General features: G+C 35.5%; 1 protein-coding gene across 1 annotated transcript; it reads left to right on the top strand.

The window, feature by feature from the left end:
* The first annotated feature begins 11,375 nt into the window (after window positions 1-11,375).
* On the top strand, window positions 11,376-113,320 carry LOC149807077 (FAS-associated factor 1-like). The gene is made up of 17 exons (XM_089961557.1): window positions 11,376-11,534; window positions 13,368-13,668; window positions 16,300-16,391; window positions 20,567-20,676; window positions 31,984-32,098; window positions 32,486-32,575; window positions 37,195-37,290; window positions 42,670-42,790; window positions 53,004-53,067; window positions 55,282-55,363; window positions 67,773-67,927; window positions 71,205-71,341; window positions 80,118-80,206; window positions 86,917-86,997; window positions 97,236-97,346; window positions 101,508-101,723; window positions 106,684-113,320. The coding sequence occupies exons 2-17, from the start codon at window positions 13,386-13,388 to the stop codon at window positions 106,765-106,767; spliced, it is 1,926 nt and encodes a 641-aa protein (XP_089817683.1). The 5' UTR covers window positions 11,376-11,534; window positions 13,368-13,385; the 3' UTR covers window positions 106,768-113,320.
* Window positions 113,321-125,629: the final 12,309 nt, after the last annotated feature.

Genomic DNA, 125,629 nt, shown 5'->3' with positions numbered 1-125,629 from the left:
TTGAAAACAGCCTTTAGAGAGCGATATATTTCAAAGGCGTGTTAGCTGTCAGGTGTGTGTTAGATATTCATGGACATGTCAGCCTTTTTGGGCATGCCATTGTGGGTAATTTTCTGCATGGTATTTATGGATATTAGATCTTCTTATACATTTGTACTGGTGCAGGGATTGAAGTAGTAAAAGTACAACTTGGGTCGTCAAAATTTAGGTAAACATCCACTGGGTACCCATCAATCCTAATGATCACCAACCCAAAGTGTAACTGTATTAAATATGAACCTAAACTGCTTTTTAGATGCATGCCAACTCGATGAGAGTAGAGTTTGGGACGAGCCTAGGCTCGAGCTCGAGGCTTGATAATTTCTGAGCATTTTCGGGGGCTCGAAGCTCGAGGTTGAAGCTCGATGAGCTTCGAGCTTATGCCTAGAAAAATTCTCCGCTTTTTGATATTATCGGGCCGGATAAACCCGTGCGATAATTAATTGACTGGGGGAATGAGCGGCTTTACAGATTCACATGGCCAACGCTTCCCCATGTGTTGGTCGACCAGTGGGCGGTCGTTGCCTTGCAACGGTCATCACTGGGGGCTCCTAAGATAATGATTCCAACTATTATGATTGCGGCTGACGGGGAGAAGGGGTTTTTCAACTTCTGTTAGCAAGAGAACCGGTGAACTTCTCAAGCGTTTGGCCTGACGATGAGTGGTGCCGGAGGGGCAGTAGGCGCACAACTGACGCCTGAGGGATTTCTTTTAAACTGATTTTTGAACAGTTCAAACAACATAAACGTGTTATCATCAATTTTTCATATTGTATCTGCTCTTTGTTTGTTAATTTTTACTTATATTTTATTTCTAAAGCAGTAGCGATGTCAAAAAATAAGAAATCAGCTGTTTGGACTATAATTTCGCAGCTTGCAATGAATGTAAGCAGACAATTTCACGTCCACAAGGAAACACTTCAACAATGCGTAGACATCTGCTTAGCATTCATCATATTGACGTCAACAAGGATGAGTCTGAAATAGAGCCGAAGAAAATGAGAACAATGGATAACTTTGTTGTCAAAACTTCACTGGAAGAGATAGTCTTGAAACTCGCTGCAGTCGATGGATTCTCGATTCGGAAAATCACTCATTCAGAATTTATTCGTCAATCGCTGTCATTAAGAGGAATGAAGTTACCTGCTGATGAAAGATTGGTGATGGCCCTTATTCGCGATCTTGAAGAAAAAGTGAAGCAACAAGTCATACAGGACATTAAGAAAGAACTCTCAGAATCAAAAAGATTTTCAATATCATTGGATGAATGGACAAGTATCGGAAATCGTCGATTTCTCAACATCAACCTTCATACGGTCTCGTCAAAATGTATCAATCTTGGTCTTGTCAGAATTTACGGAAGTTGTAATGCTGAAAGAATGAACGAGCTCGTTGAGGAACATCTTAATTCTTTTGGTGTCTCATTCAAACAGGATATTGTTGCCTCTACCGGTGATGGAGCAAGTGTCATGATCAAGTTCGGAGAAAAATCTCCCGCTCTGTATCAAGCCTGCCTTGATCACTGATTGCATTTGGGTGTTACAAAAACTTTTTACAGAGAAAATTGCCCAGGTCAAGGAATTTCATTTTTTTCACGTGAAGAAACTGGACAGACTGATGATTTCGATGAAAGCGACGATGAATTGAGTGCTGAAGAAGTTGAGATACGAAGCGAATCATGGAAGGAAAATATAAACACTGAGAGAGAAATCGTTAAATTTTTCAAAGGCTCAGCCATACGATCGGATGCGTTTAAAGCTAAAAGCTCAGAAAAATTTAACAAAGAACAACAACTGTCCCTCAACTGCAAAACTAGATGGAATTCCATGCTAAAAATGCTAGAAATCTTTATTAAATTATACGATGTCACCAATGAAGTGCTGAGTGAAATCGGATCCGAGCATCTCTTAACTAATTTGAACATAGAATTATTGAAATCCATAGTTTTGGCGTTGAAAACGGTTGAGGTTACTCTTAATGCTATGAGCGAAAAAAAAGCTTCTCAGAGAACCGTTATGTTGCTATTAGCATCATGAGGGAAAAATTGTCTGCACAAGGAACAGAGATCAGTCGTACTCTTTTAGAAAATATTGATCATTACATCGATGGTAGAGTTAATCAGCAACTTATGGATCTTATGATTTCTCTGCACCATTTGGATAATGTTCTGTCCAAAACTTCTATTGAATTAGTGACAAATTTGATAAAGTGGCTATTTACATCGGCAAATATTGCAAATGAAGAATCACATGATGAGAAAATAACAATTAACCATAACGAGCTCTCACTTGAAGATGAACTTAGATTTCGATTGGAAGCTTCTAGCACTCAGGGATCTCTTCAAACCGATCGATTTAAGAAATTACGCCAAGAATTTTCCTTGTCAAAAAGTAATGGTGAACTGACTGAAAATTTGAGGCGATTATCAGATGCCATCAGTACAATCAAACCGACTTCAGCTGATTCAGAAACAGCATTTTCAGTTGCTACTAATTTCTGTACAAAATTGCGATCAAAGTTATCGGATAAATCTCTGCATGCTCTTGTCTTTTTGAAATACTATTATATTAACAAGAATAATGTTTAAATAAATTATAAAGAAAATTTTTTGTACTACTCAAGCTCGAAAGCTCAAAAAAATTATCGAGCTCGAGCTCGCACGAGCTTCAAATCCCCGAGCTTTCCTATACTCTACATGAGAGGAATAAGCTTAATCATTACTAATATAAGTGGCAAAAAAGTATAATCATAGGTAGGTATGGTTATTTTTGTAAACATGTACATTATGATGATTAGCTTGTATAATGTACTAAGTGCTTCAAGTGCATGTACTGGGCTAAACCAGGCAAGTAAAAATGCACAAATCAGTTTTATATAAAAATATTAATACACCTGGCATGCAAGGAACAGATACTTAAAGGAGACCAGAAACCAATGGAAATATAGAATAATAATAAAAGTACTATAGCAGAAAACCTTATTCTGAAGTATCATCTGCGACTGTAATGCCAATATTAAAATATTGGCCTATCTTCTAGGAGCTGAATTTCCGTGACCTCGTATGCAAAATTTCTGCGCCTATTCGGTTACTTGCGGGATGTGACGTCATAGTAGCGACTCCAGCAACCCAAGTGGGAGTTACCAGAGTAAAAGACAATACCATTTTGCGTTGCTTACGGGTGTAATAGAACATTAAGAAAATCCTGTGGACAACATTTTTTTTTTTCCGAAAGATAAAGGCATAATGAAAGAATGGATACATTATTACAAACGAATCGATTTCAAAGCAACACCATACAGCACTCTGTGCTCGTTACATTTCTCAAAGGACTGTTACGAGAGGGATTCTGAAAAAATGGCGGCTCAATGATATGCAAATGCTAGGCCTAGACTAAAAGTTGGCGCTGTTCCAGACATAATGTTGAATATTTTAAATCCTGGGAAAAGTTTTAAACATGCGAGTTACAAAAATAGGCAGAAGACCAAGTAAGTGACCACAAAATGCAACAATCAATTCACATATCTTTTATCTACACCAGCAGTGCTAAAAAATAAATCTGATAGCCCGACACCCTGGGCCCCTCTGGTTTTAGTTCGGCCCATCCTGTATTTAAAGTGAGGTGCCCGTCAGGCTTGTCAAAACAAAAATTGTTTACCTGAGGAAACTTTGATTGCGCTGGTGAAATGAGTAAATGTATTTTCAAGATGTTGACATACATGCCTTAACACGGCACAATCTAAATCAAATCACTACTGTCCAAGGTGAAATTTAGATTTGATTTTAATCAAATGGAGGCTTTGCCAAAAATAATATTCTAAACCTGACGTGTTTTGAGAAAACACAATTTTCAGTAATCTTATAAAAATTACAAATTTAAAAAAAAAAATCATTGTATACATGTAGTATGTATAAACGGTAATCTGTAATGATTGGAACTGATATAAAACTATTCCTTGGGCAGTTTAAACAGCAGCGATTAAAAGAAAAGAGGTCAAAGTTTCACATTAAATGGCTGACAATAGAAACGGGGGGGGGGGGAGGGGACTATTGACCCAACCCCTTGCCCCAATGTGCGAGTGCCCATGGGACGTACCTTTTCTCCATGTGATACGCTTTATTATTCCCCCAGGCCAAGCCCATTTTGCATATTCTGGTCAGCTGTGGCTAAATTGCAAAATAGCTAAAGTTTTGATTTAAGTACGCAAACAATAAAGCCGGTGTGACTAATGAACATACTCCTTATCCTTGCATTGATCTTTTGAAAAGGACTGCCCTTCAGACATACTTCAAAGAAACGATGTTTGACAGTGTGTGTATGTGTAAGCACCAGCAATTGATTGCCAAATAAACGATGCCTATTTTGTTGTTACTTACGATGCCTTGGACTTAAGGTTTAAGTCTTAATGCATGCAACACTGTTTGCTGAACAAAATATTTATTCAGAATTAGTTCTTTAGGGCCACATATACTGCATGGTATATTTTGTTTTATTCCTTGCAATTTTATCATGGTAGTTAAACTTTACATATACGGTAGAGGAATGTCAGGTGTTAACCGGCCGAGTTTATTTGGCAGAAATGGAGATGCGATTTTGTTTGCAGAGAAAATTTCACAGTGATCATTCATTTAAGCTAATTGGTGACAATTTTATTCTTTTAATTTTTTTTATGCTATAGTACTGTTGTAGTTGTTTAAAAACATCTGAATTTACTTGAATAATGTTTAATTTTCACGTTCTATTTACTGAAGAAGAAAAAAAGAAAAAAGCTGTTGTGTGATATTAATTATTTCGTCCAGTGCCGGATTTAGATGTGTGTGCGTGTGATTTGAATTTTTAACGTAGCTTTAACAATTTTTCGGTCATATCACTACGATGTCTGCAGTGTGGCAGTTTAGACTGTGGATTGCATACGTTATATCTATTTATAAATGGTTTGGGGTTGGTATTTTTTCTTCTGACAAATGAAAATTGACAGACATGTAATAATCGGGACTTCGCTGCGAAAAATTTAGAGATATTACGAGATCGGGAAGTAGATGAGGAAATACCCCCAAAATTGGGAGGTTTTTTCTCCCGGCTTGAGAGTTGACAGGTATGAACTGTCCGGGCTTGTGGAATTTCAGTCAGGGCTTGAGTTTATTTAAGTCACCAGCCTGGGGCCTGTGCCTAAAAAATTTCTTTTAGCACTGACCAGTACAGTACATAAACTATTATATCAGACTGCAGATTCAAGTTTTGAATGTGCAACCCAAATGTGGTCTCCTTCCGTCTGCCTCGCTCGCCAATGTTTATGGTTGTATTCGAGGACTGGCTAGTATTGCATCACGGTACCACGTGATCTGTCATCTCATCAAAACTCGGAAAAACATGGCAATTTACGGAATCGTATCTTCCATGCAATAAAATCTCTACCCGCTTATGATATTTAATTTATAAACATGACAGTCAAATTAAAATCTGTAGAGAATTACATACGTAAAAGGAAAATTTTGATTTCTAGTCTCCTTTAAAGCTGATTTAATATAATGTGTAATGTTATTCCAAACAAGAATGCCAGAAAATTTAAAGCTTTTTTTGAATAGCTCCTCTTTTGGCATGGGTACTTTGAAATTGTGACGTGTTAATGATCTTAAATTGGAGTACATGCACCAGTAGATCCTTTTTTCTTGGAAAATGGTATTCATGTAAATGGGGGTGGATTTTTTAGAGCCCTTTACAAGAATATTCTTTCAATGCATTGGTAATACTTTGATTGTAAGCATTTCATTTGAACATTATCAATTTGCTAATTGAGAATTATTTTATATGCCCTTTCCCATAGTCTCAAAAATGTTGTCATATTTGTATCAGATGTGTTTACCAAATTATATTGCAGTAGTCAATATGAGGAAGAATGTAGCTTCTGTAAATTACAGCTCTGTAATGGAATGAAGGCCATACTTTATGCAGGAGCAAGAGATAAGAATTTATTTTGTTGAGATATAATTTATAGGATGAGGCCATTGCAAGTTATTGTCTACAAATATTCCATGAATGTTATCAAAACAAGTCATTTTCAGATCAGTATTATAGATAACATGCACCATAACAATTTTGTAATCTTGTTCTTTTCTGTCCTGTAATTATCAGCAATACTTTTGTTTTGTCTGTATTGAGGATCATACCAATTTCCCTGCATGTTGAGAGCAGTTTGAAGGATTTTCTCAACTTCATCTTGATTACTTGAGCATCAGACTAGTGCATCATCTTGTATTTTTAGGGGTAGATCATTTAGGAACAGAAGAAATAACATGGGCCCTAAGATAGAACCTTGTAGTACTCACACTATATCATTTTATTTTCAAATAGGTGTCCATTCAAAATTACCTGCTGATAACTGTTGCTTAAATAGAATATGAACTGCTTAGGAGTATCTTCACCATGGTTATAAATTGTTAACGTTTCAAGCAGAATTTTGTGTTCCTTTAGGTCAAAAACCTTTCTAAACTCAATCATTATGGTACCAACTAACTTTCCTTCATTTAAAGCTTTGAGCCACTTGTTAGTCATGGAGGTAAGTTTAGTTTCAGATGAAAAAACTTTTCAAAAGCCAGATTGATTTTCAGGAATTAGATTGTGGTTGTTGAGATAGTTCTTAAAATGAACCGTATACATGTTTTTCTTGTAATTCGGAAGAGCTGATATTGGTCTGTAATTGTTTATAAACTTTCTGATTTAGTTTCATTTAGTGGTGTTACTTTGGCAGTTTTCCTAGATTGTGGAAATTGACTTGTTTGCAAACTGTGCTTGCATAGAAAGCTGACACTGTCAGCATAACAGATGGAGCTGCTGTAAGAAGTATTGGGCCTCTTATCAATCCTGTTGATTTAGAAACATATGTCTTTTTTGATAACTGAAAACAAACTCTGAACTTGTAACTGGAATTTTAAATTGTATTGTTTGGATGTTCTGTGGATCAGAAACGTTTTGCTACGAAGTGATTGGAGTCTAACTTGTCTTCTGGCATTTTAGAGGCAGTGTTTACAAATAGAATTCATTGAAAATATTTGCATTGTCATCTGGTTCATAAACATGGTGATCATCATTAATTAGTGATGATATATTTTTTGCACTTCTGTTCAAAATTCCTTTTTAAAAAATCCAGATAGATTTGGGATTGTTTTTCTTGCCATTAGACATTTTTGGTGCTGGTTTCTTGTTGCTTGTTTAATTATTTTGCTTACTTTATTTCTCCAGTTTTTTATATTCATTTTCATTACCTACAGATAGATTTCAAGTGGTCATGTCTTTACATAGTATCTTCATTATCTTTGGTAACACTGCCAGGTTTATGATCATATTTCACTCTATGTGTCTTCAAAGGTGCATGTTTATTAACAATAGATTGGACCAAATGTTTTAAAATGTTAATAGTATCATCAAGAATTGTGATAGTACCCCAAGGGATTTTCTCTACGTCCTTTAATAAATTATCATTATTGAAAGTTTAAAAGACCTGTTTGTGATGGATTTATGAACATTTTTTACCCATTCTTTTTTAGAAAAACTGCAAAATGATTGCTAAAGCCAATTTTTGGAACAAAAGTTTTTGAATTTGAAACATTTCTTGTGCATGTATGGTCTATAAGAGTTTTTAAATTGGATGCTGCCCTAATGGTTGCATTAACTAATTGAAAAATCCCAAAAGATCCAGCAAAATTCAATCATTTTTTTACTTTCTCTTTTTAGGATGCCCCTATTCATATCACCTAATATGTAATATTATTTCTCTTCATTAAAACCTTAATCTTGCTTGGTCTTCACCACAGTACTCAAAGGATCTACATATTGGTGATGAATTTTCCTAAGATTAAAAAAAACATGCACCAAAGAAATACACATGTATGTGCTTCTGAGTTACCATGATTACCTGTGAAAGTTTTTTTTAACCTAATCAGCAGGCTTGTACTTGTAAGCTTTGATAGTGATCATTCAAGAAGTTTTACACAGTTCAATGAAGTGGTCCTTCTTTCAGCTAAGCTGAAAACTTGGTCAATTTCTTTCATGCATTCATCAAGTTTAGTACCATATTTTGCAGTACTGACTGTTGTGCACTTAATGTTGTAAAGCTAGGTTTTTTCTTTTAAACATTAAATATGCTCATAGATATATAAGTACAGTGACTTAAATTGTCTGTCAAAATTACGGAGCATGTACTGATACCAAGGGTATTCAATGGCTGATCATGGTAGTAATTTTAATTGATCATAACCGATTACAGTGTGAACTGTAATTGTTGATTTCGTAATCATCTTTGTTGGCAGTGTAATTGCATAGTGTAATCATTCTCAGTAATTGTAAGAATAATAAAAAAAATTACATAAACAAAAGACCTTGAATATTGCAGTAAGGAATGGGTAATTTTAGGTAAATTTTCTATAAAAAAAAATATACTGTGTCTTATAATATTAGGTGACCATTTGTTCATTCAGAAATTCATGTTTAGTTAGCAAGTCCATCATCAGGTTTAAGTTGGCATGAAGTAGATTTCAAATAAATGTAAATGGCTTGGCTTCAGAGCAAAATGTCAGGCTTGTTGCTGTAGGGTTTTAGTGCCGTTTTTTAGCACACGATAGGCTATACATGGCGGTCAGTATTAGTGGTGGAGGAAGAACCCTGGAAAACCCCAGAAAGAACCACCGACCCACGAGAAGCTACTGGCAAGCTTTCTCACATACCCACATTAGCCGAATCCAAGACTCGAACCCACGCAGACAGAGGTGAGATGGCAGTGATCCGTAACGCGCTTTAGACCACTCTGCCACTTGGGGCCCCACCAAGCTTGTACAGCTTCAGTTAGAAGTTTAGAAGGCCCATATGAAAATATCTGTTTCATGACTCTTTGTGAAAGCAATCATAAACTTAATCATCCTGATGTAATGGTAATCATGTTTTCCATGTAATCATAATCATCAGTGTAATGGTAATCATGTTTTCCATGTAATCATAATCATCAGTGTAATGGTAATCATGTTTTCCATGTAATCATAATCATCAGTGTAATGGTAATCATGTTTTCCATGTAATCATAATCATCAGTGTAATGGTAATCATGTTTTCCATGTAATCATAATCATCAGTGTAATGGTAATCATGTTTTCCATGTAATCATAATCATCAGTGTAATGGTAATCATGTTTTCCATGTAATCATAATCATCAGTGTAATGGTAATCATGTTTTCCATGTAATCATAATCATCAGTGCCAAAGAACATGTAATTTGATTTCATGCCTGACCAAGGCAGTACATATTGGATAATTTGATGCTCAGGACAAGTGAAAAATTGTCAGGCAAGTGAGAAGTACAGTACAAATTAGATTAAGCTGACCTCTTTATGAAAAAACAAATATTACAATATGCAATGACAGACAATTAACACATCTGCAATAAACATTGACAAATGGAAACTTTATATTTTAATTCATTTAATGAGTTACTTTTCTTAAAATGTGCACACAACAAAGACTCAAATACTCAATAAAACTTTATACTAATTCAACAATCAGTAAGGAGGAATGATTGAAAAGGTAAAAATTGGGGAGCCATGGCTGTAGTATTAGTATCTGAAATTATGTTACAACAGCATTACCGGTATATTGGTTGCAGGGTTTGACTTGAACTGCAGTTTCAATAGTTTACCAAATTGGTATGTTTCACAGGAAACTGGAACACCAAAAGACTATGTATCATCTCCTATTTAAAACTGTTCGAGTTTCGCAACATATGCAGGATTGTTCTGATCAATTTCAGAGTTTTATGAGGAGTTGAAAGTCCAAGAGGGATGTGAATTATTGCTTAATCATGATATAGTGTATATACAAAATGTACATGGAGTTTATGTTGATCAGATGGCATGTATCTCTCTTTATTTGACTATAAATATACATGTAACATAAATAAATTGTGCATATATTATATGTAAATTGTAAGCAATGATGCGAGCCCCTGTGGGCTGGTTGTACAAACATTAGGCCATTCACATTCAATTTTGACAAACTTTTAAGAAGAAAATTAAATTTCAGCTTGATTAATAAAATTTATTATTATTTAGAGCTAGAATTATATTTTAAGTTGTACATAGAGGCAGAATTATTCCTCGTCTCAGTTTTGAATAAATTTGGCGAAAAGCAGTCAACAGGAAGAAATCTAGTATCTGCAGTGTCTAATCTAAAGAATATATCACATTGTTTTTTCATGTGTTAAAAGCTGGGAATGTTCTAGACAAAATATTAAATCCGTATTCTAACAGGAAAAATAATTTCTTTATCAACAGTAGTGTTATTGTGGTGCCTGCCATATTTCCCATTGGCACTCTGTCAGTATACCTGCTACTACTAAAAAGTAGACAAATATTTACTTTAAAAAAGAACCAAAAAAACGTTGACCAGTGCAGACCAGATTTAGTCATAAAGATCTTAAAGTTAACACCAATGTCAGTCAGTCATCAGATAGTGTTGCCATTTTTATAAATTTAAAACAGTTAGTCTGTTACTAATTCCTTTGACAACAAAAAAACCCACTTTACCAAAATTAACCAGTTATGGAATTTGAGCAAAACCTATTTTTAAAAACCTTGACAGTTTTCAACAAAATTGTAATTCACTGCATTGAAAATTCAGACATGTCCAGCAATGAATATTTCAGCAATGGTCATTTACTGTGGAAATCCTTGGGATTTTTTTTTTTTAGAACTTGCTTATGAGTAGTAGATAATGTACATTGACTTCAGTATAAAGTTGAATTAAGTTTGAACTTGTGAATTTTACTTGGGTAATTCCTGAACATGACATTTGAATTACTTCCTTGTATCACTAGATAAAACACAAGACCAGCAGTGTATGTAATATTATTACTGACTGCACAAGTCATTTGTGGATCAATTGCTTATGATAGTGTTTTCTTGGAACGAAGCAAATTTTTTGCCTTTGCACAGATTTGAGTGGGTTTTTTTTTTGTTAAAGCTGACAATTCTAGAATCTTATTGGAACTTGCATAGTATTTTTTCTGTGTTGAAGGTGTGATCATGTAATATGCACTCATCAGATTTGTATCACATGTACAATAGCTGCTTAATTGATACATTAAGTGAGGTCCAACTGGAAACAGCATAGACTCAAGACTAAGCAATTTGTTAGGATTAATCTGTAGAACAAGCAACATAGACCCTGATCTGCCAGCGCATACTGCAGTGACAAAGTTTTTTGTTGTACTTAGATCAGAATTATACATGACTATATACAGTAACCTGTATATCAATGTGCAGTATAAAAATAGGTTTAGAGCTGTTCAGTCTTGATGTATGTTTTAAAAGACATTTCTATTCAAAATGAAGTAGTTGAGATATACAAGTTTATGCTTATGTGGGACATTCTTTTTATTTCAGGCTTGCACTCAGCTGGATGACATAGAAACATGTATAGCCATCTTGGACCAGCACGACTGGAACCTAGTGGTAAGTTTAAGGACAACAATACCCCTGAAATTTGTGAAAAAATACTTGTTAATTATAATATATTACTATCACTGATCCAGCAAGTTAGAAATAGGTGTTTCCTTTTACATCTAGCCCTCTCCCAGCCTCTTTCCTTCTGCTACTGAAATCTGCCCCATGGCATTAATTGCAGTCACAAAATAAATCTCACTATATGTGTAACAGTAATTGTTTAAGTGCTTAATTATGCCAGTATTAATGTGTTCTATCGGTGGGTAAATTCCAAAGCTGAACAAAGAGCTGTTTAAAAAAAGCTTTCAGGTACACTAATTTAGAAAAGCATTTCAAAACAAGTAAGGGAAGGGTCAGCAGTAGATTTGTTTCACTATTAGCTAATAAATTTGATGAAAAATAAAACTTCCTGGTTAGCGGTGACATGTATATATGTATAATGTTTTGACTAAGGGGGGGGGGATTTATAGCATGGTCTTGTATATACTTCATAACATATTGTGATCACTTAAAAATGCAAAGAGTTTGGTTTTATTAGCACTTCTGGTTTTGAACCAGACAAACTTAAGGATGGTCTGTTGCTTTTGGCATCTTTCCATTCATTAGCACTAGTTTGTTAACACTACTTCTCCTGAATTAAACTACTTGGAGTATTGCCATGAAACTTTATGCACATATTCATCCCATTGTCTAGTTGGTCCTACATGAAAATGGTGCTGCTCTGAAATCCAGTGTGGCCACCACTGCCAGCCATCTTGAAAAACTTACAGCTATATCCTGAAAGTATGGTCATATCAAAATAGCACAAGAGACTTCTTATGATGTCTTGTTGGTCCTAAAGGATAATGATGCCAATCTGACATAAATATGGCCTCCTTTTGTTACTCCTCCAGCATGTAAAATCTTATTGACATGTGGTTTTCACCAGAAGACTTCTTATGATGTCTGGTTGGTCCCAAATGAAAATCTGACATTGGTTGTTGAAAACTTTTTTATTGCAACTCCTCCTGAATAGATGTTCATATCAGCATCGGGTTTTCACTAAAAGACTTCTTATGATGCCTAGCTAGTCCTAGCTGAAGATGGTGCCAGTCTGATATTAAATATGGCCACCATTGTAGCCAGCTGGAAAATAAATCTTGTTTGGCATCTGATGAATGGAAAGTCATATCAACATGGATTTTTCACATGAAGATTTCTTATGATCTCTAGTTGTGCCTAAATGAAAATTTGTTCACTTGGTTATACAATACGGCCACAAAGCAATAATCTCAGACATCTTATTATCTGTGCTTCTTCTGAATGGATGGTCATATCATCATGGGGTTTCATTAAAAGACTTTAAAGGTGTTGGTCTTAAAAAATTGTGCCAGTCTGATATGCAATATGGCTACCATATGGGCCATCCTGAAATCTTGTTGTTACTTCATCTAGAATGTGGCCACCATGGCAGATATCCTGAAAATGCTGCTTTTTTTTTCTAACTAGAGACTTTTTAAAACCAGAAGCCTAATTATGGTATCTTTTTGGTCAAGAATGAAATGGCACCAAATCTGACCTCATATATTATTGCTACTGTGAACATATTAATAAATTTTGTTGTTTCTTTTGCACTTACAAGATAAGTACAGTATATAATTCTTGGATATGCCTATTGGGGCAAAAACATTGGATGAAAAGCTTACTGCTTTTATAAAATAATAAATAAATATGGGACAGTTCTGAAAACAATTTTGTTGTATTCAGCATAATGGAGATAGACCCAAGATATGTAACAGGTTTTAAGATAACTACCTCCACTCACCCTAAAAGTCTTATTATTGCTATTATTATTATTTACAGAAAGCAATCAATAGTGTTATGCATGACAACCAGATGGATTCTCCCATAGCAGGAGATCCCATACAATTTTCATCACTTCTGCGTACCCCTGGAGAACCAAACTTCTTTACAACTGGAATATTCAGTGATCCTGTTCCTCTGCGGGAGAATAACATTGCTGATTCCATGGCACACTTTGACCCTGGCTCTGCTTCTGGGCCTGGACCGTCAAGCACTGGCAACACACCACGGATGCTTCACTTTAAGGTCGAATACAGGGAAAGAAATGTTGATGTGTATGTGGCTGATAATGAACCAGTGGGTGAGTCATTGAGTTTTGTTTTCTACTTTCATTTTTGCATAATCTACCAAGCAGCACTTCAGGTACTCCAGACAATAATAAAAATTCTCCATGCTGGGGATGGGGAGTGGGGGCAGTTCAGGTAAAATTGTCATCCAGTGCCTGTCATTTTGCCTAAATACACAGAAAAAGCGAAATTGACTTTGCTTCTTCTTTAGTTTTCATCTTAGCCACTCAGTGTTTATGGATAAATATAAAACAGTTTAAACATAGTAATTTATGCTGTTTGATCAACTGTCAGTTGATTACTTATTTATGCCTGCAGTTATGTTTCAAACTGCTTGATTACCATTAATAATTTACATATGAAACTTAAGAAAGTGAGTAAATTTGATGCATTTCTAGCCCTGTCTTGATAAAATTATTAATCCTAAGCAGGTTTATAGTCAGTAGACCAGATGTAATGCAGTGTGTAATGACCTCATGCCTAAAAATAGCATGTGTGGGCAGTGTCTTTAAACATACAAACTTTGTAACAGGCTACTAGGTTACAGTCTACAGAGTTAACTGAAGATGATGTAACAGGCAAAATGACATTACAGGTTAATAGAAAGTCACTCTGCTAAACAACTGAGAGGGTAGTTACACTGTTATCTCCAGTGCGGTTGGAAATAAAAATAAATTTATGTTCTTTATTTCAGTATATAGGCTACCATCCTATTATACATAAAAAAAAGATCCATGTATTGGAGCTCAGTGCACTTATATTATAACTGGTGACTGCTTGTGGCCTAAGTGGTTATAGGGTCCACCTCATGCAGGAAGTTATGGGTTTTAAGACGTTCAGTAATGAACTGTTTGCCATTCTCATTGAAAATCATCCCTCTTTTGAAGTCAAAGCTACAGACCAAACTTTGAAACTCTCCTGATTAGACCTAAGATGATCTTAGTCACTTGAAAAAGTGCATACTAATTACATTTTCACCTTTGGTAAGAAGTTTGACCAGGATATAGTGAAATAGGTCAAATCAACATGATATGATGTTTGGGAGATAGTTTACGTAGGTTGTGTTCATACACTAACGTCTGTTCAAGTATATAGCCAGGTGAGTGATACCAGGCCACTTGGACTTCTTGTTAATGAAGTTATGGATTTTTGTGACTTTTCCAATTTGTTTTTAAACGTTTTCATCATACGTGCACAAAACTGTTTTGCTTAGAGTAAATTTGTCTGTTTTCCAGCATTTCTATACTGAATTTCCAGCATCTTTCTCCTGGAATTGTAACTATGTGATGTTCCTATATCATTGATTGGAGCCAAAAGCCATTCTAAAATAGGTTTCATGCTGTATCATTTTTATGGACCTTTTTAACTTAGAGTTTCCTTGCAAATGGCAATAAAAATAAAACTGGAAGTGAAAATGGCAGCTTTATAAAATCAGTGTGGTTAATATAGTGTACTTTGCTTTTGATTTCCCATTGGATTTGAAGACTAACATTTCCAAAATGGACTAGATATAAGGTATGCAGACAATTGATATGCTTCTACTGTTTGCAGCAGGAGCATCTTGATTCTGTTATGTTGCTACATCTTTTTGTACTGAGAAGCTCATTAGCTAGATTATAAAAAAAAACTACTAATTTTAGATTAATGAAATTTGGTATGCAAGTTTGTATGTATATGTAGATGAGTTAATTAGATTTCTCTGTTAAAATTTTATTAGGACCACAGGATAAATAACAATTGATATAGTAATAGAACACTTTTTTTAAATTTGTAGATGACCGAATTAGATTTTTATGTCACTAAAGCAATTTTTAGCTTGATATTTTGTTTATAAGAAGAGCTTATAGGATGGCCTGTCGTCTGCCATCCATGTTTTTGCTATTCCTAAACTTCTTGGAGGATGTCATTAAAATTTACACACACATTCGTCATTTTTCTAATGGGTCCTGAGTGAAAATGGTGCTGCTATATAAACAACATGGCCTTCACAGTGACCATTATGAAAACCTTGTTATGGCTTCTGTTGAACAAAGAGACATATCAACATGAAATTTAAATGAATGATTTCCTGTGTTGCATAGTTGGTACTATATGCTGGCTTTACATCTAATATGGATACCTCTGGGGCCAGTTTTGAAATTTTTTCTCTATTCTTCCTTACCAGAGAGTCATATTGACATGGGGTTTTCATCAGAAGACTTCTTGTAGTGTCTTGCAGGCCCTAAATGAAAATGATGCTTTTCAGACATCAAATATGGCCATCAAAAAAGCCATCTTGAAAATTGTGTTTATACTACTCATTTACAATGGATGGTCATATCAACATTGGATTTTTATCAAAATACTTTTAATGATGTCTAGCTGGTCATAAGTGAAAGTGGTATTGGTCTTGCATCAAATATGAAAATCTTTTTATCATTCAATAATTTCAGAGATGGTTTCAACACTCTGTTTAAAAAGAAGAAATTGTCTTATCTTGGAAGTTCTTTCTTTGTAGGCAGTAGAGCATAAGTCTCTTCCAGGAATTTGTATTCCATTTGAACTTGGACTCCTTATAGTGAAAATCTTGTTAGCATGAGTCACAAGCAATAGGGGCATCGCTTTCTTGCAAATACTTATCTAGTTTTTTTTTTCTTCTTCTTCAGCACGTATTAAAGAAATACTATCAGCTGAATTAGACATACCAGTGGGAAAACAGGAGCTTCGAGGCTGGACTAACAGAAAGGTGTATGACAATGTATGTATTCATTTGTTGAATGGTAATAAAAGATGTCTCAAATATACAGATTGCTAAATCATTTTTATGACACTTTATTCAGAGGAGTTAAGGACCTCATTCTTCAGCCCACCCTATTTGTTTCTCAAAAGTATGGATCATGTACATCATAAATCTGAAATTCTATAGGATAGATCTTGTTTATCATAAATAAGAACTCAGAAGGATAGATCTTGTATATCACAAATAGAAACTCAGAAGGATAGATCTTGTATTTCATAAATATCAGCACAGAAGGATAGATATTGTATATCATAAATAGGAACTCAAAAGGTTGGTTCTTGTCTATCATAAATATCAACACAGAAGTATAGATCTTGTCTATCATAAATAGGAACTCAGAAGGATAGATCTTGTATATCATAAATAGGAACTCAAAAGGTTGGTTCTTGTATATCATAAATAGGAACTTAAAAGGATGGTTCTTGTATATCATAAATGGCTTCATCAGTAAGTATTGAGAAAAAGTAAATGTCAGCAAGAAAATGGGTGTGCCACACAATGTACAACGCAGTTCATTTGGTTGTTTTGTTGATACTGATAGATCAATGTTTTTTAATTTAATGCAGAAAACATTTTATAATAAATCTGTATAATGTTCTTCAGAAGAAAAGTAATTCAATCTGCTGTTTGATACATGGTCTTCATTGTCTGCCACAGTATGCTGACCAGGGTTACAGTGAAGCAGGCAATATTTATGGCACTTTTTCAATTCCCTTCCACATGATCCTAAAAAGAGCTGCTCAGTCACCAAGGGACTGCCAAGTTCCACTGCTGCTTCGGTCCAGTGAAAGTGACCCTATGCCCAGAATTGCATGTATGCAAGTCTGCAGCTACATCTCCCTGTGTATCCACACTGGCTGCTTGCCCATCACCACAGGACTTGAAGGTGTCAGATGGGATAGAGGGGAGTAATGGCATGACTTGCACATGAATTTGGTTTAAGCCAGGAAGAGTTCCACACAGTCTCCTTCATTTACTGATGTGGGCCAGTCTGAATCCAATATCATGACAATGTCAAGAAGTCTGGAGACAGGTCGCTATGCAGCAAATGGCCATCAGTTCCTACTGCACCTGAGCTGATGCCCTAGTGTAATTGTGATAGTTAATAGAGTGAAATTCAAATTTAATAGGGCTGTTGAATAGATGGAAGCTTTGTTTTCTTAAGAAAACTCCTCATGTATAATCCTTAATTGTTCTGATAGCAGTCTTTATAAAGATGGAAAAACCTAATTGCAATTCTAATTAGAGCAGTGGAATTAAGCTTGTTTGCTTCTACATATGTATAAATGGATGTGTGCATCATCTTTGATTCAGATCGCTGCATTTATGTTAGCAATGAATAAAATTTAATCAGCCCAACTACTGCAGTAGGGATTAAGTGACTTATCTTACAAATAGGTGATATATAGTGTTGCTCTGACAGTATTTTATCATGTGTTTCAGACTTTAATTGAAAAATCCATAAAATTTATGTACCCATGAATATATATCTTTTTAACCAAGCCACAGCATTTTTATATCCACAAATTGTAAGTTTTTTTAAACAAAACCAAAAGATTTCAGACCCACACATTTTTAGTGTTTGCATATATGTGTTTGTGTTTGCTTCTAAAATAGCCATATTTGCTGGACATGTCATACTGAAAGAACTAGTTAACTGTATATGTTGGACATGTTAGACATAATGTGAATATAATTATCCAATGCAGTTATTGAATTTTTAAGTTTTCATTGATGTTCACTGATTAGTCACCGTTCCGGTGGCCTAGTGGTTAGAGCATCCACCTCGGATGCAGGAGATCATGGGTTTGATCCCCGGCCATGTCATACCAAAGACTTATAAAAATGGTACTAACAGCTGCCTCGCTTGGCACTCAGCATTAAGAAGTTATTGTTAGGACTGGTCGGCCTGGTGTCAGGATAATGTGACTGGGTGGGACATCATGCTACATGTCTGTGGCATGATGTCCCAGTGCTAGACATCACTATAAACTGTCACACTGCAGACATTGTAGTGATATGACTGAAAAATTGTTAAAGCTACGTTAAAAATCCAAATCACACACACACACACTGATTATTCAAATACTCTTCAGTCAAAAACAGAAGACAAACCAGGTGTAATTGATATTTCCACACTTCTCAATATCTTATGAATGATTGCTCTAAGCTTGACTGTTGTCACATTATGTTAGCTCCTCACACCATGTGTTGTGTTTGTGTACAGCAGGGTTTGAGATGATAAAAGACCTTTAGTGTAACATACATATTTAGGACCAAAGAAATAACAAAAGCAAGGAAATTAAGCTTTATTATGTAAGGTTGCATTTTCCAACATTTATAGATGTTTTCAGGGTTTACATTAACCAAATTAGTGTCATATAATTAAACCAATTAGAAACTCAACCTTTCCTACTTTCTACTCATTAGGCTCACTGACCAGCTGACTACAGTTTGATGTGCATACTGTACTGCGCTCAACTTGTGGTTGTTACATTTGTTATTCATCTTTTACCTTTTTCTAGGACAGGTTTCAATATGTAAGATGTGTCTGTTTAATATATCTAACAGCTCCTCATGCTATTGCTTATTATTGCTGTCTATGTGTAAGAAGTGAGAGAGAGAAAAAATCAATAAATGAATGCAACTGGATGGAATGTGAGGATATGATTTTGTTGAATGTGCAGTAGCAGAGAAACCCTTTGGTAGCTTACAGACTTGAAATGGTGCATCTTAAAAATAAAATTGTTGATAATGAAGCTTCTGTTTTTCAGTGATAAATACATAGTCTAGATAAATTTGTCAGCATTATCTGTCAGTCATCTTGTTGTATAATGTTGCATAATAAAAAAAATCGTGTACTATAACCAATTCTCGTCACCTTTGGGTTTTTCTATTAATGAGAAAATCACACATACTTTAAGAAAAGAATTAAGAGTTATACACTGCTGTATCCTACTAAACAGTCCACTTAAGCAGAGATGTAGAAATATATAATTTAATTGGAACAATTAGTTCTTGTGTCACTTACAGCCACATGCTTCTTCATTTATGTTTGTATCAGTTTTATAGACATCTACATGCAGACCATAATAAGCCATTTACATGCATGAACATTGAAGCCTTATTATGATGATTAAATGCATTTGTAGGGGTTTGTTTACTATTGAACTGCACAAATTTGTGCTAGTTAATTGTTATGTACTTTTAAGGCATTACACCTACTTGCTGATTAAAAAAATGCTAGTATATTAGTTTCCAGAATTAAATTGAAACACAGAAAGTTTTGAGGGAAAAAAACCAGGAAAATTGTGAAAAGAAAAAACCAAAACTGAAGCATGAACAAATCGATATTGGAAGTTGCACATATACTGGCACATAAAAAAATCAATATATCAGTATTCATTTGTTACAAGTAATAGCATATCCTTTTAATGTATTTATAAAAAATTTTTTTACTTTGAAGCAACCTTGATAATTATAGCAAAAAAATTGGGACAAATCAGGAGAAATTGGAATCTCCATCTTATATGTTTGTATGTGTGGATATGTATGTATGTGTACTTCATTATGTATGTATTTTTGTGTGTGTACATATATGTAGTATGTGCAAATGGGGCTGGACAAATCCACATGCTTGGAGCTTGGGACAAGCTCGAAATTTGGCTCACATCAAAATATGCTGATTATTTAAATTTCAAATATCCATCCCATATTTTCTTTTTGCCTTCTTTTTAAAATGTTGTTGTTGTAGGGTTTAATGTCATTTTTCAGCACACAATAGGCTATTCATGGCGGCCAGTATTAATGGTGGAGGAAGAACCCGGGAAATCCCCAGAAAGAACCACCGACCCTCGAGAAGCTACTGGCAAGCTTTCTCACATACCCATATTGGCCGGCAAATCCGAGACTTGAACCCATGCAGACAGAGGTGAGATGGCAGTGATCTGTAACGGAAAGCGCTTTAGATGTCGGGGCCACTCCTTTTAAAAACTCATTGTAATGCTGTCTTGTCATATTTTGGGAAAGCTCAAATCTTCTGAAGGTGAGTTTACATTTCCAGTCAGATACATTTTACTGTAACAACCTTGTAGCTGCTGTGTCATGGAAGATAAATTTAATCCATTTTTCAGAAAATATTACGAGAACTTCACCTACCTAAAGAGAACACATTGTTTCTGCTGACACCAGAGATAAGTCAGCCAACAGTGTCAAAACCTTTGCCATCCTCTTCTGCACTGAGGTAATTTGAAATATATATTCTTGTTTGCATTATGATATAGTAAAAGTACATTCTCAGATAGACAAGTCCTTGGCTAGTATTATGTGGCATGCTGATTCACCTATCTACTGTAGCTTATTCATTACAGTCATTGTCACATATTTCTTGTATTTGATCTTAATTCAGTGTAATGTAATTATCTCACATATGTAAGTAGCAGTGAGAGTAACAGAGTTGTATGACAATAGTTGTGTGAGATTTTTGTTACTGATCTAGGCCACAGTCTTCTACACCATGACTTTGTCCTCATAAGAACCCACCAAAGAAAGTAATCACAAGGCTTCCCATGCAAGAGGAAAGTCATGTGTGGTACCTAGATAGTAACCAAACAAACCACTATTTTCATACTCGTCAATTACAGTTCCAAATTCTGAAACCATACAAGTGTAATACATGTGAGCCCCGTAAGTGAAGTTCTCATGAGGTGCCTTATTACACTCAAGTAAATATACACAGGTTAGTATTTACTCCATTTTCACTGCCTGTTAATCAGCGACCTATTTTGGGTCTGTAACGCCTTAGTTCTTTCCAGTGGTTTTCCATTTTGAAGCCATGTTAATCATTTTACCTTCGATGGCCATTGAGTACAGCTTGGCAGTTGTGCTGAGATGACTTTTTGCTGTTGTGAGAATTCTGAATAGAGATGTATTCTTTACCAGTCTTTCTAGTCTCCACTGTCTTTATTGTCATTTCATTCACTGTCTTCACTAGGTATGTCACTGTTTTCAGTGTCATCAGTGGCCACTCCTACTGATGACTTGGTTAATGTCATCAACTTAAATGTTTCTTGCAAATATCATGCAAAGACTTTTCTTGATCTTATGTTATTGTTCTTCCAAGATAATTAATACATCTGTTAATTTCTTAAAATATTCTAGATATATACTTGAAAAATCATACATTTTTAGCCTGTTTGATCAATTTGTATGACTCATTTAAGCAAAATAGCAATTTAATCTTTCTGTGACATTACAAACAATCCATTGTTAAGAAAATGTTATTCCCACTATAGATACACCAATATGTCCTTTCAAAATAATATATGCATCAATCAGTGAAGTTTTCATCCATATATTATTACCACAATAATTGATAAATATAAAGAGAAATGGTCTCGACTCAAGTTGTACTTGTCAGTGAATATTTTTGTGAGATTATAAGCACGTTGCTGAGGTTAAGCTGTTCTACATGAATTTCTTACAGTCAGTCGGTATGTTTGGTCAGTGTCAAATTATGGCATATTCAGACCTGCCAATCCTCACGATTTTGGCATGAATTTCATTATACGAGATAGCGATTCATGGATTCACACCACATGCAAAAACTCCCAAGTTCTCAATTGACTTAAATTGTGAATAATGTAAATTTTATCCTGTAAGTACAAATTAGAATAGCAGCAGTGGCCACTCATACCCATAACGTTCCTGTATTGCTAGTCAAGATGTTAGTAGAACTATATTCAATTGTTAGAGTTCACCCTGTAGCAAGCATTGTAAAGTATGTAATCTGTATGTAGAACAGACATTTTACAAATACTTGTGCAGAAAACCTGGGCCCAACTTAAAAAAATTTATTAAAAAAAAACACCAAATGAAGACAGCTTCTTTGAATGTATGAATTTTTTAGATATTGAAAGATTAGCATGTATTGTAATTTGCTCAAGTTCATATTTTTCTGTGCATGCTCCAACTCCACTGATCATTAATCGTTCAGTATTTCATGTACTGGATTAATACTATATCATAATTAAGCTACACAGCAGTTAAAATATTTTCACCTCCATGGAAAAAGATATGTATTCCACAAAAAGTGAAATATAGATTGGAGTACACCAAATATTGTCCTTGCATTCAGCCATCATACATCGATGTACATTATGCTTTTCATACAGTGTTATGCCGCATATTTTAGAATTGGGAATATGCACAGAGACTCATATCATTGCTTGCAATTTACCTGTCATACATGTACTACATAATGATATTATTATATAGTATGTGTATGGCAGATAAATTGTGAGCAACGATACAAGCCCCTGTGGGCATGTGGCAGAATAGTGTGAAAAAGCGCATAGATATTGGAAAAATAAAGAGCACCCAGCAGATTTCAGCTCTGGAGTACTTCAAGCCACCTACTCCAGTCCTGCAAGCTACTAATGCTGAAGCATTGTTTATGAGTTTTCATGTTGAATATAACCTACCTTGTTCAGTTTGAGATCAACAACAGTGACAGTGAAAGAGTATTTCTTGTTGTAAGGAAAAATAAGACAAATGTTAGTACCACCTTAAGTGCTGAAACTTTCCAACAGTTTTAGTAACCAAGATTACACAGGAGGCGCGAAGCCTGAACTGTTTTGAAAACATTTATCATAGCCCAAGTAAGGAAGTTCAAGTCTGCCACAGCATTGCACCATGACAGATAGTGTGAAGTTGGTGTATATCAGTAAATTTGGCTGCAAATAAATTTGTTCTTGTAATTAGTGTAAATAAAGTTTTACTTTTATTTTGGGATTTTCCTATGATGCGGTACTATCAGACTGGATGAGCTAGTGTCATTGCATAATTTTTCAATAGTTCAAAATTCACTGATTTTTATCCCACTTCTCTGGAGGGTTAGCAGCTCTGCATGTTGAATTTGCAAAACTAGATGGCTTCTAGCATTCCAAATGATAGACTAGAAGGCACAAAGGTTGTTTCTAACCTAATTGTGTCACAAAGAATTGTGTGTGCCTCTTAATTATAATTGACACCACCATGCATCATCAGATTCATTTTCATTTTCATGTACAGTCAACCTCAGCTGTAAAGAAGAAAAAAAATTGCAAGTATGAATTGAACCTGCAGTGTCTCGATCAGGAGTATGATGTGGTAACTGATTAGTCGACTGAGAACTTGAACTTAACAGTGCTGGTAAAAGCATGCCTGATGCACCTCCTCCTATATTAAGTCATTGTGAAAAATGAAGCTATTCCATTCCATTGTGTATTATATACACAGCATTCATAGTCCCATATATGGCAAGCATACCATAATAGTAATTCTTGGTCTCAAATATTGATTAGCACTTCCGCCAGCAATAATTTGTGTCCTTTTTCATATCAGTGGCTGTCAATTTGTATAAGACAAGAAATACTTGATTCTACTTGAAAATTGTAGGCACACCAGAATGCTCATCAAAAAATCAATATTTCTTCCTGGACAATTAAAGATGCACTGAAAAAGGCCAATTTCTTGGGTTTTTTTATTTTTTTTCTTGCTCAAGAGAAAGTAGTATGATTAACTACCTAATAGTACTGCAGCTGTACATGCTTGTGTGTGTGTGTGTATATAATTTGGTCTGACAGCAAGTGTCTAGCAATGGCTGTATTGGCACACTTCATAAGAACTTCACTTATGGGACTCAAACAGATCACACTTGTATGGTTTCAGTATTTGCAAAAATGAGTAGTATGATAATAGCAGTTTGGTAACTAATCTAGGTACCCCACATGGACATGGCTTTCCTCTTCCATGGGGCACCTTGTAACTTAGCTAGGCAGGTGTTTTTTGCATACATTTAAGAGGACAACGTTATTAGGGCTTAGAAGGCTCTGTCCTAGATCAGTAACAAAAATCTCAGACTGTTATGCTAGCAGGATTCTGTGCTGAAAGTTGTGTGAGAAAGATGTGGGTATTTTACATAATATTGGACTATCAAAGCCTGTTGTACATTCTTTAGAACCCTTGTTAATCACTGTCAAGGATGATCACATCTTAAATCTTATTTTTTTAAAACTATATTTTTATATTGCTAAAGGCCCAAGCAATCCAAATTTACTTAAAAATGCATATGTTGGTGTACTTCTGTTTGAATATCTAATCTCCTAGTAAGCATAATTACAAAGAGTATGAGAAACATTACCCTGTAAGTAACTGTTTGTAAAAGAATCAAAGAATGAGTATTTTTAAAAAATTCATGCACTTTGCAAGGTTGAAGATCAAAGATTCCTTATTAGATATGAAAAGAAAGTATATATTAGTGAAATAATTTAGTTAAATTGACAGAATTATTGCAACAAAAGAAACAAAAATACCATGACTGATGTAAGACAGGTTTTATATTACATAAGATTCATGAAATTCTTGAATACTTTTTGATGACTTTAACATTTCTTTCACAGGGCAGGTGTTGTTATTATCAAAATTGTACAAGCATGTTCTTTTTTGTTATTCAATAACAGATGGAAGTCATAACCACATTGTTTTATGTAAAATCATTCCCAGAGTTTATAGTGATACAACTAGGTAAAAATAAAAAAGTGATATTTTTTATAATATAATGAAACATTTGATTAACTCAGATGTCAGATTAGATCTGGTAGTATCGATTTCCATGAAAATATTTCCACTCATATTACTGTATAGCAAAGAAACCAAACTTTTCCTAAATCAGCGCATCTGTATCAAGATAACCGGGTTGGATTTCGGATTTATAACAGAACACTTTTTGATGGTGATACAAATACAATGTTTATGTATGAATGACTCAAATGAAAAAAGAATTATGATTAATATATGCGTGTATAAGATCCAAATATTGGACAAAATTAACACCATCTGCAGGAACCTAAAAATGTAACATAAACGTGAATACAAGTAAATGACCATACATAGTACAAGGACAAAGGTTAATGATTCACAGTAATTTCACACTACAAAAAGAATGTTGTGTTTTAATCAAATGGTAAAAATAATATCCTTTACTCATATAGTAGAATGATGTAAAAATGGGACATGTATCATACGAAATATCTTTATTGTCCCAAAATACTGGGTATAACAAACCCCAAAATTAGCCCATGGCTAAAAGATTACATGTATGGAGTTAAACAAAACACTCCATCACTAGCATACTTGGCTACCAGTCACACTGGTCAGTCAGACAGTCAGCATTACAGGTAGTCACCGACCACCATTCAGTTCCTCGGTCAGTCAAGCAATCAGCACCCACCAATCAGTCAATAATGCCCAATCACCTGCTACTCAACCAGCAACACACTTCAATCAGCTGCATGGCTGCCGTTCAACCAGCTGCATTGTCACCACCATAGCCGTCATGGTCAACTTCTATGGCCAGCTTTACAGCTGGTACCCGGTCACCCCTGATCACCATGGATCAGCTCCACAGCTGCCAGTCAGCTCTGATCACCATGGTCAGCTCTGATCAGCTGAAAATAAATCTAACACCATGTACTGTGTTCTGTGATATGTGATTTGAATTTTTTATGTAGCTTTAACAATTTTTCAGTCATATCGCTACAATGTCTGCAATGTGGCAGTTTATAGTGATGTCTAGCACTGGGGCATCGTGCCGCAGACATGTAGCATGATGTCCCACCCAGTCACATTATCCTAACACTGGGCCGACCAGTCCTAACACTAACCTCTTAATGCTGAGCGCCAAGCGAGGCAGCTGTTAGTACCATTTTTGTAAGTCTTTGAACACCATGTACTAAGAATGACACGCATATACAATAACATGTAATGACGTTATATATGGTAAGCTATACAAATTACATTATTGGCACAACTTTACAAAGCATTAAACAGGTTCAGAAGTGAACCTACCTGTGTCCGATAAGAATCCGAAATATTGTACAATATACATAAATCACCTTGGCCTTAAATAGACAAGTGCAATGCTAATAAAGCATAACATCACCAAAATATTTAGTTCCAAGTGTCCTTTTAAGGGAAGTTTTGCTTTAGTCATGTAAACAGAGGTTACATTATTGAGAAACAGCTGTAATGATATGTCTGTTAACCTGAAACAAAATCAGAGTAAAATCTGGTCTGAACTATAGTCCAGTGATCACTACAATTTCATCCTAAAGAGTCCCAGGACTTGCATATGTTCAAACAATGAGTCCCGCTCAAATATAATGAGTACAATGATTCTGCTAATAAATAGCATACACATTGAGATACATTAAATTTCTCTATTTATAATACAAAATTAATACAACAAGGTCATTATTAATTTCAAGATGAAGTCCTTCACTTTTCTTTTAGGTCATAAATTCACCTGTCTTTCTTAGATCTCCAAGCCTGTAAAACTGACTTGTAATCAAACGTCACAGTACACTGGTCAACAGTGAAATCATTACTGACTTGAAAAGGCCCTAATCTGTAGTATTTTGGTGTGCCGAACACGAATATAACCGTGAAAAATTTGTATTGGCTCTCGTTTTGAAGATATTCATATACCTCATTTTCTATGTTTCACTGTGTAAATTTCTCCAGTAGGACTGCAGCAACATCCGGAATAATGATGTAACATTGCATAATACCATCATGCTCACATCATCCACAGTTGATTGCATCATTTTCTGATGCAATGCAATACTAATGCCATGCGGCTGCTGAAGTAAGTTGACGTCAGCAGTGTACTATACATGTGTAGGCCTATTATACTAATGCCAGGCGGCTGCTGAAGCTGACGTAAGCAGTGTACTATATAAAGCCCAATCAGATAGGTTCAGCATTTAAAATATTTTAGACGTTGTGCGAGACAGTTCAAGCTACTGTTACATAAAACTTATTATTTTATCCATTTACGTACAATAAAGAACAGTAATGCCTCGAAAGTGTGTTAATACCGCGGACAATTTTTGCTATATTTGTGGGGAAGTGACATTTGCCAACCAGAAGAAAAGTATCAATTCTCAAGTGAAGAAGGCATATCATCTTTACTTCGGATGCAAGGTTGGTGACCAAGACAAGCCTTGGGCTCCGCATATATGCTGTGCTACATGTACAACACAGCTTTCACAGTGGTTGAATTGCAAAAGGTCATCAATGCCGTTTGCAGTCCCAATGGTGTGGAGAGAGCCAAGCAACCACCTAAATGACTGTTACTTCTGCTTGGTTCCTCCTCTTTCCGGCGGAATAACGAAGCGAAAGAAGTCGAGAATAGTCTACCCAAACATTCCGTCTGCATTGAGACCAGTTCCACATAGTGAGGGACTTCCTATTCCAGAACCTCCAGCAGAATATTCTCTTGATTCATCTGACGAAGACAAAGGTGAGTCGACCTGTTCTTCTCCTGGTCCATCAGCATGCAGTGATCCAGATTTTCACTGTGGTGCATCATCAACCCCACACAGAATAACACAGGAAGAACTAAATGACCTGATTCGTGATTTGGACTTATCAAAGAACAAGGCAGAATTGCTAGGATCAAGACTCCAACAATGGAATCTTCTAGAAGAAGATGTCACAATTACTGCATATCGAAAGCGCCACCAGCAATTGGAGCCTTTCTTCAGAAAGGAAAGTAATCTGATATTCTGTTCCGATATTGAGGGCCTCATGAATGCTTTAAAAATCACTCATGACCCACAAGAATGGAGACTATTTGTGGACTCTTCGAAACTGAGTCTCAAGGCTGTGCTTTTGCACAATGGAAACATTCTTCCATCTATTCCAGTAGCGTATGCTGTCCACATGAAAGAGACATACGATAACTTAAGGCAGCTACTGAATTCCATTGAGTATAACAAGTACAGCTGGCACCTCTGTGGTGATTTGAAGGTAGTTGCCCTTTTAATGGGACTGCAGCAAGGATATACAAAATACATGTGTTTCTTATGCGAGTGGGATAGCCGAGCAAGGGAAATGCACTACATGAGGAAGGAATGGACTCACAGGCAGAATGTAGCCATTGGAGAGAAGAATATCCAACACCCAGCTCTGGTTGAGGCTCAGAAAATCTTGCTACCACCCCTTCACATCAAACTAGGTTTGATGAAGAACTTCGTGAAAGCCATTGACCGGACTTTGCCAGCATTCCGATACCTGCATGAAAAATTCCCTCGACTCAGCGAAGCAAAGATTAAAGAGGGAGTTTTTGTGGGTCCTCAGATTCGAGAGCTTTTCAAAGATGACCGGTTCAACAACTTGCTGGAAGGTGACGCGAAACAAGCATGGAATGCTTTTCGCCTAGTTTCTACAAACTTCCTCGGAAATGTTAGGGCAGAAAACTATAAGGAACTAGTAGAAGACATGTTGATGAAGTATAAGAAACTTGGCTGCAATATGTCTCTAAAGATTCACTTCCTTCATTCCCATTTGGATTTCTTTCCTAGCAACTGTGGTATTGTTAGTGATGAACACGGCGAACGTTTTCATCAAGATATCGCAACAATGGAACAAAGATACCAGGGAAAATGGTCCACTACAATGCTGGCTGACTACTGCTGGACACTCCTCAGAGATGCTCCCGAACAGCTGTACAAGAGACAGGCGAAGAAATCTAAGATGTAGTCAATGACTTGATTTTTTATAGGTAGGCTATTACAGTTGACCTTTTACTATTGGAATGCATTTCGTTATGTAAACATTAATTTCTTGCAGATTACAAAAAAACTAGAGCCAATTTTGCAATTTGACTGTCATATTCGTGTTCAGCACATAAAAATTGATAAGAATTGACTAATTTTATTTCAGTAACATGACTTTTGTAAAAATTTGTTGTCCAGTGGTACATAGTTTTACAGCCATCAGTTTGTTCCAAGTCTTAATATTCAGCCTGTTTCTAGCTTTAACCAGGATTTTGTTCCGGCCAGATAACCCACATGCACATCTGAGGTTAGTACAAGTGCTGCTAACTTGAGCAAGTTTGTAAAATCCTCTCTGTGGTGGAGGTCAATTAAATGCCACAGTTTACACATCACATCTTGTGGGTACTTCTCAGCCAGAACTATTTTCTTAATTAAAGTCCACTCTGTTTTTGCCTTAACAGAGTCAATAATAGGTTCTGATGTTTTTTTTCTCTCAATACTTCTGTTAGTTTCCCATTGTAAAATTTTTGCTTCTTCATAATATGTTCACAGTCTGTCAATCTCTTCATCTCCGTATGTATCCACTTCTGTTTTTGATCTGCTGATCAGTCGCATGGCAAGAATACCAAAGCTTGTAAGTAGGTCGTCTGTTGTAAATCTAGACTGAATATTCTCAACTAATGAGTCAGTGAAGAGTTTAGTGATTTTCTCCAGGCTGAAGTTTTTCTTTGTGAGCTGATGATCCTCCTTAAATTTATTGCCCTTCAGGTCTTCCTGGAGCTTTTGCATGTATGGAGTTTCAAAGCTATATACCTTCTGCAATCAGCAATACACTCATCAGTTTTCACCTTCACAAGGGCCATGTCCACATTTTCTTTCTGGAAGAACTGACTGAGAATGGTTACAGGTACCATTGCATCCATCATCATGTCTGTTGTAGAAATAAAACTTTGAGTAGCTATCTTTTTCTTCATCCCTCCAGCTTTGTGATCCTTGTGACTGGCTTCAGCCAGGTAGGTAAGCAAGCTATCAAGAGTTCTCCATACAGCAGTAAGGGCACTAAAGTAAGACAACCACCTCACTGAATGGAACTCCTTATATATGAGACATGGATCATCTAAAACCACCTGTATGGCATGTAGTTGAACCTCATGTTGACTACTTCCCTTAAAATAGTAGAAAAGACCAATCATTATTTGCTGTGGGTTTTTTTAAAGGCTCTATTTTCTCTGCAGCCTGGGGGGTATACAGTGCCAACCATTGGGCAACACAGTGAACATTATGCACATGAGGATTTTCCCTTCTCAACATTGCAGCTGCTCCTTTTTCCTTGCCCATCATAGCAGATGCTCCATCTGACCCCAAACTCAATTATTTTTCTATTGGATCACCCTTATCTGACATTTCTTTCATAATGGATGCAGCGATTCCTTTCCCAGTGGCATCTAAGCATTCAACATTGCACACATAATGATACTCTGGAATAAAGTCTTCATTCAGTGTCTGAGCATGCATGACCAGCCTTTTCCTGCTGGAAATGTCAGTGCTCTCATCTGCAAGTATTGTTACCACAGGAGATTTCTTAATTTTAACTGTTAAAGCATTGTTAGCAAACTCTGCTAATGACTCCAGCAGTTCACTGGCAATCATTGAAGATTCATAATTGATATTACTCTTTCTTAGAATGTCAGACTCTTGAATTCACAATTCATGTAAAAGATACACAAAAGACTTAAATTTGTTCAGTGGAATGTCTTAATCTGCCATCAATTTAACAACCTTCAGTAAGGCATTTATAGCTTTATCTTGATCTGACATAAAGTCCTCATTTTTATTTGCACAGCCATTGTCATATCACAGCCATGAGTACGTTTTTAGCCACTTTTGGTAATGTATGCATTACGCTAGAGGCTGTGCATACGTTTGCATCCTGAACATCATATGAAGAAACCGAATGCTGCTGATAAGTGGAATTTGAGTCATGAAACAAAATATCCAATGTTCTTTGCTTAGGGTCAATTTTCATCATCTTCTTTGGTGGTATTTTAACCGTAAACATGAAGGGAACTGATGACATCCCATAATAGCATACTGTTAAGGAGTGGTACAATATGACCAGTGCAAATATAATATTTGCCTAGTGAAAAGAAAGTCCTGTTAAACAAAAATCACAGCAAACGTTGTTGTTCCTTTAAAATTTCTTGCATCCAAAGGAATGCACATATGAACAACTAAAGAGGCCCTGCCATTTTTTGTGGATGCGGGAGGCAGGGGTAGATTAATCACTGATAGTCTGATTGAACTGATGTTGGTTTTAAGCTTAAAATGCTACAAAAATTACTTTTTCTACAATTATTAATCTTATAAAAGTGATATGGAATCATAACCTGTATCAAGTTTTCACTGTTAAAAATACTCTCATTAATTTCTCTGTTAGTAGTTCAGTTATATTTAGAAAGGAATGATCTAAGCCTAGTTTGCGTTACCTGTGATTGATATAAGACATATATAAATTTAGCAGTGACTGCAGTGTAAGCATCAACATTCACAGATGTCAGTTTTGCCATGACTGCAGTGTAAGCATCAACATTCATAGATATCAGTTTAGCCATGACTGCAGTGTAAGCATCAACATTCACAGATATCAGTTTAGCAGTGACTGCAGTGTAAGCATCAAGATTCACAGATATCAGTTTAGCCATGACTGCAGTGTAAGCATCAACAGTGTGAATTTGAAAATATTTTAAAGGTCATAACTTATACAGCATTGTCTATGTCCAGTTCAAATTTATCATAACACTGTATGCGTAATGGAGTTCTGTGTAGAATCATAATGCCTTTCTGTGGTGAGAAACTGCATTATGAAAAACATGTTTTGCTAATTGTCATTCATTGTTTTAAGCTATTTTCTTTGTATTGATTTGTATAATGGCATTGTTTTCTTTCAGTTCTGAAGATGATTCATCCAGTAAAATGATTAGACTAAAGGTTATTTTTAAAGAAGGCAATGGAGTGGATAAGTCATACACACTTAGATTTGAAGGCAGTGACACAGTGAGACAAGTATGTGCATTTTCCACTTTCATTTTACATGTACTTTATTATGATGGTTAAACACGTTATAAAAAAATAATGTGCACAGTACTGTTATTCACAAAAGTTTTAGTGGCATTATATTATGTAAAATTTATCAAAGAATATATGGTAACATCCATGTATTCAATAACTCAGAAAAAATGTCTTGCATATTTACAAAATTTGCTTATTTTGCATAAATTTTTTCAACACTAAAATAAAATGATGTGAACTTTTTATAATAAAGTTCTTTTCCTTGTTATTTGGTTAAGAAGGTAATAAGTCACTCATTCTTGAACTGACACTAAACTTGTTTTTGTTTTGCTATTGCTGATGTGAGTAGTTCAAGTTGAATACACTTTTATGATTTTCCAGGTAAAAGAATCAGTTGCTACTGTCACAGATGTACCAGTCCGTCATCAGATATGGGCAGGATGGCCAGATGCAGCCAAAAAAAATGATTCTGTAAGGAACCTAACTGTGATATTAGAAGGGAGCATATTGTTTTGTTAACATCCATCGATATGTCTGTCCCAAGTCTGCTTTAGCATGATAACACACAAACTATCGAATTCAGAGCCATGAAATTTTACATTTTATCCTGGTCATATATAACTGACCTGATAAGATTTTCATGTTTGTACAGAATTTCTAAATCGTTGACATATTTTTTGAAAATATGAATTTTTTTCCTTCAAAAACCCTGTTGGAGCTGTTGCATTAAAATATACATGGGACATGGGGAGCACAGGTTTGAATTTGGGTACCCACTCAGAGATGTTACTTAGGCCTTTTAGAACCCACCGATTGAATTAATTTAATATTAAAATCACCCACCAATAGATTTTTACGGGGGGGGGGGATGGTATAAAACCTACAAAATTGGTCACATGTGTGTGTATGTGTGTGTATATATATACAGTAAAGATTATTTATAAAGTTTAACAGGAAATGGGAAATTTTATAACATTGAATATATTCAGATTCATTATTTTTCACAAGTTTTATGTAACCAATATATACAGGCAAGATTACTCCAAGAAACATTTATTTCAGCTTGTATGTAATTGTACTCAGATATTTGTATGAATACATGTTATCATGAAAATCAGTAAACCAGTGTCAACATGCCTCTTCTACTGGTGAATAATAAAAATCACATTTCTATGGAAATGTCTCAGTAACTTAAGTAATTTAATTCTTTATTTACTTTATTTATTTGGATGGATCATACTTGTCAGTAGTCATGTTTTTATTTTGTTAATCTGAGATTTGTTTTGTTCCTACATATATGAATGACATGCACAAGTTCATGAGAAAATCAGGTGTATCAATATTAGCTGTATTCAGATATTCAATATACAGCTATATTTATAAATTATTGGATCCAAAGTACAAAACAAAAGCATTTCAATTTATGCTTTAATTGCACTGAATCAGCAACCTGTAATTCTAAATTAATGTTACGAATAAGGTGTTATTTAAATGACTGCCATTGTTTACCTGGCTTCAGCATGTCAGGTAATAAAAATAGTAAAATTGAGCTAATATCCTCTGATGGACCATACAAATCAAACTCATAACCAATTAAACCTGGTAACAAAGAAACATTATAACAAAGCCTTTTGAATTTGGCCATGGAAATTAAACCGGGACCTTTTAACAAAACAGTATTTTATCCAAGAACATAATAAACAGTCTTTACTGTTTGTATATGTCAACAAAATTGTTTATTTGATCCACTTTTCCTGTGCATTCTGTGAACCAAAATGTTAAAAAGTTTTAAACTGATAGCTTTCGATATTTTACAAGAATGTGTACATGAGGCAAATTGATGAAAATTAGATCTCTGCTGTCCTACGTGAAGATCTTACAGCGACCAATTAGGGGTCATATTCTGTTGATCTGTTATTACCATAATCTCTCATTTTATGAGCCACTTGGATGAAGTCTTATATCTTCATGTTTGGGAGACTGAGCATTACGCCTGAAGAGCATTAATCTGTGCCGAATGTTTTGGTCCACTTTCAAATTTTTGAAAGCTGCATCTCCATTGGCTAATTAAAAGGACACAAGGAATATTACCCTTAAGTAGCCACTTTCAAATCTTCATGTAGGACAGTGGAGATCTGATTTTAATCATATTGGTACATGAGGACACTTGTTATGTCAGAAAATCGTGAAAACCCTGGTGTGTATATACATGTAACATGTAATTAAATTGTATAACTTGCACATATGTTACTTTGGTAAATATTGTATTCAAGATTATAGTTAATCTAATGTGCATTTCTGTAGAACTGTCTCTAAAAGATCAGCTCCAGTCGGGTCATCATGTTTATGTTAGTCATAGTGTACAAGGGCTGAGCCCATTGCAAGACTAGATAGCCAAAGTGTTCCAATATAAAATACAAACCTAAACCTGGCTGTCAGACCAAGGTACCATTTCTTATCAGCATGTTAATTGGAAATTTCATCTCAACATTAAGCATTGTTAAGTATGAGCATTTCAAACAGAGAGTCAAAAACTGGCAAGTTTGAATTATGAATGGTGCTTGTAAAAGTTGTTCGGGCTGCAGAGAAAGAGTATTTAACATGCCTAGGTGTATATTGTGAAACCATGACATGCATACAGGATTGCTGCAGTGTCTACATTATACTTTATATCTTCTCTTTTTCCTCAACATTTGGTACATCTGAAATGTTATTTACACTCCTCTACCTTAAATGCTATTCTACAACCATTCTGTAATCATGTTGTAATCTACAACCATTCTATAATCATGTTGTATGAGATGACAAATGTGATAGACAAGGTCACCATATACTGAGCTACATTATCTGCAGTATTTCTAGGAAATTATGCATGGTTCTGTATGCCTTATTTAGAGTTGGGAAGAAGTCTACATAATACTTTGAAACAAAATTCAGTTTAACATCTTCAATTCAAAATATATTACTAAAATGTTTTCGGGGCCCTGAGTGGCAGAGTGGTCGAAAGTGCTCTCCGTTACGGATCACTGCCATCTCACCTCTGTCTGCATGGGTTCGAGTCTCAGATTATGCTAATGTTGTTATGTGCGAAAGCACAGGTTCTTCCTCCACCATTAACACTGACCGCCATGCATAGCCTATCGTGTGCTGAAAAATGGCGTTAAACCCCACAACAACGACGTTTTCTTACATCATTGTTATAATGTTGTGTTCCAATCTTTAACAAGAGAAAGACAATAAATTTTCCAAACTTCACTTATGAAATTCAAGTTGTTTAGAATATACATGACCACATGTAATTTGAGACCCTGTAAAGATACCCAATAAATTCTGAACTCAAATGATTTGATCATGACAACTCCATCGGAAATGAAACTAACACATGCATTGTTGACCTTAATCCTTGTATCTACATCCACATTTATCATCTTATAGATTACAAATACAAGGACAGATACCTAGATCATAGCAACAGGCTCATGGCAGCAAATGTGATTTTAAACTGAATGCTCAGGATAACTGACATGTTGGTACTTCATTTACATGTTTGACATTGACATGTACGACAATGACCAATGCTCAGTTAAAATTCCATAAACATCAATAAATGGCATCTATAAATGACAAACTTTCAACTCTGAACATGTATTCTGGTAATTTAAACTGCTAAAATCAAGTTAACAGAAATAACAATAGATTCAGTAAACCTTTTCTTTCTTTAACATTTTACATCCTGCCAATTTTAAGGGATTCATCATTTTTATTTTCAAAGTATAATCTTGTTAAAAGTGGCAAAATTTTCATGAAATCCCTATTGTACATCTTACTGTCTTGGACTCAAAGAGGTAGATACCTGTAAAATAAGAAAAGAACTGATTAGCACTATCAAAAATTGGAACTATGTGAGATAACCCCTAACATACACATACTTAAATCCTAAACATAATCAGTCTGTGCTCTCTAATAGTTGCCAGTGTTGTAACTACATTTCATGTTGTGACACCAAAATGTGACCCCATATTTCAGCAGAAGTGAACTAGATACTAAAATATATGTCAAATAACCCACTCTTAATTTTAATTTATCTACATGTGACATAGCATGTGAATGTGCAAGCTGCATGGCTTTTAAAACTACCTGCTGTTGAAGAAGACCCTGAACACCATTGTATTATAAACATCAATCAGTTGGATTTGTACTGCAGTCAGTAACGCCATGCAGACTTTTGTTGAGATGCATACACATACCAATTTTTTTTCAGGAAATTCTTAGAAAGAAAACATATTTTGTACATTTTAATTATATCACCTAAATAAAACAACCACTGTTTGGTGGCCTTTTTTAAGAGCAGCTCTTGCATCATTAATGGGAGTTTCTTTCTCAGTAACCTTAAGTTCAGCTTGTATATCTTATTTATCAACATAAATAGAAGTTGGTTTATACTAAAGTCACCAGTTGGTCCACAACATTTTTGCTCAGTATAACAGTACTGATACTTTCTTGGATTTATGTCTGAAAATAAGCAATAAAATGTCATCTAGGCTATGACAGAAGGAACAGCTATATTTTGAAACTTTTAAAAAAGTCATTCAAAGGAATGCACACTCTGCTAACCACTTAGAATGTCTAGGAATCTAAGATAAAACCATTTCTTCTTTTTCACTGCTGAGTGCTGAAACTATTTAGTTATTTAGTGATTTAGCACCATGGCATTGGTATATCAATATGGCCAACATGGTAGCCATCTTGGAAATCTTGGTATCATTAATTCTCCAAAACAGAAACTCTTGTCAGCATGTGGTGTCCAACACAAGGCTTTTTATGGTGCCTTGTTGGTCTTAAATGAAACTGGTGCCAATCTGACATCCAATATGTCCACCACTGCAGCTAATTTGAAAATCTTATTAATGCTGAATAATTTAAGAGATTTATTCAAAACTCAACAGTTTAAAGGAAGAAATGGTTTTGTTTTGAATTCTCTGAAATTCTTTCCAGACAGTAAAGCATTAGTCCCTTTGAGGGACCCTTGTTTATTGTATATCATTGCTCTTGTAAAAGTATGCAATAAAGGTTACTCTGTATTTTTGCAGATGAAACTAGCTGTATGTAATCTTTCACAGCCTTATCACACTTTGGAACTGTCAAAGGCTAATGTATTCAGCAAGAAAAAACCAACAAAGCCAACAGTGAGTAGAAAATAACATTAAATATACAGCTGAATTAAGCATTTGTTATATTAAGTAATGTTTGTTGAGACTGTCTTTGAGGAATTTCAACACAGCAATCATTTTGGCATCCACGTATATGTCATTCTGTCTGTTAAGTGTTAAATCTTTGTACATACGGGTCTGTGTTAAAGTTTTTAGTTTCTAGCTAGCTTGAAAAGTGTACTCTACTAAACGGGAGTCTCTTTTTTCCTTTGCTTTTGATATGGAACTAGATTTTTCTCATTTTGTAAGATCATACTTGAATCAAATCCTTCCTCTCCACAAAAGTTTTCCAGAGGCAGTATTTTCAATCTCTCTCTCTCTCTTTCTCTCTCTCCCCCCTCTAGGACTTTGATCAATCCATTTTTTTCTCACACTCAGAGCAGACCTGCCAATTCTTACGATTTTGCCATAAGTCTTATGAAAATTACCCGTAAAATACGGACTTAGGCATACTAGCAAAAACATTGGAAAAACTATTGTATAATGGAAATACCTTGTCCATGCTAGATGCAATAGTTCCCTGTTCTGAAGATTGACACATGCCCAATCTGATCTATGTAATTGGCCTGTGTGCTATTGCATGTTCTTTTTCTTTTTTTTCAAACAAACATTGAGTCAATATGTGGAAGGAATACTATGAAGAGTTAAAATAGCAACAAAAAGATGATTTTGCTAAATACTAGTGTTGAGATTCATAATTAATTTTGTTGAAATTATCCTCTTTCTATACCTTTAATGAAACTTATTTTATATGACAATGTTAATCATTTTAATTTGTTTTGTATGATAAACTTCCTGTACTCCCTTCTCCTATGTAAGGGTGTGGGATATTAGGGTATAAATACGTTATTATTATTACAGGCTATTAAAATATTATCCACTCAATGTTTACACAGCAGTGGAACTTGCCCTTCAAAACATTAGAACCCTCTATACCATCATGGATGTTGTCCATGTGGCCCCCTGCATGTATGATTGATGAGGTCTAAGAACTCTCAGAAGTTCTGTAGAAAAGGTCATCAAGGAAGGAAAGGATCAGAAGATATGAGAAGAATTCTCTCTTCTTACAAAACACCCTTTAAGGACAGTTCTCTCACTCCCCATGCTGAGTCACAAAATATTTATGTTCCTTACCTCCAGGCCTTCCCTAAAGAAGGATTGCCTTTGATCCATCTCTCCTGTATCCTACTGAGGTTTGAAACAAAATGATCATGCCTTGTTGATTATTGTGATTCCCTGGAATTTACTGAGGTTCCAGAGAATGTGGTACACCCTTCCCTCACAGGATCTCTAAACCCTTCACTCCAAGTGTCACATGGTCATTTGACATGACTGTCAACAAAGTCTGCCACCTTCTAACTCCTGGCATATGCCCTAGGTCCAAGTATTCATGTGACACTAAGATTATTCCTTGCTTAGAAAAACTTATCAGTGGCAATGCCCAGACTGGACTACTTCCTAACTCTTTGATGAGAAGTTGCACAACAGCTGAGCAAAGGTCAAGAATAAGTGAGATGAAATAAATGTGGTCAGTTTCCCTTGCTACATCAAGACCCTTTATATCAGCCTCAAGCGATAAGGTTCATTTATCTATCTGGCTAGTGGAATTACCCCTCCCCTTCAATGCCAAAGCTTCACAAGTGGGCATTTCAATGGGTTTCTTTGCTTCCTTCATGGTTAAGTCTTTAGAATCAAAGGCCAGGTCAAATCAAAGGCCAGGTCATTAGTGACCATAGCTTAACATGTTGACCTGAGGGAAGAAACTTTATCAGCTGTTCCTTTCAGTGGCTGTTACAGGTTCTTGCTAGCACTAGAAGACATGCATTGTCTACGGCAGTGGCTTTGTCAGCAGAATTGCTTCACTTCTGTTGAGATGAAGCTTTGGATTCTTCAAAGTTTCTGCTAGAACATAGAAAAAATCTTGCATGGTATGCACCCCTGTATTTTGAGACCTTATTCAGCATTCTCATTTCCTCTGTTGGCTCTCAGGATTTTAATGACCAACCACATGACTCTTGCATCAGTTGCTGGTTGGTTGAAACCTGCCAGTACTTGCACCCAACCTGATTGAGCCATACGTCACCTTAGACCTACATTTCCAGAGTAAAGGTTTGCAGCCACAGCAACAGAGTACCATACCCATAAAAGTCCACTGCACAAACAAAACAGAAATGGCAAAGGCAGAGAAGTGTACTTTTGCCTCCCCCTTTCTCTAACAGGTGAGGGATGGAAAGGGAGGTTGTCTCTAGGGATACCTCACCTCTCCTGCAATGCATACCTCTTCCTTCAGTTCACATAGGCACTCATTTTGGCCATTTTTTCAGAGACCTGGTTGAACATCATAGAAGATTAGTGAGGGTTTATGTCTATGCCTCACAGAACTCTCTCAAGGACACCTGTCTTCTTTCGTGCATCTGAAGGACACCCATCTTCTTTCATGCATCTGATGGACACCCGTCTTCTTTCATGCATCTCAAGGACATCCGTCTTCTTTCGTGCATCTGAAGGACACCCGTCTGCTTTCATGCATCTCAAGGACACCCATCTTCTTTCATGCATCTCAAGGACACCCATCTTTCATGCATCTGAAGGACACCTGTCTTCTTTCATGCATCTGAAGGACACCCATCTTCTTTCATGCATCTGAAGGACACCCGTCTTTTTTCATGCGTCTGAAGTATTAATGTTGAAGGAAGAAGTGCACACCCTTCTTTAGAAGGGCATGCTAGAGAGGGTGCAGAACGCCCAATCACCAGATTCTACTCCCAGATATTTCTGGTTCTCAAAAGGGCAGAAAACTGAGGCTTATTATAGATGAGGTACAAGGGGATTCAATGATCTAGTAATTCAGTAACTGGCTGCTACACAACAACAGAAATTCTCAATTAAGTCATGTGACCCTCTGTTGGTCCATATTGACTCAGTTAGAAATAAATCCAAACCTAAAGAAATCCTATCAGTATTTCATGTACATAGGAATTAATTTCCTTACCTCTCTGGGCTTGTTTCATGTTGCCCTGAGAGATGATACACAAAATCCTTGAACTTTTATGGATGTTACATACCAAAACTTAATTGTCAGCTTATCTGTACCTAACTTTTCTTTGAATCTTCAATTCCACAGCAGACATCGGTAAGTAGACTTCATTTATATCCTCTTCAGTATTAGTCCCAACAGAATGGACTCTACATATAGCAGTTGCAGAATCTCTTTTCATTCTATGAGAGATACCTCTAAACCTCTAGTGGACTGAAATTCAGCAACAAGTTCCCATTTTGTGTCTCACAATTTTCAGACACAGCATCCAGGGCAGTGTTTGTCTTCAGTCTGAACTGGGATCAGTTGTCAACTATGCATTCAAAAAACCCTCAGGTTAATTCTACAAGTACAGCACAAGATCAGGACATCCTTAGCATGGATCATCCCAGTTGTACCTCTGTAGCCTTAGTGGTTGTGGTTCAGCAACCTCCTTGACCTGTTGACAGACAAACTAAGGGGTTACCATGGTGGGACAATCTTCTCTTACAACAAAGAGGTACTCTGCTTCATACCAATCTGCAGATTCTCCACTTGAATCCTCAGCTGATTTGAAGTGACCTTTCCACCAGGCAGGATTTTTATCAAAGTTACATCTAAGGTTATCAAAGTTTCATCTAAGGTCTTCAATGCAAAGAGGAAAATATTTTGTGATTGGTTCACTGTGAAACATGTTAATCCTTGCTGACTCTCTCTTGCTGCAGTAGCAGATTTTCTTCTCTTCCTCATTGAGAAGAGGTCTTGTTCAACCGTTGCAATCAAAGGTTATAATACTTCCCATTTGAACACAATAAAACTTTCCAAAGGTTAATCCATTAGTTCAGATCTTCAAATACCAAATCTTAATAATTATTTTGAGCTACAGAGACAGGTGTATCGCTAAATGATGCCAAGATGGAACTTTTCATGTTTTCTGGGCACTGTCAAAAATACCTTATCAACCTTTGAGTGAGGCTTCTTTTGAAAATCTTACACTTAAAACCATTTTATTGCACTAGCTCAGAGAAGTGAACTACAGGCTCTTTCAATGGATGAGGGGTGTTTTTGCTTCAATTGGAATCACAGTTTGGTTTCCAAGTTATGTCAGTCAGGTTTTCTTGCACAAAGAATCTCCCAACTTCCATCAGTATTTCCATCGGCGATAGAAATCTCCAGCATCATTCTCATCTGTGCAGGGTTGAATGAGATACACTTCTTTGCCCAGTTTGGGCACTTAGATTCAACTGCCAGAGGGAGAAGAAAGTGTAGCAAAGGGCTTTTTTTCCTTTAAGAGGCTCGACTGATATTTCAGCATATACATTTGATGGAATTTGCTCACCATCAAGATAGTTTATGCAGCTCTCAAGAGAATTGTTTTTCATGAGATAAAAGCTAATGAAATCAGGGCCATTGCTACTTCCTGGGCATATTTCAATCACTCATCTTTAGCCGAAATTGCATACAGCCATCACTTTTTATCTTTGGTCATTAGCACACCAGATCCAAAGAATATTTTCTCTGGGTCTTACAGTTGCTGCACAGTCAGCAACCAGGATGACTACTGCACAACAGCATTTGAGTGACTGGCTGCAAGGTGAGTAATTTGTCCACATTTGACTAATTTCTGGTCCATCAACCATTGGTGACAAATTCAGATTAATAATAGTGACACGAAAAGTATTACTGACATTAAAATGTAGATTTTTAGGGGAATAAAACTAATTATAGTTATATATTTATTTACTGTCACTATTGGATGCCCTCCTCCCATCCTGCTTTAATGCCTCTCATTAGTCAAATGTTCTGAACAAAACTGAGGATGCACAGTAGTGCACAGGCTAGTGTTGTATGACAGAATAGGTTGATGCATATGTTTTTGGAAATCTCTTGCATATAGCATGGACAAGGTATTTCCATTGTGGAAAGGTAAAGCTTAATAATGGTAACAGTTAAGTATATACTATTATTCAATTAGTTTTACTACACCAAAATTACATATTTTGACATTTAAAAAAAAACAACAAACAAACAGGATGAAATGACATAAATTTTACAATAAAAAAGATTGAGCTTGAAGGTTTGATATGTTGTTATTTAGATTTTGTTAAAATTTTATTTTAAAATTTATTGTTTGCATCAGCTGGTAGTGAAACTTAGGTATATAACTTAACTACTGTAATGATGAGAACCAAGTTTTTTTGAGAACCCTTCAATCATAGTATTGTTCATTTCTGCACCAAACCATTTTCATTTTAAATTTATTTCTTCTAACGTATCTCTTGATCTTGATCTCAATTCGTTAATTCCATTCTGTAAAATTTAACACGTTTTTTTGGCAGGATGCTATGGACTTGGAAAACAGTGAGGATGAAATTGTATCAGAGAGTTATTCAATGGATGATGAAAATGACCTCTTCCTGAGTGAAGATGCCCTAATTAGAAAGAAACTTCAGCCTCTTAGTAAGAGTACTGGGTGTTTGTATTTCCTGAAAGGAAAGTCATTGTGAGCTGTTTTCAAAATATTAGGCCATAACTCAACTTGTCTGTGACAACATTCTATGGATTTTTGTATGATAAAATATCATACATCTAAGTATGGATTGTTTATGTCTTTGGGTCTTCCAAACATATGGAATGTCCTGATTGCTAATGATTTATTTATCAGATCATTTTTTAAGCTCCACCACACCAGTGGTGAACAGTGTTACCTTTGTCCAACCATAACAATGTACATTAGTTATACCTTAGTTAAGTTTTGTATTTAAGACATTTCAGGCACAGCAACTGGGGAACTATCCTCCATAAACACAATTTTCCTTTGAATACCTTCCTGATGACATTATTGTTAAAAATATAGAAAACCTGCTACCTCCCGAATGCAGACCTACTATGAATAAGCAGACTTGGAGACCACTGATGCGCGAGAACTCCTGCATATACGAAAATATCCTCTGCACAGTATACAATATTTATTCAGCCATTCATCCTTAGAGTGCTTCTCGCAACATAATTCATGTTGGTAGAGTTGTTGTAGTGCATGTCATGACATGTCTTTTTTCATAACTGTTCACAAATCTGGGTTCCTTGGCTTGACATGATTGAATGTTAAACTTAATTTGATTGGTTCATTGTGCCCTGGAGTAAGCATTCTTTCATAGTTTGAACCTTGCGTCAAGGAAGTTTAACATGTGCCATTATAATATGGGCTATCTAGAAAACCTAAAATGACTGATTCCCAGCATGGTTCATCAATAGAAATTGATTTTATTTGGCAAATACAACCTTGTGATAGGGATGAAGGCAATTTATTTTGAAAGTTACAATGTATATCAGATTATTAGAGCTGGGAAAATGTTAATGGAGATACCAGTAACTGATTTTGAAACCAAAAATGGTGTTAAATACAAGTCTGATGTACATGCTGGATGGACAAAAATAGATGTCATGCCGGTCAAGCCCCCATTTCAGTGGTATTTCAAAATTAAATGTAGAAAAGGCAGAATAACAAGCCTAATTAAAATCAGACAATTTAAATGTAATGCCATTTTCATTTTTTTTAAAAAATAATTTAACCCAGCATGATCTTGTGATTCAAAACCATACAGCCATTCATAAATTTAATAAATAAGAATCTAGAAATGAAACTTGAAAGCAGAGATATTTATTTTATCAAAATGCTTCCATCTGCACAAGCCATGATTCCTGCAAGTCCTAAAAATCTGGAAATAAATTTTAATGGCCTTGAAAAGCCATGGAATTTTTCAAAACCTTTCAAAGTTTTGGAAACGTCATAGAATTTCTGACAATGGAGTTCAAAAAATTAATATGTGCTAATTTCATAGAGCTTTGTTAAATGGCCCTGGAAAAGTTTTTGAAAAGTCATGGAATTTGTTTTTGTTAAGTCTGCAGGAGCTCTGACAAGCTATGGTATTAATGGACTTAAAACCCTAGTACGGCCGCCATGTATAGCCTATCGTGTGCTGAAAAATGGCGTTAAACCCTACAACAACAACAACAACAACAACAACAACACCCTAGTACAGCATAATGGAACAAGTGAGAAATCTAGCATAGTATTCAGGAAAGTGAAACTTTGGCAGAGCTTTCATTAATGAAAATTCTCATTTTGGAGCAGAAGTATCCAAAAGACAATACCTGTGAGCAGTGAAAAAATGTATATAACAACCAAAAGAACAGTTTCCAAATTTGTTCCAACTGGTTAAGGTAGTTATTATATGGTGCATGAGATAGCATGAGGTATCTGTGACCTGCATTTCATGATTTATTGAGATTCATTACATGATTCATAGGCATTATTAGTGGTCATAGTGTATGTCACTCCAAGGTTACTAAAAACTTATTGCTTCAACCAGGTCACATCTGTCTTTTATAATAAATAGTTGCGGAAGCAGATTTTATGAACATTGACTTGAGGCAAAGGAAATTCTCTGGTTTGTGTCAACTTCTAGTACATCCTCTTTGGTATTGTTGACAAAAATGTTCAATAATTTTGTTTTATGTCATTTAGATCTTTTCACAAGGGCTAGCATGTCAAATGATAAGATCACTTTAGTCCGAATTATTTTCTGCATGATAATTAATATTTGCAATGGCTGTTGGAGACTACTAAAAGTTTCATAGAGGCAAACTATGCAAACATTGATTGTGTTCTGTCTTTTTTGGTTCTCTGGTCATATCAGAAGTCCTTATGGGATCGTCTTTTGTCTGTGCCTGTCTGCCCTCTTAAACTTATTGGAGGATTGAAATAAAACTTTACACACACATCCATCCCAAAGATTTCTTAGTCCTAAATAAAAATGATGCCACTCAGTCATCCAAGAAAGCGATCATATTGGATGTCTTCATCACTTCTGGTCCTGACAGGATATTTGCTCCAAAATACAGTAGTCATTAAAAGACTTTTTATGATATCAGGTTGGGCCTTAATGAAAATTATGCAGATTTGACATTCAGTATGGAGGCCATCTTGAAGACTTTATAACACTACTTCATATAAATGGAAGGTCAGTTCAGTATGGGGTTTTCACCAGAAGACTTCATATGATGTCTAATTGATCCTCAATAAAAATGGTGCCAATCTGATATCCAATATGGCAGTCAGCTTGAAAATCTTGTTACTGCTAATTCTCCAGACTTAAAAGTTATATTGATATTGGGGTTTTCACCAGAAGACATCTTATGATGTTTATTTAGACCTAAATGATAATGATGCCAATTTGACCTAAAAGGTGTCCCCACCCCGGTTGACATCTTGAAAGTATTATCACTGATCCTTCTAGATGGATCTTCATATTGTCATGATGTTAGCACCAAAGAGTTTTTATGATGTCTTGTTGGTCCTGAGTGAAAATAGTGCCAGTGTACCAACTGTTCTGGCTGCCATGGCAGCCATCTTGAAGTTTGTCTTCTCAATGGAATGTTATATCAACATGGGGTTTTCACCAAAAGACTTAAATTTATGTTCCTAAATAATAATGATGCCAGATGTTGCCATCAGGATTACCATTTTGAAAATCTTTACTTCTCCAAGATGAATGGTCATTTCGACATGGGCTCCTCATGAACAGGTTTTTCATGATATCAGATTCATCCAAAATGAAAACAGTGATTGCAACTGTGGCAACCATCTTGAAAATCTTGTTCATGCTGCTTCTCCTAAACAAAAACACCACCAGCTTTCCTATATTATCTGTTTGGTCTTAAACGAAAATGATGCTAATCTGACATGCAATAACATCAGCATGATGCAAAATCCCTCCTGAATGAAAAGCCATGTATACTCAGGGACTTCATATGCTATCTAGTTGGCCCTGAATGTTAATGGTGCCAATCATACATCCAGTATGGCTGCCATGATAGCCGTATTGAAAATCCTGTCTCTATTCCTCCTGAATGGATGGTCATATTAAATTGGGGTTTTCACCAAGAGCTTCAGCTGTGTCTAGTTGGTTCAAAATGAAAGTGATGCTGGTCTGATATAAAATATGGCTGACAGTGGCCAGTATGAAAATCTTTTTAACACTTGTGAATATCAGAGAATGTTTCATCACTTAGCAGTTCAAAAGAAGAAATGGTCTTATCTTGGTTTCCAGTAAATTCTTTTCAGAGAGTAGAGTGTCTGTTCTTTTGAGGGATTCTTGTTACCTTACCTGGCAACTAAATTCAGAAGAGCATATGTTGAACCAGGGGTGCAGAAATTTTGTCAAAATCAAGTTGTCCATGGACTAGTAAATAAACAAGTTTACTTGTCTGTACAAGAGACACTTGTCCGTATAACAAGAATAGCAGAAGACAGGACTGTTAAAATTTGTGCTTTTATTAAGCTGTACTATTTAAGCGCATGCAGCATGGATCTGTGCCCATTAAAATATACTCCATATTTAAGTTTGTCTTATTTTTGGAGTTTTATTGTTAGGGTCTAGAAATCTAACAAGAATGCATTCTTGGTCTATAAGTGCTGAATCAGTGTTAGCATCAGAAAGGTTGAGTATGAATTTAGCTCTAGATATTTTACCCTTGACATTTTCAGTAGGACATCATATATACTGTTGATGAAATATATGCCTGCAGTTTTCTTATGTGTTAAGTTCCAGGACAATACCCTTTTTTTATCTGAACGCCACAAAAAATTCATAGCATTGTTGTTCTCTGCTTTGCTTTGGCATATGTATGCTGTGTTAAACAGCTACTTATAATGCTCAGTTTGGCTCTCATTGTATTGATTGATCACTGTCTAAATCACCCACAACTCTCATTGTATTGATTGATCACTGTCTAAATCACCCACAGCTCACATTGTATTGATTGATCACTGTCTAAATCACCCACAACTCTCATTGTATTGATTGATCACTGTCTAAATCACCCACAACTCACATTGTATTGATTGATCACTGTCTAAATCACCCACAGCTCACATTGTATTGATTGATCACTGTCTAAATCACCCACAACTCTCATTGTATTGATTGATCACTGTCTAAATCACCCACAACTCACATTGTATTGATTGATCACTGTCTAAATCACCCACAGCTCACATTGTATTGATTGATCACTGTCTAAATCACCCACAACTCTCATTGTATTGATTGATCACTGTCTAAATCACCCACAACTCACATTGTATTGATTGATCACTGTCTAAATCACCCACAGCTCACATTGTATTGATTGATCACTGTCTAAATCACCCACAACTCTCATTGTATTGATTGATCACTGTCTAAATCACCCACAACTCTCATTGTATTGATTGATCACTGTCTAAATCACCCACAGCTCATATTGTATTGATTGATCACTGTCTAAATCACCCACAGCTCACATTGTATTGATTGGTCACTGTCTAAATCACCCACAGCTCACATTGTATTGATTGGTCACTGTCTAAATCACCCACAACTCACATTGTATTGATTGGTCACTGTCTAAATCACCCACAGCTCACATTGTATTGATTGATCACTGTCTAAATCACCCACAACTCTCATTGTATTGATTGATCACTGTCTAAATCACCCACAACTCTCATTGTATTGATTGATCACTGTCTAAATCACCCACAGCTCACATTGTATTGATTGATCACTGTCTAAATCACCCACAGCTCACATTGTATTGATTGATCACTGTCTAAATCACCCACAGCTCACATTGTATTGATTGGTCACTGTCTAAATCACCCACAACTCTCATTGTATTGATTGGTCACTGTCTAAATCACCCACAGCTCACATTGTATTGATTGGTCACTGTCTAAATCACCCACAACTCACATTGTATTGATTGGTCACTGTCTAAATCACCCACAGCTCTCATTGTATTGATTGGTCACTGTCTAAATCACCCACAGCTCTCATTGTATTGATTGATCACTGTCTAAATCACCCACAACTCTCATTGTATTGATTGATCACTGTCTAAATCACCCACAGCTCTCATTGTATTGATTGATCACTGTCTAAATCACCCACAGCTCATATTGTATTGATTGATCACTGTCTAAATCACCCACAGCTCTCATTGTATTGATTGATCACTGTCTAAATCACCCATAACTCTCATTGTATTGATTGATCACTGTCTAAATCACCCACAGCTCATATTGTATTGATTGATCACTGTCTAAATCACCCACAACTCTCATTGTATTGATTGATCACTGTCTAAATCACCCACAGCTCTCATTGTATTGATTGATCACTGTCTAAATCACCCACAGCTCATATTGTATTGATTGATCACTGTCTAAATCACCCACAGCTCACATTGTAATGATTGATCACTGTCTAAATCACCCACAGCTCATATTGTATTGATTGATCACTGTCTAAATCACCCACAACTCATATTGTATTGATTGATCACTGTCTAAATCACCCACAGCTCTCATTGTATTGATTGATCACTGTCTAAATCACCCACAGCTCATATTGTATTGATTGATCACTGTCTAAATCACCCACAGCTCTCATTGTATTGATTGATCACTGTCAAAATCACCCATAACTCTCATTGTATTGATTGATCACTGTCTAAATCACCCACAACTCATATTGTATTGATTGATCACTGTCTAAATCACCCACAACTCTCATTGTATTGATTGATCACTGTCTAAATCACCCACAACTCTCATTGTATTGATTGATCACTGTCTAAATCACCCACAACTCTCATTGTATTGATTGATCACTGTCCAAATCACCCACAACTCTCATTGTATTGATTGATCACTGTCTAAATCACCCACAACTCTCATTGTATTGATTGATCACTGTCTAAATCACCCACAACTCTCATTGTATTGATTGATCACTGTCGAAATCACCCACAACTCTCATTGTATTGATTGATCACTGTCTAAATCACCCACAACTCTCATTGTATTGATTGGTCACTGTCTAAATCACCCACAACTCTCATTGTATTGATTGGTCACTGTCTAAATCGCCCACAGCTCACATTGTATTGATTGATCACTGTCTAAATCACCCACAGCTCTCATTGTATTGATTGATCACTGTCTAAATCACCCACAACTCTCATTGTATTGATTGATCACTGTCTAAATCACCCACAACTCTCATTGTATTGATTGATCACTGTCTAAATCACCCACAACTCACATTGTATTGATTGGTCACTGTCTAAATCACCCACAGCTCACATTGTATTGATTGGTCACTGTCTAAATCACCCACAACTCTCATTGTATTGATTGGTCACTGTCTAAATCACCCACAACTCTCATTGTATTGATTGATCACTGTCTAAATCACCCACAACTCTCATTGTATTGATTGGTCACTGTCTAAATCACCCACAGCTCACATTGTATTGATTGGTCACTGTCTAAATCACCCACAGCTCACATTGTATTGATTGATCACTGTCTAAATCACCCACAGCTCTCATTGTATTGATTGCTCACTGTCTAAATCACCCACAGCTCACATTGTATTGATTGGTCACTGTCTAAATCACCCACAACTCTCATTGTATTGATTGATCACTGTCTAAATCACCCACAGCTCACATTGTATTGATTGGTCACTGTCTAAATCACCCACAACTCTCATTGTATTGATTGATCACTGTCTAAATCACCCACAACTCTCATTGTATTGATTGATCACTGTCTAAATCACCCACAGCTCACATTGTATTGATTGATCACTGTCTAAATCACCCACAACTCACATTGTATTGATTGGTCACTTTCTAAATCACCCACATTGTATTGATTGGTCACTGTCTAAATCACCCACAGCTCACATTGTATTGATTGATCACTGTCTGAATCACCCACAACTCATATTGTATTGATTGGTCACTGTCTAAATCACCCACAACTCACATTGTATTGATTGATCACTGTCTAAATCACCCACAACTCACATTGTATTGATTGGTCACTTTCTAAATCACCCACATTGTATTGATTGGTCACTGTCTAAATCACCCACAGCTCACATTGTATTGATTGATCACTGTCTAAATCACCCACAACTCTCATTGTATTGATTGATCACTGTCTAAATCACCCACAACTCTCATTGTATTGATTGATCACTGTCTAAATCACCCACAACTCTCATTGTATTGATTGATCACTGTCTAAATCACCCACAACTCTCATTGTATTGATTGATCACTGTCTAAATCACCCACAACTCACATTGTATTGATTGATCACTGTCTAAATCACCCACAACTCTCATTGTATTGATTGATCACTGTCTAAATCACCCACAACTCTCATTGTATTGATTGATCACTGTCTAAATCACCCACAACTCTCATTGTATTGATTGATCACTGTCTAAATCACCCACAACTCTCATTGTATTGATTGATCACTGTCTAAATCACCCACAACTCTCATTGTATTGATTGATCACTGTCTAAATCACCCACAACTCTCATTGTATTGATTGGTCACTGTCTAAATCACCCACAACTCACATTGTATTGATTGGTCACTGTCTGAATCACCCACAACTCACATTGTATTGATTGGTCACTGTCTAAATCACCCACAACTCACATTGTATTGATTGGTCACTGTCTAAATCACCCACATTGTATTGATTGGTCACTGTCTAAATCACCCACATTGTATTGATTGGTCACTGTCTAAATCACCCACATTGTATTGATTGGTCACTGTCTAAATTACCCACAACTCATATTGTATTGATTGGTCACTGTCTGAATCACCCACAACTCATATTGTATTGATTGGTCACTGTCTAAATCACCCACAACTCACATTGTATTGATTGGTCACTGTCTAAATCACCCACAACTCACATTGTATTGATTGGTCACTTTCTAAATCACCCACATTGTATTGATTGGTCACTGTCTAAATCACCCACATTGTATTGATTGGTCACTGTCTAAATCACCCACAACTCACATTGTATTGATTGGTCACTTTCTAAATCACCCACATTGTATTGATTGCTCACTGTCTAAATCACCCACATTGTATTGATTGGTCACTGTCTAAATCACCCACATTGTATTGATTGGTCACTGTCTAAATCACCCACATTGTATTGATTGGTCACTGTCTAAATTACCCACAACTCATATTGTATTGATTGGTCACTGTCTGAATCACCCACAACTCATATTGTATTGATTGGTCACTGTCTAAATCACCCACAACTCACATTGTATTGATTGGTGACTGTCTAAATCACCCACAACTCACATTGTATTGATTGGTCACTTTCTAAATCACCCACATTGTATTGATTGGTCACTGTCTAAATCACCCACATTGTATTGATTGGTCACTGTCTAAATCACCCACAACTCACATTGTATTGATTGGTCACTTTCTAAATCACCCACATTGTATTGATTGCTCACTGTCTAAATCACCCACATTGTATTGATTGGTCACTGTCTAAATCACCCACATTGTATTGATTGGTCACTTTCTAAATCACCCACATTGTATTGATTGCTCACTGTCTAAATCAACCACAACTCACATTCTATTGATTGATCACTGTCTAAATCACCCACAACTCACATTGTATTGATTGAACACTGTCTGAATCACCCACAACTTCTTTTTCTCAGATTTGGCTTTTTCATTATCAAAGTTTACTTGTATTGTACTTTGATTTGTTGGGTGTGTTAAGAGCATTCTTTCCTTGTGATAAACTACCCTGCAAACAATCCACTGTTTTTTTTCTGCAGTTGAGAGGCATTTCATACATGTATTAGTTCATTCAACAAAGGACCATGAATTTTATCACATCTGTAATTAAGTAAATTTTCAGGTCAGCCTCATTAAATGTAGCTAAAAGTACCTAAATTTGTATTAAATGCTTTGTGTGAAACAAATTAGTGGCTTTTAGCTACAATTAATAACTTTATGATGCTGTGTAGAACTTAGTTACTTTACAAGATCTGATTGTTCAGTCTTTGTTCACCTTGAACCAAACAACTCCTGCACCAATGAATATTTAAACTACCATTCTCTTGTTTTTATCATATTCCTAGTCAAGTTTAGTTTTAACCTGTTTTGTTGACTTTTCATTCAGTTTTTCATCATTCACCCCTAGTTTTATAAGAAAATAATCCATCAGATGCATTCCCAGGAAAATTCGTTGTAGTCACTTATAATGGTTTCATGGAGACCAGTGATTGATTCAAAACTACAGATTCTTTGTGGAAGCCCAGCCAATGAAATTCATTCTGATATAACCATCACAAGATATCACCTAAACCAGTACTGTCTACTTCCACTGGTTGTATCCACAGAAGCTACAGCTGGTTTCAGTCCTAATCGATAAATTTCAGCATACATTATGTAAATATACACGGTACCAGTACGGTACTTGATGTTACTATGAATACCACTTATAAACATTGCTCAGACAAAAGGAGAACCACTGCCTTTTCAAGTTACAGGCTGCATTTTACTTGTCCATCGATAAGTAATCTTGCAAAATTTGCTTGCCATAAAAACAAATTTCCAACTTGGACAGTACAGAAAATAGATTTCTTCACCCCTATAAACCATTGGTGTCTTAGTTTTTGGTGTCAGCCACTGTAGCCACATCTGATAACTTTATATCTTGCTTATTGTGCATCATTTTTTATATCTGAAGTTCTTTTTCAGTGCCTGAATCTGTAAATGATGAGATGGAAGCCTTAGAACATTTCACAAGGGAATTCAGAGATAGGTACTGGATGTCTTTCAGTATATTATTTATTCTTAACATTTTCAATTAATATTAAGTAACAGTATTAAGTATTATGCCACATTCTTACGCCTTGAAAAGTTTTCATCAAAATGTAAGTGAATTTATAATTAGCTGATGCCTTATGTTCAGAGTTAAACAGGTAAAAGAAGATTTGTAGTTTGTTTGATTTTTGCCAGAAAGTTATTACACCTTACTAAGATAACTTGCTTATAAACATTAATTGTAACATCAATAAAATAGTGAAGGAGGCTCAGATTTAAGTAGCAGTTGGGTGTGCGAGTACTAGCAACTTTCATCAGAACTTGGGAATAAGAAACCTGAACAACTGATGGATTTTAATATTGCGGATGTGAAATTTTAACAATGTACATTTGATATAAATAAAGTTAACATGCAGGTACTCCAATGTTGTTGCATCATTAAATGTGCTGTCTCTTCCCTTTTAAGATCAAATCATATGCATCCATCATCAGCAAACACAAATGTGCTAAAAATCCATGGCTAGAATTTCACTTGGGAATTCATAGAAATAAATTTGTACAGGTTATACCGCAAGAAATTGATTTTACATGGTAGTATACACTTCATTGATAGACTGACTCAAAACTTCATGTTTTTTGTACTAATAAATACAATAAAAGTATTACATGTCAAATTTTTTAAAATCAGCCAAAAAAGACAAAAGACAAAAACTTGTGCATTTTATTAGAACTTACTAGTTATTTTCAAGTATATCATGGCAAATTTTGAGGAACAGTCAACATTTTAGCCAGATGTAAAACTTAAGAATTGTATACCATGTGCGGTTCAGCAAGACATTAGGCTTACCCAACACCTGGTTGTTAGTGTGATGTCAGCACTTTCATATACAGTGGTCCCCCTCTGGAAACCCACTCAGAAGACCTAAGAGGTTCTCTGGTTGGTCTGATCTGATTGCAAATATGGTTGCCATGGTGGCCATCTTGAAAAATATTGTTATTGCTGTTCCTATTGAGAAAATCATTTTTCAGAAGACAAATTATGATATCTGGTTTGTCCTGAATAAAAATGGTGCCAAGTGTACTCATCCTGAATTTAAAGTCATATCAACATAGTGTTTTCACTGCAAGGCTTCTTAATGGTATTTAGTAGGTTCTGAATGAAAATGATGCTGATTGAACAGACAAGATGGTAGCCATCTTGAAAATTTTGTTACAGATTATTCACCAGAATTGATGGTCATATTGTCATAGGGTTTTCACCAAAAGATTTTTTATGATATATGGTTGGTCTTAAAGAAAATGATGCCCAACATATATCCAGTAAGGCTGTCACAATGAGTGTATTGAAAATTTTGTCACTTATTGCTCAGAATGAATGGCCATATTAATCAGGGATTTTCACAGAAAGTTTTCTAATGGTGTCAAGTTTGTACTAAATGAAAATAGTACCAATTTTGCAATCAGTTTGCTTGCCACAGCAACTAATTTCAATATCATGTCACTCAAGAATATCAGAGATGCTTTCAGCACTAGAAGTTAAAAAAAGAAATGTTCTTATATTGAATTCTCATAAATTCATTTTGTACACTAGAACATCAATCCTGTTGAGGTCTCTTGTTTAAACGATTTAAAATGTGTAAATATCTACATGTTCATATTGATTGGAGCAAAACCAAGTCTTCCTTTGTTATCATCAATGTCCCTATTATGTTGTCAGCTTTTACAAAATGGTATCCATAGGTGTTGTTTTATACACCAGCTAGATACTTATGGTCCTCTTTTGACAATTGTATACTCATTATTCTCACTACAACAACGTTCTTTTGCATACCAGGGCCCAGGAGTGTGGAATGAATTGCCCACTGAACTTAGACACAAAGACACAGTGATCCCATTCAAGAGTGATCCTAAAACTTACTTATTTCCACTGCAAGAACAAACTTAAAGACCTAATAATGTTCCCTACCTTAAATATTTTCAGCTTGTTTTTTGGGATTTTTTTTAAATTTCATGGTGTCTTTTTTTGTAATAATATCATTATATATGTTTTTTTTTATGTTATTGGTGTTGTCTAATATTGTAAAGCGCTTAGTGCTTCTAAAGATTAGGCACTATACAAAGTCCTCATTATTATTATTATTATTATTATTATTATTATCCAGGCACAGGTTAATAAGGAATCTTTTCTCACTTTTTCTTTTGGCCATTTCAGATATGGGGAATGTCATCCGGTGTTCTACGTTGGATCACTGGATAATGCAATAAAGGACTCATTAATGTGTAAAGCCAAAGATGTAAGTGCTTATGCTGGTATATGTATACACAGGCAAAGTTATCACACATGGTTCGCATATATAATGCATATGTTAGTCACGCAGAGATAAAACATAACATGCTTCATTATAATTTAGATATAGCAACTTGCAGTATAGCTCTTGAATTTTTTGCAACCCCTTCAGCAGTTTCTCCCAGATGAATTTTTATTATTTTATTGCCCAGTAAATAAGTTTTATTTGTTAGCTCATTTTTGCCTGAACCAAACTGTCATTTACAGGATAAAGAAAGAGGAATCGCTTTGGGCAGTTAATAGCTCTATCACCAGCTGTATCCCTAAGAGGGATCATTATGGCCTGATTTTTACCAAGGGAACTAGAAATAACTTGCCCATTTTTTTGCTTTGTATTTCTTAAGTCAAGCTAAACTTTGACCAAGCTTTCAGTAAATTATGTACATAATAGTCTCAGTTTCAGGCACCTTATCGAAATATAAGCACACACAGAATGGTACAAAGTGATTTACTTTTCCATTAACCCATACAGTATATATATAACCATAAAATCAATTGAGAACTCCCATCTTTGAATGTAATCTTTGACAAGGTGAAGGAAAAATGCTGGAAAAAATGGGTTAATTTGCATTTGAGTCTAAATGCACTCATAGTGTTTTCCTCATAACAACGTAGGTATTGTTAGGATCATTAAGGATCCATCAATCACTTAATTCATTCCATCTTATTCATTGTTGTTTTCAGTTTGGTATCATTTCCATCACTGCCATTGTCTTCTTCAGTTGGTATTTCAGTGCCATTATCAAATTCATCTTCAACCTATTCAAGTAGGAATTATTGTTTCCAATGGCTCTTCAGAGCTTGCTGAATTTTGTAGCAAAAATGTTGCATCATGCAGGCTGCATGTCATTTGTCTTCACCTCCAAAGGGATGCCACCATGGAGATGTCTACGGTCTTACTGGAACACAAGTACCATTTAAGGTCTGCACCTCTTGAGGTAGAAACATTCTTTGGAGTTCTCATTCCCTCCATAGCATAACAGGATTTGAAGGACCAGCAAAGGGTAGTCCTTGGCAGGAGCTCCAGGAATGTCAAAGCCAGCCAAGAAGTGCACCCACCCAGACTGAGCTAAGGGACCTACTCCCACATTCTTTAAGCAGATGCAGTCTCAACAGTCTCCAAGTTCTCTGGCCCATCATTCGCTAGGCAAGGTGGGGTGGAGAGGCCAAGAGAGAAAGTCTTTGTGTGTGCTTCTCAGCCTTCCCCAAGGGGCTAGGGGATCGGTTGGAGGGAATTGTATGCTCTCCTGCAACATCATCCTTTTCCCAGTGTACTGACAGATATGTTAAGTACTTTTTAAAGGTGTTTGGATGGGCAGCACAGGCAATGTGTGGGTCCACTCCACTTTAAAGTATGGATACTGGCTTCATTTTTGGGAACATCATCCCTTATCACTGACTCCCATCTTCCTTCACCAGTCCTAACTGGCTCAATTAAGAGAAGTGCACACCATATTCTGTAGAAGGGCACAGTTGAGGGGTGGAAAATGACTTCAGCTTTCTATTCCTGGATCTTTCTGATATCAGAAAAGGTACTTTTGGTTCATAATGGACCTTTCTGCCATGAACATATTTCTCCAGGAAGAGTGTTTCAATATGGATACTACCACCTCAATCAGGAATGCCATAATGCCTTTCCATTGGGCAATCTCCATTGATCTTTAAAATGCATACCTTCAAAGTCCCATCTTTCTGCCACTCAGAAAATACGTTTTTGTCTCAACCAAGGGGTATTTCAGTTTCAGACTCTAACATTTGGTCTCACCTTTACCCCAGAGTTCTTACCAAAATGAGTAGGGTAGTGACAGCCCTCTTGAAGTCTTTAGGGATTGCCCATCCTTCAGTATTGTGACACTTGGTTGATGTACATTGTCTCATATATTCACATTTGAAGGACCTGTCCCACTGTTGGTTGACAGTGACTCATCTTAGTCTTATCTCTAACCTGAAGAAGTCTATCTCATCCCTTGTCAGGACTTCATATATGTGGGGATGAATTTCCTTAGCAGGATGCAGAGGTTTCAAGGAGGGCTCAACAGGATCAATCGAATCCTGCCCTGCTTAACAGGTCCTCTGGTCAAAACCTTGTTGTTGGCTTGCCTTTACCTCTCTGTCTTGGGAACTCAGAACTCAGCTGCAGACTTTGTTTCCCAAAGGAGAGTTTTATTGTGCCCCTCCCCCCTCCAGTTCCTGCTTTTTGCAGACTGGAGACCAAACAATAATCTAATATCAGCTTAGATACCCCTGGAATTCTACTTTTAACACCACCAACATTGGTGGCTAAATTGTGACCGGTCTCTGACCAGAGTACCATTTCACACCATTGAATCCCACTTCTATCTGTATGCCAAGGCATCATATTCTGGACAGGATAAACAACTCAGAAATGTGGAGAGTGTTCCTGGCCATAGAGGTGTGTGAACCTTGGGTTTCATCTTGTTATGGTCACCCCCAACATCAGAAAGGTACACAAGCCTGAAAAGTGGGCAAAGAAAAGGTCACTCTCAGTCTGCCATATTCCAGGTAAGAGAAATATCTTGGCTCAGAAAATCTGTCTAGAGCGGGGACTGTATGGTCTTCATGAAATGGTCTCTACAATAGCATGATCAGTTTTCTAACTCTGAAGGAGACTCTTAAGGAACTTGTTTGACATGAACCTGAACAAGAAGCTACCCGTATATGCCTCAGTTTAAGCTGGTATCATTTATGCATGTATGCCTTCCCACCTTTTAATATATTGCTGCAGATGCTCCACTAAGTCAGGATTACCACTTTTTGGCTCATCCTTCTAGCTCCCCTGTGACCCCAACAGTCATGGTTCAGTGATTTCTCAGACTGTTGGTAAATGAGCCAAGGAAGTTACCACAGATGAGGAATCTGCTCTCACAAGATGCTGCAGATTCTCTGCCTTAACACTTGGCTCATCTCATGTGATAGTCTGCCCAGACCAGTTTATGAAGTTGCCAACTGGATTTTCCAGGTTAGGAAGCAATCTCATTCATGAGCTTATGGTGCAGAGTGGAAACTTTTCTGTAATTGGTGCAGTAGGAAACACATTGACCCTAGCTGTCCCTCTATTAATGTAGTTACAGACTTTATTCTCCTCATTTTCAAGGAAAAAGAATGTTCTCTATCCAGTATTAAAGGTGATAGGGTAACCCTTTTTAACGCTCTCTAACAGTTCCTTTAGGGTTCTGCCACAGAAGACTGCCAATTGTGTCATACTAATTTTTCTAATTTCAACATTATGAGCTTTAGAGACCAGCATCTCCCCAGCTGATGCCTAAATGGAATCTTTTTGTGTTATTTGTTTACATTGTCAGAATCAGGCTGTATTTTTCCATACTACACGGCTTCCTACTGCATGACGTGTGTCTAAAATAAGTTTCGTATATTAGCAACTACTTTGTAAACAAACCATGTACACTAATGTAGTAAACACTTTAGCTTTTGGTTGATGAGATTTGTTTGTGAATGAACTAAACAAGTTGTTTTCATCCATTTGAAAGTATAGATGATAATGGTAATGTTGTGGACGAGTTTACTGAGTCACAAACAAAGCTTTCAAACAAGCAAACAAATGAACATGATATTTGCAATGTCAGCAACAATACGAGAGATGCAGTAATTAAAAATACCATTGTAATCATTTTAAAGTTTTTTAGGAGAAATATTCAAAATATTTTGCAAATAGAATGGTTCAGACTATGACCAGCACTCTCTAGGGTTTATAAAAATAGCATAGAAAATCATATTGAGGCCAAATGCTGTTGTATATCTATCATACATGTACCATTTTACAAGTAAGCTGAAGGGGCCCCGAGTGGCCTAAAGCGCTCTCTGTTACGGATCACTGCCATCTCACCTCTGTCTGCGTAGGTTCGAGTCTCGGATTCGGCCAATGTGGATATGTGAAAAAGCTTGCCAGTAGCTTCTCAAGGGTCGGTGGTTCTTTCCGGGGTTTTCCCGGGTTCTTCCTCCACCATTAATACTGGCCGCCATGTATAAGCCTATCATGTGCTGAAAAATGGCGTTAAACCCAACAACAACAACAACAACCATTTTACAAGTAAGCTAAAGGGGCCCCGAGTGGTCTAAAGCACTCTCCGTTACGGATCACTGCCATCTTACCTCTGCGCTGGTTTGAGTCTCAGATTCAGCCAATGCGGGTATGTGAGAAAGCTTGCCAGTAGCTTCTCATGAGTCGGTGGTTCTTTCCAGGGGGTTTCCCCTGGTTCTTCCTCCACCATTAATACTGGCTGCCATGTATAGCCTATCACAAGCTGCAAAATGGCATTAAAGCCCACGACAACAACAACAAGTAAGCGAAAGCACCAGATTTGATGAAAAACTGCAACTAAAGGTTTTGGTAGGAAACTAAGAGCATCAGAGCCAATAAGTGAAGATGGTGAGAAAGTATTATTTCTGGAGACTAAATGGACTGTCACACAACTTGCTGCTTTCCCCATTGAACTATTTTGATACAGTGTTAGGTTAGTGATAGAATCTGTACAGGTCATGGCTGGAGTTCCTCCAACAGAGAGCATGCAACTGACAGGACATAAATATATGTCTTCCTTAGCTGATAATAAGAATGGCAATAAATATACCAACAGTTATGCATTTTGAATTTCCTCAAAATGTACTTTATTATTTAGTTCTGGAAATCTGAATGACATGTTGATTCCAAAACTTGATAATCACATTGAAACTGTATAGTAATTGATACTCACATCAAATTTATACAGTAATTGATACTCACATCGAAATTGTACAGTAATTGATAATCACATCGAAATCGTGCAGTAATTTTGACTACATTTCCAAATCACACTCTCCTTTCTGCACTCAAAACAAAATGAATGTGATATTCCATAGCATCTGTGTAATAATTTCAGTTACAAGAATATGTTTTGCACATTATGATTCAAAACAATCAATGACAGCAGAAACAGAGGTGCTGTTGTTTCAATGCCAGTACACTGCTCAAATCATATGTACACTGTACAGAATTGATTCGGCTATATAAAAAAACACTAATGTCAAATGCATGACAAAGCTCTAAGGTTACTGGGCTGTGCTATGAGTGCATTAATATTATTGTGTATTGATGAATCCACCATTGTGTATTTATTTTGGAATACAGCATAACTTGAATTACTTTGTTTCTTGTAGTGTATTCTTTTTATTATTAAGCCTTAGGTAGAAAGACAAATGAGTAATAATAAAAAGGTTACTGCATTTGTATGGGAAATATGAACTTGTTTCTTAAGACTAGTACGTCATGCCCAAGGTCATCCAGTATTACTCAGAAAAACTCATTCATATTTTCCCTTACAAAATGCACTAATCTATAGGTACTACCGTGTGGGTAAGTGGAGGTTTGTTGAAGCTATTGGGCTCCCTTGCAGCAGGTAAATTCAGCAATTCACTAGTAATTTTTAACTGCTTTTTAAATGTAGGTTTAAAACTAATTTTAAATCTAAAAACTTGCCTGGTACCATTGTAGAGATTCCATCCTCTCACATACCCACCCCTCTGATAATCTGTACTCAAGTGAAAAGAGGAAGTTGTTCTTAAGTAGATCATGACTAAAGAGGAGTCAGACTGTGATCATATTCTTCTTAATGTTTTTTCCCCAAAAGAGCTTAATTTTGAGATGAAATCTGTCAGTTCTGAACTTGATTGTAAGTTTAAAATCATCAGCTTATAAAAAAGCTGACAAATTTTAATTTGCATTGAATCATCAACAATAAAGCTAATAATTCTTCTTTATGTTTCTTTTCAATGCATTTTTCACCCCAAGGTAAACAAAACCATCATAGTTAACCCAATCAATGGGCATACACACATGCACCTAACAGCGCTGTTGTTGAAATTAGTTCATCATTTGCATTGAAAAATTAAATATTTCACCTGCTGAGTTAAGTGACTGAGATCATCAACATTAATCCCAGAGTGAACAGCCATCACAATAATTGGGAGCTCCTTTACTTACAAAATTTCTTTTAAAAAATCGTCATATCTTTAATGTACATATCAAACTTTATAAATCTAATCCTATTTTCAAAAATGTATTCAGAAATGCAGATATCATCTTCATATCACTCAGATATACATGAGTGAGTTGTCACGAGGAAACTGCACCAAATTACAGATATTGTTTTTAATTCTTAAGTGAGTGTGACAGATTCAAGTTACATATACTGTTGTTGAACTTTGAACAGTTGTATTGGTGGAAGGTTTTACTGCTGTAATCAACATGCTGCTCCCTTTTCTTCAGCTGTGTAGTAGTGCAGAGGTATAGTTATTAAGTTAAACATACCTTTTAATATTGTTCATTTATTATTTTCTCTTTTGGATAATAATTAGATTGTTTGTTGGAGATCCCAGTTTTCATTTGAAATTAATTTGTTACTCCCAAGCTTTAGTCATATAGTATTGTTTACAGAGAATCCCTAAGGTATATTTACACCTGTTAAAAATGTGTTTCAGTACCTGTGTGTAATTTCAGTTGTAACAATTTTATTTTTCAAGCCTGAATACGAAATTGTTTTTGGAAACTCCAATGTCAGATTTGGGCATTTTATAAATAATATATGCTTCATTGTGCATGTTTTTAAGGGAATTCTTATGGATCTGCTATTATGAATATCTTGAGATTGGTTGGTTTTTTTAATTATTCATGCTATTCATTTGCCAATTTTCTTGTAAATGTTGATACCATATTCATGATACTTTACAAAAAGATATATTAAGTAAGCAATGATTATGTTTTAAGTATTTCTTGTAGCATGCATTGATTTAAATTTGTAACTGTAACATTGAAGCCATTGTTTTGCACACATCCCTTTCTCTCATCTCATACAGCATAGATAATGTAGACATTTTCTTTAAGTTAACTGATGTACTTCAGTATTGCCGGATATGTTACACAACATGATGGTACTTAGTGTACCCGGATCATAATTTCTTTGCAGGATTTTTCTGTATATTCATCACACATGTTCAACAAAATCTGTTCCCACAATGTAAAACAAGTTTTCACTAGATATTCAAAATATATGTGAAACTTCGGTAATTCTTGTTTATGCAGAATGTATCATTCATGTCTGTCATATCTCTTGAATATAGCTGGCAAACATTTAGGTCTCCTGGTCAAAGACCAGATGAGCTTATGGGATGGCCTGTAGTCCATAGTTATTAACTGTCCATTGTCTGTTAACTGTCCATAGTCTATTAACTATCCATAGTCTTTTAACTGTCCATTGTCTATCAATTGTCCGTAGTCTATTAACTGTCCATTGTCTGTTAACTGTCCATAGTCTATTAACTGTCGATAAATGTCCATAGTCTATTATCTGTCCATAGTCTATTATCTGTCCATAGTCTATTAACTGTCCATAGTCTATTAACTGTCCATTGTCTATTAACTGTCCATCTGTTTTATTAAGTTTGTTATTACTACTCCTAAACTTCTTTGAGGCTTGCTATGATACTTCATACACACATTCATTCCTAGGTTAGTTTGTCTCTAAATGATAATGGTGTTATTCAGACATCCAGTATGGCTGCCACAGTGGTCATCTTGAAAATTATATTGCTACTTCTCTTGAATAAGACAGTCATATCAGCATTTAGGTGTTCATTAAGAGACCTTTTATGATGTCTTTTTGGTCCTGAATACAAATGTTGCTGATCTAACATCCAATATAACCGCCATGGCAACTATCTTGAAAACCTTGTTATTGCTACTTCTTGATGAATGGTCATATTTAAATGGTATTTTCACCAGAATACTTTTTATAGTCACCTCTTGGTCATCTGATATCCAGTAATGTTTGACGTGGCAGTATCTTGAAAATTTTATCATTGCTCCTCCAACTGGATAGAATCATATCTACATGAGGGTTTTTACTAGAAGGCTTCCTATAATCTCTGTTGGTCCAAAAGGAAAATGATGCTTAGCTGACATACAGTATGTTCCCCATGGCAGAATTTTGTTATCACTACTGCTGTACAGAAAAATAATTGCTACTTTTGTTCAGAAAGTCATATTGATATGGGTTTTAATCAGATGACTTCTTACGATCTCTTGTTGCTCCTACTGAATGGATGGCCATGTTCAACATAGTGTTTTCACCAAAAGATTTATAATATTTAGTTGATACTAAATGAAAAGATGCCACTCTTGCGTCAGATATGGCCACAGTGGCATCCATCATTGTATCTTATTGCTACTTCTCCAGAATGGATGGCCATGTTGACAAGGGGTTTTCATTGTAAGACTTCAGATGTCATCTAGTTGATCCTAAATGAAAATGATGCTGATGTTACATCTAATATGGCTGCCACAGCAGCCAGTTTGTAAAAATATTATTGCATAAGGATATCAGAGCTTGCTTCGTCACTTGGTACGTGAAAGGAAGAGATAGTCTTTTCTTGGATTAATATAAATTCATTTTGGTCAGTATAAAATCAGTTCAATCAAGGGACCTTTGTTACCTTAACATTTTGACAAAATTTTGGTAACAAAACATCTTGGCATAAGCCTCTTCTGCCATCCAAAATGGCTGCCATAATTAGAACTAAAAGAATCCTTCCAATGACAGAAAACATCACACAAATTCAGAATTATTAGCCAACTGCACTGGCATTTGGGTTTTGAGTTAGATATCTACCAGCTGAGTGCTCTCAGGCACATTTGTAATGCTTGTTATATTAAAGATACCATGCCACATCTGCATAATTTTTTTAAACGAATTATGCCACCTGATTGTTGCTTGCAAACAAAATTTTCCTTAATTGTTACTGGATTTCAAGAAGAGTTTATATGCAGCTTTTATACTGATTTACAACAGATCTTACATAGATGCCATTAATTGTATTTTGATTTTGGGATAATCAGTTCTCAGTGAAAATGGAAAGAAATAGTAGTAGATAGATTTTATGTTTTTTAAAAAGGTCCTATTTATTGTGTGATGGTTATCTTTGTTAAGTCGGATTCAGCTACGAGGTTATTTTAAGATCATAAAAGCATGCTTTATTGAAAACGTTTCTTGCTATGCTCCATTATTGATAAGAAAGTGGAAAGTAATATTACCTTTTTTCATCAGCATAGCCAGTTAAGTTGTATTCCACGATCACATTTCTTGTGAAAGATTCTCCCTTTTATGTAATGATCAGCTGATATTGGCAGAAATTTTAAAGGTTAAAGCTTCTGTTTTATCTACTGGTCAAGGGCCAGAAGAGTTCGGAAAAGGCCTGTTCATCAATTGTCTGTCAGCTCATTATCACAAGTCTGTTACTGCTACACCAACAAAACTACTTGAAAGATTGCCATAAAACTACAAACATGGTGGTGCTGATCTAGCATCCAATATGACTGTCCAGGCAACCATCTTGAAAACCTTGTTATTATTACTTCCAAATGGAAGTCACATTGACATGAGGCTTTATCCAGAAGACTTATAATGGTCATACATGAAAATGATGCCAATCTGTCCACAAGTCACTAGGGGTGAAACAATACACCTGTGCCACATATTGATATGATCCACGATACACAGCCTGTGATACTATACATATCAATACACTTATGAACATGATGGCCTTTCCATCATTGGAAGGTAGATGGTGCCCCTTTATGTATATTGACATGCTGGTTGTATTCCAGTATGCAGAATTACAGATATTTATATGCAATTCTCATCGATGACAAGAAAACAAAATACTTTGAAACAGACTATCTGTTGGTTGTTATTGAGTTGCTGTTTAATGGTGGCTCCATTTAAACTCATTTTAGCCACCAGGCCCTTTGGTTTGCATGGCATGAATGCTTTGAAAGTCATTATGATGTTGTCTTCAAAACAGAAGAAAGAATGGAATTTCCTCATTCAGAAATAATCTAGATTTGTATCTGGTCATGGGAATGAGAATGAATACCAACAAAATCTATCTTGTTGTACTTCTTGCAGATGCAACAGACTGCTTCAGTCACAGATACATGTATTTGTTAGTGAAGAAGGAAAACTATTGACAAAACCCTGTCCCAGTCGATAATTTTTTTAAAAATTACACAAGATGATAAACTTGAGTGGTTTAAAATCAGTCCCCATGCTGATTCTGTGCAAATTTTATTTATTTCATCAACACCATCATTCACTGGCTTAATATTTCAGCATAAAAAGAGAAATTCTAATTTTGTTCCCCATGTACAATTTAAGAGAGACAGATATTGAAGTGTTAGGTAAATATCGAACTATGACTGTTTCCTACTCCCCTTTATTTCTCCTCCCCCTTCTTACAATAAAAGGAGAGATGCTGTCAGGATTTTATCTTAAGAGGACTTTCACCCTTTGTCACCAAAAGAAGCGGGGAGTAAAAAGAAGGGGGAGGAGGAAATGGTCATAGTTCAATATTTATCTAAAACTTCAATATCTGTCTCTTTTTCATCCTGCTCAACTTTTTTAAGAGCTCAGATGAAATCAAAATCTTTAAAAGATGTCACCCCTGGTTTTATAAGTATTAATCTGTTAATTATTTTTGAGCATACTCTGTTCCTTATCTGTGTATGAATATTTTTCTGTACTTCCTTCTAAAGGGGCAATATACATAGCTATCTTTCTCTGTTTGAGGATGTTGGGTAACTGATCTTTGCGGCTGTTATTTACAATTTTCCAGAGCTCACAGATATTATCTTTTGGATGCATTTGCACCAAAATAGGCTCTTTCACTAACATAAACTTATTTTTTTAATCAGTATTTTACTGACTATCATACCAGATTTCTTATCTGTTCCAAAATGATGTATTAGGGTTGTTTTTTTCCATCAATGCCATAGTCTGTTTATGCAGACAGAGGTATTAAAATAAATATCTTTACTTATTAATTTCGTTTTTTCATCCTTATTTATTCAGTTTATCTTAACCCTATTAAGGACATATGGTTTTGTAGCATATTATATGCATGGCTAATTTGATTGATAAATTTTAAATTGTCTCTGTCTTAAATATACTCAATATTCTGCCATTCTATATTTATTTCCGAAATACCCCTGAATTGGAGATTGACCATCGTGCAGTCTGTTTTTGTCCATCCAACACAAACATCCGACTTGTACTTGTGACCATTTTCTGGCTCAAAATCACTCACTGGTATCTCCATTAACAATTTCCAAGCTCCAGTAATCCAATATACTTCATAGTTTTAAAAATTGTTGTCATCATCACTATCACCAGCCAGTATTTGGTGAATGAAAATGTCATGAACCACACCGGAAAGAACTGATTTGGGGTTTTCTAGGCAGCCCATATTTTAAATACACGTTTGTAAAACATCCTTCATGGAAGGTTCAAACTATGTCATAATGCTTATTCTACGGCACAGTGTGCTAATCAAATTTAGTTTAACAACCATTCATATTATGCTTGCAGAACCCAGATGTGTAAACAAGCATAACATGAATGGTTGTTAAACTAAATTTGATTTCATTGTAACATATTTCACTGTATGACACACCAGTAGTGTAGTTTTCAGATCAACCAAAGTGGACGAGAAAATATTCGACATAAAAACTTGGAGTAAAAATGGTTATTAAATGATGGGTACAGTACTTCATTATAGATACAGAACACATTTAGAATGTATCCTGTATGCTGAACATGCTTCTGGGTTAAGATAGCATGGAATAGGGGTGGGGCAGATTTCAACCATGTTGCTTTGTTTTAATTTGCAGACAGCGAGCGAGTATTCCTTATAAACTTTTTCATTTTTACTAAGAAAAATGAGTGCCTAGGACAGCAGATGCTGTTTCAGATGAATTCTATACTTAAAAAATAACAGGGCAAATTAATAATAATTATTCATGACTGCTGAATATTAAAGTTACATACTTAAATCAATTCTCCATCTGTTGTATCGATATATGTATTGTTACAGCAAAAGTATCAGTGAGTCAATATATTGATGAATCATTTCACCCCTAATAGCCACCGTGGTGGCCATTGTGAAAATCATATTATTGCTGCTCTACCTGAATGGATGGTCATATCAATATTGGGTTTTCACCAAATGACTTCTTTTGATGTCTTGTTGGTCCTAAATGATATTGATACCATTCTTACATCCAATATTGCCAACATGGTGATCATTGACAATTTTGTTATTGCACAACAATGTGAGACATGCTTCAGCATTAAGCAGTTAAAAAGATTAAAGGACTTATCTTTGATTCCTGGAAATTCATTTTGGCCAGTAAAGCATCAGTCCTGTTGAGGGATTATTGGTTTTGGGTGTTGCGTTGGGCTCATTAAGATTTGCAATCTCTATGTGCTTTTTTGTTGTTTTTTTTCCAGCGAAAAATGCTTGCCATTTACCTACACCATGATGGAAGTATTTTATCCAATGTATTCTGCTCTCAAATTTTGTGTTCAGAAGGAGTAGTCAACTACTTGACCAGCAATTTCACAGTATGGGCCTGGGATATGACGCATGACACCAACAGTGATAGGTAAAGGAATGCTATTATGATAGGTTTAGGACTGGGATCACTGTTCATTTAACAAATCAATTAGCAGTTGAAAATTATCAGCCTTAATTGAATATGTTTGTCCACAGAAAGGGATGAAGAGAACTGCTGATTCACATTTTGTATACATAAAATGAAGATATGTTCAACAAAATGAGAAAAAAAACCCACTCCTTGTTATGTGTTGAATCGCACAAAATTTATTCATAATTTGGCAGTATGATAGAATCTTGCTACCAGTTATGTAAAGGATGATACAGAGAAAACTTTAATGAGAAAACTGCAATCCCTGAAACTCATAAAAAAAATGTGTTAAGAGTTACGATCAGTTTGAGATAAATAATCAGATTGAAATAATCATTTACAATTGGCTGTATTCTCAGTTTAATGGTTTTGTTGATGATTTCAATTTATCTGTACAGCTTTTGACTAGCTGAAATAGACATATTTCATCTGGTTTGCATTTCAAACGGTATTAGCTAATTAGAACTGTAACAGTTATTCAGTAAATCACTATACAGTCAACCTCTAGACTGTAATCAGTAGACAATCAAATATTGTTGTACCTTTAGAAAAGGAATTCTTAATGAAAGTGTGCATATCATATTGTTGTTTTTGATCACAGTATGTATTGGTATTGGACTCATTTGTATGGTATCATTACACCTAAAAACCTACCATTATGTATTGATACCTAAGGCTGTTGTATCATTATGCTTATAAAACCTACCAGTATGTATTGATACCTGAGGCTGTTGTATCATTACGCTTATAAAACCTACCAGTATGTATTGATACCTGAGGCTGTTGTATCATTATGCTTATAAAACCTACCAGTATGTACTGATACCTGAGGCTGTTGTATCATTATGCTTATAAAACCTACCAGTATGTACTGATACCTGAGGCTGTTGTATCATTATGCTTATAAAACCTACCAGTATGTACTGATACCTGAGGCTGTTGTATCATTATGCTTATAAAACCTACCAGTATGTACTGATACCTGAGGCTGTTGTATCATTATGCTTATAAAACCTACCAGTATGTACTGATACCTGAGGCTGTTGTATCAATATGCTTATAAAACCTACCAGTATGTACTGATACCTGAGGCTGTTGTATCATTATGCTTATAAAACCTACCAGTATGTACTGATACCTGAGGCTGTTGTATCATTATGCTTATAAAACCTACCAGTATGTACTGATACCTAAGGCTGTTGTATCATTATGCTTATAAAACCTACCAGTATGTACTGATACCTGAGGCTGTTGTATCATTATGCTTATAAAACCTACCAGTATGCACTGATACCTGAGGCTGTTGTATCATTATGCTAATATAATGTTCAGATTTTGATTTACAGTAGTAAAAGAGTAAACAGCAGCATGTTTTTTTTTCTTCTTCAATTTATTGTTTGGGAGTTGTGAGAATTATCATCTTCTACATTTTACATTATAAACTCTGTTTCATCTTTTCTTCAGACTTCTTATTTAACTTTTCCATGCAATGTAGTATCATTATTTTCATGGGTCTCAGTGTTGTGGTTTTATTTTGTAAAAGACATTTTTGTGGGTCCTTAAATCCATGCTTTTGCATGTCAAAGTTTTCATATTTTTTGGCATTTAATTTCATGGAATAACCTTTTCAATTACCCCAAGTAAAGAAGTCAAAGAACAAAACTATGATAACAATAAATAATTGCCAGTCTAATAGCCAGTATGTGTACAAACCAAACATCTGTCAAGAAAAATCACTTACACTTAAATATTTAATTGAGCTGATGCAGACAACAGCACTAAGCTAATTGGTTATTAAAGTACATGTTTGATTGCTTCCTTAAAACACTGTCCTTACTTTTTATGACAAGCATTGCATTAACGCAGTGGCTGACGAGTGGTAACATTCACCTTAGATCCCAGTTAGTTTGGATAATGTCTTCATTCCACTGTGAACCAAACATGTGACCAGCTATAACTTGCTCTGTGCACTTTGCATTATCTACATATAATGTGGTTTTGAGCCCATCAAGGCATGAAGATGCTAACTCGACTGAAAAACAATGGAACCATTCCTTTGTTTAAGCCTGCCTCATATATTAACCAACTTCAAGCACAAGATTTTACTGAAACCCTTATCAAATACAGGCAAATCTTGCTGAATGGATAATTGTACAGAGTTCCTGCACAGATCTGGAATTCTTGAAAAGGTCTAAAAATTGAAAATTGCCTTTCCAAGTCTTGACAGTGTCTGAAAAAAATATTAAAAGATGAAATGTACTGAAAAACTTTTTGCTATTACAAACATCTATGTCAGATAACAGTAACATGACTGCTCTTTTGTGTTTGGGAAGTCTGGAAATTTTTATTTTTTGTTCTGGAAAAGGTATGAGAAAGGACTAGAATCTTTTTTTTTGAATTTTTGGCAGGAACACAATTTGTAGCTGTTGCAAAACTGTGTGAAAGTTCAGACTTAATTATCCATTGCTTAAAGATTATTGGACTTGTTTAATTCAGTAATTTCAGGATTATTTAAGTGACAGGTAGTATGTAATGCCAACTAAGCAATAGCATGTAACAGGGGTGCTTTTCACATCAGCCAAAAATGGTAGAGGCAATTAGCTTCAAAAGGATACTTCATAAGTTTAACATCAAATGCATCAGTACAAACCAGAGAGAAGCCATTACAGGTGTATTTGAAGGAAAGGATGTAACTGTACCAACATGGGCCGACAGTGGAAAATTGCTTATTTATGAGTCCATTCCATTTGTTTGCTCCCCTTTCTCTCGATCATGTAGGAACAATGTTCAAATTTGAACAAATTGATTTTGGTTGGATGTGATGGCTTGCCACTGCATGCAATGAAATTCACAGACCTGAAGCTCTGAAATATCTGATCAATCCACCAAGGTGTAGATAGAGTTTACATATCAGAACCTTGGCTAATAAAGATGCAGTATATGCAGAGTATTAATTTCTACATAAATTTTACCTTCGCTGGCAGAATACAGACAAAGCATTCGTTTTTATAAGTCTTTGGTATGACTTGGCCTAGGTCCGAATCTGCAACCTCCCACTTCTGAGGCTGAAGTTAGAACCACTTTGGTCATTTGAGTGGTCTGCTTATTATGCACAGGGATCTGGGTCTGTGCAATGTGCAGTTGGACTTTAACTAATAAGCGAGTATAAGCTATACATAAGAGTAACTAAAACTAATGTTCCTTGTGTTATTTGAAACTTTGTATTCTCTTGCAGACTCTTTACAATGGCAACAAGACATTTTGGTAGTGTAGTAGCCACACAGGTACGAGGCTACCAACCAGATGACCTTCCAGTTTTGTTAATCATTACCAGGTCTAGGTCTGCAATAGAAGTTGTGGATGTTGTAAGAGGTTAGTTATGTACATATTGTCCCCTTGACATGGTGACTTTCCACAGAAAGTTGTTGTGGCTTGGTGGTTAGCTTGCAAGATTTGTGACCAGAAGGGGGTGTAAGTTCCAATCCTGCCTTGACCAAGTTGAATTGGCTGCAATTTTGTGTCTTGGGGCAAGACATTTACTTTGATTTGCTGTACAGTTCTTAAAACCAAACCAAAACCAAACTTAACATCAGTAACAATGTATTATGTTACAAAGAAGAAAAAAAAAGTTTTTCAGCAAAACATTCTACAAATTGAGTGTGAAATTGTTCAAAATTTTAGTCTTGATTTGTGTTTGTATATTCTATAATTGGGGAGAAAATGTTGAGGTTTAACATTTCTCCATCAAATACTTTACCTGATCATATTAGCATATTTACTTTCTGCTACCTCCAGAATCCAGCCCTTCCTGACACATCAAATAAATGTCTTTTCATCTGTAGATGATATGGATGAAGAGGAGTAAATCTTATATATTATTCACACTGGGTAGCCATCCATAGCCCAGATGTTTTGAGTTGAAATTTTGGCTTGTAACTGTCAACAATGCCACACAAGAATCAAGGAAAATATTTTCTAATTTTTACCATCCACTATTTATATTTTGGTGATATTGTAAATTGCAGTATCAACATAATGGATGTGATCAACATTTTATTGTTTCACAGTGTACTTACTGTTATTTTTGCATTCTTGTACTGCTCATTATTGTCCATATGATGTTGAGTGGTGACATTTTATTGTACTGGTTTATTTTCTTTCTATTCTCTATTTCATTGCAGATATGTCCTTATAGGGCAAGAAGTGCTGTTGTTTTAATGTCATAAGCAATGGTTCCCAACCTTTTCGAGTATGAGCAACCCATCTTAATTTTAAAAAATTGTGCAGATGCCAACATGCTAATATTTGTTCTTTTTGGCTCTTTTAATTGAGAAAAGACATAATGACAAAAACTACAGACCTGCTAACCCTACTGAAAAGATAGGAAAAATCCCAATTTATGGACCTATCTCCCGATTCCCAGATTTTTTAGAAAAAAATCCAGATTTCTCAATTCCCTGTGAAAAAAAAAACTTTTTTTAAATACAAAAACATCATTTTTCTTTTCCTTTTTTTCTGTTTCTGGTTTTTCTGTGTCTGTGTGTTTCTTAGTACTTTACCAAATCCGGCTTGATTTCCGGTTTTCAGCCACCAATACAAATAGATTGATTCACTGTGGTTCTCTTTATCCAACCCCATCAGCAAATCTCAGCATCGTAATGAATCAGTTTCTCAGCAAGAAGCGAGAAAAAAAAAAAAGAAAAGGAAGTATCTGTTGACTTTTCACCAGCCAAGAAAAAGAAATGGGATCAAAAATATTTGAGTGATTACAAGAAGCAGTCATATCATATATGCTTTCATATCGTCCATCTACTCATGGGGCCTATCATGAATTCTGCCACTGATGATCAGCTCTTTCCACATTCAGTTCTGCATCATAATTGTAGATTTGGTAAAGCTGAAACTCTATGTAGATCATCAGTGTAGATTCATTCCATTCATTCGGAGAAAATGTCCAGGTCCTTAAACGATATTTCAGATTGTTTAGACATCTGCAATGCTTGCATGAATAAGTAAGTCATCCTTTAGTGGATTGCTCTCAGGAAAAAAAGGATGGAAATGGCCAACTATTATTTCCAACCCTTGGGAGAGTAATGCTATCAATACTTTCAATGCTGCACAGCAAAGAGCATTCTCAATAATAAAAAAAAAAAAGGCAGCCAAAGAGCCAGCCTGTCAGCATCAACCCTGAAAGCTGTTCTTGTTAGCAAATTTGGCACCCAAGGACAAATAAATGATGAACTTTTGCAGAGCAAATCTACAACTTACAATAGACTGAAATAACAAACATCTTTATCATGATATATGCACCTTACTCTTGTACCTCCTGATTTTTTTTACCCTGCTTCCTGACTTTTAATGGTGATTTGGGGGCAGATTCCTGATTTTGATTTTTTCAATGTTGGCAGGTCTGAAACTATTATGAACAAGGGTGGATGAAATCAATGAAACATTTGCATTATGGTTTGGGAATACCTTTGTTGGTGTACCCAACTCCGCATAAACATACATGTCTGACATGTCACGTACAGGCTGAACAACCTGGCTGACTCATCAAGGAGAGACCAACAGCTTTATACAAAATGGTCTCTCCATCTTATAGTCTTCAGTTCAGTCTGATCACTGCTTGACTAATTTGTTATGAAGTTGTACAACAAACTGTCCACTTTCTTATCCCCATTCCTGGAACATTAGGATGGGGCCATCAATTCCCTCTCAGTCATCTTGGAAGGAATTTTGGCATGAGCACCAGTTTTTCTAATACCCAAAATAATTTAAACAACAAGAGCTAGGGACAGCAAGATTGCCCACTACTGATGGGACAAATCATAGATCAACAACCTCCTAGATCTGTACCCAGGAAAATTATAATATTGATGTAACATGTTTTCCTTTAACTCGTTCAGCCCCAGCATGGTTATCAGTATCACTGCTGCTATGCCCCAGCAGCACTAAGCTGTGTCTAGCTGCTTGTGCCCCAGAGAGTTTTTACCTGTCTGGAAAATTTTGTAAACATCATGCACATGCATTCACTCTTACATTAATTTCTCTTCTTACATCAAATAAAAATCCACAAAATTTTCACCAATTATTCCAAATGAATTTGCCAACACAGTGATGCATTTTTTTCATTTGTCCAAGTCTTTCACAACTTATTTATACACTATTTACAAAATTACATGTATGTGCAACATATTTAGATTCAGTCTCAGTAACTTCTATATCCGAATCTAAACTCGCAAAATATCCAGCTGCCAAACATATCTTTCCTCTGCTTGCTCACTATTTTCAAGATCAAACCTGAGAAACTCCTCATTTTCGCTCTCATCGTCATCAAAAAACACTCTTGCGTTCACCATCATGTATGATTTTTCATGAACAGATCATGTATAGTGAAACTGCTCTCAATTAGTAACACTTGGCTTCTGAACGATTCAGATTTGCACAAATGAAAGTAAAATCATTTCTGATTGGCTTAATATTGGTCTGATTCTTGGGGAAAAAACCATTTGTAACCAATCAGAGACATATCTAACACACATTCACCATGACTGGAGAAGGGATTGGCCATTGAATGCAGAATCCAGATCACACATACAGGCAGGATCGGGGCTGAATGAGTTTTATATATAAAAAAAAATGGTTGTCATCAGCAGGCAACTTTACATTGATCATCAAAATGAAAAACTACAGGACCTAGAAAATGCTTACCTGGTTATGTTACTATTATTCCCTCCCACCCGTCCTTGCAAATGCAAGCATCCTGTTGACAATGCCGCTTAAGTTTGAACTGATAATGTCTGGAGTATATGGCCATCTAGCAGGAATCAGGAGATAATTTGTACAAGTTACTCCCCTTTGTCCATATATATATATATATATATATATATATATATATATATATATATATATATATATATATAATGAAAGATATAAGATGTCTTTTCATATTTGAGAGAACTGGATTCTGGAAGTAGCAGAAGTTATTCATAATATTATTGTGATCAGTTTATGTGTTGTGGGAGAAACATGATCAACTACGAAGAAAGGTTTTGAGAGGTATGCATTTAACTTTTTTCTTTTGTATATTCCATATATTGTATTTATGTCCACGCATATATGTATATATAAGTTACTGCATTTGTATGGGAAAATATGAACAAGTTTTTTTCGGATAGATACTGCACGACCTTGGGAGTGCGGTATATCCATCTGACAAAATGAGTTCATAGTTCCCCATACAAATGCAGTAACCTTTTTATTATACACTCATTTTCATTTTCTACCTGAGACTTAATTATATAAACAAAAATACACTACGAGAAACAGAGTAATTGAATTTATGCTGTATTCCAAACTAAATACACATTCAAGCACAGATTCATCAGTACACAACAGCATTATAAATTATCACGTAATGCCTCTCAGCGAAATTTGAACTTAGTCAAGTGCTTGACATCACTTTCAAAAGAAATCGTCATTTTGGTCTACTTAAAATAGAAATTTAGAGTCATATTGTGAATGAATGTGCATTGCAGCATTTGGTCTGGAATGAATGGGTTTTGGTTTTTTTTTTCTTCAGTTCTATTAAATTTTGTGATTATGGACTGGATTTATCTGTGTCAGTTCTACATGAAGTAACATCTGATTTGAGCAGTGAAGGAGCATCGTGTTGACTCATCTGCCTGTGTGTTTCTGTTCTGTCATTGAATGTTTGGAATCATAATGTGGGGGGGGGCGGAATATGAACTCTCTCAGTTGTAATTATCAAAAAGATGCTATGGAATATTGGAATATAGTCAGAATTACAGTACAATTTCGAATTGTGTGATCAAGCTTTAGAACCCATGACAGCTCATGTAATTCAGATTTGCAGAAATAAGAAAGTACATTTAGAGGAAATTCAGGATGTAAAAAAAAATATACATTCTTATTACCAGCTAAAGAAGACATGTTTATGTCTTGTCACTTGCATGCTATTTGTAGGGACCCCAGCAATGTTATGACCTGTATGGCGTCTATCGCTAGCCTAAATTTGAAACATTATATTATAAAAGTTAACACAGAATATCTTAAAGCAGTGGTATGTGGCAGTCCACAAAACAGATGCTTTAGTTCATTCAGAAACATTTAATCAACCAAATCCTAAAGGTCTACTACATGAGTGTACAGAACCTGTTTACAAAGTGGTTAATACATTATACTACTATTGGGCACACATGCATGAGCGTGCAATATGAAGGTGTTCAATATCGTTAAATACTGCACAATTCTGACAATGTAAAGTTAACAGAGACAAAAATGAGCATATATATATATACACACACACACGTGCACACACATATCCAGTGTTTTAAATCCTCAAGCTAAATGGTTTCAATGAAATTTACTATATTCAAAGTATCTGATACTTCTGATTTGGATGAATACATTTTTTTCACCCTACCCCCCCCCCCCACTCCCCAAGAATGTCTTGTAAATATTGAAAACATGGGGTAATTTCGGTTGATTTTGAGGTATGATTCTCATGTATGTTAGTTCAATACAATGCTGAAAACACACATTATTCCTTTTTAATGTTCTTTTCAAATGAAATGCAACATTAACTTTCTAAAAAAGAAAAATCCATCCTATTTTAGCTTGCTTTGCTCCTAAGAAAAATGTGTATTGTGTGAATGCATTCTTTACTCTGGTGTTACTCCTTATAAATAGCTTGGAATAAAAAAATGAAGTTACTTCAAAAGAGATACATTAGAATCAGTCTCCACCTGTAAATACAACAGTTACTTCAGTAAAAGGTACACCTAACTCTGAACAGTATCGATTTCGATCCGCAGTCTCGAGATGCACTAGCGGTGCAAGTCTATAATGTCATTAAACTAATACACGACATTAAACCAATTGCCTGTTGAAAAGTCAAAATGTTACCAGCCCCAACATTGGGCTTAATGTGGCAGCTTATATTTCATAACTAAGGATTCTTAGAATTAGTGACTGAAGAATCTTGATTATTTATCTTTATGCCAAGATTTTATGTGGATATGGACCCATCTATTGAGTCTTATATTTCCCCATAACATTTAATAACAGTTGACATATCAGAGAGTAGTGGCAAACATTATCTAACAGAGACTATGAGATGTTGCATAAAAGTTACTTAACATAAAGACAAATAATTAACTTTATGCAAGTAACAGTTTTCATGTACCCTTAGCTGTGGGATATAGATTGGGAAGTACTGCCCATGTTTGGTTAAAATTTGGACTTGTCTGTCAGCAGTTGGCCTGATGTCACCCATTAGTGGACATGCATAGGGAAATCTGGCCAGTCCTGCATAAGCTTTCATTGCTTTGAAGTGAAAAACCAAACCAGGGTCCAGGAAAGAAACAAAATGAACAAAAACAACTGACTTTCAATATTGCCACAACAAAGGTCAATTTGAAAATCTTGTTATCACTATTCCTAATTGGCTGATTATATTTATTCTTTGTTTTTACCAAAAGACTTCTTTTGACAGTTAGTTGGTCCTAAATGAAAATTGTGCTAATCTGATATCCATTACAGCAACCATCTTGAAAATATCGCTGTTACTTTTCTAAAATGTTACTTTTCTAAAATTGGCTTCCCTCCAAAGGACTTTTTATAATGTCTTATTGGTCATAAATGGTACCAGTCTGACATCCCATTGTCCACAACAGCAGCTAATTGAATTGTAATTTTAATTGCTGAAGAATATCAGAGATGGTTTTTGCACTCAGCAATTAAAAGGAAGCACAGGTTTTGTCTTGAGTTCCTGGAAATTCTTTGCAGTCTGTAGATCTTCAGTCCCTTTGAGTGATTGTCAGAGAAAATACTTCCCCAAATTAGATATGATAACTTCAGACCATCACAACACATGATTTCTCTTATATTGAACTGGTAAAATAATTTCAATTTCAGCTAGAAATGTAGTTGCACCATTATTATTATTATTAGTTGTACCATGATATAGTTGGTCCTAAATGATAACGATGCTGCTCAGACATTAAATATGGCCAACTCTCCAGTATAAATTGAACATTTTTATGAGCTCTACTTGTCATGGACCAGAAGATATGGGATGGTCATTTGTCCATGATCCCTCTGTTTGTTAATGCTGCTCGACTTAAACTACTTGGAGAATTGCCTTGAAACTTTACACCTAAACTCACCCCATGATATGGTTGGTCCTAAATGATAACGATGCTGCTCGGACATCAAATATGGCCAACACATTGACCATCTTAAAAATCTTGTTAGTTCTACTCCACTTGAAATGATGGTCATATCAACATGTTTTCACTAAGAGATTTCTAATGGTATCTCTACTCATCTCCAAAAGATAGCTATATCAACATGGTGTTTTGACCTATAGACTTCTTATGATACCACTTTGGTCTTACATGAAAATGCTGCCAGTCATACATCCATGATTCTAATGATTGTCGTAAGTCTTGCAGTCATGTCTCATTATATTGGCTTTTTCACCAAAATGATGTCTACTTTGTCCTAAATGGTGCTAAGCAGACATCCAGTATTTTTAAAACAACAGCTAATTTTAAAATCTTACTGTTGCTGAAGAATATCAGAGATGGTTTCAAAACTGGATGGGTAAAAGGAAGAAATGGTCTTATCTTAAATGCCTGTAAATTCTTTTCGCCCAGTAGAGTGTCAGTCCCATTGAGGACTCTTGTTACAAGCTAGTGTGAGTAAATTTCAGCAAGGCATTATAGATAAAATTAGTACCCTTGATACTGTCACTAGTTCACCTCCTGTATAAATGAAACATTTTACAGATGAGAACCTGATCCCAGTTGTACCCATAATACCAGGCTTAGCTTGTGCTTATTAAGTAACGCAGTTATCATACAGTGTGTGAAATCTATTAAAAGCTGCAACTGAACATGTGTCATTTGTGCAGCAAGATCACATAGTTCAAATAACCACCCTCTGTTACTTGGCACAGAGCAAGTATCAAACTCACTGCTCAATCAAAGGTTGTTACAAGCCAAGGGATTAACATCAAACAGACACAAGAAGTTGTAGAATTCTTCTTGACACTGAACAGGTATTAAATTCACAGCACAGTCATAAGAAATGTCAACTTAAAAACAAGGTGAGTGATCCCTTATCAGGCAATGTGCACTAGCAGAAAACTTGAGAAGTATATTTTTGGAATTAAACTTATGGAAAGGAATACACAAATTCAGTCAAAACTTCTATTACATCAAACAGTATTTATACAGCAAAAGACAAATATAAATGCAAATACAGGTTGTCCCAACTTGCACAAAAATGGAAGCAATATACTTGCTTGTAAACAACATTGAAAGATTTTCATTTCCCAAAAGATAGCATTATTTCCCTATTGATAGCCTTACTAATTTGATCACTCCTGTTGAATCTCTTTGCTCTTGTTCTGTCTCTCAAACACAGATGCATTAACTATAAACAAGTTTTTTCGAGTTCTTTTATATTTTTTGAGATGGTTACTATTTTTGTAAGAATACAAGTTGCCAAGTTGCATTTAACTTCTTGACGTGGGCTCATATTGCTGCATACAATTTACCAATAACTAATACATGTTCAGACCATCTTAATCATTTTGCCAACACAACACATCGTAACAGCTACAAAGAAATATGCTCTAAATGCAGATGAGATTACACGCTGAGACATTGTCTTTCATCTCTTTCTTTTTCTCTCTCTCTCTCTCTCTCTCATTCACTAATAAAAATGAAAGTCTTTTTGGTACTTATATTTTTATTTTAATTGGATTCTTGAGTTGAGAGCAGACTGAAACAAAACATTTACATTTATTTTGTATGTTAGTACTGTTCGGTTGTCGAGTATCATGTTCCATAGACCTTATTTGAGTACAGTTTTTTTGTACACTGAAAGTAATAATAATTTTTTTTTGTGTATGAAAAATTACATGAAATAAGGTATTTGAATGTGCTGCAGACATCAAGTTTCCAATATTGCCCCTAGATTTAACAAAAAAAATTGTATGTCACATTAAGAAGAAAACCCATACTCTGCATGAATCAAGTTTTTAAGTAAAAATGGTCAGCTCATCCACAAACGGTATATGCAGATAAAAATTGGAACTGTTGATTATCTTCTTCAGGTAATGAAGATATTGATGGTCTAATGACACATTTAATCCAAGATTATGAAGTGTTTAGAGAACAGCAGAAAGCAGAAATTGTTGAAGAGGTCAGTATTTTCCCAACATGTTAAACCAAACAGACTTATTCTTACTATGCAGTCATTTGTTAAAGATCCTGTTGACTTCATTCAGAGCTGTTGGAACAAAGTAGTCCAACATTCTGTCCTGTAACTAGGAACTGGTAATTATGCTGTTTATTCGAGCAAAGATTTCTTATCTGTATATCATGAGCTATGTTCCATTTTTGCTATTAGCAATCACCTGTAATCAGTTATCTTTAAGCCATGTATACCACGTGATAACACTAAATCTTTTCAAAATTGGCCTATTGTATCACAGTTTCCTTTTCAAACTGATCACATATTTTGTCCTAATTCCAGTTTGCTCGTCAGACTGGCCACTTACTTTGTCTTAATCCCAGTTACCTCTTCAGACTGGCCACTTACTTTGTCTTAATCCCAGTTTGCTCATCAGACTGGCCACTTACTTTGTCTTAATCCCAGTTACCTCTTCAGACTGGCCACATATTTTGTCTTAATAAGACTTCTGAATACTAATCAAACCTCTGCATAGTTTCCACTTCTATAATATAACTAAGATTTATGTTCCAAACAGGGCTTGGTTTCAGAAAGGTACATTGTTTTATTTTTATTTTCCTTATTTTCACAGATATCTTTGGTATGAAGAGAGCATTTTTTTCTTTGCACATGAATTAATAAATTAACATTTCTAGCCTTTGTTTTGAGTCAGGATATAGACAATTGGTGTAAATATTTGGTAAGTTACAGAGTCCTTTTTGGTTTAATCAGCATGTAGACAGTCAGTGTTAAATTACAGAGTATTATAAGTAGACGATGCAGAGCACATGTATTGATCCTTATTTTATTACATGTTTATTAGGGACCCACATCAATATGTTTGAGCCCTGTAGTAATCATCTTTACTCTCCATCCATCCATCTAGTCACACTTCTTATAGGGGCCCCGAGTGGCCGAGTAGTCTAAAGCGCTCACCGTTACGGATCACTGCCATCTCACCTCTGTCTGCGCGAGTTCGAGTCTCAGCCTCGGCTAATGTTGGTGCGTGAGAAAGCCTGCCAGTAGCTTCTCGTGGGTCGGTGGTTCTTCCTGGGGTTTTCCAGGGTTCTTCCTCCACCAATTATACTGGCCGCTATGTATAGCCTATCTTGTGCTGAAAAATGGCGTTAAACCCTACAACAACAACAACACACTTCTTATAACCAACAAAGCCCCTTCACTCCCTATATATAATTGATGCCATTTGGTAGGTGAATAGCCTATGATGTATGGATGTTCCTTTTAACAGGTTTGTCTTTTTAGGCCCAATTTGTATTGAGTTAATGCCATTTTTCAGAGTTTTATATCTCTCCTGCAGCAGATCCTTGTAACCAGCATAACTTGGTTACCACTGAATATATTTTGATGAAGTTTTGTGTGTACATTGTCTCATAGACTTAGATATGTTGTTTTTTTTCATCACTTCCATTTTGGTTAGAGTTATGGCCTATGACAATTTAACTTCACATCTTCTTATGGGATGTTCTTTTAACTGGCAACATTCAAGTACAATTGGACATATTCAAATCAGATTTGGTACAAACTTTGCCCCATAGAGCTAGATGGACCTTTTACGGACTTTACCCCATCAGTGTCATTTGGGATAGTGTTAGGGCCCTCACAAGTAACTTTATATTATCATATTTCACATGGGATGTTGCTTGTAACCAACACAGGTAAAGAACCATTCAACATATTCTTATGCAATTTGGTTTGAATATCACGAACCTACATGTTCCTTTTATGAATGTGTTCGTGTCAGTTCCATTTTTAGCATAGAGGAAAGCTATGGTAACCATTCCTAGTCTTGACATCAGCATCTGTGTCCATACATTCAAAAGCATCTACATGTATGGAACCTTACTGCACATCAACCATTAATTATTTCTAGGTCCTAGGCATTAACTTGGAATGGGTTTGGTAGAATCTGCCCCTAGGGGAGGGGGGCAGATGTATTAACTTTGTACATGTACATTCTTGGTTCAGTTCTTCTGTTTTGCTCAGGATTATCGCACTTTGTGTGTGTGTGTGTGTGTGTGTATATATATATATATATATATATATATATATATATATATATATATATATATATAATATTTATATTTATATACACACACACATACCTGGAATAATAAAACTTGGTGAGAGTATGAGTTTTGAAAAGTACTACACCAGCATTATATAATGGGTCAATATGATATATTTTATACTTCACTGAATTTGGCTAACTTGAATTTTGATTTTGAAGTTTATTTCCCAAGTTCTATTTTTACAAAAATCAACAAATTTGACGATTATTTCAATCTCTAGGTACCACACTTTAAAATAAAAGAATGGCAGTGTGACTTAAATTTAATTTTTTCTGGCACAATTTAAGTTTTTTCCATTGAGCTCATGCTTAAGCTTTTATGCATACAGTTATACTTGGAATCATGAAGCTTGGTGGCAGCTATGACCCATATATTCATGCATCATTAATTTTGGTGAAATTAATGTGTTTTAACTTTAGGTGCAATAATAATTAACTTGACAGTTGTATACATCTCTGTTAGTACCACACCTGTACAGAAATCATAAGTCTCTGTGACTTACATTTCTACTTCTCAAACTTGTCTACTTCTCAAGCTCTGTTTATGCAAAAATAAATTATTTCTAGTAGAACCATATTGTTGCAAGAAAGGACCAGCATTTCACATTTTACTGGCCTATTATATATATATATATATATATATATAAACTGCACTCATTGCAAAGGTAGGTCATTGTGGCCTGTATTCTATGTTTCACATACTTTAACAAATTGTTCATTTGTAAATTTATTTCTCAAGCTCTGTTTATGCTAGTATTTTTTCAGCCAACTCTACCATCTTGTAGCCCACCCCCTTCTGATTTTGAAAACAAAAAGCATCAAGGATATAAAAATTGCTCAGAATTTACTCATTTCATTCACTGATTTACAATTTTTAACTCAGTTGTGTTACCAAGCAGCTCCCAACACTGTCAGATTCATTGCATGTCACTTTACAGAACTTAAGTCCTAACACAACATTCGTATTTGCAAAGGCGAGTAGGTGTTGCTCTTCAACATGATTGATATAGTTCATTGTGTTCTGTAAGCTCAGTATAATTCTGTAAATTTATGTATCATTAAGATATAAGCACATAACTTTTTACCATTTTTTTAGCGTGTTAACTTCTATTTGTGTGTAGGCCTTGCTTCTACACCTTACAGAAAATTGATGCTTCCAGTATTCATAAAATGACATTGAGCAGGCTCTTTTGTTCACATTGAAAACTTCCATTTGGTTTAAAATGTGAAGACAATATTTTTAGGACTGCTTGGTAACAGATCAGTGAATGAAATGAGTATGGTTTGTACATTGTTTCAGAAACATTTTATGGGGTGTACAAGCTGCCAGGCATGTAGACTGAAACTACAGAATCATCAAACTGGATGATTGTATTCATCTCTATTAGTACCACACCCTTAATACAATAGAATCCCACTGTGATCAACATTTCACATTTTTTGGCTTAGGTTAAATTTTAGGAATTTATGTCAAAACCAAATAGGGTTTGTTTTTTAGCGCCCTGTTTACATAGTATTATGCTAATCTTAATTTGGTGAGAGGATGCATCTTGATGTTTACCATATTTCGTTTATTTTTTCGTACCCTTTAGTTTTTTGTACACAATACAGTTATCAAAATAATAATTTAAATGTATCATAATTTTTCATACATATCACTTTGTATTTTTCAAAAATATCCATTAAATTATCAGACATAAAATTTCTTCTAAGATTTACATTTGCAAAAAAGATCGAAAATAGCATATTGCCATTTTCTTTTTACAAAAATTAATAATTGTTGGTGAGAAAATACAATGATTGATGCATAAGCATGGGTGCCTGCAGCATACAATTCTGACAAGTTTAATCATGCAAATGAAGTTGAAAATATGTCACAAGATTCTGTTCAAAATGCAGAGTAAATATTAGCTTAAGTTTCAGACTGCTTACTATACTAACTCTCCTGGCCATAAGTGACTGACCCCCCCCCCTTTTGCAAAAAATCCTGCAAGCACCCATGTGCATAAGCCCTCTTATTGTCATTACAATATCAACTGGTGTTTATTAAAAAATGGACAAAGGACTTAACAGACCTTACCTTTAAATATTATCATTAATTAATCCTCCTTATTAGGTCCATCACCATAACAAAACACCACGTGCATTTTAAAATGAGTTTGGAAGACCTTTTGTGTTTTCTTATCCACAAAAATTACATCTTAGTACATGCTAAAGTGAAAACCACAGACCATTGGTCAACTAGTTTTATTGTTTCATTATAGTCATACAAATATAAAATATAAAAACCTAGTCATTTTCTATCGTAAATATGAAAGTCACAGACTCCGTTAAATCTATTCATATATATACATATACTATCTTTTAAGTACTTGTTCTGTTTTGACTTGGATGTAATTAACATTTTATTACAAATTTATTCTACAATATATCCTACTATTATCTTCGTTGGCAAGTTCGAATAACAAGTAATGCGTATGATTGCTTGTCCTTATAACGTCTGCAGTATGGACAACAGCTTCAGTAGCACATTGACAGATTTACATTTCCCTAAAGAGAGCCTTATTTCCCTACTGGCAGCTTCACTGATTTGACATCTTCTGTTGATTCTTGCCCTCAATCAGGTTTCAACTGGAATAACCCAAAATGCTAAGCATGTTTAATTACTGTGTAAATAACACTGCATAGCTATGTGGTTGTTGTGACAGTGTACATCATAATTAAAACAAGAATTTGATTTAGCGGTGTTTATTGATAATGGAATATAGTAGGGTTGTAATACATGAGGATTATCACAATCGTCAGGTAACAGTCTTTTTTTTCTCTTTGCAAAGGCTACAAATAAAAACCACCCTAAATAAATACGGTCTTGTACACTGACAAAATTTTGTTTTATTTCTCCCTCTGACACACACACACACACATACGCAGGTGCACTCACACGCATTAACTAAACGTGATTTCAAGTTCTTTATTTTTTTATTGCAATTTGATAATGAGATTATTGTTAATGTAAAAATACAATTTCTTGATAATGTGGTCTCATATCGTTGTGTACAATTTACCAATAAATAATACCCATAACTATACATGTTCAAACCAACTTAATTACATTTCACAACATAACAGCTACATAATGCTCTAAATGCAGATGAGCTTGCACACTGAGACATAATCCTCTCTCTCTCTCACTAATAACAACAAAAATCTTTGATTTTTATTGTAATTATATTCTTCAGTTGAGAACATAATGAGTCAGAAAATATATGTTTACTTTGTATGTTTGTACTGTTTGGTTGTCAAGTAGCATTTGTTCTGTAGAACTTGTTCAGGTATGATCCCTTTATTTTTCGTACATGGTCAGTACCATCAAATGATAATTATTTATTTTACATATAATTTTTCGTACCCTGAAATTAATTATTTTTTCATGTATGAAAAATGACATGAAATACGGTACTACACCCTCATCACAGAATTAGGATACTGTAACCTATATTGATGCTTCATTGCCTTGGTTTTAGTCCCTAGCACTGTTTATGCTGGATTCATCAAACTAGATGATTGTATACATTCCTATTAGTACTACAACTTTCTTGTGAAAGTTTTCATATCAAGGGAGTGAAATGCAGCTCTGTTAATGTTCCTCTCCATTGTGTAAATTTTGTCATCAGACTTAGTCTCAGGACGTGTGGCTGTTGGATTCTTTTCCCATTGAAAGTCTTAATTTATTACTTGGCATTGACCTAGCTGGAGATAAGGTTGTAGTTAATCCATTTTTAACTGACAAACCTTGTTTGGATCAAAACGGTGATTCAATTGAGATTGAAATTCCTAATTTATATCCAACTTTTGATCACTTGAGAATGATGTTGATCAGGAAATTGTTTCTTTAGCTGACACATTTATTGATCAGTATTTAGATGAGGTCACTTTTGCTCCTAGTATTGATTAATCAAATGATATTGATCACAATGATCATCTTTTTACTGTTCATTCTCTTTATTCTAATCAGGGTGACAATTGACAATCACTCGTTGAACAGGAACAAGATCTTAAAATCTCCTGTTTGTTTCCAAGTTCTATTAGCGAAACTGAAGCCGTGCAAATCCCAATTTGTTATTTTGTGAAAAATAGGGTCCTTATGAGAAAATGGAAATTCTTTGATCAACTCAGTGACGCAAATGTGATATTTATTGTAAAATGAATTTTGCTGTCTTTTGTTACATTTTTAGAACATACTGTGGGGCAGAGTCAAATTAAACCTGTTGAAGTTAAGATTAATGCTATCTCTGAATTCCCAAGTGCCTGTTAGTGAAAAGCAGCTCTTGCAATTTTTTCAGTTATGGCTGGATGTTATAAAAAAAGATTGCCCAATTTTGTTTCCTTAATTAATGAATCTCTGACAGATTTGTTAAGTAAGAAATGCAAGTTTCATTGGTCTGATAAATATCAGGAGGCTTTTAATAAATTAAAAGGGATTGCCCTAGAGCTATAGCCCTGTCCCATTGTGAAAAGAAATTCATGGTGCTGGAGTTCATGGTTTTGAGAGTGAATCATTGTAAAGAAACATTTGATATTCAATTCACAGGCAGAGAGAGAAGCAAGGGAGAAAATCTTACAGGAGCAAAATGCTGCATACAGGGCATCCTTGGAAGCAGACAGGAAAAAGGTACTTGTTAGTATAATACAATTCTCCCTCACTATAAGGCCTTTCATTATATTGCAGCCCCTAAATAAATGTGGGTGGTGATGGATCCCATTACATTGGGTAAATTTTGTTTTATCATTGCTACTTTGCCAAGTTTGTGAATTTAGCTTATGAGAACCTATTATAATTATATTTCATGTCATTAAATAATCTGTTTTAAGTTTTTTAATGCGCTCTTACAATGCAGCCATATTTTGAGCATCTGTCTGAGTAAGGCTCTCTCTTATAATGTCAGTTCTTTGGCAAATGAACAGTGTTATACAGGAGAGTACTAAGTGCTATGGAGTATTAATATTGAACTTATTCATTGGAGAAAAATAATTATACACATTCAAAAATCAAATCTGTCTCTGCATCAGGTACAACACAAAGTGGATAAGGCAAAATATCTTGAGGAAGAAAATATTAAATATGTGCAACAAAAATGTTTGAACCTTTGACTGCAAATTAATGCCCTTTCTACCATTCAGGATAAAATCTGCTGTTCTCACTAAAATGAAGAAAATGATTATGTATACATTTTAATTCGTTTCGGAACAAACTAGGATGAATTTCTTTAATTAAAAAAATTGTACAGTTATTTAAGTTAATTTCAGAGTACTTAAATACATCCAGTCACTAAAGTATATTTTTTGTATTCCCCCACTGGGGAATATGGCTTCCACTCTCTATTTGTTGGTCTGTCTGATCATAAAAATGTATATTTCCAGAGGATAACTTGTACACTGTTCACGATATCTCTGTGAAACTTAGTACATATCTTGGATTAGTAGTCCAGATGTACCTTTTGCTGTTGGTACATATGTTGGACTGATGGTATAGATGTGCCTTTTTGCTGTTGGTACATATGTTGGACTGATGGTATAGATGTGCCTTTTTGCTGTTGGTACATATGTTGGACTGATGGTATAGATGTGCTGTTTTGCTGTTGGTACATATCATGGACTGATGGCTTAGATGTGCTGTTTTGCTGTTGGTACATATCATGGACTGATGGTCAAGATGTGCTGTTTTGCTGTTGGTACATATCTTGGACTGATGGCTTAGATGTGCTGTTTTGCTGTTGGTACATATCATGGACTGATGGTCAAGATGTGCTGTTTTGCTGTTGGTACATATCTTGGACTGATGGCTTAGATGTGCTGTTTTGCTGTTGGTACATATCATGGACTGATGGCTTAGATGTGCTGTTTTGCTGTAGGTACATATCATGGACTGATGGTCAAGATGTGCTGTTTTGCTGTTGGTACATATCATGGACTGATGGTCAAGATGTGATGTTTTGCTGTTGGTACATATCTTGGACTGATGGCTTAGATGTGCTGTTTTGCTGTTGGTACATATCATGGACTGATGGCTTAGATGTGCTGTTTTGCTGTTGGTACATATCATGGACTGATGGTCAAGATGTGCTGTTTTGCTGTTGGTACATATCATGGACTCATGGTCAAGATGTGCTGTCTTGCTGTTGGTACATATCTTGGACTGATGGTATAGATGTGCTGTTTTGCTGTTGGTACATATCATGGACTGATGGCTTAGATGTGCTGTTTTGCTGTTGGTACATATCATGGACTGATGGTCAAGATGTGCTGTTTTGCTGTTGGTACATATCTTGGACTGATGGTATAGATGTGCTGTTTTGCTGTTGGTACATATCTTGGACTGATGGCTTAGATGTGCTGTTTTGCTGTTGGTACATATCATGGACTGATGGCTTAGATGTGCTGTTTTGCTGTTGGTACATATCATGGACTGATGGCTTAGATGTGCTGTTTTGCTGTTGGTACATATCTTGGACTGATGGCTTAGATGTGCTGTTTTGCTGTTGGTACATATCATGGACTGATGGTCAAGATGTGCTGTTTTGCTGTTGGTACATATCTTGGACTGATGGCTTAGATGTGCTGTTTTGCTGTAGGTACATATCATGGACTGATGGTCAAGATGTGCTGTTTTACTGTTGGTACATATCTTGGACTGATGGCTTAGATGTGCTGTTTTGCTGTAGGTACATATCATGGACTGATGGTCAAGATGTGCTGTTTTGCTGTTGGTACATATCTTGGACTGATGGCTTAGATGTGCTGTTTTGCTGTTGGTACATATCATGGACTGATGGTCAAGATGTGCTGTTTTGCTGTTGGTACATATCTTGGACTGATGGCTTAGATGTGCTGTTTTACTGTTGGTACATATCATGGACTGATGGTCAAGATGTGATGTTTTGCTGTTGGTACATATCTTGGACTGATGGCTTAGATGTGCTGTTTTGCTGTAGGTACATATCATGGACTGATGGTCAAGATGTGCTGTTTTGCTGTTGGTACATATCTTGGACTGATGGCTTAGATGTGCTGTTTTGCTGTTGGTACATATCTTGGACTGATGGCTTAGATGTGCTGTTTTACTGTTGGTACATATCATGGACTGATGGTCAAGATGTGCTGTTTTGCTGTTGGTACATATCTTGGACTGATGGCTTAGATGTGCTGTTTTGCTGTAGGTACATATCATGGACTGATGGTCAAGATGTGCTGTTTTGCTGTTGGTACATATCTTGGACTGATGGCTTAGATGTGCTGTTTTGCTGTAGGTACATATCATGGACTGATGGTCAAGATGTGCTGTTTTGCTGTTGGTACATATCTTGGACTGATGGCTTAGATGTGCTGTTTTACTGTTGGTACATATCATGGACTGATGGTCAAGATGTGCTGTTTTGCTGTTGGTACATATCTTGGACTGATGGCTTAGATGTGCTGTTTTGCTGTTGGTACATATCATGGACTGATGGTCAAGATGTGCTGTTTTACTGTTGGTACATATCATGGACTGATGGTCAAGATGTGCTGTTTTACTGTTGGTACATATCTTGGACTGATGGCTTAGATGTGCTGTTTTACAGTTGGTACATATCATGGACTGATGGTCTAGATGTGCTGTTTTGCTGTTGGTACATATCTTGGACTGATGGCTTAGATGTGCTGTTTTGCTGTTGGTACATATCATGGACTGATGGTCAAGATGTGCTGTTTTACTGTTGGTACATATCATGGACTGATGGTCAAGATGTGCTGTTTTACTGTTGGTACATATCTTGGACTGATGGCTTAGATGTGCTGTTTTGCTGTTGGTACATATCATGGACTGATGGTCAAGATGTGCTGTTTTACTGTTGGTACATATCATGGACTCATGGTCAAGATGTGCTGTTTTACTGTTGGTACATATCTTGGACTGATGGCTTAGATGTGCTGTTTTACTGTTGGTACATATCATGGACTGATGGTCAAGATGTGCTGTTTTGCTGTTGGTACATATCTTGGACTGATGGCTTAAATGTGCTGTTTTGCTGTAGGTACATATCATGGACTGATGGTCAAGATGTGCTGTTTTGCTGTTGGTACATATCTTGGACTGATGGCTTAGATGTGCTGTTTTGCTGTTGGTACATATCATGGACTGATGGTCAAGATGTGCTGTTTTGCTGTTGGTACATATCTTGGACTGATGGCTTAGATGTGCTGTTTTGCTGTTGGTACATATCATGGACTGATGGTCAAGATGTGCTGTTTTGCTGTTGGTACATATCTTGGACTGATGGCTTAGATGTGCTGTTTTGCTGTTGGTACATATCATGGACTGATGGTCAAGATGTGCTGTTTAACTGTTGGTACATATCATGGACTGATGGTCAAGATGTGCTGTTTTACTGTTGGTACATATCTTGGACTGATGGCTTAGATGTGCTGTTTTACAGTTGGTACATATCATGGACTGATGGTCTAGATGTGCTGTTTTGCTGTTGGTACATATCTTGGACTGATGGCTTAGATGTGCTGTTTTGCTGTTGGTACATATCATGGACTCATGGTCAAGATGTGCTGTTTTACTGTTGGTACATATCATGGACTCATGGTCAAGATGTGCTGTTTTACTGTTGGTACATATCTTGGACTGATGGCTTAGATGTGCTGTTTTGCTGTTGGTACATATCATGGACTGATGGTCAAGATGTGCTGTTTTACTGTTGGTACATATCATGGACTCATGGTCAAGATGTGCTGTTTTACTGTTGGTACATATCTTGGACTGATGGCTTAGATGTGCTGTTTTACTGTTGGTACATATCATGGACTGATGGTCAAGATGTGCTGTTTTGCTGTTGGTACATATCTTGGACTGATGGCTTAGATGTGCTGTTTTGCTGTAGGTACATATCATGGACTGATGGTCAAGATGTGCTGTTTTGCTGTAGGTACATATCTTGGACTGATGGCTTAGATGTGCTGTTTTGCTGTAGGTACATATCATGGACTGATGGTCAAGATGTGCTGTTTTGCTGTTGGTACATATCTTGGACTGATGGCTTAGATGTGCTGTTTTACTGTTGGTACATATCATGGACTGATGGTCAAGATGTGCTGTTTTGCTGTTGGTACATATCTTGGACTGATGGCTTAGATGTGCTGTTTTGCTGTTGGTACATATCATGGACTGATGGTCAAGATGTGCTGTTTTGCTGTTGGTACATATCTTGGACTGATGGCTTAGATGTGCTGTTTTGCTGTAGGTACATATCATGGACTGATGGTCAAGATGTGCTGTTTTGCTGTTGGTACATATCTTGGACTGATGGCTTAGATGTGCTGTTTTACTGTTGGTACATATCATGGACTGATGGCTTAGATGTGCTGTTTTACTGTTGGTACATATCATGGACTGATGGTCAAGATGTGCTGTTTTGCTGTTGGTACATATCTTGGACTGATGGCTTAGATGTGCTGTTTTACTGTTGGTACATATCATGGACTGATGGTCAAGATGTGCTGTTTTGCTGTTGGTACATATCTTGGACTGATGGCTTAGATGTGCTGTTTTACTGTTGGTACATATCATGGACTGATGGTCAAGATGTGATGTTTTGCTGTTGGTACATATCTTGGACTGATGGCTTAGATGTGCTGTTTTACTGTTGGTACATATCATGGACTCATGGTCTAGATGTGCTGTTTTGCTGTTGGTACATATCTTGGACTGATGGCTTAGATGTGCTGTTTTGCTGTTGGTACATATCTTGGACTGATGGTCAAGATGTGCTGTTTTGCTGTTCACAGTACATCAGTTTCAGTATTTTTTATATTTTCATCCTTTGATCTGGTCATCCATCCATCATTTTGTTCTACAGTGTAATTCCAAAAGTGTGCAAGATATATGTATGAAATTTGGGGATTCTTCATTTCAGTATTTTTTATGATATTTTTTTTTATGTTTGGTTATCCATTCATCCAGTATACACTCATTTCTGGCAAACTGCTCTGAACCATTTCAGAATTCTCTATAAAATTAGTACACATTTTAGACAAGACATAGCTTTGACATTTGCTTATCACAGTTTTTCATTTTAAATGTATTTAAAACAAAGCTTATGTTTTGTAAAATGCAGGAGAGCTGCACATATTTACGGCATCTTTTACTTAATGTAGATGTACCTTTTGATATTCACAGTTTTAAATTGTCATTTTTCTTTTAAAAATTCTTCCTAGTTCATCCATCCACCATTCCTACTTGAAATTTCTTGAGCAAAACATGTGATGCCTATCACATCTTTGTACATTCAAACTACTTGTATTTTAAATCTTGAGCAACTCAGTCTCCTAGTAGACAATTTATAAGGATGAAAGAAAATGTAGATGACTTAACCTTCTTGGTGTTTAAAAATTACACCAAGTATCTTACCATATGTACTCACTTGTAAGTCGTCAAACTACAAACATCAAAGACACAGATCTGCCATAGAATAATACACCTGCAGATCAGGGTCTATATTGTCTGTTCTACTGGTTACTCCTAACAAACTGCACAGACCCAAATCTGCCAGTGCATTATCTGTAATGGATATTAATAATAATGAATACTGGATCTTAAAAGGTCAAATAAAGTAAATACATTGCGGACAGACCTTAATTATAAATCCATTTGATATGCAGTACTCACAAATTTGAGATGTCTCTATCTCAGTATCAGTAGTAAACCATGTGGACTTGATCTGTAGCCTCATAAACTGTCATATCTCAACATATCATTATGGTTGCACTAGTTATTTCCTCAAGACAGTAGTTTCAAATGTCTCTACTTGTTCATCAATAGCACATGGAAATGATACAGTTTTATATGTCTCTACATCATCAATAGTACATGGAAATGTCTTTTTGCATTTATCTATAGCACATGGAAATGGCTATTTCATCAATAGCATATGGAAATGTCTTCACTTTCATCAATATCACATGGAAAGTTCTCTACTTGTTCATCAGTAGTATATGGAAATAATTCAGTTTTAAATATCTCTACTTATTTATCAATAGGGCATGGAAATGTCTCTCCTTTGAATTCTCTATTTATTCATCAATAGCACATGGCAATGTCTCATTCATCAGTGACACATGGAAATTATTCAGTTTTAAGTGTCTGAACTTGTTCATCATTAGCACATGAAAATGTCTGTACTTTCTCATCAATAGGACTTGGAAATTACTCAGTACAATACCATGTTGTTGGTTTTTTTTTTCACTGATAAACACCATGTTGCACTCTCCCAGAACATTTCATCCAGATTTTTCAGAGAAGAAATAGTTTAAAATACTGACCAAAAAGAAAGAGAGAAATCATGTTCATTTTATTAGAACTTGCAAGTCTTGATTGCATCACTGGATAGATTCAATAAATATTCACCGATTATCCTAAAGCAAATACTTGTCTCGTGTGCAATTTTAGCAAGAAAATGCTGTTCTACACCTATATGTTACTGTGATGTCAAAGCCTTTCATCAACTGTGGTCAGCTGGAGATAGCTAATCAGTTTGTTACCTTGATTCATCACGTCCCCAACATTTGTCTATGAGGCATCATATGACCATAAGTTCCTAATAGTAGTCAAAAACAGGCCACTGAGCAAGCACTTAATTAGCTTCTTACGTGATAGATTTATGATGATTACTTTAAATCCCAATAAAAAGGTAAAATAAAAATGTGAATTTCACTTATCAAGATCTCTTCAGTTGATATTTATTTCATACAGTGTTGTCCCCAAAAGGCATTTACAAACATTTTCATCAACCATTTTTTTGTGTATTATTGTTTATAGAGACTTGTTTTGGAAAATCTTGCAAAACACAGAATTTTTTTATTCATATTTCTTATTTTTATGATGCTGATTCCAAATTTCCATGATGCTGATTTCCAAATTTCCATGAAGTGGATGAAATTTTTGATAATTGATCATGGTTTTGTAAATAGAAGCCTATTTTTTTTCCCTTTTCTACAAGAAACAGTGGCAGCCACACTTGCATTGCATTATATGTGGGTTTGCATATTATTTCTAAAATGAAGGAACAGTGGAGTTGTAGAAAGGTCAGTCACTCAGTGTCTAAAGTAAAAGTACATTTCACTTTTCTTTGCCATGTTGATGGGCCTACCTTCAGGGGTTGGGGGAAGCTGTTCCAATTTTGGCTTACTAATCTGGCATGGAGGATAGACATAAAATAGTCTCCAAATGTGAATATTTGATCTTTTTCCCCATGTAAAGATTTTGCTACTTACCGGTACATGGCATTTCACCTATCAGTATTTATTTTGGTGTCTGGACTAGTTGGGCTAGGGCATTGTTCTGACATTAGACCTTGTTCGGTATAATGAAAGAATCAGGTTAATTTTGAATGATGTTTTCCGCTAAGCAACACTTTTATAATGGCAAGATGGATAAAAAAGACTTGATAAGTATATCCATTACAAACAGAGTGTGGGTGGTATACTAGAAGAGCTGGCCTTTCTGTCTGTCAATTTTGTTTAGCTAACATCTCTTAAACCGTTTTAGATACTTTCATAAAACTTAGTAGAAATTGCATCCATTAAAATATGTATAGTCTGACAATACAAACCTGTTTGTTTGTACCCCCTTACCAATTTAAATAATGGAAACCTTTAATGTGATAAAAAGTGCAAGGAACTTAGTCAATTTATTCATTGATTTATAGTTTCTAACCTGACTCTGAGTAGAGTGGCCCTAACACCATCATCTTCTGCGCGTTTCATGCTTAACGGATGTTTTCAGTGCAATAGTAGTACAATCTCGGATCCATTTTCAGTCATACTGCTATGATGTCTGCAGTGTGCATTGTGGCAGTTGATAGTGATGTCTAGCAGTGGGGCATCATGCCGCAGACATGTAGCATGATGTCCCACCCAGTCGCATTCTCCTGACAACAAGCCAACCAGTCCTAACACTAATCTCTTAATGCAGATTGCCAAGCGAGGCAGCTGTTAGTAACATTTTTGTAAGTCTTTGGTATGACTCAGCCAGGGTTAGAACGTGTGACCTCCCGCATCTGAGGTGGACACTCTAACCTATAATGGTTGTTATATCTGACACCATAAATGTTGTCATGACATACCTTAGCCAAGCCTTATTAGAATCACAAGTGTGGTGCATCATATGGCAAATTATTGTCATGGCTGTCAGCTGTGAAATTGGAGAAATGTGGGGTAGGGATTTCCCCTCACTCCACCCCCTTTTGTCAAGCCACTGGGCATAATTCCATACATGGGTTTAGTGCCAGTGTGACCATGTGCACTTCACTGGTTGTTACAGCTTGCAAGACTTGTACTATTGTATGCCATCTAAGCTTCCAACCAGTCATTTCCAATCTGGTTACATGTATATTAATCAAGGATCATTTATATCAACAGTTGGACTGCGTGGTCATCAAGAGATTGATTAGAAACACAGTTTGCTTACCTTCCATACTATAATGGCTGCACATACAGTGCCATCCCTCCAGCTGCTTCATCCAATCCTGACTTTATCATGGCACAACACTCAGCCTCTGGACCCCATTGTGTTTGGAATGCAGTGGGGCCAACTTTGCTTGCCTATCCAGCAGGCAGGTTCTACACCATGCATATTGATGATATGGTGTCATCACTGCCTTGAAGCATGCAGTAAGTGAAAATGGGAGATGCACAAAATGATAACATCCCCACATTTTACAAAGGAGGCGACTTGGATTGGACTGTGGAACAGATGGTGTTTAGTTTCAAGGCAACATTTGAAGAAACTGACCAGAGCTTGTTTTCTTTTGAGTGTCCCCCCCACCTTTCTGTGGAGAAAAGGGCAATTAAGATAAAGGGTTCTTTCATTTTGGATGAGGAAGATGAATATCCTTGTTTAGAATTCTTCTGCAAACATCAAAGATTGCATAAATTAACAGCACATCTTTAGATACAGTGAGAGACCCTTTTAATGCCAAAACCTTTTCGCACTGAACTAGCTAGTGAACTGTTTCTCCAATAATACTTTCCTTATCACATTACTATCAGTTCTTTTCACCCTTCTGCACAAATACAAACATCCTGTGTTAGTATTGCTGGAGTATAAACTGGTAAACAACCAGTGACCATCTAGCACAGGGATCCCAAACTCAGATCACCACAAGGGCCAAATGAGTGCTAGTACATTGGCCTGAGGGTCACATCGCAGAAGAAAAAAAATTGCATTATTAATTATTTTACAAGTTATACATGTTGTTGCAGGCTGCAGGAAATTACTCCATGGGCCACATGTTTGAGACCCCTGATGCAAGGGGAGGTAATTTGTATGAGTTATGTAATCTACATTTATATAAAAAATGACCTTTTTCTTTTGCTTCTGTTTCTTGTACCCCATGATGGATTTTGGATAAATCACTATGAAGCAAAGACAATTCATGCTGAACATGTTTGCTTATCCTTTTGACCATGGTGTCAAGGTCACATGGCTTACAGTGGTGCTTTGATTGTAGACTTTACATGCAGACCCTGGTCTTTCTTTCAAAAATTGTATCTACACTTAATCTTGCAGTGGTGGCGTAGGATGGTAAGCACTCACTAACGGGTCTAGTTTATTAACTGTGTGTGATACACACCCAACTTAAGATTACACCTTAGAATTGTATAATGCACTGACATATCAGAATCTATGTGTTGTGCATGAATTGACAAGAAAAACAAAATGTCAAGACCCTGTCAAGAAAATAATGATATATGCTGTTTGCAATTCACTGTATGTTGTACACAGATGAATCTGCTAAATTATTGGTCTGTCAGCAAAACAGATCCTTTTGATGTTAGACCTAAAACATTCTATCTCTATTTTTGAAGTTGGAGGCTCAGAGGGAAGAGGAAAGGAAGAGGCAGGAGGAGGAAGAGAGAGAACGGAAGAAAAGGAGAGATGAAGAAAAGAGACAAAGTAAAGAGAAGGCTTATAAACAGGTTAGCATTAGTTGATGTTTATTTTTGTCTAAACCATGAATGGAAACTTGAGGGCCAACTTAACAAGATCAGAGCCCTGTATATAATCACATATGTCCGTCCATCCATCTGTCAACAGTTTGGTCATGCAAGATACTGGGAATGATTTCATTTCAAACAGTTTTATCTGGATGAGACCTCTTGACAAATATAATGTCCTGTTTATCTGTCCTCTTCAATTTCATTTCTGCAATGCAAGTCTTGCCAATAATTATATTTTATTTCCACCAGATTTGCCATGTACCTTTATATTTATGAGATCTTGAGGGAATTGATTTCCAGTGTTCCTAGTCATCGTTTACAGGAGTTATGGCCCCTTGAATGCCCTCTCTCCAAACCTTGGTTTGCACAGCATAATTTTTACCAGGAATTGTTGAATTTCAACCAGATTTGCCATAGAGACTTATATTAACAAATCCTCGGATTTTGATTTTCATTATTTGTTGTTCTCACTTAAAGGAGTTAATTTGGTTTTACATGCATCATATAATGACAACTTATCAATAGAATGAACTATCAAGAACCATTCACTGTCAAGCACTTTATGATAGAGTGCTTTGACCTACAACCTACGCATGATCGTTATTATATTGTGCATGACATGAAAGAACTTTTTGATAATATAAATATCACTCGTATTATCGGGTTCTTGAAAGCCGTAAATATTTACTCTAAACTCTGACTTTTATGCTATCACCTTGTGCAGTTTTATGCAATATATATACCGTCCCATTTTAATACCTATTCATCTTTTTTACATCTCCCGTTGATCGGGAAGCTTTATTTTGCACCGTTGCCATCTTACCGTTTTTAATTTCAACCATTTGTTCTTTTATATCGCTGGTCGATATAGGACCTTTTATTAGTTTTAAAAGATTATACAAATAACACTTTGTTTGGCGCTAAATAGCCTAAAAGTGCTGATGCGCCGTTAAAAAATAATCAATCAATCAATCAATTGACGTCACTACAAGATATGTTGTTCTCTTTAAATCTTAACTATCTTTTTCTGCCATCCATTTGCTAAATACTGATCCCAAAAATAAATCTAGTACCAATTTGTTATCGGGTGAAATAAATGCATTTGATTTTTTCCCTTCATTTATAGTCCGTATTTTAAGCATACCAGTAAAGTGAAGCAACAATGAATAGAGTATTCGAAGTAAATGTTTCTTCTTTCATGGGTTCACTTTCTATATATATAGATTTGAAAAGGTTTTTTTCCCTAAAATTTTGTAGCTTTTTCTTTGCATGTTTATCTTTACATGTTTGGAACTTTTAATTGTCACTATATAATGGGGATTTAACGATATTCCATTAGGGACTTCCAGAGTTTTCAAACTGTCCAATACTATGGACAATTTTAACAACTTTGAAGGATTACCAACTGTCTATTGATATGCACAATTTTATGTACAGTCAAACCTGCTTATCTCAGCCTCGGTTGTCTCAAGAACCTGTTTTATATCGAGCATTTGTCTGGTCCCCAAAAGATCCTTCTTTGTTCTGATAATTTTTACCCTTTCAGTTTGGTAACCCCATTATGTTAGTTATAAGTTTCAGTCCGAAGTAAAGTGTGGACTCACTTATTACTACAAAAAATTCCAAAGCACTTACATTTTCATACCAATGCTCAGCACTGGCAACACTTACCGCAAACAATTTCATTTTTTTAAATACATTCAGCCCTTTCACTGTACCTTCATCATCCTTGTGTGCATAATTATACAGTTCTTCCTGAGCAATGCCAGTGGTGTCTGCGATCTCATGAGCCATTGATTCAAGACATTTTTCTGATTGAGGCAATGAAATCTAATGGAGTATTGCTTATTCTATAGTTATTGTGTCATACATGTTTCGTTTTCTGCAGAATAAGCATAATTATATGCACTACTTTGTTTTGGAATTTGTGTATATTTTAAAATAGTACAAGTTTTAATTGTGCATAATTAATTAAAAACACCTTGGTGACAGGTTTTCATTTCCCAATGAGTAGTCTCTTTCCCTTGGTAGCCTCATAAAGAAGTTTATGTTTGTTGTCTTGGGCACTGAGGCAGCCCAAAATTTAGGCCAGTTTAAATACGTGTAGCATGTAAATGCTGTAACAACTAAAGAGTCACATGCTGCTAGAAATCTATGTTGTTAATTGCCTGTTTACACATGTTGGTGGACAATGGATTACACAGTACATAAAACAAGACTACCATTTTTTTTATACAGTATTATGAATTTATTCAGTGTCCAAAAATCACTAAATTGGATTTTTTCAAATTGTAAAAGATCATTATAATAAATAAATATAAATTATTTACAGCGCATGTGTGCATCTCAATAGCCATTTGAATATACATTGACTGCAGAATTAAAAGAGAAAATAGAGTACTTTTATTTCAGAGAGCGCACATGTGCACACACTTGTGAGTAATTAATTAACAGCACTGTTCTTTTTTAATTGTTATCGATGTACAGCTGGAGTCAGAATTCTGTCTTAAAAATTAAGAAATCACAACACTTGTTATTAAAATAAAATTGTATAAAGCAATAATTAATCTTAAAACTGCTACATCTTTGTCAGCAACCTAAGAGTAAAAGACAAGAATAAAGGTCATGGACATCTCTAAAATTTAAAATTACCAGTTTTTATAAATACTTATATCTCGGGGACCCGGTTATTTGGTGACATTTTTACACCCCTGACATTAACAAGATTACTAGGTTTTACTGTACTTCAGGTAACCACAAACTGCCCACTGCTATGGCAGTTTTAAGGACTGTTATGCCATGCTGTTTGATTCTCGATTCTGAATACAGAATAGCCAAAGTTGTCTTAAACAGGGCAGGGAATCGTTTCAGATACCAGCCAGTGGATAAGATGACTACTGTTAAGGGTGCAGTTTTGCTGTTTTGGCAGTACATACCACAGTACAATTTTCTGTACTGCCATTTTCTTACGGTGTTGATTTCTTCTTACAAATCTGTTTATTCCTTACAATCTTTCCAATTTAATTCAAGAACCATATTTTCTTCTTTTCTTTCTAGATGCATTCTCAACACAAGATTACAAGAGAATATTAAATGTACTACACATTACCATTATTAGGGCAAAGTTTAATTGGGGGTGGAAATGTAAGACCAGGGATATTTTTCCAGTTAAAAATAATAATCTATAAACTTCACTTTTGTCTCAGATATATATGTTCTGTTTGTAATGACACTAAATGAACAGAACTCAAGATTCCTTGTTCATAAATAGATCAATCATCTAAACTAATTTAATTTTGTATCCAATGCTTGGAATATACATACAATAGAACTTGCATGATTTTTATGTGCTGATAATTTTGCTGACTTCAGGTGTTTGTAGACTTGTTTAATTGTTATATTTGTTTTATATGTTCTTTTACAACCATTTGAAGTCTTACAAGATAGTAAATCCTATACTGATTATTTTATTTTTTCATTAAGTGTTATTGTATTGCAGTATGTTCTGCAATATGGTTTGTTGTATAACAGTATATCACAAAACAGTTTTGAGTGTATTGTTGCATCCCTAAATACCACTAACATACTTTTCCTTTATTCTTTGGTTTTTTATTGTAACAACTTGGCATTTCAGTTATTAAGGTGAATTCACTTTTTTTCATGGGCTACCTGTTTTGTAGATTTCATGGTTCCCATAAACTTAAAAGTTATAGATCAGTGAACAGTGGCCCTACAGTGAAAACAATAGAACCCTTTCCCCAATCCATGATTTTAAGTTCTGATGAAAATGTAAATCTTTGTACAATCATGAAAACAGAACCCATACAAATTAAATGCAATTTATTAACTGACTTAATTTGCATGATTTGTTCTTCCTGATTTTTCTTCCATTAAACTATTCGTAAGTAAACTGTTGTGTAGTTAAGAGTATAGTGATACTACTGATTATCATGGCTAACATTTAAAAAAAAAATTTTCATTGCAGTCAGTAAAATATAAATAACCACAATTTATAAATACTCTTTTTTAAAAAGAAAAAGTCACAAAATTATAATTCTGTATAAAATGAACAGCTATATGGTAAGTTGTTGTGAATTTTTTTTAAAATTCATGAAAGAAAACAAAATGTTTCTTTTGAAGGCTGTTCAAGATTCTCTTGCTCGTGAGATGCCGAAAGAACCTCCTGAAGATTGTCCAGAACCTACAAGTGTTCTACGGATACGGACACCAAAAAGAGATATGTTAACACGGAGATTTTTAGCCACGGATAAATTAAAGACGGTTTTTAATTACATCGTTACACAAGGCTATCATATGGAAGAATATAAAGTCCTAACAACATTTCCTAGGAGAGATGTAAGTCTACTGAAGCTTATTATTGGTTGTCTTGCTATTTAGTGTCAAAAATGGCAGATGAGACAGTAAGTTTACAGGCCAAAGCTGTTCATGAAGACAACCCCTGTGACACAGACACTGAACTCTCAGAGTAGATTGTCTGTTCTTACAAATGCTCATTTACTGTAACAGTTGGATATATTGGATTTTATTGATACATATGGGTTTTTGGCATATCAAGGTAATTGCTAGTATAAGTTTCTTGTTTGTTATATAACAATGACATAGCATAGGGTTACAATGAATTATCATGACGACTTTGTAATAGCTTGGGGTTACAATGAATTATCATAATGACATAGTAATAGCATGGGGTTACAGTTAATTATTATAATGACATAGTAATAGCATGGGGTTACAGTGAATTATCACGATACAGTTACAATAAATTATCATAATGGCATTGTAATAGCATGAGGTTACAATGAATCCTCATAATGACATAGTAAAAGCATGAGGTTACAATGAATTATCATAATGGCATAGTAAAAGCATGAGGTTACAATGAATCCTCATAATGACACAGTAATAGCATGAGGCTACAATGAATCCTCATAATGACATAATAGCATTGTAATAACGTGAGGTTACAATGAATCCTCATAATAACATAGTAATAGCATGAGGTTACAATGAATTATCATAATGGCATTGTAATAGCATGAGGTTACAGTGAATTTGGAAGGCATTATGCTGTTATCTTCAAAATGGAAGAAATAGTGCAATTTTCTCATGTAATGAAGACTTATCAATAACAAGTCTGAGTGGATGTAACTAACAGCCAGATCCTTTGCATTTTATCTCCTGTAGATGCAAAACAACTGCCACAGAATTATTGAAAATACAGTTTCCTTTCTACAAGATAACTTTAACTCATGTGGTTTGGAATCTGCAGCCGTGCTGATTCTGTACCAATTTTTGTTATCCTGTTGGCACATTCATTTGCTGATTACATATATCGAAGTAATAGGAGACATTCCAAACATATGATTCAAGTGCTGTACCGATGATTTAATAGACATTTTTGCACTAAGTTTCTCTGTTACTTTGTGTCTGTTTCTATTGAGTTTGAATATCAGCACTTCTGGTATTTCATGCATTGAATAAGCTTTTGTTCTGATTCATGTTTGTTGTTTTACTCTGGATATGAACAAATAATAACCACCAATCAGAACTCACTGCTTGGCGTACCAGAAATTTATCCAGTATGCCATATATATTTGCTAATAAATTGGCCTGACTGTAATTCGACCCTTCCCATTCTATTTGTTGAGTTACAAAAAGCCAACTTTTCTTTGACTCTCCTATAAATCGGGGTATATTTTGCAAGTTAGATCCATCTGAATGGGTGACTTGTCATCAGTGAATCAGAGTTTGGTAAACTAAAAAAGCCAATACAGATAGATACATATGCCACTCTCTCAATAATTAAGACCCTGACAAGTGAACCTGCTTATAACATGGTTTCTGGCATGGATCCCTATTTTTCAAAGAAAATATAAATTGGCCCCTATGTGTTGAATGTGAAGAAAATTGCAATCAGAAGTAGTAAATGAAACCTTGATATGTTGCTTGTTTTATTGTCAAAAATGGCAGTTAGGCCTGAAAAGTTAGAATTCACATCATGAAATGTGCATGTTTTAATAAGAAATTAAATATTTTGAGATTTTATTTAAAAAATATTTCTTAATACACTGTAAAAAATATATGGTGAAATAGTGATAAATGAAATATGCTTGAAAATTCTAACAGGTGGTAATATTGAAAGAAATAAACACCAGTTAAATATGTCTTATCAGGTGAAATTTATGTTTTAATCTTTTAATTCTGTTTCAGTGTAAATAGTATTATTGTGGCATGTTCTCTTCTATTAAAATATGTAAAGAGTCTAATGACCAACACATCAATACCCATGAGCACTTATGTGAGAACCTTATTAAGTGCTGGCTGGCTTTGATCTACAACTTGGGGAATTGCTTGTTGCATTGTAAAAATCAATTGAAAGAAGCCTGTGTTTTATGATGTTAAGTATGTCATTTGTATAAAAGCAAGTAAGGCAGGTACAATAAAATAATTCATAAGTATACAAATCCTACCTGCATAAGATCTTGTGATCACTATCATATATCAAAATCAGTCCATTTTATTTGATCAGTGGTTTCATATTTTATGTACTTAACGTCATTAAAGTATATATATATATGTGTGTGTATGTATGTATGTATGTATGTATATATATATATATATATATATATATATATATATATATATATATATATATATATATATATATATATATATTTATCAGTATTGTATCCTAATCATTTGTAAATGTGGTCATGGAGGGTTAAGGAATCAAGCGAATGCATACTCTGAATGAAAAGCCTGGAGTCATAGGTGAAGTGAGTTTGAAAATTAGTAGTAAACTCAAAATTGCAGAATAGACACTTAAAGGATGGCTCAAGGATGAGTAGAAATTTTGGGATTGCTTGTATGATGTTTTATTCTAATGATGGGTTCAAATGAAAACAGGTATGGACTGCAAACAATAGTGAATTTGATGATGATGTTTACACATGTTCTGACATTCATTTGAAGATTTAGAACTCTACTTGGCACTGAACAAGTACATGTATTAAATTTGTGGCTTGATCAAAAGGATTGTCAGCTTCAAAACAAAGTGAGTGCTGCATTTACAAGCCACCTCTACTGGCAGAAAACTTGGGTAATATCAATTGGGAATTCAGATCTATCTTACGAAAAATGAAAACAAATCAAATCAAAACTCTTATTGCATCAAACACAGTGTTTATACAGCAAAACTTAAATATTAATAAAAATACAGGTTGTTCAGACTTGCATGAAAATTGAAGCAATATACCTGCTAGTAAACACCCGTATTAAACAACCATAGATGGACATTCTCTTTGTGATGGGTTTTATTTAATTTACCCATAATATTTTCAAATTATTAAATAACTGTAGATACAAGTATTGTGTATTGAATACTGTCTTAAAACATATAAACAAAGCATACATATACAAATTTCTGAATAGGAATAGAGGCATTAAAACAAAAATGTTTTAATTGGCACTATTTTTGTGTACTGCAAACATCTAGTTTCCAACATTTCCCCCAGATTTATCATTTTTTTGTAGTTACCTGGTGTGCTAATTTGTAGAAGGTGAATGGGTCTTGGCCAAAGTTTTCCATTGTTACCAACATAAATGTGTATGCCATGACTATTTCTGATGAATACTTATCTGTTCCAGTTGTTAATTTCTGTTTTCCTAAAAAAACTTTGTAGCCACAAAGCACTTTACTACAGAAATGTGAAAGCTTACCTCATGGACTTGTATCAAAATCCTATAATTGAATAATTGTCCAAGCATTCATAGTTCATACCATGTGCCCTTTAACGATTATTGTGCAGTGGTGGTGTCAGCACATATTTGAGCTTTAAAAAAATATTTGTTGTCTCAGTACTAATTAAAAGAAATAAAGATACCAGCAACAAAAACTAACTTTTATTATCATTTTCCAAGACTTTACTTTTGGGCTTTAATTTTCATCAATAAGTGTTATTCTGATGTCGTTGTTGTTGTTGTTGTGGGGTTTAACGCCATTTTTCAGCACACGATAGGCCATATATGGCGGCCAGTATTAATGGTGGAGGAAGAACCCGGGAAAACCCCGGAAAGAACCACCGACCCACGAGAAGCTACTGGCATGCTCTCTCACATATCTACATTGGCTGAATCTGAGACTCGAACCGGCGCAGACAGAGGTGAGATGGCAGTGATCCGTAACGGCGAACGCTTTAGACCACTCGGCCACTCGGGGCCCCATTCTGATGTCAAAAGTCTGCCTAGTACTTTGTTTCTAAAGCAGTGAGGAGAAATATTTGAATTGGCTGCAGGGTTCCTGTTCTTTCCGGAAGTCCGGGGAAAAGTTTATATGCATATCGATTATGTATTATATTATAGGCTGTGTATTGCAAGTCGTATCAATACAAGGCACACATCTATCTTTTCGCCTTATTTATCATGCTTTAAATATTTAAATGTCATGTTAATCAAGAGCTTAAGACAGAATAGTCATCAGTAAGAAATTGTTTGCATCTCCGTCATTAACATCTTTCATACAAATAAAAGCTTATTTTTTGTTATAAAAGATAATAGAGGGTGCATATACACTTCATTACCGTATATACATATTTCTGTGGAGAATTATTGCTAAGGTGTTATGTGAGGTGTTTTTTTTCCACCCCTTAATAAATTTTATTCATAATTGTAAGGAATCATTATGAAGCTAAGACATGTCGTTGGGTGAAATGTGTGCTTGTCCTTTTATCCTTGAACTCAAGGTTACAGCCATGGCTGAAATTTTTGTGTTTGGTTCTAGGTAAAGTTTATTCATTTCTTTATATTAACTAAACTCAGTGATGGATTGTCTTCTTAATTGGAATAAATCATTATGAAGCCACAATTTTTTTTGTGCTGCACTATTACTCTGTTAGTCAACTTCCATCAAAGAAAATATTGTATCAAGATTTTGGGTTTAGAAAAGTTAATTTGCTTATATTTTCCTAAACCCCTTGATAGATTTTGTTTGTATATTGCATGATTCATTATAAAACTAAAACAGTTCATTGGGGTCAAAGTCAAATTGTATAGCACTTATTTGCCAAAAATTAATTTGGGTACGTCTGACATTACACACATGTCTAAACCATTACATGCTTACCTATTTGTGTTGTGATATAATGCATTTCTCATATTAACATCTGACAAGTTTAAATATGTCAGAACAGCATCATGTCGATGACATCTTTTAATAAACCAAAATCTAAGCTGATTTAAGTCTGTCTTGTAGTAGATATATAATAGTAAAACTAATTTTCTGTTTTCTTTCTTATAGTTGAGCCAACTGGACTCTGATAAGACACTAGAGGAATTGAAACTGTATCCTCAGGAGACACTGATTCTGGAGGAAAGGACTTAAATTGTGATCTCATGTGACAATCATTCATTTATTTTACATTCAACTGAAGATGCATGGCTTCTGTTGGAGAATATGAAACATGATTATCATGTGATCATTGTGGAAAAAAATTATATTTGTTTCACATGAAGATGGGTGGTTCTCCTGGGATGTATTGAGCTTAGGTGTGTGTACATACTTTCATGCTGCTACACAGTATCATTCTTGAGCCTGTGTTTAGCATATAGAGAGATATGGGTGTCACATTTCTAAACAGCATCATTTTTTAGCCTGTTTAGCATATAGAGTGACATTGGTATCACTTTGCTACACATCATCATTCTGGAGCCTGTGTTTAGCATATAGAGAGGTATGGGTGTCACATTTCTAAACAGCATCATTCTGGACCCTGTGTTTAGCATATAGAGTGATAATGGTGTCACTTTGCTACACAGCATCTTTCTGGAGCCTGTGTTTAGCATATAGCAGGACATTAGTGTCACTTTTTTACACAGCATCATTCTGGAGCCTGTGTTTAGCATATATAGTGACAATGGTGTCACTTTGGTGGTAGTGGGGTCTGCATCCTTGTCCCAGTCAACATTAAGATTTAGTGTTAAAAGTTTTTAAAGTTTATCATCAGTTTCTGTATTCAGCTGAAACTTTGCTAAAATATTATGGTATGCTTGAAGTTTGATATGCTAGGATTCTGTATCACTTATGCTAGCAAATAGCAGCAATGTCAAAGCATCGTTGGCAGGCAAGAAATAGTATTTTGTTAAACTTTACGAAAACCTCGTACAATCAAAATCAAGCATGACTGAACCAGGTGTTGTTCCAGACACATTCACATAACAGATGAAAGCCTTTATTTCATATTTTTCAGTAGCATTTCATGGTCATTTGTGAATTTGGCCAGTAAACACTTGTAATCTTTCCAAGACGTTACTAATGTTTTGATGTCTGTAGTCAGCATTATCATTATATCTTGTTAGGTACAATGCACTTAGATGTGAAATACACATTCAGTTTTCAGTCCAAATTGAGGTACAAAACTTAGACCTGAAAAACAGTCTGAAATTTTACAAAGTGCATTGATCATTGTTTGTTGCATGGCATTTGATTGCTTTGCAGTGAAACTGTGTTTGAATGTTTCATTTTTGTTTTCTGTTAATGCCTAAAATTTTGACACCTGATCAAATCCAAGATATATTAAATAGAGGTTTTTGGAGTGATCTGAACTGTGTTTCTGTATTAATTTTTTGTAAATCAGCATAAGAAAAAGTGATAACTTGATAATACATCTTTTCAGCTTGTCTTTGGATTTCTGCAATCAATTTCATCAAATCTCTTAAATTCCTCATCATTATCACTGTTGATAAATGCTGCATGTCTTCATCTGTCCTCATTTCAGGCATATCTGTGTTGTAGATTTCCTCTTTGCTTTCATCCTTCCACAAGGTGTTATCTTCAGTGAATTCCTTTTTTGTTAGAGATGTATCACTCTTTGAATAAATGAATGATGAGACTAGGATCCAACTTTACCCTTATGTCCACTTTCCACTGGCACAGGTCAGCCAACCCTAGCTTTCTCATTCTTTCAGTTGGTGTAAACGTATTTTGATCACAATTATACCACTCATTCCATTTTTCTTCTGAGCATTGTCTTTATGAGCTTATTAAAGCTGACAACTAAGGGATGAGGCATTGATGTTATCCTGGCAGGAATTATGACCAGTTGTCTGGTAATCAGTATTTGGCATTTTCTAGACATCATCTGATCTGTGGCTTTAGAAGGCATGCAACTAGTAGGCTTCTTCTGATGAAATTGCCATGCAGAACTAGTATGTCTTCTTCTGGCATACTTGCATGCAGAACTATTAGACTTCTTCTGGCATACTTGCTATGCAGAACTAGTAGGCTTCTGGTGGAATTGGCATGCAGAACTAGTAGGCTTCTCCTGGCGTACTTGCCATGCAGAACTAGTAGTCTTTATCTGGCATACTTGCATGCAGAACTATTAGACTTTTTCTGGCATACTTGCATGCAGAACTAGTAGACTTTTTCTGGCATACTTGCATGCAGAACTATTAGACTTTTTCTGGCATACTTGCTATGCAGAACTAGTAGGCTTCTGGTGTAATTGGCATGCAGAACTAGTAGTCTTCTTCTGGCATACTTGCATGCAGAACTATTAGACTTCTTCTGGCATACTTGCATGCAGAACTATTAGACTTCTTCTGGCATACTTGCTATGCAGAACTAGTAGGCTTCTTCTGGTGTAACTGCACAAGACTAGTAGGCTTGTGGTGCCTGGCCATTTTCTACATACGTGTCTATACAAATGAGGACGTCTTCAAGAGTTTAGATGAAATGATTATATTTACATAGATAACCACAGCAGCACTAACAGGATTTATAAACATTATTTCTTAACTGAGGCTGATTAAAAATATAATTGCAATGGGAGAGTTTCTTATTTCACCTGGAGTGAATGTAATGTGTGTGTAATGCCTCTGTGACATGATTATATGTTATATCAATAAGGAAAAAGTTCATGTTTGTTCTGCTGTAAAACATGAACCTCTTTTGAAAACAAGTCGTTAAAAGAATATATTATACATAACAAATTATGGCAGGCATATATGCAAAAATATTTTAACTTAGGTCCACTGAAGTACAGAGCCTTTTATTTTATTGCTTTTGGTAATTAAATTTAAATTTAATGTTATTGTTATTTGTGGCCCACCTGTTCAAAGAAAATGGGGGAAATAGTATCCATATTTCTGTCCATCCTTCCATCCGTCACTTTAATTCAGATATGTTGATCACTCAATACTTTGGAGTACCACCTTGACAGTGATATCCTTGGTATCCATATTGGAGTACCACCTTGACAGTGATATCCTCTTGGTATCCGTATAGAACTTCATTAGGTGTATTGCTTACCACATTGATGGTAGGGTGTATGTGCTATCTTTAATGTCAAGGTCATGACTTGTTATTTTAAATTTTCCAACGCTCTTTCCCTTCCACTCTATAACTTTAAAGCTGTTTGAGAATATGTTTGTATTATGTAGGTAAGTGGTGGTTAAAGGCACATCAGCACAGTAGTGGCTGTATGATGCCAACTAAAATGTAAAGTTTCAAAAATGTAATAGTGATGAATTGGACAGTTTTAGTAAGATAAACCCCTCTAACAATGCAGAGATGAATAGCAGCAGTATTAAATATAAAAGGTAACAAAGTTGAAAGTCTGTAAAAGTTAAAAAATAAAAATATTGATAAAGATAAAACATCAGATCTTTTAAATATTTGATCAAAATCTGATAAATAAATTGCATTCCATGTTTGCAATTAGGGATGAAACTTGGTATACGTATACATTATCACTAGATGATACGTTACATGTGTCATGCTTTCGCCACTTTTCCATTTCCTACTGACACCTTGAAAGCTGTTTGAGATTAAGGGATGAAACTGTATTCTTATATTTCACTAGAAGGTGTCACATAGCACATTGTGCATGCTGTCTTCAGGGTCAAGGTCACAGCTCAAATTTATAGTTTCTAGTCACCTTTTCCCTTCAATTGTACAACTTTAAAACCATTTGAGATTAAGAGATGAAACTTTGTATCCTTGTATATCATCAGCATATGGTTCACAGATACCACATTGGAGGTTCCATCTTCATAGTCAAGGTCACAGTTCAATATTTGACCTTTTCATCACTTTCCGTTTAGTTCCATAACCTTAAAGCTGGTTGGATAAAACTTAGTAAGGTATACATAATAACTAAAAGGTGTCATCAAGACAGATCATGGCATTATATTTCACATTTCCATCACACACACTATCATAGTTTCAAATGCATTTGATATTAAAAAACTTGGTATACTTGTTCATCATCACTGGAAGATGTAGCACATTTTGTAGTCTTTAAGGTCAAGGTCATGGTTCAATATTTTAGTTTTCCTTCACACTTTCCCTTTTGTTCTGTAACTTTAGGATTAACAGATGAAACTTAATATACTCATACATCATCTTTTAATGTGCCACAAAGGATTTCTGTCTTCAAGAATAAGATCAAGGCCCAATATTTAGGTTTTCCATCACGATTTCCTATCATTGGGTTCTTTCCTGAAGGTCAAGATCATGGCTCAGTAATTTAAATTTTACATCTAACTTTAACTTCCACTCCAAATTTTCAGAAAATGTTGAGATTATTGGATGACGTTTGGTAGATTTATTTACATCAGTAGAAGATGTGTTGTGAAATATCTTGGGGTTTGTGTCTTTAAGGTCAAAGTAATTGTAATATTTTTAGATTTCAGTCCCATTTGTACATCAGCTTTCCAATTCCAAAAGCTGTTTAAAATAAATGGAGGAAGCTTGGCATACTTGTACATTGTCACATTGAGGTCACAGGTCAGTATTTTAAGGTTTTCGTTGTTTGTATTTTATACCATAAAAGTTGTTGGAGTTACAGGGATGAACCATGCTTGTCCGTTTGATGGTATTTCATGTTCCAAAATTTTTCACTTAACAGTCATGGTCAATTACCATTATTACTCCTAGTCAGCATATTTGCTGTAATGTCAATGAGATGATGCAGTTATATTTGGTTAAATTCCATTTATCTAGTAGCTTTACAGCTCTGCCTTAAGGATCGGGTGATTTATTTACTTTGAACTCTTGTGTCCTTGCCTATGTAACAAAGGGGCAAAAAGTCAATGAAGTTGCTTGTGGGTTTTTTTGGCCCTATGGTGGGGGTGGTGGGTGTAATACCCCACTTCGAATATGGAATGAACATACTCTTGTCCATCTGCCAGCCAGGTGGGGTATTTATGGTCTTTGAACTCATTTCTTGTTCAACGTACATTTACTGACTAATCTTAATGTGCTTAGATGTGTTGTGGTTTTTGAGGAGAAGCAAAGCAGAGAATTAGCCAAAAACAAAAAGAAATCAATAGGCAACTTTGTTGTTTGATCATTTTCCAACAGAATCAGTTATAGAAAGAAAATCTTATGGACCAATAACTAGGCAAGGCTGCTTACAGAGTATACGAGTTCCACCCCTCACATGGGGAATTATCAGAGTCATAGCATTTATCATAAAGAAACTCCAATTTTGGTATTACACATATTTACAAGGTTAAAATCAGTTATCCAAGCATGTCAACATGTTGTATCCCAAAGAAAATGTTACTACTTTTGAATAGCCATAAATGCTTACATAAATTTGTCAGTAAACATCAAAATGAAGTTTGAGTAGTCGACCAAGTTGAGCACTTTTGAGAAAATTGGACCTGATATAAGATTTAAAAAATTTTGGTAGTAGGTGTTTCACATTATTGAAAAAGCCAACTTTCATTAATTACCAAAATTGTGCAAAAAGGTTAAAAAGACTTGGTTATTAATTTTGGAATGTTTCTTTTTTAATTTCCGCTTTTGCACATAATAACTTGAGCTTGCAATTGAGATAAGAATTCTTTTTTTCAGACCTCGTAGTCTATACATGTAAATTAAAATATAAATGTAAAAGTATTTTAAACATTAAAGATCATAGGTATCTTGTGTACTAATATACAGATACATTTACTGCAATGGACTGTGTCCAGCATTGCTAAGAATGAAAATACTTAAGACATTTAAAGACTAATAAGAGAATTCAAACGAATATCATTGTTCCAGAGATTTCAAGATACAATTCTTACTATCAGATGTTCATGTCATCATTAAAAAGACATACCTTGTCGTTAATTCTTCAAAAATGAATACATTATAGTTTACAAACATGTTAGAGGCACTGTTCCATCTTGGAAAGCTTAATAGAAAACAAAGATTATTATTGTAACCAATAACTAGGTTTCTTTTCATACATTCAATTCAGTTTTTCCACAGAGAAGTGCAGTATAATATACAGCAATAAGATTTGAATAATCAAATTTCAATATTCAAAGAACAATTTCTAAATTTATCAAAAAGCCTGTTTCTTTTTTTTTGAGTTAGCAAAATCTGTAATGTCTCATCATATCTTCATTATCTGACTGATTGGATTTTAAACTATGAGCCAAATACATACATCTGTTGACATGTGTAAGAGAATGGCCATTAAGATATACAGGATGAGATGGTCATTTGAAAGATGTTGACAAAGTCCATTCATACCTATTTTTATGTATTATGGATGAGGTCACTCTCAAATGCATACTGTTCATATATCTTTAATAATTTCCTTAAACTTGCAATAGAAAGTCTTATCAATAACATACAAGCAACACTAAAATGGTTATATATAAAAAAAATGATACATTCGGTGTTAAATGCAACCCCACATGAAACTGTCCAAAATGTATGATTTGTTAAATTGGACCTTGTAATTAGTGATATAATATGCCCATTCTTGTACCATTCAGTGAAGGCAAGGGATCTGAAAAAAAATGTCTTTTCACACAGTGTATATAAATCTGATGGTGATTTAAGTATTGATGAGTCTGTCCCAGATTTGGTAAATTTATAATGGTTATAATCCCCTCTATTTATTATACAAATAAAAAAGGTATACTTGTCATTAATGTGTTAAATTTTATTTGAATATCATATTGTGAATTCATTAATTTGTGACATAGCAATTTTTATGAATTTCATGTTTGCTAGAAGCCACAAAATCTATGACTAGTTGAACAATGGTCCTTACAAACAATGAAATCCATGACTCGACAAACGATGATCTTTGCAAGATATGAAATCCATGACTCGCTGACCAATAATCCTTACAAGCCATGAAATCCATGACTTGATGAACAATGATCCTTAGAAGCCATGAAATACATGGCTTGATGAACAGTGATCCTTACACACCATGAAATCCATGACACACTGAACAATGATTCTTACAAGCCTTGATTTTCAATTTAGCCGCTGTGGCAGTCCTACTGAATGTAAGTTCAGCACCATTTTCATTTAGGACCAACGAGACACAATTAGAAAAAAAACTTTCAGTGAAAACCCCATGTTCATATGACCATCCATTCAAGAGAATTATTGACAAGATATTCATTATGTTCGTTATGGCAGTCATGTTTGCAGTCAGATCAGCACTGTTTACATAAGGAGCAACTATCTATCATAGTGAGTCTTCTGGTGAAAACCCCATGTTGATGTGACTTTACATTTAGGAAGAGTAACAAAAAAAATGTCAACACAGCTGCCATGTTAGCCACACTCAGACATGATTTTTCTCCATTTTAAAGTGTTATTCCACTTTTCTCCTGATTTGAATCCGATTTTTCTTGATATTGTCAGTTTTTTATATCATCTCTGTCTGCTCCCATTCTGCAATGACGCTTGTAAATTATTCGTTCCATATATTAGCACATGACTCTCATAAAGAGTATTCTGATTGGTCAAAGATTTAAATTCATCCAATGAATCTTCATGTAATGGAAACTAATGGCAAGGGACAGAAGAAGCATGCTTGCAAAACATGGCGTCCTGAGTTGTCAAGAGAGACCATGACACGAAAAGTTTAGATAAAGGTTTAAAAAAACGTATGGAAATGGGAATGGCTGTTGCGAAAAGTAGATGGGAATTTAGGTGGTCAGTTTATAAGAAAACTGTATGCTAGAGGACTGGCATTTTGTAACCTCTGCAATAAACATCTGAATTAAGATAATCACGGTTGGAAGAGTTTGGAACAGCACCTACAAAAGAAGCTGCATACGGAAAAATTGAAGCTCGGAAGGCATCTGGAAAAAGTGCAGTTAATTACTATAAGAAGAAAGATTTCTTGCATGAGAGAACAGATGTAGCCCTCTGTCAGAATATGCACATTGCATGTCACAAAACACCAGCTTGAAAGGAAAAAAGGCTCTCATTTAGAAGGAAAAGAAACAATTGCACTTTGAGCCCAAAAAGTCTGTGGTTACAAAAAGAAGGCTAAGAAATCTTTGCCAAAGCTACAAAAAGAGCTCAACTGGCATATCAACAGATTGTGTCCATTGGAGAAAAAGACAAGTGAATGTATGGGATTACTTGTATATAGTTGATGTATTTGAGTGTTTATTTTACAGATTTGTTATGAAAAAAGAGAAGTATAATATATTTGCTGCAAAACTTGAGAAATTATTTTGACTTAATTACAATGTGAACACCGACATGCACATGAAATAACTTCAGCATCAATAGTATTGGAGAACAAATTCATGTGACAATAAATGTTGTGAAATTATTGAACATTTTTGGTAAATTTATTAGTTTTTCAAATGATTATTTTGGTTTATGTTATGATCATAAGTTGCACCAGGAGCAGTTTTTTATGAGTGTAAAATGGGTTTTTCTCCATACTGATATCATATGAGAACAAGTTTTATTTATAAGACAAACTAGATACTTTAAGAAGTCCAGTGAAACCCCATCCTGATATGACTGGTTTTCAAGATGACTGCATTTTTATTTAAATCCAACTTGACACAAAAACTATGCATTCCTCTACTTACAGTAATCCTCATACACACAATGTTGTTAGGACAGTTATTCCTGAGGTTTTTGATGGATTGCCATGTAACTTGGTAAATATTATGGGTATCACTTGAAAAAGTGCCTTTCGGCAAATCACTTTCTGCTTTCATTTTTTTTTTAATTAACCTTTTTGTCTTACAGCAAAATGTGTGACACAATCTCATTAATGTAACTAGCCCATCAGTTTCAAAGAATTTGCTATGAAACTATGAAATATTATGATTGTTATCTGAAGATGTGGACATTACAATTTCACGTATGATAATCATTTCAACATGTACATATTGACAAGTCAGTTGAACATGTACGTATTGACAAATCATAGAAAATATTATCATCACTACTACTCCTGGACAGAAAGTCATAACCAGCATGTGGTTTTCACCAGAAGACATAAAAAAAATTGTTATTATAGCTACTTTTCAAGAATTTATGGTCATAGTAGATCGCTATTGCTTCACCAGCTTGAAGCAGCTGTTCCATTTTTTGTGCCGTTTTTCTTGATATATGTGCTTGTTGTCTGTATTTCTTCATCTTGTTTTGGAAACGAGAACAATTAGACTTTTTCTCAGCTGTCTTGCTCCACTTCTAAAATTTCCTTTGTTGTTGAACAAACTGCCATCACGTGATACTCGCCAGTCCACCCGTTTATGCTATGATGGACCCTCATTAATTGCTTTAAATGACCACTCCTTGGCTCTCCACACTACATTGTGCTCTAGACTAAATGAACTGGGACTACATTCATCATTACTTAAATGTAAACAGAAGCGAAAAAAGAAACGTTTCAAAGCTGGCCAGTGTAGAACATGAAGAATTCCACTTATGTCCCTTATGCCCTTTCCGACTTAACAGTTTAAAAATTTGACCGTTAATTTAGATAACCTAATTCAAATCCCTACTAAATCGTGAACCTTTGTGCCAACTATCCAAGAGATACCTCTGCATATTGCATTATTCAATGCCCAATCAGTAGGACCACCAGAAAAGCGCACAGAAGTAGTTAATTTTATCAACGATCAGAATATCGACGTCTTTTTTTTCTGACAGAAACATGACTAAAAACATCAGGCGATGAGCCCAATTGCGCGGATCTAACACCCACCAGTTACTCCATCAAATCGTTCCCCTGCCACTCTTGCAGAGGTGGAATTGCTGTCGTCACAAAGAACTCCATGATCAAACGTCTTAACCACACCACAACTTTCAATTTCTACCACACATCGTTTGAACTGGTCCAAACCACACTCACAATGGAACAAAGGTCAGTTCATTTTTTCTGTCTGTACCGCCCTCCTCCTAGTAGAAAAAATAAGCTAACTGAATCTCTCTTTTTGGAGCAGTTTCCAAATCTCCCGGAGTATGGATATTCGATAGGTGGCAACCTGATTATTCTTACAGATTTTAACTTTCACTTTGACTGTCCCGGAAACCCAAACACATCAAAACTCCTAGAGTCCATTAATATTTTCAACCTCAAACAGTCAGTTAACCAACCCATCCATAAACATGGTCACATTTTAGACTGGATTCTTCATAGACCTGATGATAATATTCTACATTCCTCCCTGGTATCCCGTGAACTTTCATCCGATCACTTCTGCATTATATGCCATCTTGACACATCAGTACCTAACTCTCCACCTTTATTTGCTACTAAAAGAAATCTCCGTATGATAAATAGAACCAAACTAATGCACGACATGACATCCGAGCAAACCTAACAACTTGTTTACCTCTAACAGCAAAACATCTTGATAACTGCCTGCATTCATTGCTCGACAAACATGCCCCAACCACCAAGTGCAGAGTATCAATTCAAATGTGTTATCCATGGTATAGCAGTGTTAGGGACCAGCTTCGCACTGCTAAAAGAGACCGCTGTAAAGCTGAGAGACTTTGGCTGTCCACCAGACTCACTATTCAATAGCAAATCTATGAAGCCGCTAAGAAGAATGTCACAAACATAGTCCATGCAGTGAAATCAGTCCACTACAGTACTAAGATCATGGAAAGTTCCAGCTGCAAAGAGCTCTTGGAGATTACTAACAAGCTAATGTCAAGGAACAAATCTACTTCCAACTACCTTCTCTCCAGTCGACAAAGTACAAGCCATTAGAGATAAGCTTGACCATACAATTTCAATTGACTCTTCATCACCATACAGTTAGGAAACAGAATTTCAGCAGCAACCATTAGCAGCATTTGAACCTGTCTATGGATTTAGTATGTACAATCGTGATGAAGAGTGCACCAAAGCCATGTGAACTTGATCCAGTTGCAACATCACTGCTGCTTGAGTGCTTTGATCCAGTATTGCCTTCACTAACTGATGTTATTATTACCTCTCTCTCTCATCTGGGGAATTCCCATCATTTTTCAAAAATTGCCATTGTAAAGCCTCTGCTGAAGAAACCAACACTTGACCATAACGATTTATAGAACTACTGCCCAGTTTCTAATCTCCCATTCATATAAAAAATGTTAGAAAAGGTTGTTCTACCCCAGCTTGTATCTCATCTGAATTCAAAGTCTTTTTAGCAATGTACAATCTGCATATCGCCCTTGCCATAGTACTGAAACTATTCTTCTAAAAGTAGTTAATGAATTCTCTCTGCTTTGGATAGCAGAAAGATTACAGTCCTCACCCTCCTTGATTTGTCTGCAGCATTTGACACAATAGACCATGATATATTACTTCACCGTCTGCTGCATGTATTTGGCATTCATGATACAGCCTTACTGCAAATGGAATACACTCTAGCCCAGTTAAGTTATGTTGTGGTGTTGCACAGGGGTCTGTTCTTTGACCTGTTCTCTTCATTCTATAGACTCAGCCGCTCTCAAGTGTCATAGATCATCATCCAGTGTCTCATCAGTTGTACACTGATGACACCCAAATATACAAATCTAGCCACCCAACTGAAGTTGATGCTACCATCCAAAGCGTAGAGAGGGGAATTTCTGATGTGAAATCATGGATGACATGTAACAAGTTGCAGATGAATGATGATAACACTGAGGCCATTCTGATCACAACAAAAAGACTTTCCCCATTCACATCCTTTACCTCAAAGGAATAAATACCAGCAACACCAACATTAAATTCACAGTCAGTATGAAACCTAGGTGTTACTCTGGACAGTACTTTCACACTGCACCAACATGTCATGAACATACATAAGGCTGCATATCTTAAGCTGAGACACATCAGCTCCAATCGCAAATATCTTTCCATTGATGCCACTAAAACACTCGAGTGTTCATTAGTACTTTCAATTCTGTCTGGTTGATCTCAATATCTGCTCCAGAAACTTCCGAAAGTTCAAGACACAGCTGCTCGGATCATACTTAGAATACCACGATCAGAGCACACCTCCCCGCTGCTCTGTACCCTACACTGGCTATCCATTTTATCCAGAATCAAACAAAGAATTTGTTCTCTGTGCTACGTTTCACTGACAGACTCCAATCCATCATACCTATCTGACCTCACACATGTGTACACACCAGGAAGATACTTACACTCCTCTTCTGACACTCGTATACTCATTATTCCCACTATGAAAATGAAGTCATATGGTCAACGTTCTTTTGCATACCAGGGCCCAGCAACGAGGAATGAATTGCCCACTGAACTTAGACACAGAGACACAGTGATCCCATTCAAGAGTGCTCTTAAAACTCACTTATTTCGACTGCAAGAACAAATTTAAAGACCTAATGTTTCCTACCTTAAATATTTTCAGCATGTTTTTTATGTTTTCTAATTTCATTGTGTTTGTTTTTTGTAATCGTATCATCATATGTTTTTTATGTTATAGGTATTGTCTAATGTTGTAAAGCACTAAGAGCATAAAAAAAAGCGCTATACAAAGTCCTCAGTATTATTATTGTTATTATTATTATTATTATATCAACATTAGGTTTTCAGCAAGACTTCTTATGATCTTTAGTTGCTTCAAAATGCAGATAGTGCCCCACAGACATCCAATATATCCTCTTAATGTGACAGAATATATAGAAATTAAATTCTCATTATACCAGTAGAGTTCCAACTAGATATGTTTGATATAATCAAATGTAGGAAGGGTTCAAAATCTGCGAATAAATTTGTTAATAGATCACTGAAACCTCAGCCCTCACAAATCTGTTGGATCAGTAAAATTTTCTGCCTGTAGCTATCGTATATTAACAAATGTAATAATAAAACATGGAATAACATGCCAATTCATGGTTAAATGGTCTGTTTACTGTGTTGAGTACCCAACAAGATTTGTGTTTGGCAAGGTAAAGTAACTGAAAGCAGCAGAAATAGTCGTTATGTTCTTCTAAGCAACAATAAAAGTGCTTTTTGTCATAATAGGATGCATGTCAAGCTCAGCTGGTACCCAAAAACAAATGTACTAATTTTAATACTCACAATATCAAACTATTTAGGGTACCAGGCTAGTTCAAAGACTTAGACAATTGGAAAAGGTTTTGTTATCCAACTAGGTCAATAATACAGAATTAATGATGGGTTTTATATTTAGGTCATTGATGATACAAAATAGTTGCTGCATTGTGAAGTGATAGCCAGAACAATGTACAAGTTCTTGCGAGGTGTGCAGCCATCATTGAAATATCAGATGATGAGAAGAAAGTTTGTGATTATACATATAATACAAAGAAGAGAGTGAGAAAGTACAAGAAATCATGAGAAAACAAATATGAATTCCTGAAATATGACCCAGTGAAGGATGTGATGTTGTGCACTTTTTCAACTGCATCTTCAGAGGAATAAAAAATAGTGTGCAAATAGTGAAATTCAGACAGAAGCAGTAAAATTCATTATGGTGATGTCATAAAAATAATCCTCAATCAGGCCCTGGTCGTATTTTCTAATTATATTTTACATCATCATTACAGAACCATGCATATTATTGAATAAAAGGAAATTGCAGCATTCTTAAATGTTATCTGATTTACAATGTTTTCAAAAATTCTGCTTGTTACTTTTTTAATTTAGGCACTTAGTGTCCTAACTTTTTGTTGCCACAGTTTAACTTTATCAAAGAATGTTGGATTTCAACCAAATATGGTTTAGGTATTAAGTTGATAGACCATGAATGCATTTGATTGCAGCATTATTTTACCAAGCATTGTTGAAACACAGCCAAAATTGGCATGGAGATTTCTACTTATGAAACCCCAAAATGACACTAATTTCCAGCATTCAATATTAAATTCTAGTCCCCAATGTTCCATCCTACTAACTTGGGCTTCTGCAACAAAGTATTAGTTTGGATTTGTGTATTTCAACCAAATTTGACATCCAGCTTTGTACTTATTAGAGCTTGAATTAGTTTCATTTGTATAAAATCCACAATATCATAACATTGTTTCAGCTAGAAACAAATGGTAGCATGCCCTGCCCCACCCATCAAAAAGTCCAACCATCTTCCCCCACTGTTTGCACCTCTGCTGGCTTGAACTGCAAAATTAGCGCCTTTATAAAGTCATTTTCCACAAGCCATTATTTTTACAAAAATTGATTGTACAGTAAAACCTGTCTTGAGAGACCACTGCTATGAAAGACCGCCTGTCTTGAGAGACCAGGTTCTCCATGTACAGATTTAGAGATTATATAGTGTTATAACCTGTTATGAGAGACCACCTGTCATGAGAGACCATTATGTTTTGGCAGAAGGGGTGGTCTTTCAAGACAGGTTCCACTGTATTCATTGCTTTTTGGAGTTTAATCAGTTGGATGATTGACCGTGAATTACATTCTAATCAGTTTAAACATTAAGTGGGTGGTGTATGTCCTTGACCTAAGTTAATTTTTAAAATCAAAAGGTGATAACGAAGTGGTCTAGCTTAGAAGCAGCCATCTAAGTAAAGTTCACAAACCCCAAAGAAGACTTGTTCTTTCTGCCACATTAAATTGAAGTCTAAATATCCCAGGCATAAGCCAGTTTTTAAATTTTAAAAAAAACACAACAAAACTGCGACTATAACTCGTAATATTGCACAACAAATGTTCACAGGATATTCCTATGGTGCAACCATGCTGAATGAAATATGCAGACTTTCTCGGCTTGCAAATCAGGAAAGAAAATGTTTCAATGCACATCCATTAAGTAGTCCCAAATTGTCAATAAACAGCTCTTCCATGAAGGAATTTATTTTCATTTAATTTCTGTTCAAAATCAATGTTGTCACAGTTATTTCTGACTGCAATATTACCTGATACATGACCCTGTGGTCAGCCTAGTTTTAGCAATGGCAAGAATAATTAATGAGAGGTCATACACAAACTTGGAAGCACAATATGAAATATTGCTTTAAAAAATATGCAGAACATTTGTTGCAAACCTGAAACTAAACCCACTATCAAGAAAATCCATGTTGCAAAATCAATATCATGGTATAATGCAATATTTAACAGTATAGATAATGTTTTTAGGTAAAGAATACTTCCTGTGTAATATGGATACATACAACAAATATAACAAGTACATGGTTTAAAACAGTGTTGCCAGTACACACAGAGGTTTTACTGGGTTGAAGCTAGGTCTTTTGTTTCAGAGAACATTTCAACATGAAGTACTTGCTAGTCTGCTTTACCATACATATCCACACATACATAAAGTACTTGCCAGTCTACTTTAACACACATATCCATGCATACATGAAAAACTAACTAGTCTACTTTACCCATACATGTCCACACATACATGAAGTACTAGCTAGTCTACTTTACCCATACATGTCCATACATACATGAAGTACTAGCTAGTCTACTTTACCCATACATGTCCATACATACATGAAGTACTAGCTAGTCTGCTTTACCCATACATATCCATGCATACATGAAATACTAACTAGTCTACTTTACCCATACATGTCCATACATACATGAAGTACTAGTTAGTCTGCTTTACCCATACATGTCCACACATACATGAAGTACTAGCTAGTCTACTTTACCCATACATGTCCATACATACATGAAGTACTAGCTAGTCCGCTTCACCATACATATCCAGGCATACATGAAGTACTAGCTCATATACTTCACCATACATATCCATGCATACATGAAATACCAGCTGGTCTGCTTTACCCATACATATCCATGCATACATGAAATACTAACTAGTCTACTTTACCCATACATGTCCATACATACATGAAGTACTAGCTAGTCTGCTTTACCCATACATATCCATGCATACATGAAGTACTAGCTAGTCTGCTTCACCATACATATCCAGGCATACATGAAGTACTAGCTAGTCCGCTTCACCATACATATCCATGCATACATGAAGTACTAGCTCAAATACTTCACCATACATATCCATGCATACATGAAATACCAGCTGGTCTGCTTTACCCATACATATCCATGCATACATGAAATACCAGCTAGTCTGCTTTACCCATACATATCCATGCATACATGAAATACTAACTAGTCTACTTTACCCATACATGTCCATACATACATGAAGTACTAGCTAGTCTGCTTTACCCATACATATCCATGCATACATGAAGTACTAGCTAGTCTGCTTCACCATACATATCCAGGCATACATGAAGTACTAGCTAGTCCGCTTCACCATACATATCCATGCATACATGAAGTACTAGCTCATATACTTCACCATACATATCCATGCATACATGAAATACCAGCTAGTCTGCTTTACCCATACATATCCATGCATACATGAAGTACTAGCTAGTCTGCTTCACCATACATATCCAGGCATACATGAAGTACTAGTTAGTCTGCTTTACCCATATATATCCATGCATACATGAAATACTAGCTAGTCTGCTTTACCCATACATATCCATGCATACATGAAGTACTAGCTAGTCTGCTTCACCATACATATCCATGCATACATGAAGTACTAGCTCATATACTTCACCATACATATCCATGCATACATGAAGTACTACCTAGTCTGCTTCACCATACATATCCATACATACATGAAGTACTAACTAGTCTACTTTACCCATACATGTCCACACATACATGAAGTTGTTGCTGTTGTTGTTCTAGGGTTTAACGCCATTTTTTTAGCACAAGATAGGCTATACATGGCGGCCAGTATAACTGGTGGAGGAAGAACCCTGGAAAACCCAGGGAAGAACCACCGACCCACAAGAAGCTACTGGCAGGCTTTCCCACGTACCCACACTAGCCAAGCCTTGTTCTCAAACCCACGCAGACAGAGGTGAGATGGCAGTGATCTGGAACGGTGAGCGCTTTAGACCACTCGGTCACTCGGGGCCCCCATACATGAAGTACTAGTTAATCTGCTTTACCCATACATGTCCAGACATGAAGTACTAGTTAGTCTGCTTTACCCATACATGTCCACACATACATGAAGTACTAGTTAGTCTGCTTTACCCATACATATCCATGCATACATGAAGTACTAGCTAGTCTACTTCACCATACATATCCATGCATACATGAAGTACTAGCTAGTCTACTTTACCATACATATCCACACATACATGAAATACTAGCTAGTCTACTTTAACATACATATCCATGCATACATGAAATACTAGCTAGTCTACTTTAACATACATATCCATGCATACATGAAGTACTAACTAGTCTACTTTACCAAATATATCCATGCATACATATAGTACTAACTAGTCAATTTTACCATATATATCCATGCATAAGTATTAACTAGTCAAGCTTTACCCATACATATCCATGCATACATGAAGTACTAGCACATAACTTAGTTCATTCATTGATTTACAATTTCTTACCTGATTATGACCAGGAGGGCCCTAACACTGTTACTGTCTGCACATTTCATGTCAAATGAAAGTATTCAGTGTTAATGACAACCTTGCGCACCAGTCATTTCCAGTTCCTGGACAAGTCTGTTTTCAGTGAAAGGGCGTATGCACAACTAAACATTTATGTATACTGAAGGTAAATACTATGTCATCCACTTCCGATATTTACAATGTTGAATCAGGCAAAGGAATTGAATAACAACTACAAGTTTGCCTTTCACGGGGATTTAACAAGCAGTATAATTTCTATAGACATGTGTGCAAAGGGCTATAACTCTTAACTCTCAACCTTAGAGTAATTTATGTAATTATCTGGCAGTTACCAAATAGGATGAATTATATTACTCTGTAGTCTGAGGAAAATAGACTCACCCATTGCATATGCAGTATGGCGCGGTCTTAGTATGGATGGAATGTCCATTAAGCATGAAACCCACAGACGATGACAGTGTTAGGGTCACCCTGGTCACAGTCAGGTTAGAAATTATAAATCAATGAAAGAAACGACTTACGTTCTGTGCATTGTTTATCACAATAGGTTTTCATTATTGAAATCGGTTGGGGGGGGTACAACACCCATCACCAGTAACTCTAGTTGTAGTTAGTGGGGCCCTTGGCAATGCACCCATTGCCAGCAGCTCTAGTTTAATTGTAGTTAGTGCACCCACTGCCAGCAGCTCTAGTTTAATTGTAGTTAGTGGGGCCCTTGGCAATGCACCCTTTGCCAGCAGCTCCAGTTTAATAATAAATTAAGTAACTATGCATTTATCTTTATATTCAAGAGACCTTGAATGAGTTGTATTTTCAGCATTAAATGCTATGGAGGCAGAGGCATTATAGCCCCAGAGTGACTACTTTCCTAGGTTTTTGTCTCCCATCATGTGTTCCTCTTCTTAAGATCCTGCCCAGCAAATATGAAGTTAAATCAGCAGCTGATCCATTATGAATTTTACCTCATATTCTTAAAGTATTTACCTAGCAGTTATAAAATATAACTGAAAGTTATATAATGACTTAAGAACTTTATTTTTTTATACCACCACACCTTTGTCTGTGCAAACTTTTGTACTTTGGAAAAATATAGACATTAATGTCAAGTGCAATGATAAATCCTTGTGAATTTTAAGAGATGGAGCATTCTAATTTACATTATGACCATAAGTGGTTAGACAAGGATTCTTGTAAAAAGAAACGTCAGTACATTTATACTATATACATACACCATGCATGACACTTACCACTGTAATGGCAACAATTATAAAAAGGGTGATGAAACCCCCATAATCATAAAAATCATGCTCTTGGAAGAGTATATTTTGTGACATTATATGCCAACCATTTTACAACAATGCAGTCTGTGTAAATGTGGCTTTACCATTAAAAAAAACTCCTTCATGTATATTTGGATGGTATTTAACATGTCAACTATTCGACTAACATTTAACAGGAAAAAGTAAAGTAGACATTATTATTATTGTAATACAAACAAAAATCCTCAAAAAGAAAGAAATTTCAGAAG

This window comes from Sinohyriopsis cumingii, chromosome 1 (genome assembly GCF_028554795.1).
Source record: "Sinohyriopsis cumingii isolate HCF-2022 chromosome 1, ASM2855479v2, whole genome shotgun sequence".
In the NCBI taxonomy this organism is placed as follows: Eukaryota; Metazoa; Mollusca; class Bivalvia; order Unionida; family Unionidae; genus Sinohyriopsis; species Sinohyriopsis cumingii.
This window is presented reverse-complemented; position numbering and strand designations above follow the sequence as displayed.

What these genes read in the sequence shown, in the direction of transcription:
- LOC149807077 (XM_089961557.1), top strand. Translation starts at nt 13,386, where the DNA reads ATGCATGACAACCAGATGGATTCTCCCATAGCAGGAGATCCCATACAA. An exon ending in AAGCAGAAATTGTTGAAGAG is followed by an intron (nt 80,207 to 86,916) that starts GTCAGTATTTTC and finishes TTCAATTCACAG; the next exon opens with GCAGAGAGAGAAGCAAGGGA. An exon ending in CAACATTTCCTAGGAGAGAT is followed by an intron (nt 101,724 to 106,683) that starts GTAAGTCTACTG and finishes TCTTTCTTATAG; the next exon opens with TTGAGCCAACTGGACTCTGA.